This window comes from Ornithorhynchus anatinus, chromosome 12, assembly GCF_004115215.2.
Source record: "Ornithorhynchus anatinus isolate Pmale09 chromosome 12, mOrnAna1.pri.v4, whole genome shotgun sequence".
NCBI classification, from domain to species: Eukaryota; Metazoa; Chordata; class Mammalia; order Monotremata; family Ornithorhynchidae; genus Ornithorhynchus; species Ornithorhynchus anatinus.
The window spans coordinates 46,812,055-46,920,577 of NC_041739.1; the positions used below are offsets into that span (position 1 = coordinate 46,812,055).

General features: G+C 48.2%; 1 protein-coding gene across 2 annotated transcripts; it reads left to right on the plus strand.

Annotated features, from left to right (window-relative positions):
* Nucleotides 1–46,415: 46,415 nt before the first annotated feature.
* BDH2 (3-hydroxybutyrate dehydrogenase 2) lies at nucleotides 46,416–94,461 on the plus strand. Of its 2 annotated transcripts, XM_029077078.2 has the most exons (11): nucleotides 46,416–46,509; nucleotides 51,481–51,558; nucleotides 52,695–52,774; nucleotides 56,171–56,249; nucleotides 65,306–65,402; nucleotides 67,082–67,190; nucleotides 69,863–69,923; nucleotides 73,662–73,775; nucleotides 77,345–77,403; nucleotides 78,042–78,134; nucleotides 94,136–94,461. In XM_029077078.2, exons 3-11 carry the CDS (start codon nucleotides 52,703–52,705, stop codon nucleotides 94,187–94,189), a joined length of 738 nt encoding a protein of 245 aa, XP_028932911.1. In that variant the 5' UTR covers nucleotides 46,416–46,509; nucleotides 51,481–51,558; nucleotides 52,695–52,702; the 3' UTR covers nucleotides 94,190–94,461. The 2 variants fall into 2 exon arrangements, with proteins under 2 accessions (XP_028932911.1, XP_028932912.1); XM_029077079.2 differs by lacking the exon at nucleotides 51,481–51,558 and having other exon boundaries at nucleotides 46,442–46,509.
* The last annotated feature ends 14,062 nt before the right edge of the window (nucleotides 94,462–108,523 follow it).

Sequence of the window (108,523 nt, forward strand, 5' to 3'; positions counted from 1 at the left end):
TTCCCCTTTTCCCTCTGCTCCTCCACCTCTCCCTTCCCATCCCCACAGCACTGTACTCGTCCGCTCAACTGTATATATTTCCATTACCCTATTTATTTTGTTAATGAATTGTACATCACCTTGATTCTATTTAGTTGCCATTGTTTTTACGAGATGTTCTTCCCCTTGACTCTATTTATTGCCATTGTTCTTGTCTGTCCATCTCCCCCGATTAGACTGTAAGCCCGTCAAACGGCAGGGACTGTCTCTATCTGTTGCCGACTTGTTCATCCCAAGCGCTTAGTACAGTGCTCTGCACATAGTAAGCGCTCAATAAATACTATTGAATGAATGAATGGATGAATGAATGAATGAATGAATGAATGAATGAATGAATGAATGAATAGTCCCACTGACCAAGCAAATACACTCCTTTAAGATGCCTCAGTGGGATCTTCGAGCCAGAGCATCTCTACTGGCATCTCCCCAGCCCCCAGAATACCTTGGGCTTAACCAAGACGGTCCTAAAAGGATGTGGGACCTTAAATGAAGCAACAGCTTTCAGGAACTTTGACTCGCTTTTCAAATTTCCAGCAAATAATTTTCGAGATCCACAGAGACTGAAATTTTAAGGGCAGAGAGAGTCTGAATTTGAGGCACACTGGGAGGCAGTTGAGGCTGCCATGGCCTTTGCTGCTTTGTGAAATTAGGTGTTTCTGCGTGGAAAGGTGCTGCCCTCTGGCGGTCGACATTGGTAAGGCACTTCGCTTCGCAGCCTCAATTTCCTCACCTTTGAAATGGGTTAATAATAATGTTGGTATTTGTTAAGCGCTTACTATGTGCAGAGCACTGTTCTAAGCGCTGGGGTCGATATAGGGTCATCAGGTTGTCCCACGTGAGGCTCACAATCTTCATCCCCATTTTACAGATGAGGTAACTGAGGCCCAGAGAAGTTAGGCCCAGGGAAGTGACTTGCCCACAGTCACACAGCTGACAAGTGGCAGAGCTGGGATAAGATAAGCGTGGGTTCCAATCCTGCTTGCTTGCTTTGTGACCTTGTGCAAATTACTAAACTTCTCTGCGCCTCCGTTTTCCCAGTTGTATGTGGGGATTAAATAGCTATCCTCTCTCCCTCATAGACCAAGGTGGGCCTGAGACTGTGTCCATTGTGCTTAATCTGTATATTTCCCTTAGCACAATGCTTGGTAGTAATAATAATAATAATAATGTTGGCATTTGTTAAGTATTTACTATGTGCAGAGCACTGTTCTAAGCGCTGGGGTAGATACAGGTTAATCAGATTATCCCACGTGAGGCTAATAGTCTTAATCCCCATTTTACAGATGAGGTCACTGCAGCACAGAGAAGTGAAGTGATTTGCCCACAGTCACACAGCTGACAAGTGGCAGAGCTGGGATTCGAACCCATGATCTCTGACTCCCAAGCCTGTGCTCTTTCCACTGAGCCACGCTGCTTCCCAAAGATCTTATGAGCAAGGTACAAAGGTAGCACTCAACAAATACCATTATTATTAACTTTCATAATTGTTATTGTTCTTCTTGCCTCTTTTTTAATGTATTTGTTTAGTGCTTACTATGTATCAGGCACAATTCTAAATTCTGGGGCAGATACAAACTTATCAGGTTGGACACAGTCCATGTCCCACATGGGGCTCACAGTCTAAATCCCCATTTTTCAGATGAGGGAACAGAGGCACAGATAAATTAAGTGACTTGCCTAAGGTCACACAGCAGACAAGTGGCTGAGGGGGGTTGAAAGCCCACATCATCTGACTCCCACGCCTTTGCTCTTTCCGAATAGATCACACTGCTTCTCAGTTGGGAGCCTCATGTTGGACAGGGACTGTAGCTTTTTAATCAAACTAAATCTACCCTAGTGATTGGCACAAAGTAGGCACTTAATAAATGTCCTCATTACCCTATCAGTAACTCTTGTGTCCACCACACATCTGCTGTCTGACCTTAGCAAAGTCTCTTTACTTCTCTGGGCCTCTGTTCCCTCATCTGCAAAATGGGGATTAAAAGTGTGAGCCCCACGTGGGTCAGGAACTGTGTCCAACTTGATTGACTTGTACCTACTCCAGTGCTTAGAACACTGCTTGGCAGAAAGTAAGAGCACGGAGAAGCAGCGTGGCGCAGTGGAAAGAGCATGGGCTTTGGAGTCAGGGCTCATGAGTTCGAATCCCAGCTCTGCCACTTGTCAGCTGTGTGACTGTGGGCAAGTCACTTAACTTCTCTGTGCCTCAGTTCCCTCATCTGTAAAATGGGGATTAAGACTGTGAGCCCCACGTGGGACAACCTGATTCCCCTGTGTTTACCCCAGCGCTTAGAACAGTGCTCTGCACATAGTAAGCGCTTAACAAATACCAACATTATTATTATTAAGAGCTAAACGGATACATTTAAAATAGAGGCAAGAAGAACATTAACAATTAATAACTTTAATAATAATGGTATTTGTTGAGTGCTGCCTTTGCACCAAGCACTGTGCTAAGTCCTGGGAAATATTATTATTTTGAAAATGGCATTTAATGTAATCCTAATGTGTGGAGACAACTCACATGGGGATATGAGTGTTGTGTTGAATATTCTGAGGCTGTACATCAGAAAGCAGCCACCTTGGTCCTTTCAAACCAAAAAGCAATACAGCCAACATGGCCTTTTCTAGGGGCTTATACCTAAGAGCATTTATACATGTTTAATTCAAAACATCTGTTTCTGTTTCTGCCTGCTCACAAGATCTTTTCTTTCAAACTTTTTTTCCTAGCTGATTTGGTATATGTAACCGTGTCCCATTAACTGGTGCTCATTAAAACACCTGATTCTACCCAAAGCATGACATATTCCACTAGGTCACCAATCAATCAAGCAATCAGTGGTATTTTTTGAGCACTTTACTATGTGCAGAGCACTGTACTAAGCACTTGAGAGAGTACAATATGATAGAATTAACAGACACGTTCCCTGCCTATTATGAAGTTTCCATCTAGAGTGGGAGACAGAAATCAATATGAATCACCATTAGTAAGTGGGTCTCTCACATAATAATAATAATACTGCCATTTGTTAATCGTCAAGCATGATACCAAGCACTGGGGTAGATAAAAAATAATCAGGTCAGGCACAAATCCCTGTCCTTCATGGGACACACATTCTGAGGAGAGAGAACAAGTATTTGATCCTCATTTTACAGCTGAGGAAATTGAGGCATCTCAGTTTGAGACATCTATGCAGGTATTTGTAGGTTAAATCTCCTCCCCATCCCTGTGCATTTGAAAGATAATCACTTATTTTATTCTTTGCCTAGTCAAATCAACCTCTTTCAAAATAAGGGATTTATCTTTCCTTCTTTCAAAATAAGGGATTTAGCTTTTATCTTCAGTAATCTGAATATTTCCCTTTTATGACCGAACTTGCTGTGGTCTATTGGATTGGACTGAGAAGAAGAGCCATTTATTTTAGTTAGACCCTCATCTAATCCATTCATTCATCCATTCAATCCTATTTATTGAGCGCTTACTGTTTGCAGAGCACTGTACGCAGCACTTGGAAAGTACAGTTCAGCAATAAAGTGAGACAATCCCTGCCCACAATGGGTTTATAGTCTAGAAGGGGGGAGACAGACATCAAAACAAGTAAACAGTCATCAGTGGCATCAATATAAATAAATAGAATTATAGATATATGCACATCAAAACAAGGAAACAGGCATTAATATAAATAAATAGAATTATAGATATGTACATACATACATAAATACTGTGGGGCGGGCAGAAGAATAGAGCAAAGGGAGTGAGTCGGAGCGATGGGGCAATGGAGCTTGGTCTGGTAAGGCCTCTTTGAGATGAGCCTTCAGTAGGGCTTGGAAGGGGGTAGTGTCACTGGCTGATTTGAGGAGGGAGAGTATTCCAGGCCAGAGGTAGGGGGTCCAGGGGTCGATGGTGGGACAGGTGAGAACGAGGCACAGTGAGAAGGTTAGCACCATTCATTCAATAGTATTTATTGAGCATTTACTATGTGCAGAGCACTGTACCAAGGACTTGGAATGTACAATTCGGCAACAGATAGAGACAATCCTTGCCCAGTGATGGGCTCACAGTCTAAACGGGGGTGACAGACAGACAAAAACAAGACAACATAATCACGATAAATAGAACGAAGGAGAGGTACACCTCATTAACAAAATAAATAGGGTGATAAAAATATATACAAATGAGCACAGTGTTGAGTGGAGGGGAAGGGAGAGGGGGAGAAGCAGAGGGAAAGGGAATTTAGCTGAGGGGAGGTGAAGGGGGAAGGGGGAGGAGAAGAGGATGGGGTGGGGAGGGGAGAGGAGGGGAAGCAGAGGGAGCAGAGGGAAAGGGAAAGCTCAGTCTGGGAAGGCCTCTTGGAGGAAGTGAGCTCTCAGTAGGGCTTTGAAGAGGGGAAGAGAGTTAGTTCAGCAGAGGTGAGGAGGGAGAAGCAGCGTGGCTCAGTGGAAAAGAGCACGGGCTTTGGAGTCAGAGGTCATGGGTTCGAATCCCAGCTCTGCCACTTGTCAGCTGTGTGACTGTGGGCGAGTCACTTCACTTCTCCGTGCCTCAGTTCCCTCATCTGTAAAATGGGGATTAACTGTGAGCCCCACGTGGGACAACCTGATTCCCCTGTGACTACCCCAGCGCTTAGAACAGTGCTCTGCACATAGTAAGCGCTTAACAAATACCAACATTATTAACATTATTATTAGGGAGGACATTCCAGGACAGCGGTAAGATGTGGGCCAGAGGTTGACGGTGGGATAGGCATGAATGGGAGACGGTGAGGAGGGGATCGGCAGAGGAGCGGAGCGTGCGGGGTGGGCAGTAGAAAGAGAGAAGGGAGGTGAGGTAGGAGGGGGCAAGGTGATGGAGAGCCTTGAAGCCCAGAGGGAGGAGTTTTTGTTTCGTGTGGAGGTTGATAGGCAACCACTGGAGGTTTTTAAGGAGTGGAGTCACATGCCCAGAGCGTTTCTGCAGGAAGATGATCCAATCAGAGGAATGAAGAATACACTGGAGTGGGGAGAGAGAGGAGGAAGGGAGATCAGAGAGAAGGCTGACACAATAATCCATCCGGGATACTTTGAGAGCTTGTACCAGCACAATAGCTGTTTGGATGAAGAGGAAAGGGCGGATCTTGGTGATATTGTAAAGGTGAGACTGGCTGGCATCGGTGATGGATTGGATGTGTGGAGTGAATGAGAGAGCTGAGTCAAGGATAACACCAAGGTTGTGGGCTTGAGAGACGGGAAGGGTGGTCATACCGTCCACAGTGACAAGGAAGTCAGGAGGAGGACAGGGTTTGGGAGGGAAAATAAGGAGCCCAGTTTTGGACATGTTGAGTTTTAGATGGTGGGCGGACATCCAGGTAGAGACGTCCTGGAGGCAGGAGGAGATACAAGCCTGAAGGGAGGGGGAGAGAACAGGGGAGGGGATGTAGATTTGGGTGTCATCTGCATGGAGATGATAGTTAAAGCCGTGGGAGAGGATGAGTTCACCAAGGGAGTGAGTATAGATGGAGAACAGAAGAGGGCCAAGAACTGACCCTTGAGGAACCCCTACAGTTAGAGGATTGGAGGGGGAGGAGGAGCCCACGAAGGAGACCTGAAGCCAAGGTGAGAGAAGGTGTGGAGGAGAAGGGGATGGTCGACGGGGTCAAAAGCAGCTGAGAGGTCAAGGAGGATTAGGATAGCATAGGAGCCACTGGATTTGGCAAGAAGGAAGTCATGGGTGATCTCTGAGAGAGCAGTCTCAGTAGAATGGAGGGGACGGAAGCCAGATTGGAGGGGGTCCAGGAGAGAGCTGGAGTTGAGGAATTCACGGCAGCGAGTGTAGACAACTCGTTCTAGGAGTTTGGAAAGGAAGGGTAGGAGGGAGATAAGGTGATAACTGGAAGGGGAAGTAGGGTCGAGAGAGGGTTTTTTTAGGATGGGGGAGACATGGACATGTTTAAAGGCAGAGGAGAAGCCATTGGAGAGTGAGTGGTTGAAGATGGAAGTTAAGGAGGGGAGGAGGAAAGGGGCGATAGTTTTTATAAGATGAGCGAGATTGGGGTCTGAAGCACAGGTGGAGGGGGTGGCACTTGCAAGGAGGCAGGAGGTCTTCTCTGAAGATGCTGCAGGGAAGGATGGGAAAGAAGGTGAGAGGATTGGGTGGGATGGGGGGGAGCAAAAGGGGAAGAGTTGACTTTGGGGAGCTCAGACCCCTGATTGTGTTACTTTTTGTGATGAAGTAGATGGCCAGATCGTTGGGAGTGAGGAATGGGGGAGGGAGAGGAACAGGGGGCCTGAGGAGAGAATTAAAAGTCCAGAGCAATTGGCAGGGGTGATGGGTCAATGAGGGAAGAAAAGTAGTTTTGCCTGGCAGAGGAGAGGGCAGAGTTAAGGCAGGAAAGGAGTGGAGTATGTGGGCTGGGATGTAGAAGGAGAGAAGGTGAGGTAAGAGGGGGCCAGGTGATGGAGAGCTTTGAAGCCAATAGTGAGGAGTTTTTTGCCTGATACAAAGGGTGATAGGCAACCACTGGATATTTTTGAAGGGGCGGGATTGCAGGGTGACATGCCCAGAGCGTTTCTGTAGAAAGATAATCCAGGCAGCAAAGTATGGACTGAAGTGGGAAGAGACAGGAGGTTGGGAGGTCAGAAAGGATGCCGATGCAGTAATCCAGTCAGGATAGGATGAGTGATTGTACTAACATGGTAGTCCAGTATTCCGTGAAGATTATATATTAAGATGCTACGCTTAGACTGTAGAAAAATACCTTCAGTGAGACCACCTGGTCATCAAAGGGCATTGTGGCAAAATCATTCTCAGCTCCCTCTTGGAAGGGGATTGGCAAGCAAGATGGCGCCACTCCAAGTCCAGGCTGGTCAGGTAAGGGGGCGATCTGGGTTTCATGAATCCATGGTCAAACTGTGGTGATTCTGGGACTGCAGATAGAGCACGGGCCTGGAAGTCAGAAGGACCTGGGTTCTAGTATGGGCTCTGTCACTTGTCTGTTCCGTGAACTTGGACAAGTCACTTAATTTCTCTGGGTCTTAGTTACCTCATCTGTAAAATGGAGGTAAATACTGTGAGCTCTAGGAACCGTGTCCAAACTGATTAGCTTATATCTACTCTAGTGCCCGGCACATAGTAAGTGCTTAACAAATACCATTAAAACCGTGGGATCAGTGGAAAGAATCTTTATTGTTTATGAGATTCATGAAAAATGCAGGGAACAGATTCATGGCATTTAGTACTTGAATAGTACAGCTCTGCATCAAACAGAAAATCCATATCATAGGCCTTAGAGCAATCAATCAGTTTGCTTCAACCTATCTCACCTCGCTAATCTCCTACTACAGCCCAGCCCTCACACTCCACTCTTCTGGGTGCCAGCTTACTCACTGTGCCCCGAGCTCGTCTATCTCACCGCCGACCCCTTTCCCATGTCCTCCCGCTGGCTTGGAACTCCCTCTCCCTCCACATAGGCTGGACCACCACTCTCTCCACCTTCAAAGCACTATTAACTTCTCCAAGAGGCCTTCCCTGAGTAAGCCCTCTTTTCCCTGGCTTGCTATCCCTTTTGCATCACCTAAGCACTTGGATCTGTGGCCTTTGGATATTTGATAATCCCCCTCAGCTGCAAAATGACAGCACTTATATACATATCTTTAAATTATTTATTATAAATGACTTATTTGTTCCTGTTCATGTCTGCCTCATCCTCTAAACTGTATGCTCATTATGGGCAGGGAACATGTCTGCTAATTCTGCTGTTTTATAGTCATCCAAGGGCTTAGAACAGTGCTCTACATAAGAAGTGCTCAATAAATACCCCCAACCGATTGATTGATTGAGTAGTGAAGGTGGTCGCTTTCCTTTCCCTGATGCATTTGTATGCATTGACCTAGTTCTCCCCATTTAGAGACACCCCAGAGTCTCTACTTGTTTAATCCCTGCCCTTCCTGAACAGGAATTGTGTATGCCAACTCTATTTTACAGTAATATCCCAAACATTTAGTACAATGCTCTGCACATAGTCAGCTCTCAATAAATACCATTGATTGATTGATGAATAGTAAAGGTGGCTGCTTTCCTCTCCTTGATGCATTTATGCACATTGTCCTAGTTCTCCTCATAGAGAGACCCCATTAACTATGTGCAGAACACTGTCCTAAGCACTTGGGGGAGAGCATTGTACTAAGTGCTTAGGAGAGCACTTTAATCCCTGTCCTTCCCATCCACTGTCCAATTGCTTCCTGCTTCCCCAGCTGCACCCAGCACAGGATTTGTTGGGTCATAGGAGCCCCTCTCCCTCCTGAGCATGCCCTGCATCATGTGTCTTCATGCTTGTTATGTTGTACTTTCCTAAGCACTAAATACAGTGCTCTGCATATAGTAAGCGCTCAGTAAATATGACTGATGGATTGATTCTCGGTTGGCAGGAGTGAATTTGGTGGGTTGTTTGGGGACCTAATTCTGAGATCATCTACAATTTGATGTAATTCTTCCCAAGAGCTAGTTTATTCAAAATCCATAAAATAGATTTGAAGACTCTAATTGCTCCATCACAATCTTTCCTCTGCAATGACCCCTTTTCAATAAATGTAGACTGAAGACTTCACGCCCTTCATGAACAGGAATTGTGTCTGCCAACTCTTGTATCATATTCTCCTAAACACTTAGCACAGTGGTCTCCTGCAAGTGCTTAGTATAGTGCTCTGCACATAGACAGCACTCAATAAAAACCAATAATTGACTGACTGATGAATAGTGAAGGTGGAAGCTTCCTTTTCGTTGATGCATTTCCTACTCATTGTCCTAGTTCTCTCCATTTGGAGACACCATTCCTAGCCCCAGAGTCTCTACTCATTTAATCTCTGCCCTTCCCATTCACCTCTTCAGTGTCTCCTGCTTCCCCAGAGCACAGGGATTGTTGGGCCACAAGTAGCCCCTCTTCCTCCTGAGCACCCCCTGTATCATGGGTCTCCATACTTATTATATGGTACCCTCCTAAACACTCAGCACAGTGCTCTGCACACAGTAAGCTCTCAGTAAATACAATTGACTGACACTGTCCACATCCCATATGGGGTTCACAGTCTTAATCCTCATTTTAAAGATGAGTTAACTGAGGCAGAACACGGGTCTGAGATTTAGAGGTCATGGCTCCCTAATCTCATCTCTACCACTTGTCTGCTGTATGACCTTGGGCAAGTCAGTTCACTTCTCTGATCCTCAGTTACCTCACCTATAAAATGGGGATTGAGACTGTGAGCCCCACGTGGAACAAGAGACTGTGTCCAATCCAATTTGCTTATATCCATCCCAGCACTTAGTACGGTGCCTGGCAAATAGTAAGTACTTAAAAATATTATATCATACCACAGAGAAGTGAAGTGACTTGTCCATGGTAACACAGCAGGCAAGTGACAGAGCTGGGACCAAAACCCAGGTCCTCTGACTCCCAGGCCTGGGCTCTATCCATTAGGCCATGCTGCTTCTTGACAGGGGGAGGGGAGAAGCACAGAACTATTCATTCTCAGGAGGCAATTACATAAGCCAAATGTTTTCCACAGGATCCTCCTAGGTACTCCTAGATACAATTCCAAGATATTACAATCCCATTTGCCAGTCTGTTTCAAGCAGAAAATGCTTCAGTTGTTTGGAGAGGCCACGATACTCTGTTGTCTCTCTTTCCCTCCTTCTCTTCTCCTCTCTTCTAAGGCCTTCTGGAAGCAGAACATGGGTGGAGCTGAAAGCCAAATTTGAAATAATGTACTTAAGGAAAGATGAACTAAAGATCATATTGGTCTCTACCTTTTGGGGTAGGGGATTTGTCTAGATTCTTTATGCCTATGATTTAATCCAAAATACTTAGACTTCCTGGTGGTAGCCTCCCAGTAAGGTAGACGGTGGGGAAATGGTTTATTACAGCAAAAATTCACAAGCTTTGTGTGTCAGTATTTTCTATTAGTCCTTTCCTATTTATCTTCGCAAGTTTAACTGCACTGCTGTACTTTTAACAGTTGGATTGTGAAACGGGACAATTAGCTATTAGTGAGGAGGGACACAAGCCATGTATTTGAGTTAATTAGTTCTCTCCCTTCATCAAATGTTGTTCTTAACTCCTTTGTCATAGTTTGGTAGAAACTTCCGCCCATTACCTCTTCCAGACACATCCTTTTACACAGCTGAAGAAACACATTTTGATAGAATCCTGCTTATTTTCAGACAATCACGTCACGTCTCAAGGGACGTCTCAATTACGTCTTTAAAGATTCCTCTAGAGAACGGCAACACTTAGTGGTTTATATCATTTCCCAGTGTCCCCAAATCAGAGTGACATGGAAGAGAGTGGGAGAAGAGGAAAGGAGGGCTTAGGGAAGGCCTCTTGGAGGAGATGTGCCTTCAGTTAGGCTTAGAAGTGGGCCAGAGTAATTGTCCGTTGGATATGAGGAGGGAGAGCTTTCCAGGACAGCGTCAGGACATGGGCCAGAGGTCGGCGGTGAAATAAATGAGATCAAGGTGCAGTGAGAAGGTAAGTATTAGAGGAGCGAAGCATGCAGGCTGGATTGTAGGAGAGGAGAGAGGAGAGAGATAGAGAGGGGCAAGGTGATTGAGTGCTTTAAAGCCAAGGATGAGGAGTTTCTGTTTTGAGTGGAGGTGGATGGACAATCACTGGAGGTTCTTGAGGAGAGGGGAAACATGACTAAAACGTTTTTGTAGAAAAAATGATCCAGGCAGCAGAGTGAAGTATGGACTAGAGTGGGGAGAGGCAGGAAGTTGGGAGACCATCAAGGAGGCTGATACAGTAATCAAGGTGAGATAGGATAAGTGATTGTTAGTAGGAGTTTGGATGGAGAGGAAAAGGTGGATTTTAGCAATATTGTGAAGGTGGAACTGACAGGATTTAGTGATGGATTGAATATGTGGGTTGAATTCATTCAGTCATATTTATTGAGCACTGACTGTGTGCAGAACACTGTACTAAGCACTTGGAAAGTACAATTTGGCAACCGATAGAGACAATCCCTACCCAACAACAGGCTCACAGTCTAGAATGAGAGAGGAGTCAAGGATAACACCAGGGTTATGGACTTGTGAGACAGGAAGAATGGTAGTGCCCTCTACAGTGATGGGGACGTCTGAGGGAGGACAGGGTTAGGGTGGAAAGATAAGTAGTTTTGTTTTAGACATGTTGAGGTTGGACACAGGTTGGAAACAATTCATTCATTCAGTTGTATTTATTAAGCACTTATTGTGTGCAAAGCACTGTACTAAGTGCTTGGAAAAATACATTATAACAATAAACAGTGACAATCCCTGCCCACAATGAGCTCACAATCTGGGGCAGCAGGGGGTTGGGGGAAGACAGACATCAATACAAATAAGTAAAATTACAGATATATACATAAGTGCTGTGAGGTTGGGGCATGGTGGGGGGGGGGGGCGGTGGGGGCAGCGAATAAAGGGAGCAAGTCAGTGCAGTATAGAAGGGAGTGGGAAATGAGGAAAAGTGGGGCTTAGTCTGGGTAGACCTCATGGAAGAAATGTGCCTTCAATAAGGCTTCAAAAGGGGGGAAGTAATTGTCTTTCGGATTTGAGGAGGGGAGAGCGTTCCAGGCCAGAGGCAGGATGTGGGCCAAGGAGAAGTTAAGTGACTTGCCCAAGGTCACATAGCAGACTAGTGGCAGAGCCAGGATGAGAACCCAGATCCTCTGACTCCCATGCCTGTGCTCTTTCCACTGGGCCATGCTGCTGGGTGGCCCCCAAAGTATTAACAATAATAATAATGTTGGTATTTGTTAAGCGCTTACTATGTTCAGAGCACTGTTCTAAGCACTGGGGTAGACACAGGGGGATCAGGTTGTCCCACGTGGGGCTCACAGTCTTAATCCCCATTTTACAGATGAGGTAACTGAGGCCCAGAGAAGTGAAGTGACTTGCCCATAGTCACACAGCTGCCAAGCAGCAGAGCCGAGAATCGAACCCATGACCTCTGCCTCCCAAGCCCGGGCTCTTTCCACTGAGCCACGCTGCTCCTCCTAACATGTCTTCCTCAGCAATCATCAATCAGTCAATCATGGCTATTGAGCACTCACTAGGTGAAGAACACTGTACTAATTGTTTGGGAGAGGACAATATAAGAATATAACAGACACATTCCCTGCCCACAACGAGTTTATAGTCTAGAGGGGGAGGCGGACATTAATATAAATAAATAAATTACAGGTATGTATACAAGTGCTGTGGGGCTAGAAGTGGGGATGAAATAAAGGGAACAAGTCAGGGAGACACAGAAGGGAGCTGAAGAAAAGGAAAAGAGGGCTAAGTCAGGGAAGGCATCTTGGAGGAGATGTGCCTTCAGTAAGGTTTTGAAGGGAGGCAGAGTAATTGTCTGTTGGATATGAGGAGGGAGGGCATTCCAGGCCAGAGGCAGGATGTGGGTGAGAGGTCTGTGGCAAGATAGACGAGATCGAGATAACAGTCAATTATATTTATTGAGCATTTACCGTGTGCAGAGTACTGTGCTAAACTCTTGGGAGAGTACACTATAACAGAGGTGGTAGATAAGTTCCCTACTCACAGAAGCAGCGTGGCTCAGTGGAAAGAGCCCGGGCTTGGGAGTCAGAGATCATGGGTTTGAATTCCAGCTCTGCCACTTGTCAGCTGGGTGACTGTGGACAAGTCACTTCACTCCTTGGTGCCTCAGTTACCTCATCTATAAAATGGGGATGAAGACTGTGAGCCTCATGTGGGACAACCTGATGATGCTGTATCTACCCAAGAGCTTAGAACAGTGCTCTGCACATAGTAAGCACTTAACAAATACCAACATCATCATTATTATTATTATTATTATGGAGCTGACAGTCTTGATGAGAAGACATTAATATAAATAAATGTTTCAGATATACGCTGGAGCTATCAGGTAAGACACAGTCCCTGTCAATCAGCCAATCACTCACTCAATCAAATTTATTGAACACTTACTGTGAGCAGAGCACACACTTGGCAGAGTACAATATAACAGTGTAACAGACACATTCCCTCCCCACATTCCCTGCACAAGCTTACTGTCTTGTACCTCCCTAGAGCGTTTAGTAACATGCTTGGCACATAGTAAGCCCCAGAAGTGAAGTGACTTGCCCAAGGTCACACAGTAGCAGACAAATGATGGAGTCAGGATTTGAATCCTGGTTCTTCTGTTTCCCACCCCCATGCCCTATCCACTAGGCCATGCTGCTTTGTGTATGGCTTTCACCCTGGTATATATCACCCTGGTTCTCTTTAGACATAGCATCATCATCAGTAACATTAGTAATATTAGTATTTAATACGTGCCAACTTTGTGCCAAGCACTGTACAAAGTCCTGGGAAAAAATACACTGCTGAGAATTTGACACTATTCCCAACTTCCATGGGGTTCACCATATAAGAAGAATGAGAAATAGGACATTAGTGGCAGACACATAGGGAAAGGTCAGTCAAAGAATATACAGGTACTCGATGGCTATGTGACCTTGGGCAAATCAATTTACTTCTCTGTGCCTCAATTACCTCATCTGGAAAATGGGGATTGAGACTATGAGCTCCACATTGGACAGGGACAATGGCCAACATGATTTGCTTGGATCCACCCCAGTGTTTAGAACAGTGCCTGGTACATAGTAAGCAGTTAATAAATGCTATTATCATTGTTATTATTATTATTCAGGTGGAGATTAGGCATAATCCCTGTCCCTAGCTTGTTGTGGCCAGGGAATATGTCGTTATATTGTTATTTTATACTCTCCCAAGCACTTTGTACAGTATTTTGCACACAGTAATGCTCAATAAATATGATATACTGAGAAGGGACTGGAGAATCGTACATCAAGAATGATGAAACACATCAGGAATGATGAAATCATAAAACACAATGCAGACAAATACACAAAATAAAAACAAAATCAGTAGGGGGCTGTGGCTAAAGGAGCAGAATTTCAGGCTCCTTGATGCATCAGAGTCCCTTGATTTGACTTCAGATCCATTAATGGGCTTTATGGAGTGCTTACTATGTGCAGAGCACTCTACTAAGCATTTGGGAGAGTAAAATATAACAGAGTTGGTAGACATATTCCCTGTCGACAAGAAATTTATGAAGCAATACAAACGTTAAAAATCACGTGAAAGAGGTAAATAGAATGAGAATAATTTGGAGATTGTTGCTTGAGAGTTAAGGGCTCCTCAAAGCTCAGCATCCATCAGGCATACAGTCACAGTCAGTCAATCATTGAGCACTTATTAATAATAATAATACTTGTGGTATTTGTTAAGTGCTTACTAAATGCCAGGCACTGTTCTAAGTGCTGGGATAGATACAAGGTAATTGAGTTGGACACAGTCCACGTCCCACATGGGGCTCACGATCTAAATTGCCATTTTACAGATGAGGTAACTGAGGCCCAGAGAAGTGAAGTGACTTGCCCAAACGGCTACCTTACTGCTACGGGCTCTCGTTATATCCCGGCTAGACTACTGTGGCGGCCTTCTCTCTGATCTCCCTTCCTCCTCTCTCGCCCCACTCCAGTCTATTCTTCACTCCGCTGCCCGGCTCATCTTCCTGCAGAAATGATCTGGGCATGTCACTCCCCTTCTTAAACAATTCCAGTGGTTGCCTATCAACCTCCGCTCCAAACAAAAACTCCTCACTCTAGGCTTCGAGGCTCTACATCGCCTTGCCCCTTTCTACCTCTCCTCCCTTCTCTCTTTCTACCTCCCACCCCGCACGCTCCACTCCTCCGCCGCCCACCTCCTCACCGTCCCTCGGTCTCGCCTATCCCGCCGTCGACCCCTGGGCCACGTCCTCCTGCGGTCCCAGAACGCCCTCCCTCCTCACCTCCGCCAAACTGATTCTCTTCCCCTCTTCAAAACCCTACTTAAAACTCACCTCCTCCAAGAGGCCTTCCCAGACTGAGCTCCCCTTCTCCCTCTACTCCCTCTACCACCCCCCCTTCACCTCTCCACAGCTAAACCCTCTTTTCCCCCCATTTCCCTCTGCTCCTCCCCCTCTCCCTTCCCATCCCCTCAGCACTGTACTCGTCCGCTCAACTGTATATATTTTCATTACCCTATTTATTTTGTTAATGAAATGTACATCGCCTCGGTTCTATTTAGTTGCCATTGTTTTTCCGAGATGTTCTTCCCCTTGACTCTATTTATTGCCATTGTTCTTGTCTGTCTGTCTTCCCCGATTAGACTGTAAGCCCGTCAAATGGCAGGGACTGTCTCTATCTGTTGCCGACTTGTTCATTCCAAGCGCTTAGTACAGTGCTCTGCACATAGTAAGCACTCAATAAATACTATTGAATGAATGAATGAATGAATGAATGAAAGGTCACACCCAGCAGACAAGTTGCAGAGCCGGGATTAGAAACCAGGTCCTTCTGACTTCCTAGCCTGTGGTGTATCTAATAGACAGAGCACTAAACTAGGTGTTTGGGAGAGTTCAGTATAGCAATAGAACGATAAGTAATGTCCTTCCCAACATTCCAAGCATGGAAAAGGCCTCAGGCTGCTGCTGGGGGAGGGGCTGGAGGTTAATCCCAGTGGTGAGGGAGGGATTGGAAGCAGCTGCACTCCCCGACAGATGGTCCAGTGGTGAGTGAGGGACTGGCGCTTCACTCCTCAGCAACCCATGACACCCGGCTGATTCCACAATGCCGTCAGTACGGTCTTCTCGGGTGGCTTCCAAGTGTGGTGCAGTAAATTTGAATCAGACTTCGGATGAAATTCCAAATCTGCCAAGAGAGAAGTGTGCCTGAGAGTTTTCTAATATTTCTTTCTTAAAAATTTCTCCTCCTAGATGATATTTGATATTTAAGTGAGAACTCAAAGAACCCAGTTACAGGGGCATAAGATACCTCTCCAGATGACTTGAGATCATTCTGTGCAATGAAGTCACATTTTTTAACCCCTCCATTTGTACCATTTTATGTCCCTTCTGATCTCAAAACAGAATGAGAGGCTATAATAATAATAATGTTGGTATTTTTGAAGCGCTTACTATGTGCAGAGCACTGTTCGAAGAGCTGAGGGAGATACAAGGGTGATCAGGTTGTCCCATGTGGGGCTCAAAGTTTTAATCCCCATTTTACAGATGAGGGAACTGAGGCACAGAGAAGTTAAGTGACTTGCCCACAGTCACCCAGCTGACAAGTGGCAGAGCCAGGATTCAAACTCATGACCTCTGCCTCCCAAGCCCGTGCTCTTTCCACTGAGCCACGCTGCTTCTCTGAATGACCAAACACTTCTCTAATGACCAAAACACTATCAATTTGGCAATGCTAAAAAACGCCATCAAATTTTCCAATTTCAGAAAGTATTCTCTGAACTATTCAAAGATATTGAAAACGTTAAACATTAATACTCTCGACCTACAGAAAGGAGGTTGCCTCAGCAGTGAAGCAATTGTCTTGAATTAAAATTGCAATTTTGAGGTCATGTTAGAGTCACAGAATGGTGTATGTCACATAAAACAGCAAGCGGGCTGAGAAATAGACTGGTCCCTTGTACAGTATAGAAGCATTTCAGCGCTGAAAGATCTATCTTTAAACGTTTATTTTTCGATTCATGATCATGAACAAGCCCGTCAAACGGCAGGGACTGTCTCTATCTGTTAGCGACTTGTTCATCCCAAGCGCTTAGTACAGTGCTCTGCACATAGTAAGCGCTCAATAAATACTATTGAATGAATGAACTGATTGATTTATTTTTTGTCCCTCCCTACCCCATTACATTTTCATGTACAATATTGCATGGGTATTCCAAAGAGCCTATTTTGAATTATGTATGTATAAAATTATAAAAATGGTATTCATTAAACACTTATTATGTATCAAGCACTGGGGTAGATACAAGATAATCAGGTTGCACACGGTCCCTGTCCCATATGAGGCTCACAGTCTAGGTAGGAGGCCATGGGACTTAATCCCCGTTTTACAGATGAAGAAACTGAGGCACAGAGAAGTGAAGTGACTTTCCCCAAGGTCGCAGAACAGACAAGTAGCACAGCCGAGACAGGTTCTCAGACTCCCAGACCCATACTCTTTACCTGGGGCTATACTGCTTGTGTAGTGTGCTAACGATCAAAACACTATTATGTAGTTGTAGTAATAATATTATTTATTATGCACTTACAGTGTGCAGAGCACTGTGCTATGTGCTGGGGAAAATACACAAGTGGGAATTAAACATGGTCCCGGTCCCTCATGGGAGTCACAATCAAAAAATGATGTGGAATCAACAAAATGTAAAGTGATGTGAAATCAGCACCATATAGTAAAAAGATGTTTGAAGTCTATATCATGGGGAGAGGGGCTAGTCTATATGGAAGAGAAGTCCACTTATTCACTGGAAGCTGTGCTCCTCAGAGGCAGGTGGAAGGGGCAGCCGCAGTGACGAGGATGGTAAGGATGATGGTAATGCTGACAGTGAAGATGATGATGATCATAATAGAGTTTCCCATTGAGAATTAATTCATTCAATCGTATTTATTGAGTGCTTACAGTGTGCAGAGCACTGTGCCATGCTCTTGGGAAGTACAATTCGGCAACAAATAAAGACAATCCCTACCCAACAGGCTCACAGTCTAGAAGGGGGGAGACAGACAACAAAACAAAGTAAATGGACAGGCATGAGTAACATCAATGTAAATAAATAGAATTATATATACCCATTATTAATAAAATAAATAGAATAATAAATATGTACATATATACACAAGTGCTGTGGGATGGGAAAGGGGATAAAACAGAGGGCAAGAGTAGGGTCGAAGGGGAGGGAAGGAGGATCAGAGAAAAAGGAGGCTTAATCTGGGAAGACCTCCTGTAGGTGATAAGCTTTCAGTAGGGCTTTGAAGGGGTGAAGTGTGCTAATTTGTTGGATGTGAGGAGGGAGGGCATTCCAGACCAGAAGTAGGATGTGAGCCAGGGGTCGGCGGCGGGACAGGCGAGAACGAGGCACAGAGAGGAGGTTAGCGGCAGAGGAGCAGGGTGTGTGGGCTAGCCTGTAGAAGGAGAGAAGGGAGGTGAGGTAGGAGGGGGCAAGGTGATGGAGACCTTTAATTTCAATAGTGAGGAGTTTTTGCTTGTTATGGAGGTTGATAGGCAACCATTGGAAATTTTTGAAGAGGAGGCTGACACGCCTTGAGCCTTTCTGTAGAAAGAAAAATCATGCAGCAGAGTTAAGTATGGATTGAAGTGGGGAGAGGCAAGGGATTGGGAGGTCAGAAAGGAGGCTGTTGCAGTAATCTAGGCGGGAGAGGATGATTGTACTAACATCGTAGTGGCTTGGATGGAGAGGAAAGGGCGGATTTTAGGAATGTTGTGAAGGTGAGACTAGCAGGTTTTGGTGATGGATTGGATTATGTGGGGTGAATGAGGGAGCAGAGACAAGGATAATGCCAAGTTTGCAGACTTGTGAGGTGGGAAGGATGGTTGTGCCATCTACAGTGATGGGAAAGTTCAGGAAAGGACAGGGTTTAGGAGGGAAGATACAGAGCTCTGTTTTGGACATGTTAAGTTTGAGGTGGCAGGAGGATATCCAAGTAGAGATGTCCTGAGGGCGGGAGAGAGCCCGGAGAGAGGGAGAGAGATCTGGGAAGGAGAGCTAGATTTGGGTGTCATCCGCATAGAGATGGTAGTTGAAGCCATGGCAGCGAATGAGTTCTCCAAGGGAATAAGTGTAGATGGAGAATAGAAGGGACCGAGAACTGAACCTTGAGAGACCTCCACAGTTAGGGGATGGAAGAGGAGGAGCCTGTGAAGGAGACAGAAAAAACAGCCAGGGAGACAAAAGCAGAGAGCTGAGAGCAGAGAACAGAGAACTGAGGGGCAGAGAGCTGAAAGATGGGGGCAGAGAGCTAAGTGACAAAGGCTAAACCAGAGGGGAATGGAGCAGAGACCTGAGGTGGAGAGGGTAAAGAGCAAGGGGACAAGAGCATGGGGGCAGAGAGCAGGGGTGCAGGGAACTGTGGGGCAGGACTTGGGGGCAAGGAGGTGAGGGGCAGTGAGCTGAGGGGTGGAAAAGTGGTGATCCAGTGAGTTGGGGGCAGAGAGCATGGAACCAGAGAGCAAAGAGCTGGGTTGTAGAGTCCAGGAAAGAGAAAATACTGGAGCAGAGACCAGTGGGCAAGAAAATGGGGGGAAAATTCATTCATTCATTCAATCATATTTATTGAGTGCTTACTGTTTGCAGAGAACTGTACTAAGCACTTGGAAAGTACAATCTGGCAAAAGAGACAATCCCTAACCAACAATGGGCTCACAGTCTAGAAGGGGGTAGACAAACAACAAAACAAAGCAAGTAGATAAGCATCAATAGTGTCAATATAAATAAATAGAATTATAGATATATACACATCATTAATAAAATAAATAGAATTTAAAAATATGTACATATATTCACAAGTGCTTTGGGGTGGCGCGGGGAGAGGAGGGAGGGGTAGAGCAGAGGGAGGGAGTAGGAGCAGTGGGGAAGAGAGGAGGAGCAGAGGAAAAGGAGGCCTCAGTCTGGGCAAATGACCTGGAAAGAAGAGACCCGGAGGAAAAGACCAGAGGTTAGCAAGGAGTGGGGCAGAGTGCAGAGGGGCATAGGGACAGGGAGCAAAGAGCGAAGGGGAAGGGAGCAGAGAGCGGAGGGCTGAGGGGCAGAAACCTTTGAGGGTAGAGACTAAAGACCTGGGAAGAGCAAAGACTAGAGAGCTGGGGGGCAAGGACTAGAGAGCTGGGGAGACAGAGAGCGGGGAGCTGGAGGGCAGAAAGGAGAGAGCTGGAGGGCAGAGGACAGACATAATGGACAGTAAGAAAAGATCAAGAGGGCAGAGAGAAAGACCTGAAGGACAGACAGCATAGAGCAGAGGTGTAGAGATCAGAAACCAGGGGTTAGAGAGCACGGTATAGAGACCTGAAGGGCAGGGAGCAGAGGGACAGGGAAAAGAAAGCTGAGGGACAGGGAAAAGAGAGCTGACGGGCAGAAAGTAGAGAGCTTAGGGGCAGAAATCTGGGAGGTAGAGAACCGAGAACTGGGAGAGCAGAGAGCTGGGAGCAGAGAGTATAGAGCTAAGAGACAGAGAGCAGAGAGCTGGGGTGTATTAAGCAGAGAACTAGAGGGCAGAGGGTCAGAGAGCTTGGAAGCAGAAAGCAGAGAGCTACGGGGCAGAGACCGGGGGGCAGAGGCCGGGGGACAGAAAGCAGAGAAATGGAGGGATTAGAGAGCTGAGGGGCAGGGAGCAAAGTGCTGAGAGGAGGGAAAGGAGAACAGGGGAGCAATGGTCAGTAAGCAGGGGAACAGAGATTAGGGAGGCAGGGAGCAGAAGGGCCGAGAAGCGGGGTCAGAGAGCAGAGTGGCAGAGTGTGGAGAGCAGAGAGGGAGAGAGCAGAGAGCTGAGGGACCAAGAGCTGGAGGACAGAGAGCAGAGACCTGAGGGGCAGAGACTAGAGAGCTGTGGGGCAGAGTAGAGAATTGAGGGGCAGAGCCTAAAGAGCAGGGATCAGAGAGCAGGGGGCCAGAGAGCAGGGGATTAGGGACCTGGGTGGGCAGAGAGTTGAGGGGCAGAGAGCAGAGACATGAGGGACAGAGAGTAGATAGCTGAGGGGCAGAGAGCAAAGAATTGAGGGGCAGAGAGTAGAGACTTTAGGGACAGAGAACAGAGAACTTAGGAGACAGAAAGCAGTGAGCTGAGGGGCAGAGAGCAAAGAATTGAGGGGCAGAGAGTAGAGACTTTAGGGATAGAGAACAGAGAACTTAGGAGACAGAAAGCAGTGAGCTGAGGGGCAGAGAATTGGAAACTGGGAGGCAGAGAGGTGAGGGACAAAGCGAAGAGAGGTGAGAAGAAAGCAGAGATGAGGAGCAGAGTAGAGAGCTGAGGGGCAGGGAGCAGAGAGCTGAGGTTCAGGGAGCAGAAAATGAGGTGCAGGGAGTGGAAATTTGAAGGACAGAGAACTGAGAGGAAGAGAGCTGAGGGGAAAAGAGCTGAATGATAGAGGGGCAGAGAGCTGAGGGACAGAGAACAGAGGGATGAGGGACAGAGACCAGAGATCTGAGGGCTAGAAAGCAGAAAACTGGGAGATAGAGAGTTGAGGGGCAGAGAGTAGAGAGCTGGGATCCATAGGGCAGAGAATAAAGAGCTGAGGGACAGAGACTAGAAAACTGGAGAGCAGAGACTAGAGTGCTGAGGCAGAGACTAGAGAGATGGAGGGCAGAGACTAGAGATCTGGGGGTCAGAGACTAGCAGGGATGGCAGGGCAAAGAGCAGGGGGCTGAGAGGAGGGGGAAAGAGAGCAGAGTGGCAGAGAGCCAGGGTGCAGCAAGCAGGGTGGGAGAGAGCACTGAGGGTAGAGGGCACGGGGGGCAGAGAGCAGAAAGGTAAGTGGCAAGGAGTAGAGCACTGAGGTCCAGGGAGAAGAGAGCTGAGGCAAAGGGAGCAGAGAGCTGAGGAGTAGAGAGATTGAGATGCAGAGGGATTGAGGGACAGAGGGACAGAGACCTGAGGGCCAAAGGGCAGAGAAATGGGGGGCAGAGAGTTGAGAACTGAGGGACTGATAGCAGAGCTGAGGCGGGCAGAGAGCTGAGGCCAGAGAGCTCAAGGGCAGAAAGCAGAGAGCTGTGGGGGCAGAAATCAGAGAGCTGAAAGGCAGAAAGAAGAGAGAAGGGGTGCAGAAAGCAGAGAGCTGTGGCGGGCAGAGAGCAGAGATCTTAGAGGATCGGAGAGCAGAGAGCTGCATGGGGGAGAGGGGGTTCAAATAGCAGAGAGCTGGAAGGGCCAAAGAGCAGAGGGGAAGAAAGCAGAAAGCTGGGGGAGAGGAAGCAGACAGCTAGGGGGCAGAAAGAAGAGATCTGGGGGGCAGAAAGGAGAGAGCTGGGGGGTTAGAGAGAAGAGAGCTGGGGGTCATTAGAGAACTGGGTCCAGGGCCAGAGAGCAGAGAGCTGAAAAGGCCAGAGAGCGGAGAGCTGGGTAGGCAAAGAGCAGAGAGCTGAAGGGTCAGAAAGTCACAGGGCAGGGCCCAGGGGGAAGAGCTGATGGGTAGAGAGCAGTGAGGCAGAGAACAGTGGTTCAGAGAGCAGAAAGGTGAGAGGCACAGAGCATTCATTCGTTCATTCATTCAATCCTATTTATTGAGTGTGTATTCTGTGCAGAGCACTGTACTGCTTGGGAAAGTACAATGCAGCAGTAAAGAGTGACAATCTGTAAAGAGTGATAATGCCTGCCCACAACAAGCTCACAGTCTAGAGGACTGAGTGGAGAGGTGAGGTGAGGTGAGGAGAAAAGAGAGCTGAGGGGCCAAGGACAGAGAGCTGGGGAACAAAGGACAAGAAGTTGGAGGGCAGAGAGCAGAGAACTGGGGGGGCAAGGGCTGAGAGTAGGGGGCAGGTAGCAAATGGGGCAGAGAGTTAGGGGGTAGAGAGTTTGGGGGTAGAGACCTGAGGGGTAGAGAGCTAAGGATTCAGAGAGTTGAGACACAGAGAGATGGCGGGGGGCAGAAACAGAGAGCTGGGACCTGGGGGAACAGAGAGGTGGGGAAGCAAAGAGCAGAGATCTGGGGGCACAAAGAGAAGGGAGATAGAGAGCAGAAAGAAGGGGGACCGAGAGCAGAGAGTTGGGGGGGGGGGCAGGTCAGAGAGATATGGGACAGGGTAGAGTCCTGGGGGCATAGTTTCGGGAGCAGAGAGTAGAGGTCTGGGTGGCAGAGAGATGGGGATAGTGAGCTGGGGGTGGGGAGCAGGAGGCCATATAGTTAAAGATAAGGGGCCTAGAGCTGAGGGGTAGAGAGCAGAGAGCTGAGGGGTGGAGAGCAGGGAGCTTATTCATTCAGTTGTATTTATTGAGCACTTAACTGTGTGCAGAATACTATACTATGTGCTTAGGTGAATGCAACATAACAATAAACAGATATATTCCATGACAACAATAAGCTTACAATATAGAGACAGTCATTAATAGAAATAAATAAATTACAGATACGATGTAAGTGCTATAAGGCTGGGAGGGGGGAAGAATAAAGGGAACATGTCAGGGCAACACAGAAGGGAGTGAGAGAAGAGGAAAGGAAGGTTTAGTCAGGGAAGGACTCCCAGGAGGAGGTCACTCAGCAGACAAGTGGAGGATCTGGGATCAGAATGCAGGTCCACTGACTCCCAGGCCCATGCTTTAACCACTAGGCCATGCTGCTTCCCATAGGGGAGGTGGAGGAAGGAGCAGGGATGAGCCTCTCTATATAGGAGAAGGCACCAAACCAAACCACTCAGGAGTGGGGTCCCCTGTCCTTCTCTAGAAGGGCGATGCCCCTCCCCACAGAAAAAACACTGTCCAGTACCCTCGGCAGCCTCTGCTCCCCATATCTCCCCATGTAGAGAAAGCCGGGAAAGAACCCCATTCTTTGTTTCCTGCTGCCATCTGGGCCCACAAAACTAAGCACCCCCCCTCAAAACTCCACCCTCTCTTTTATCTTTCTACCCAGGAGCAAGTGTCAGAGCCCCAGCATCCAGTGAACACTAGAGAAGCAGCGTGGCCTAGTGGGAAGACCCCAGGATTTAGTGATGGATTGAATGTGTTGGCTGAATGAGAGAGAGGATACAAAGATAACACCAAAGTTATGGGCTTGTGAGACAGGAAGGATGGTGGTACCATCTACAGTAATGGAAAAGGGTTTGAATGGGAAGATAAGGAGTTTTGTTTTGGATATCTTAAGGTTGAGGTGATGGGAGGACACCAAGTAGAAATGTCTTGAAGGAAAGAGGATATGCAAAACTGCAGAGAGGGAGAGAGATCAGGGCTGGAGATGTAGATTTGGGTATCATCCACATAGAGGTGGTAGTTGAAGCCATGGGAGTGAATGAGTTCTCCAAGGGAGAATAGGAGACCCAGAACTGAACCTTGAGGGACCCCCACCATCATGGGTGGGAGGCAGAGGAGGATCCCACAAAGGAGACTGAGAATGAGTGGCCAGAGAGATAAGAGGAGAACCAGGACAGGACAGAGTCAGTGAATCCAAGGTTGGATAATGTTTCTAGGAGAAGGGGGTGGTCCATAGTGTCAAAGGCAGCTGAGAGGTCAAGGAGGATTAGGATGGAGTAGAGGCCAATGGATATGGCAAAAAGGAGATCAGGAGTATAGGCACTGTACTTAGCACTGGGATGGACATAAGAAAATTGGGTTGGAAAGGGTCCCTGTTCTGCATGGGACTCACAAACTTAATCTCCGTTTTACAGATGAGGGAACCAAGGCAGAGAAGTTAAATGACTTGCCCAGGGTCATACAGCAGACAAGTGGCAGAGCTGGGATTAGAATCCAGGTCCTTCTGACTCCCAGGCCAGGCAGAGAGCTGAAGGGCAGAGATCAGAGTGCTGAGGGGCAGGGAGCAGAGACCTGAGGGGCAGAGAGCAGAGACCTGGGGGTAAAAGAGCAAACAACAGAAAGGCAAAGGGCAGGTGGACAGAGAACACAAGGGTAGAGAGGTCAGGGGCAGAGTCCAGAGAACTGTGGTGGGGGGGGGGGTACAGAGCGGTGAGGTGCAGAGATCCAAGAGCAGAAAGCAGAAAGGCAGAGGGCAGATACTCAGAGAACACAAGGGTAGAGAGGTGAGGGGCAGAGCTGAGGGGAAGAGGGTAGAGAGCTGAGGGGCAGAGAGCTGAGGGGCAAAGGTCAGACAGTTGGGGGGCAGAGGGATGTGGGCAGAAAGCAGAGAGCTGGAAGACAGAGCAGAGAGCTAGAGTACAGAGAAGAAAGCTGGGGGACAAAGCAGAGTACTGAAGGACAAAGCAGAGAGCTGAGGAACAAAGCAGAGAGCTGGTGGGCAGACAGAAGAGAGCTGTTGGACAATTAGTAGAGAGCTGGAGAGCAGTGAGCATATAACTAGGGGAAATGTGCAGATAATTTGGGGACAATGAGCAGATAACTGGGGGGCATTGTGCAAAGATGGGGGGTGGGGGGGAAGCAGAGAGCAGGTGGGCAGAGAGCTGGGGGCAAAAGACCTAGGGGACAGGAACTAATGGGGCACGTACCAGCGGGGCAGGGACCATGGCATAGGGTTAGGGGCTCATGGGCCAGAGAACAGAAGAGCAGAGAGCTGAGGACCAGAGGGCAAAGAGTGGAGAACTGAGGCAGAGAGTGGAGAACTAGGGGCAGAGAGCAGGGAACTGAGGGGCAGAGAGCAGATAGCTTAGGGACAGAGAGCAGAGAGTTTGGGGGCAGAGAGCAGAGACCTTGGGGGCAGAAAGTCAAGAGGTGGGGGCAAGGGCAGGGAACCGGTGAGGCAGAGAGCTGGGTGGGCAGAAAGCCGGGGAGCGGGGCAGAGAGCTGATGAGGAGAGAGCTGAGGGGAAGAGAGCTGGGGATCCCGAGAGCTGAGTGGCAGAGTGGTGGGGGCAGAGAGTAGAGAACTGGGAAGGCAAAGAGGAGAGAACAGGGAGGGCAGAGAGCTGGGAGGGCAGAGACCAAAGAGCTGGGGGGTGGGGGACGATGACAGAGAACTGAGGGGGCATAGATCAGAGAGCTAGAGAGAAGCAACCCAGAGGGAAGGAAACTGATGGGCTGAGAGCTGACTGACAGAGAGTTTGGGGGACAGAGAGCTAAGGGGAGCAGGGAGCTGGGGGGCAGGGGCCTGGGGTACTGAGAGCTGGGTGATTGAGATATGGTGAACAAAGAGCTGGGCAACAGAGAGTTGATAAAGACCAGAGAGCTGAGGGCAGAGGGCAGAGAACTGGGGGCAAAGAGCTCATAGATTTAGCAGAGGTGTGGGGGGCAGAGAGCATGGGGGGACAAAGAGCTGAGAGGCAGAGAGCAGATGGACAGAGAGCAGACTGGCAGTAAGCCAAGAGCTTGGGCACTTATGGCAGAGAGCTGAGGAGCACTGGGCAGAGAAAGGAGAGGCAGGGAGCAGAGAGCTGAGGGGCAGACAATTAAGGGCAGAATGCACCGAGCTGAGAGACAGAGAAATAGCAGCAGAGAGCTGGTGAGCAAAAAGCAGGGGGCATAAACTGGAGGATCAGAGTGTGGGAGGGCAAAAAGTGAGGTGGTAAAAACTGGTGGGACAGAAAAAGGGGGGCCTACAACTGAGGTCTGGGAGCTGAGGGGCAGGGAACTGACTGGTAGAAATCTAGGGATCCAAAAATCTAAGGGGCAGAGAGCAGGGGGAAGAAAGCAAGGGAGGCAGACAGCGGGGGTGGGGCAGGAAGGGAGAAAGTTGGGGGCCAGACATTAGGGGACAGAGAGCAGGGGGACAGACAGCAGGGGTGAGCAGACAGCAGCGGGGGGGCAGACAGTGGAGGGGCCGAGAGCGGAGGGGTAGAGGGCAAAGGGGCAGAGAGTGGTAGGGCAGAGGGGCAGAAAGCTTGGAGGATAGAGAGCTGGGGTGACAGAATGCCAGGGGAACAGAGAGCTGGAAGTCAGATAGCAAAGAGCTGGGGTCAGAGAGATGGGATAGAAAGCAGAGAATTGGGGGCAGAGAGGTGGAGGGACAGAGATCAGAGAACTGGAGACAGAGCAGAGACCTGAGGTAGAGAGAAGAGAGCTGGGCAGAGAGAAGAGATCTGGGGGGGCACAAAGCATAGAACCGGGGGGCAGAGAACCGAGTTGTAGAGTCCAGGGGGGCAGAAACCTTGGAGGCAGAGACCAGAGGGAAAGAGATCAGGAGGGAAAAGGCCAGGGAGCAGAAAGGAGTGGGGCAGAATGCATTCATTCAATCATATTTATTGAGCATTTACTGTATGCAGAGCACTGTACTAAGCATTGGGCAACAATACAACAACAAACAGATACATTCCCTGCCCACAGCGAGTTTACAATCTATATGGGAGGAGACAGACATCAATGCAAATAAATAAATTAAAGAAATGTACCTAAGTGCAGTGAGGTTGGGATGGAGAGACAACAAAAGGAGCAAGTCAGGGAAAAGCAGAAGTGAGTGAGAGAAGGGAAAAGAGGGGCTTAGTGAGGGAAGACATCTTGGAGGAGATGTGTCTTCAATAAGGCTTTGAAATGGGGGAGAGTAATTGTCACATTTGAGGAGGGAGGGGAATTCCAGGCCAGAGAGGGGCCACGGCAAGGGGTTGGCGTCGAGCTAGACGAGAGCGAGGTAGAGTGAGAAGGTTAGCATTAGAAGAGTAAAGTGTATGGCTGGGTTTTAGACAGAGAGTAGAGGGTTGAGGTATGTGGGAGGCAAGGTGATTGAGTGCTTTAAAGCCAATGTTGAGGAGTTTTTGTTTGACACAGAGGTGGATGGGTAAACACTGGAGTTTCTTGAGGAGTGGGGAAACTTGTCCTGAACTTTTCTGTAGAAAAATGATCCAGGCTGTAAAGTGAAGTATGGACTGGCATGGGGAGAGACAGGAGGCTGGGAGGTCAGTAAGGAGGCTGATACAGTAATCAAGGCAGGAGAGGATAAGCGATTATATTAATGTGTTAGTTGGGAAAGAGAGGGAAGGGCAGATTTTAGCAATATTGTGAAGGTCGAACTGATTGAATATGAGTGTTGAATGATAGAGAGGAGTCAAGGATAACGCCAAGGTTACGGGCTTGTGAAACAGGAGGTAAGCTCTGCTTGTGAGGGAAGCCCTGCCCACCCAGAATGGGCTGGAGCTCACCTCCTATTAGTAAGGAAGCTTGTTACCACTCTCTGAGAAAAGTTTGGCTTAGAGGATAGGGCACGGGCCGGGAAGTCAGAAGTACCTGGGCTCCAATCCCGGCTCTGCTACTCATTTGCTCTGTGACACTGAGCAAGCTTCTCCACCTCTCTGTGCAAAATGGGACTAAGACTGTGAGCCTCCTTTGAGGCACGAACCATATCCAGCCAATTTAACCTGCATCCATCCCATCGCCTAGAACTGTGCGTGACACACAGGAAAAGCAGAGAGCTGAGGTACGGAAAGCAGAAAGCTGAGGGACTAAGGCTAGAAAGTAGTAGGCCAGAGACTAAAGACCTGCAGGCAGCAATTCAGGGCCTTTGGGGTAGACTGTAGAGCTGGGGGGGCACAGAGAAGAGAGCTGGAGGGCAGAGAAGAGAGAACTAAAGTGTAGAAAGGAAAGACCTGGAGGGCAGAAAGGAGAGAGATCTGGAAAGCAGAAAGGAGAGAGATCTGGAAAGCAAAGAGAGAGCTGGAAGGCAGAGAGATGAAAGCTAGAGGGCAGACCACATAGAGCTGTGGGCAGAGATCAGGGGGTAAAGAGCTGGGGGTAGAGAGCTAGGGGCAAAGAGCATAAATCCTGGGCACAGAGAGCATACTGCTGGAGAGCAGGGAGCAGAGACCTGGGGGCAGTGAGAGAGCTGGGAGGCAGAGATCAGGTGGCAGAAGCCAGGGGGTTAGGGAGAGGGGGAGAGAGAATAATAATTATTATTATGGTATTTGTTAAGTGCTTACTATGTGCTAAAAAGGAGGGTGGAGTGCATGGGGGGCAGAGAGTTGTGGGAGCATCTTCGGGACCTGTCATCATGGGGCGGGGTTAGGCAAATGACCAGCTGTGTTAAAGCCTTCACCCTGTGTAAGCAGCTGCATTCAGTACCTGGCCCGGTCGCAATGTATGGAGACCTCCTGAGGATTGGGATCGAAGATGCCTGATTTGGAGCGAGCTGTTTTCTCCATGTTCTTTACACTACACCTCTCTGGGAGTGATAGCATCGGAGAGTGGATTGTGGGGAACATGCACATGGATATTAACGTTCCCAAGGATCAATGTAGGGATGGAGAAGGAGAGAAGGAACGTGAGAAAGGAATCAAAAATGATGGAAAAGGTTGGAGGGGGGTCTGAGGGTTGTAGCTGACCCGAACTGTTAATTGGAGTGGGTGGTAGAGGCGAATGATATGGGCTTCAAAGTAAGGGAAAGAGGGGGGAAGGAGGATGGTATGAAAGCCGACTCCTCCCATTTCCTAGGGAGTCTGGGGGAGTGGGAAAAGATGTAGCCCCCTCAAGAGAGAGCGACAGGGGAGACTGTGTAATCTGGGAAGAGTTAGGTTTCAGTGATGGTGAGAAGGAGTAGAGACGGGGACAGGAAAAGGTCAGTGATCAAGGGAAGATTTCACGTAATGGAGCGGTTGTTCAACAGACCTCATTTGGCTGAGGCTGTGGGGAGGATGCAAGAGGGTAGGAAGGGGTTGAATGAGTGAGCTGGCTGGGGGCCAGCGAGGGGTACAGGGGGTGGAGGGAGGGGATGAGGGGCATCGCTGGGATGGGATGAATGGGTTGGGGCCTGGGAGGGGGAGACACCAGCTCAAGGGGTTGGGAGAAGTTGGACAGGAATAAACTGAGGAGGGAACTCTGAGGGGAGGGAGATGAAGGGGTTATTTTGTTGCTTTTGTTTTTTATGGTATTAAGCGTTTACTGCATGCCAGGCACTGTTCTGGAGAAGATCCGAACTAATCATGTTGGACACAGTCTCTGTCCCACATGAGGCTCACAGTCTTAATCCCCATTTTACATATGCAGTAACTGAGACATAGAGTGACTTCCCCAAGGTCACATAGCAGAAAGTGGCAGAGTGGGGATTGGAACCCAGATCTATGGTCTACCCACTAGACCACGTTCCATCTCAGCAAGGGTTGCGGAGGGGGGAGGCAGCAGGGGTGTAGGTGTTCAAGGGGAGGGGACTAGGATATGCATATGGAGGGGTTAGGACACAAGACAAAGAAAGTCTGGACCTGTAGCGGTTGATTGGTAGATTCAGTGGCCAACGCAGTTTTCTCTAATAGGTGGTCACTCAGCTGCTCCCAACTGGGAGCAATCCATAAGTGATGAGCTGTGATTTGCAAATCGTTGACGTGGCCATCGGGTGTGAATGAGTGAGCAGTGAGGATGCCCTGCTTTGGTGCAGTTCAAGGTTAGAGGTACAAGAAGGGGAGAGTGGGGAGAGGGGCCCAGGGTGCCGAAGTCTCTTCCCTCTAGCCCCTCAGGTCTCTGCCAACCTTCTGTCTCCTCCCCTGTTCTATGCTTCTCTGCTCTCTGCCCCTCAGTTCTCTGTCTCCCTGTTCTCTGGTTCACTCAGGGCTCTGCCCCTTGGCTATTGGCTCTCTGCCCCTCACTTCTCTGACCCCCACCCCTGCTCTTGGTTGCCCACTCAGCTCTCTGCCCTGCTGCTCTTGGCCATCTGCCTTTCTCTGACCTTTTGCTGTCTAACCTTTTGCATCCTGACCTTTTTCTGTCTGACCTTTTGCTCTCTGACCTTTTGCATCCTGACCTTTTGCATCCTTTCTGCTCCATGCCTTCTGCCCCTAGGCTCCCTGCTTTCTTCCCCCACCTTGCTCTTTGCACCCTGGCTCTCTGCCCCCTCAGGTGTTTGCTCTCTGCCACCCCCTCTCTGCCCCCAGCATTGTACCCTGTCTCTCAGCTCTCTACCCTGAATGCCAGCTCTCTGCCTTGTCCTCCAACTCTCTGCTCTCCATCCCCCTGCTCTCTGTTCTCCATCCCCCAATTCTCTGCCCTCTTCGCCCACTCTTTGCTCTCTGCTTTCTGCCCCACAGCTCTCGGCCCCGCCCCCAACTCTCTACTCCCCCAGCTCTAGGTCACAGCTCTATGCTCTCTGTCCCCACTGTTCTCTGTCCCCCCTGCTCTCCTTCCCATCCTGTCTTCCCTTCACAACTGCCTGTGGCCCTGCTCTCTGCCCTTTAGACCTTTGGATCCCTAGTTCTGTACCTTTCAGCTCCCTGTCCCTCAGCTCCCCAGTTATAGTCCCTCCCGCTTTCTACCCCCCATTCTTTGCCCTCCCACTCTCTGCTCCCCTAGTTTATACCCCCCTGCTCACTGTCCCTCAGCTCTGTTCTCTGCCCCCCAGTTCTCTGCCCCTCTGCTTCTCTACCCTTTGCTTTCTGCCCCTCCAACTGTGCCCTGTCCCCTAGCTCTCCTCTCTCTTCCCCCAGCTCTCTGCTTTTTGACCACCCTTCTGTTCCTCAGCCTTCTGGTTTTTACCCCTCAGCTCTCTGGCCTCTGCCCCTTCAACTCCCTGGCCCCTCTCCCTCAGCTTTAGTACTCTGGCCCCTGCCCCCCAGATCTCTGTCCTATTTCCCTCAGCTCCCTGGCCTTTTTTTCCTCAGCTCTCTGGCCCCTGGCCCTCAGCTATCTGGCCTCTGCCCCACAGCCCGGTGCCCCTTCAGCTCCCTTACTACTCTCCCTCTGCTCTCTGGCGCCTGTCCCTCAAGTCTCTGGCCTCTGCCGCTGCCTCTCTGGCCTCTGCCCCTTCAACTCTCTGGCCTTTCTGCCTCGGCCTCAGTACTCTGGCTCCTGCCCCTCAGCTCTCTGGCTTCTTTCCCTCAGCATTCTGGCTTCTGCCCTTCATCTCTCTGGCCTCTACCCCTCAGCTCTTAGGTCTTTGGCCCTGAGCAGTCTAGTCCCTTCCACATCTCTGGCCTCTACACTTCAGCACTCTGCATCTCAACTCTCTTCTTCCCCTAAAATCTCTGCCACATCCCGTCAAATCTTTGATTTATGTTCCTCAGCCCTCTGGCCTCTGCCCCTCAACTCTCTGGCCTCTGCTCCTCATCTCTGGCTTCTGCCCCTTCAATTCTCTGGCCGCTCTCCCTCAGCTTCAGTACTCTGGCCCCTGCCCCTCAGCTCTCTGCCCTCTTTCCCTCATTTCTCTGCCCTCTTTCCCTCAGCTCTCTGCCCCTCACATCTTTAGCCTCTGCCCCTTCAACTCTCTGGCTGCTCTCCCTGAGCTTCAGTACTCTGGCCCCTGCACCGCAGCTCTCAGCCTCTGCCCCTCAGCTATCAGGCCTCTACCCCTCAGGTCTCGGGCCTCTGCCCCTTCAACTCTCTGCCCTCTGCCCTTCAGCTGTCTGGACTCTACCCCTCAGCACTTGGGCCTTTTGCCCTGAGCACTCTAACCTCTTCCTTCCCCATCACTGGCCTCTACTCCTCAGAGCCCTGCTTCTCAACTCTGGCTTCTTCCCCTAAAATTTCTGCCAAATTACCTCAGATCTTTGACTTCTTTCCCTCAGATCTCAGATTGATGGTCCTCAGCTCTCTGGCCTTTGCCCCTCAGGCATACGTTCTTTGCCCCTCAGCTCTCGGGCCTCTGCCCCTCATCTCTCTGGCCTCTACCCCATAGCCTCTTGTCCTCCGCCCCTCAGCCCTCTGTCCTCTGCCCCTCAGCCCTCTGTCCTCTGCTCCTCAGCCTTCTGGTCTCTGCCCCTCAGCTCTCTGGCTATTGTCCCTCAACATTCTGGTCTCTTCCCCTCAGCTGTCTGGCCTCTGCCCCTCAGCCCTCAGGCTGAGAAATAAATATAGGCTTCTCTCTCTTAGTTTTCTGGTCTCTGCCCCTCAGCTCTCGGGCCTCTGCCCCTCAGCTCTCAGACCTCTGCCCCTCAGCTCTCTGACCTCTACCCCTCACTTCTCTGGCCTCTACCCCTCAGCCCTCTGGCTGAGAGAGGCACATTGGCTTCTCTCTCTCTATCTCTCTGGCCTCTACCCCTCATCTCTCTGGCCTCTGCCCCTCAACAATCTGGTCTCTGCCTCTCAGCTCTCTGATCTCTGCCCCTTAGCCCTCTGGCTGAGAGAGGCACATTGGCTTCTCTCTCTCTATCTCTCTGGCCTCTACCCCTCATCTCTCTGGCCTCTGCCCCTCAACAATCTGGTCTCTGCCTCTCAGCTCTCTGATCTCTGCCCCTTAGCCCTCTGGCTGAGAGAGGCACATTGGATTCTCTCTCTCAGCTCTCTGGACTCTGCCCCGCAGCTCTCTGGCCTCTGCCCCGCAGCCCTCCGGCCTCTGCCCCGCAGCCTTCCGGCTTCTGCCCCGCAGCCCTCTGGCCTCTGCCCCTCAGCTTTCTGGCCTCTGCCCCTCAACAGTCTGGGCTCTGCCCCTCAGCTCTCTGGCCTTTGTCCATCAGCCCTCATACTGAGAGAGACACATAGGCTTCTCTCTCAGCTCTCTGGGCTCTGCCCCTCAGCTCTCAGGCCTTTGACCCTCTTCTCACTGGCCTCTTCCCCTCAGGCCTCAGACCTCTGCCCCTTAGCCCTCGGGGCCCTGCCCCTCAGCTCTCTGGCCTCTGTCCCTCAGCTCTCTGGCCTCTATCCCTCACTTGTCTAGCCTCTACCCTTCAGCCCTCTGGCTGAGGGGCCCATTGGCCTCTCTCTCTCTCAGCTCTCTGCCCCTCAGCTCTCAGGCTTATGACCCTCTTCTCACTGGCCTCTTCCCCTCAGGCCTCAGATTTCTGCCCCTCATCTCTCTGGCCTCTTACCCTCAGGCTTCAGATCTCTGCCCCTCTCTGGCCTCTGCCCCTCATCTCTCTGGCCTCTGCCCTGCAGCTCTCTGGCCACTGCCCCTCACCTCTCTGGTCTCTGCACCTCAGATCTCTGGTCTCTGCCCCTACCCCTCTGGCTGAGGCACATTGGATTCTCTCTCTCAGCTCTCTGATCTCTGCCCTTCAGCCTTCTGACCTCTGCCCTTCAGCCTTCTGGCCTTTGCCCCTCAGCCCTCTGGACACTACCCCTCAGCCCTCTGGCCTCTGCTCCTCAGTTCTCGGACCTTTTCCCTTAAGACCTTGGGCCTCTGCCCTCAGATTTGGGGATTCTACCCCTCAGCTCTCTGATCTTTCATTCATTCAATAGTATTTATTGAGCGCTTACTATGTGCAGAGCACTGTACTAAGCGCTTGGGATGAACAGGTCGGCAACAGATAGAGACAGTCCCTGCCGTTTGACGGGCTTACAGTCTAATCGGGGGAGATGGACAGACAAGAACAATGGCAATAAATAGAGTCGAGGGGAAGAACATCTCGTAAAAACAATGGCAACTAAATAGAATCAAGGCGATGTACAATTCATTAACAAAATAAATAGGGTAATGGAAATATATACAGTTGAGCGGACGAGTACAGTGCTGTGGGGAGGGGAAGGGAGAGGTGGAGGAGCAGAGGGAAAGGGGGAAAGAGGGTTTAGCTGCGGAGAGGTGAAGGGGGGGTGGTAGAGGGAATAGAGGGAGAAGAGGAGCTCAGTCTGGGAAGGCCTCTTGGAGAAGGTGAGTTTTAAGTAGGGTTTTGAAGAGGGGAAGAGAATCAGTTTGGCGGAGGTGAGGAGGGGGGGCGTTCCAGGACTGCGGGAGGACATGGCCCAGGGGTCGACGGCGGGATGGGCGAGACCGAGGGACAGTGAGGAGGTGGGCGGCAGAGGAGCGGAGCGTGCGGGGTGGGTGGTAGAGAGAAGGGAGGAGAGGTAGGAAGGGGCAAGGTGATGGAGAGCCTTGAAGCCTAGAGTGAGGAGTTTTTGTTTGGAGCGGAGGTTGATGGGCAACCACTGGAGTTGTTTAAGAAGGGGAGTGACATGCCCAGATGGTTTCTGCAGGAAGATGAGCCGGGCAGTGGAGTGAAGAATAGACCGGAGCGGGGCGAGAGAGGAGGAAGGGAGGTCAGAGAGAAGGCTGACACAGTAGTCTAGCCGGGATATAACGAGAGCCCGTAGCGGTAAGGTAGCCGTTTGGGTGGAGAGGAAAGGGCGGATCTTGGCGATATTGTATAGGTGAAACCGGCAGGTCTCGGTAACGAATAGGATGTGTGGGGTGAACGAGAGAGACGAGTCAAGGATGACACCGAGATTGCGGGCCCGAGAGACAAGAAGGATGGTCGTGCCATCCACGGTGATAGAGAAGTCCGGGAGAGGAGCGGGTTTGGGAGGGAAGATGAGGAGCTCAGTCTTGCTCATGTTGAGTTTTAGGTGGCGGGCCGACATCCAGGTGGAGACATCCTGGAGGCAGGAGGAGATGCGAGCCTGAAGGGAGGGGGAGAGGACAGGGGCGGAGATGTAGATCTGCGTGTCATATGCATAGAGATGGTAGTCAAAGCCATAAGAGCGAATGAGTTCACCGAGGGAGTGAGTGTAAATGGAGAACAGAAGAGGGCCGAGAACTGACCCTTGAGGAACTCCAACAGTTAAAGGATGGGAGGGGGAAGAGGCTCCAGCGAAGGAGACCGAGAATGACCGGCCAGAGAGGTAAGAGGAGAACCAGGAGAGGACAGAGTCCGTGAAGCCAAGGTGAGATAAGGTATGGAGGAGGAGGGGATGGTCAACAGTGTCAAAGGCAGCAGAGAGGTCAAGGAGGATTAGAATGGAGTAGGAGCCATTGGATTTGGCAAGAAGGGGGTCACGGGTGACCTTAGAGAGAGCAGTCTCGGTAGAGTGGAGGGGACGGAAGCCAGATTGGAGGGGGTCTAGGAGAGAATGGGAGTATCTCTGCCCCTCACCACTCTGGCTGAGAGAGGCACATTGGCTTCTCTCTCTCAGTTCTCTGACCTCAGCCCCTCACCTCCCTGACCTCAGCCTCTAAGCCCTCTCTGGCCACTAGCCCTCAGCTGTTGGCCCTCTGCTCCTCAGCTCTCTGGTCCCTCCACCTCAGCCTTCTGTCCCCGCCTCTCTGATCTCTGGCCTCTGCCCCTTTAGGTCTCTGACCTGCTCTCAGCTTCAGCTCTTGTGTCTCTGCCACTCAACTCTCAGGTCTCTGACCCTTAGCTATCAGGAATCTGACCCTGAGCTCTCAAGCCTCTTCCTTTCACCTCTCTGGTCTCTACCCTTCAGATCCCTTCTCAACTCTTTGGCTTCTTCCGATCGATCCTCTGCCACATCTGCTCAGATCTCTGTTCTCTGCCCCTCATGTCTCTGGGCTCTGTCCCTCTGATATCTTTGGCCTCTGCCCCTCATCTCTCTGGCCTCTGCCCCTTCAGCTACCTGGCTTGTTCTCTCACAGCTTCAGCTCTTTGTCCTCTGCCCCTTCAGCTCTCAGGCCTCTGCCCTGCAGTTCCCTGTATGCTTTCTCTCAGCTCTCTGGCCTCTGCCCCTCAGCTCTCTGGCCACTGCCCCTCAGCCCTCTGGCTGAGAGAGGCACATTAGCCTCTCTCTTTCAGCTCTCTGGCCCTCCACCTTCTGACCTTTACCCCTCAACCCTCTAGCCTCTTCCCCTCACCACTCTTGCCTTTCCCCCTCACCTCAGTAGTAGTTGAGAAGCAGCGTGGCTCAGTGGAAAGAGCACGGGCTTTGGAGTCAGGGCTCATGAGTTCGAATCCCAGCTCTGCCACTTGTCGGCTGTGTGACTGTGGGCAAGTCACTTAACTTCTCTGTGCCTCAGTTCCCTCATCTGTAAAGTGGGGATGAAGACTGTGAGCCCCACGTGGGACAACCTGATTCCCCTATGTCTACCCCAGCGCTTAGAACAGTGCTCGGCACATAGTAAGCACTTAACAAATACCAACATTATTATTATTAGTAGTAGTAGCCTCTGCCCCTTCAGTTCCCTAGCTGCTCTCCCTCAGTTTCAGCTCTCTGGGCTCTGCCTTCAGCTCTCTGGCTCTGCCCCTGAGCTCTCTTGCCTCTGCCCCTCAGCTCTCTGACCTCTGCCCCTCAGCTCTCTAACCTCTTCCCCTCAGCTCTCTGACCTCTGCCCCGCAGCTCTCTGCTCTGCAGCTCTCTGCCCTGCAGCTCTCTGCCCCGCAGCTCTCTGGCCCCTGCCCACAGCTCCCTGACCTCTGTCCCTCAGCACTGTGGCCTCTTTCCCTCAGCACTATGGCCTCTTTCCCTCCTCTCTTTGGCTTCTGCTCCTCAGTGTTCTGGCCCCTGCCCCTCTGCTCTCTGTCCTCTACCCCTCAGCTCTCGGGCCTATGCCCTTGAGGTCTTGGACCTCCGCCTCTCAGCTCCTGGGCCTCTGCCCCTCAACACTCTGGCCTCTGCCCCTCAGCTCTGTAGTTTCTGCCTCTCAGATCTCTGCCCTCTGCCCCTCAACTCTCTGCCCTGTGCCTCTCAGCTCTGTGCACTCTGACCCTCAGATCTCTGGCCTCTGCACATCAACTCTCTGTCCTCTGCCACTCAGCTCTTGGGTCTCTGGCCCTTAGCTATCAGGACTCTGGTCCTGAGCTCTCAAGCCTCTTCCTTTCACCTCTCTTGTCTCTACCCTCAGATCCCTTCTCCTCAACTCTTTGGCTTCTTCCGCTCGATCCTCTGCCACATCTGCTCAGATCTCTGTTCTCTGCCCCTCATGTCTCTGGGCTCTGTCCCTTTGATCTCTTTGGCCTCTGCCCCTCAGCTCTCAGACCTCTGACCCTCCGTTTTCAGGCCTCTACCTCTCTGCTCTAAGGCTTCTGCTCCTCAGCAATTGGGCCTCTTTCCATCAATTCTTGGGCCTCTGCTCCTCAGCACTCTGACCTCTGCTCCTCAGCACTCTGGCCTCTGCTCCTTAGCTCTCTAGCCTCTGACCCTTCAGCTACCTGGCCTGTTCTCTCACAGCTTCAGCTCTCTGCCCCTTCTGCTCTCAGGTCTCCGCCCTGCAGTTCCCTGGATGCTTTCTCTCAGGTCTCTGGCCGCTGCCCCTCAGCTCTCTCACCTCCGCCCCTCAGCTCTCTCAGATCCGCCCCTCATTCCTCTGGCCTCTACCCCGCAGCCCTCTGGCCTCCGCCCCGCAGCCCTCGGGCCTCTACCCCTCAGCTCTCGGGACTTTTCCCCTAAGGTCTCATGCCCCTGCCCTTCAGCTCTCGTGCCCTTGCCCTTCAGCTCTCATGCCCCTGCCCTTCAGCTCTCGTGCCCCTGCCCTTCAGCTCTCAGGACCTCTGCCCCTCAGCTCTCGGGACTTTGACCCTAAAGTCTTGGATCCCTGTCCCTCGGCTCTCTGACCTCTGCCCCTCAGCTCTCTGACCTCTGCCCCTCAGCCCTCTCCCCCTCAGCTCTCTGCCCTCTCCCCCTCAGCTCTCTGCCCTCTCCCCCTCAGCTCTCTGCCCCTCAGCTCTCAGCTCTCTGCCCCTCAGCTCTCTGCCCTTTGCCCCTCAGCTCTCTGCCCTTTGCTCCTCAGCTCTCTGCTCTCTGCCCCTCAGCTCTCAGCTCTCTGCCCTCTGCCCCTCAAGCTCTCTGCCTTCTGCCCCTCAAGCTCTCTGCTTTCTGGCCCACAGCCCTCTGTCCTCTGCCCCACAGCCCTCTGTCCTCTGCCCCTCTGCCCCACAGCACTCTAACCTCTACAACTCAGCACTCTAGCCTCTTTCCCTCCTCTCTCTGGTCTCTTCCCCATATGCTCCCTTGCACCTCTCCCTCAGCTTCAGTACTCTGGGCTCTGCCTTCTGGTCTCTGGCCTCTGTTCCTCAGCTCTTGGGGCTCTGCTCCTCAGCATTCAGGCCTCTACTCCACAGCCCTCTGGCCTCTGCCCCTAAGCCCTCTGGCCTCTGCCCCTAAGTCCACTGCCCCAAAGCCCTCTGGTCTCTGCCCTGCAGCCTTTGGGCCTCTGCACCTCAGTCCTCTGGCTAAGAGAGACACATAGGTCTCTCTCTCTCTCAGCTCTCTGGCCTCTGCCTCTCAGCTCTATCTATAGCCTTTGCCCCTCCTCTCTCTGGCCTCTTTCCCGCCTCTCTCTGGACTCTGTCCCTCAACTCTCTGGCCTCTGTCCCTCAGCTCTCTGAATACTACCCCTCAACACTCTCGTCTATGTCCCTCAGCTCTCTGGCCTCTACCCCTCAACCCTCTAGCCTCTACCCCTCACCACTCTTGCCTTTCCCTCTCACCTCTCTGGCCTCTGCCCCTTCAGTTCCCTGGCTGCTCTCCCTCAGCTTCAATTCTCTGGCCTCTGCCCCTCAGCTCTCTGGCCTCTGCCTCTCAGCTCTCTGGCCTCTGCCCCTCAGCTCTCTGGCCTCTGCCCCTCAGCTCTCTAGACTCTGTCCCTCAGCTCTCTAGACTCTGCCCCTCAGCTCTAATGCCTCTGCCCCTCAGCAATTGAGCCTCTGTCCTTCACTTCTTGGGTCTCTGCCTCTCCGTTGTCTGGGTTCTGCCCCTAAGCTTTTAGTCCTCAGCCCTTCAGCTCTCTGGCCTCTACCCCTTAGCTCTTGCCTCTGTCTTTCAGCTTAGCTCTCTGACCTCTGTCCCTCAGCTCTCTGACCTGTGTCCCTCAGCTCTCTGACCTCTGCCCCTCAGATCTAGGCCTCTGATCCTCAGCTCTTGGGCCTTTGACCCTGAGCATTCAAGCCTCTTCCTTTCATATCTTTGAGCTCTACCCATCAGCTCCCTTCTCCTCAATTCTCTGGCCTCGTCCGCTCCACTCTCTGCCACAATCACTCAGATTGGTAGCCTCTATCCCTCAGTTCTTGGGCCTCTGCCCCTCAGCTTTCAAGCCTCTGCCCCTCAGCTTTCAGACCTCTGCATCTCTGCTCTAAGGCTTTTGCTCCTCAGCTCTCTGACCTCTACCCATCACCTCTCTGGGCTCTCCCCTTCAGCTCTCTTGCCCCTGTACCTTCACCTCTCTGGGTTTTACCTGTCACCTCTCTGGCCTCTGCCCCATCAGCTCCCTGGCCCACTATCTCTCGGCTTCAGCTCTCTGGCCTCTACCCCTCAACCCTCTGGCTGAGAGAGGCACGTTGGCCTCTCTCTCTCAGCTCTCTGACCTCTGCCCCTCATCTCTCTGACCTCTGCCCTTCAGCTCTCTGGCCTCTGCCCCTTAGCACTATGGCCTCTTTCCCTCCTTTCTCTGGTCTCTGCCCCTTGGCTCTCTGGTCTCTGCCCCTCGGCTCTCTGCCCTCTGTCACTCAGCTCTCTGCCCTCTGATACTCAGCTCACGGGGGTCTGCCCCTCATCTCTCTGGCTTCTGCCCCCTGCCCTCTGGCCTCTGCCTCACAGCCCTCTGGCCTCTGCCCCACAGCCCTCTGGCCTCTGCCCCGCAGCCCTCTGGCCTCTGCCCCTCAATTCTTGGCCCCCGTCCCTCAATTCTCAGCCCCCTGACCCTCAGCTCTTGGCCCCCTGCCCCGCAGCTCTCTGACCTCTGCCCCTCAGCTCTCGGCCCTCTGCCCCTCTGCTCTCAGTGTTCTGCCCCTCTGCTCTCGGGCCTCTGCCCCTCTGCTCTCGGGCCTCTGCCCCTCTGCTCTAGGGCCTCTGCCCCTCTGCTCTCGGGCCTCTGCCCCTCAGCTCTCTGGTTTCTGCCCCTCAGCTCTCTGCCCTCTGCCACTCAGCTCACGGGGGTCTGCCCCTCATCTCTCTGGCTTCTGCCCCCTGCCCTCTGCCATCTGCCCCACAGCCCTCTGGCCTCTGCCCTGCAGTGCTCTGGCCTCTACCCCTCAGTGCTCTGGCCTCTACCCCTCAATTCTCGGCTCTCTGCCCCTCAGTTCTCAGCCCCCTGCCCCTCAGTTCTCGGCCCCCTGCCCCTCAGCTCTCAGCCGCCCCCCTCAGCTCTCGGCCCTCTGCCCCTCAGCTCTCGGCCCTCTGCCCCTCAGTTCTTGGCCCCCTGCCCCTCAGCTCTCGGCCCCCTGCCCCTCAGCTCTCGGCCCCCTGCCCCTCAGGTCTCGGCCCTCTGCCCCTCTGCTCTCGGGCCTCTGCCCCTCTGCTCTCGGGCCTCTGCCCCTCTGCTCTCGGGCCTCTGCCCCTCTGCTCTCGGGCCTCTGCCCCTCTGCTCTTGGGCCTCTGCCCCTCTGCTCTCGGGCCTCTGCCCCTCAGCTTTCAGGACTCTCCCCTCAGCTCTCGGGCTTCTGCCCCTCAGCTTTCAGGACTCTCCCCTCAGCTCTCGAGTCTCTGCCCCTCAGCTCTCAGGCCTCTGCCCCTCAGCTCTCAGGCCTCTGCCCCTCAGCTCTCTGGTCCCTGCCCCTCAGCTCTCTGGTCCCTGCCCCTCAGCTCTCTGGTTCCTGCCCCTCAGCTCTCTGGCCTCTGGCCCTGAGCACTCAAGCCTCTTCCTTTCACCTCTCTGGTCTCCACCCCTCAGGTCCCTGCTCCTCAACTCTGTCTTCTTCCTCTTGACTCTCTCCCAAATCCCCTCTGATGTCCAATTATTGTCCCTTAGATCTCTGATCTCTACCCCTCAGCTCTCTGGGCTCTGCCCCTCTGATTTCTTTGGCCTCTGCCCCTCAGCTTTTGGGCCCCTGTCCCTCAGCTCTGTCCTCACCCCCACAGCTCTCTGTCCTTGCCCCCTCAGTGCTCTGGTCTCTACCCCTTCAGCTCTCTAGGTTTTGTCTTTCACCTCTCTGACATCTGCCCCTTCAGCTCCCTGGCCTGCTCTCTATCATCTTCAGCTCTCAGGGCCTCTGCTGCTCAGCTCTTGGGCCTCTGCCCCTCAGCTTTTGAGCCTCTGCCTTTCTGCTCTAAAGCTTCTGTTCCTCAGTTCTTGGGCCTCTCTCAATCAGTTCTTGGACCTCTGTATCTCAGCACTCTGGGCTCTCCACCTCAGCTCTCTGGCCCCTGCCCATCACCTCTCTGGGCTCTCCCCTTCAGCTCTCTGGCCCCTGCCCCTTCAGCTCTCTGGCCCCTGCCCCTTCCGCTCTCTAGGTTTTGCCTGCCACCCCTCCAGCCTCTGCCCCTTCTGCCCTGACCTGCTCTCTCTCAGCTTCAGCTCTCTGGCATCTGCCCCTCAGGTCTCTGGGCTCTGTCCCTCTGATCTCTCTGGCCTGTGCCCCCATCTCTCACCCCCAATGATCTGGCCACCTATTTCCTCACGAAAATCAACACAATCAGGTCTGAGCTCCCCAAAGTCACCCCTCCGCCTCTCCCCTCTCCCGCACCGACCCTCTCCCCTACTTTCCCATCCTTCCCTGCAGTATCCTCAGAGGAGATCTCCTCCCTCCTCAAAAGTGCCACCCCCTCCACCTGCGCCTCAGACCCCATTCCCTCTCACCTTATTAAAACCATCGCCCCTGCCCTCCTCCTTAACTTCTATTTTTAACCATTCAATCTCCAAGGGCTCCTTCCCCTCTGCCTTCAAACATGCCCATGTCTCCCCCATCCTAAAAAAACCCACTCTTGACCCCACTTCCCCCTCCAGTTATCGCCCTATCTCTCTACTACCCTTCCTTTCCAAAATCCTAGAACGAGTCGTCTACAATCGATGCTTAGAATTCCTTAACTCCCATTCTCTCCTAGACCCCCTCCAATCTGGCTTCCGTCCCCTCCACTCTACCGAGACTGCTCTCTCTAAGGTCACCCGTGACCTCCTTCTTGCCAAATCCAATGGCTCCTACTCCATTCTAATCCTCCTTGACCTCTCTGCTGCCTTTGACACTGTCGACCATCCCCTCCTCCTCCATACCTTATCTCACCTTGGCTTCACGGACTCCGTCCTCTCCTGGTTCTCCTCTTACCTCTCTGGCCGGTCATTCTCGGTCTCCTTCGCTGGCGCCTCCTCCCCCTCCCATCCTTTAACTGTTGGAGTTCCTCAAGGGTCAGTTCTTGGCCCTCTTCTGTTCTCCATTTACACTCACTCCCTCGGTGAACTCATTCGCTCTCACGGCTTTGACTACCATCTCTACGCAGATGACACGCAGATCTACATCTCCGCCCCTGTCCTCTCCCCCTCCCTTCAGGCTCGCATCTCCTCCTGCCTCTGGAACATCTCCACCTGGATGTCGGCCCGCCACCTAAAACTCAACATGAGCAAGACTGAGCTCCTCATCTTCCCTCCCAAACCCGCTCCTCTCCCAGACTTCCCTATCACCGTGGATGGCGCGACCATCCTTCCCGTCTCTCAGGCCCGCAATCTCGGTGTCATCCTTGACTCGTCTCTCTCGTTCACCCCATGCATCCTATCCGTTACCGAGACCTGCCGGTTTCACCTTTACAATATCGCCAAGATCCGCCCTTTCCTCTCCACCCAAACGGCTACCTTACTGCTATGGGCTCCCGTTATATCCGGCTAGACTACTGTGTCAGCCTTCTCTCTGACCTCCCTTCCTCCTCTCTTGCCCCACTCCAGTCTGTTCTTCACTCCGCTGCCCGGCTCATCTTCCTGCAGAAACGATCTGGGCATGTCACTCCCCTTCTTAAACAACTCCAGTGGTTGCCTATCAACCTCCGCTCCAAACAAAAACTCCTCACTCTAGGCTTCAAGGCTCTCCATTACCTTGCCCCTTCTTACCTCTCCTCCCTTCTCTCTTTCTACCGCCCACCCCGCACGCTCCGCTCCTCCGCCACCCACCTCCTCACCGTCCCTCGGTCTCGCCCATCCCGCCGTCGACCCCTGGGCCACGTCCTCCCGCGGTCCTGGAACGCCCTCCCTCCTCACCTCCACCAAACTGATTCTCTTCCCCTCTTCAAAACCCTACTTAAAACTCACCTCCTCCAAGAGGCCTTCCCAGACTGAGCTCCTCTTCTCCCTCTACTCCCTCTACCACCCCCCCTTCACCTCTCCACAGCTAAACCCTCTTTTCCCCCTTTCCCTCTGCTCCTCCCCCTCTCCCTTCCCATCCCCTCAGCACTGTACTCGTCTGTACTCAACTGTATATATTTTCATTACCCTATTTATTTTGTTAATGAAATGTACATCGCCTTGATTCTATTTAGTTGCCATTGTTTTTACGAGATGTTCTTCCCCTTGACTCTATTTATTGCCATTGTTCTCGTCTGTCCGTCTCCCCCGATTAGACCGTAAGCCCGTCAAACGGCAGGGACTGTCTCTATCTGTTGCCAACTTGTTCATCCCTAGCGCTTAGTACAGTGCTCTGCACATAGTAAGCGCTCAATAAATACTATTGAATGAATGAATTAATTCATTCATTTAATCACTTTTAATGAGCACTTACTGTGTGCAGAGCACTGTACTAAGTGCTTGGAAAGTACAGTTCGGCAACAGATGGAGACAATCCCTACCCAACAACAGTCTCACAGTCTAGAAGTGGGGAGACACTGTCTAGAAAGGCCTCTGCCCTGCAGTTCCTTAGACGCCTGACCTCTGGCCTTCGCCCCTCAGCTCGCAGGACTCTGCCCCTCAGTTCTCAGGACCCTGCCCCTCAGCATTCAGCCTTCTGCCCCTCAGCTTTTGGGCCTCTACCCCTCTGCTCTAAAGCTTCTGCTCCTCAGCAGTTGGGCCTCTGTCCATCAGTTCTTGGGTCTCTGCCTCTGACCTCTTCCCCTCAGCTCTCTGGCCCCTGCCCCTCAGCTCTCTGGTCCCTGCCCCTCAGCTCTCTGGTCCCTGCCCCTCAGCTCTCTGGTCCCTGCCCCTCAGCTCTCTGGCCCCTGCCCCTCAGCTCTCTGACTTCTGCCCTTCAGCTCTCTGACCTCTGCCCTTCAGCTCTGTGACCTCTGCCCTTCAGCTCTCTGACCTCTGCCCCTCAGCTCTCTGACCTCCACCCCTCAGCTCTCTGACCTATGCCCCTCAGCTAGCTCTCTGACCTCTGCCCCTCATATCAGTTCTCTGTAGTCTGCCCTCAAAACTCTGGCCTTTGCCTCTCAGCTCCTTGGGTTTTACCCCTCAGCTCTCTGGCCCACACTCTTCAGTTCTCTGTCCTCTGTCCCTCAGCTCTCTGTTTCCTTTCCCTCAGCTTTCTACTTCATACCCCTCAGATCTCTGCTCCCTGCACTTATGTCTTGTCACCTTTTGGACATTTGATATTCACCCTGCACCCAATGCCACAACATTCAAATATATATCTTTATATAATCTAAATTATTTGTTTATCTTAATGTCTGTCTCCTCCTCTAGACTAAACTCATTATGGGCAGCGAATGAGTAATGTAATTGTCTTGTACTCTCCCAAGCACTTAGAACAGAATAATAATGATAATGATAATGATAATAATAAACTAACCCTCTTCCCCTCTTCAAAGCCCTATTGAGAGCTCACCTCCTCCAGGAGGCCTCCAGGAGGCCTCCAGGAGGCCAGAATAATAATGATAATGATGGAATTTGTTAAGCACTTACTATGTGCCAACCACTGTTCTAAGCACTTGGGAGGATACAAGGTAATCAGGTTGTCCCTTGTGGGGCTCACAGTCTTAATAATAATGGTATTTGTTAAGCACTTACTATGTGCAAAGTACTGTTCTAAGCGCTGGGGGGATACAAGGTGAGCCCATGAGGGGCTCACAGTCTCCATCCCCATTTTACAGATGAGGGAACTTAGGCCCAGAGAAGTGAAGTGACTTGCCCAAAATCACACAGCTGGCAAGCAGCTGAGCCAGGATTAGAACTCATGACCTCTGACTCCCAAGCCCCGGCTCTTTCCACTGAGCCACACTGCTCCTCTTCATCCCCATTTTACAGATGAGGTAACTGAGGCACGGAGAAGATAAGTGACTTGCCCAAAGTCACACACCTGACAAGTGGCGGAGCTGGGTTTAGAAGCCATGACCTCTGATTCCCAAGCCCGTGCTCCTTTCACTGAGCAACGCTGCTTCAATAAATACCATTGATTAATTAGCTGAGGTGCACAGAGTGGAGGAGCACAGAGCCGAGGGAGCAGGGAGTTGAGGGACAGAGAGCAGGGAATCAGTTGTATTTATTGAGCACTTACTGTGTGCTCAAGCTCATTGTACTCACTGTGCTCTCTATACTAAGCACTTACAACAACAAAGAGACACATTCCTTGCCCACAATGCACTCACAGTCTAGATGGGGAGACAGACATTAATATAAATAAATTACAGCTATTCATTCATTCAATCGTATTCATTGAGTGCTTACTATGTGCAGAGCACTGTATTAAGCACTTGGAATGTACAATTTGGCAACTTGGAATGTACAATTTGGCAACCGATAGAGGCAATGCCTGCCCAACATCGGGTTCACAGTCTAAACGGGGGAGACAGACAACAAAACAAAACAAGTAGTCAGGTGTCAATACCATCAAGATAAATGGAATCATAGATATATACACATCATTAATAAAATAGAATAATAAATAATATATACAAATATGCACAAGTGCTGTGGGGAGGGGAAGGGGGAAGAGCATAGGGAGGGAGTAGGGGGAACCAGGAGGGGAGGAGGGGCACACGGAAAGGGAGAGCTCAGTCTGGGAAGGCCTCCTGGAGGAGGTGAGCTCTCAATAGGGCTTTGAAGAGGGGAAGAGGGTTAGTTTGGTGGATGTGAGGAGGGAGGCCATTCCAGGTTAGTGGTAGAAAATGGGCCAGGGGTCCACGGCGGGACAAGCGAGAATGAGGGACCATGAGGAGGTTAGCGGCAGAGGAGTGGAGTGTATGGGGTGGGCTGTAGAAGGGGAGAAGGGAGGTGAGGTAGGAGGGGACCAGGGAATGGACAGCTTTGAAGCCAAGTGTGAGGAGTTTTTGTTTCATGCGAAGGTTGATACGCAACCCCTGGAGGTTTTGAGAAGGTGAGTGACATGCCGAGAGCGTTTCTATAGAAAGATAATCCAGGCAGCGGAATGAAGAATAGACCAGAGTGGGGAGAGACAGGAGGATGGGAGATCAGAGAGGAGGCTGATGCAATAATCCAGTCGGGATATTATGAGAGCTTGTACCAACAAGCTCTGGTACCAGCTCTTGTACCAGCAAGCTCTATTTTTGTGTGCTGTAGGGATGGGAGATCAGCCACTTGGCTCTTGTGAGATCCAGGGTAAGTTACTTAACTTTTCTGGGCCTCAGAGTGGCCTCAGTGTGTGATGGAGCAGAGAACTGCATTGTATTTCCCGTTAACGACTGCATTACTGTTAAAGGATGGCAACCTACACTAGATGGCAATGTTGAAACAGCTTTGGGATTTTGGTGGCTCCATCTTTGCGCCGAAGGAAGCTGAACTACAGTTCCCAGCATACCAAGTTCCTTCTCGTGATTCCCCCCTGGTTCAAAGGTCAAAGACAAGATTGCCTGTCTGAGAGCTCTAGGTGGGTGTAATTTCTCTTCTCTAATCTTCCTGTCTACACGTGTATTTCAAAGGAAATTTAGAGATGACTTCGTCTTGTATTTCACTGCTTGCTTGTAGAAAATCGTGGGTGGCTGATGAGATTTGGGTGTGCTGTAGTTTTAGCTTCCTGGGCTCTAAGAGGCCCAGGGGTAAACAGCCTTTCCATTTTCTGCAGACCCCGTTGAACTTTTCTCCTCATGCATTGTGAAATGACAGTTTCTTATTTCTGGTACATGTTGGCTAGCCAATGGATAGACTTCCTTCTTTTTAAAGCTTTGCCATCTGCCAAAAGCTAGATAGAAAATTTGGCTTCAGGGTTAGAGAGGGGGTGAGGCTCGTGTCTGAATGTGGACTTGTGGCTGGAGTCCCTGAGATGGCCGTGCTCTACAGCTGGGGGTAGTGGGCTGGGCCAGCTCCCAAAATTCAGCCCCTAGCCCTCAAGCCCCCTGAGAAACTACCCCAGACAGGGGCTGGCCTGGGATAGGAGGTTCACACCAAGGCTGCTTCTTGTTCACTTGTTGGAGCCAGGGAGGAATAATAGTAATAATAATAATATTTTTTTTTTACAGTTCCCTCATCTGTAAAATGGGAATTCAATACCTTTTCTTCCCTTGAGAAGCAGCATGGCCTAGTGGCAAGAGCACGAGCGTGAGAATCAGATGTTGTGGGTTCTAATCCCGGCTCTGCCACTTGTCTGCTGTGTCCTTGGGCAAGTCACTTAACTTTTCTGTGCCTCAGTTACCTCATCTGTAAAATGGGGATTGAGACTGTGAGCACCATATGGGACAGGGACTACCTTTAACCGGATTGCCTTGTATCTACCCCAGTGCTTAGAACAGTTCTTAGCACATAGTGCTTTAAAAATACCATAATTATTATTATTATAATACTTAAGACTGTGAGGGACAGGGACTGTGCCTGGCCTGATTAACTTGAATTTTTCCCACCGCTTAGAACAGTGCTTGAGAAAACCTTCTCTCTGTGCTTCGATCTCATCTGTCTCATCGCCGACCCCTGTCCCACATCCTTCCTCTGGCCTAGAACGCCCTTCCTCCTCAAATCCACCAATCACTCTTCACCCCTTCAAACCCCCTACTGAAGGCTCACTTCTCCAAGAAACCTTCCCAGACTAAGCCCCCTTTTCCTCAGCTCTCCCTCCCTTCTGTATCACCTCGACTCTTTGCTCTTCCCCCCCTCCTCGTCCCACAGCACTTACATATATATAATTCTCTTTATTTATATTGATGCCTGTTTTCTTGTTTTGATGTCTGTCCTCCCTCCCCCATCCCGTAAACTGTAAGCCCATTGTGGGAAGGGATCATCTCTCTTTATTGCTGTATTGTACTTTCCAAGCACTTAGTACAGAGCTCTGCACACAGTAAGCACTCACTAAATACAATTGAATGAATGAATGAACATAGTAAGCACTTAAATATAATAATAGTTATATTATCGGGGTTGATACAATAAAACTAGAGCAGACACAGACCTTGCCCTATTCTGGGATCCCAGCCTTAAGGGAAGGGAGAACGGGAATTTAATGTCCATTTCCCAGATGAGGAAACTGAGGTTCAGAGAAGTGACTGGTCCGAGGTTATTCAGCAGGTAAGTGGCAGAGCCAGAATTAGAGGGCAGATTTCCTGACTGCCATGTCTCTGCTCTTTCCACTAGATCACACTGGTCAAGAAGGAAGTTGGAAGAGAGGAAATTGAGGCAGTGAGAATCAAAGGAAGCAGCGTGGCCTAGTGGAAAGAACACAGGACTAGGAGCCAGAAGACCTGCGTTCGAATCCTGTGCCCTCCCACCCCCAAACTGCTTACCTGCTGTGTGTTCTTGGGCAAGTCACTTAATCTGTGAGCCCCATGTGGGACAGAGACTGTGTCCAACCTAGTGCTTAAAACAGTGACACGTAGTAAGCAAACATGCCTTACTATGTCTTAAAACAGTGACACATAGTAAGCGTTTAACAAATGCTATAACCCCAACTTCTTTGGGCATCAGTTTCCTCATCTGTAAAATGGGGATGAAATACCTGTTCTCCCTCCCCCTTAGACTATGAGCCCTATTGGCATAGGGACTGTGTGTGATTGAATTGCTTTAGCATTTAGTTCAGTACTCGATTCATAGTACTGAACAATATTATCATTATTATCATCTAGTTTTCTCCCCCTTCGCTGTACTGAGATTGTGCTTTCCAAGGTTGTCACTGGCCTCCTTCTTGCCAAATCTAACGGTCTCTATTGGGCTGTAATTCTCTTTGACCTCTCAGCTATCTTTGACACTCTGGATCACTCACTCTTCCAAGAAATGTTGGTTAATCTTGAACCCAGCTCTATCCTAATTTTCCTCCTCTCTGGCCTCCCTTTTTCCATCATTCACTGGTTTCTACCTTTCATCCCCTAACAGTGAGTATCCTATGAAGGTGCTACCTCCTCTTTACAGATCCCTCCTAAATTTAATCATGCTATCCCAAACTCTTTTGCCTTTTGTTAGATTGTAAGCTCCTTGAGGGAAGGGATCATCTCTGTTTACTTTTGATTTATCCCCCAAAATCTTAGGACAGTTAGGAGCTCAATAAATAATTTTGTTAGATTGATCTGCAGTCTCGTATTTCCTCTTGCCTCCAGGATGTCTCCATTCGGATGACCGGCTGGCACCTTAAGCTTAATATGTCCATAACTAAACTTATCTTCTCTCCCAAATCCTCTCTTCCACCTAGTTTAGCCATCACAGTTGAAAAGTCTGCTTGGGAAAGTACAGTAAAATAGAGTTGGTCTACCTTAGCCCTCCCCACAAGGTGCTTACAGTCTATAGTTGATCCATCAATAGTATGTATTGAGTGCCTGTTGGGTGCAGAACACTCTACAAAACATATGGCAGAGTAAACTACAAGTAGTAGACGTGATTACCTCCTCAAAGAGCATCTGGTCGAGCAGGGGAGTTGGGCACTAAAATAAATTACAGCTAGGAGAAAATAAGAACATAAAAAGATATGGACTTATAAATGCGGTGGTTAGGAGTAAGGAAGTGCTGATGTGGCAATTGCCTGTGGTGGGGTTGAAGGGAGGGGAGATGAGAGATGAATTAGTGAAGGCCTCCTCAAGAGGACACTTGTAGTGAGTTCTCAACCAGTTCTACTGACTGATGGGGAGGATTTAGGTGGCAGAGGGAAGCTGACAGTCCTAATAATAATGGTATTCATTAAAAATGAACTATATGCCAGGCTCTGTACTAGGCACTGGTGGATACAAGCAAATCAGGTTGGACTCAGTCCTTGTCCGACATGGGGCTCACAGTCTCAATCCCCATTTACAGTTGAGGGAACTGAGGCACAGACGAATGAAGTGACTTGCCCAAGGTCACACAGCAGGCAAGTGGCGGAGCCTGGATTAGAACCCGTGACCTTCTGATTTCCAGACCCGTGCTCTATCCACTACTCTCCTTTCCCAGTATTTTTAAATGCTCCCACTGTCCGGACTTGATTGAATTTTTGGTTTTGGTCTTCCCCACCAAGATTGTCAGTCCCATGTGGGAGAGGGATGGGGATGGAGCTGGGATTGTTCATCATGTTTCACCGCAGCGCTTAGCTCAGCTTGGGCAGCATGCTTAATAAACACCCTGACTAATGAATGAGCCAGGCAGGGCCTCGAGTTGAGAGAAAGCTGATGCTAGTGCTCTCCCTCCTGGCCTCTGCTCTGGCCACCAGGCTGGTCCTGGGATCTGCAGGCCACGGCCCTGGATTAGGATGGATTGGCCAGTTCAGCTTTCTCCGACCACCTCCACTGACCCAGCTGTAGGTACTGTAGATTTCCACTTGCAGCTGTGGGAATGGGCATGGCCCCAATCCTCCCCAGCCTCTGGAGCCCAGCCTGGACCCCTCCTCACCCCCAGCAGCCCCACACTACCAATCCTAGGTTGGCACCCCTACCCCTGCCTCCCCGCATCTAGCTCCAGGTCTGCCAGGGCTCAGGGAGTGTCCCGTGGTGGTGGTGGAGATATGGAATTGGTGACTCTCTGCCTCTGCTGTCACATCCTCTGAGGGGTCGAGACCTTGGGAGAATCCAACCTGGACACTCCCTGAAATCAGCAACCTCTTGGGTGAGGGAGTCTATTCCTGCAGGGCTTGGAGGGGAGAGTTCTCTGCCTTCCCTGAGGAGCCTGTAATTAATAATAATGAAAAATGGCATTAGTTAGCCTTCCTATGTGCTATGCCAAGTACATACAGGATAATCAGGGCAGATACAGTCCCTGTCCAGTATAGTGGATAGAGTACAGGCCTGGGAGTTAGAAGGTCATGGGTTCTATTCCCAGCTCTGCCGCTTGTCTGGTGTGTGACCTTGGGCAAATCACTTTACTTCTCTGGTCCTCAGTTCCCTCCTCCATAAAATGGGGATTAACACTGTGAGCCCCACGTGGGACAGGAACTGGGTCCAACCTGATTTGCTCGTGTCCACCCCAGTGCTTAATACAGTGCCTGGCACTTAGTAAGCACTTAACAAATGCCATTATTATTATTATTCAGAGTCTATGGGGAGGGAGAGCAGGAAATTGGATGCCCATTTTCAGAGGAAGAAACTGAGGCCAAGAGAAGTGAAGTAACCTGCCCAAGGTTACACTGCAGGCAGGTGGCAGAGCCAGGGTGAGAAGTCTAATCTCCTGGCTCATAGGCTCTTTCCACCAGATCTGGCTACTTCTCAGTTCTGCTACAGTTTCAGCAGAGTTGAGAGGACTGAGGAGAAGACCTCCTCAGCATCTAGATAAGGCTTTAAAGGTTAAAGACAGTAAGGGGTGGGAAGTGAGGATATGAGTGGGAGGAAAGACAAGCAAGGGGCTGGCCTGACAGCCATTTAAAGGGGCTGGAGGGGGAGTAATAATGAGCCAGGGTGGAGTTTAGACCTAACACATGACAAATGCTGATTAAGAACAATGAGCCTGTGCCCCTTCTCCTTAGAGATCCAGGGAGGGCTGAACCCAGGTGGCTAGTCAGCAGGAGAAGCTGTACCCAACATTCCTCTCCTGAAAGAAACAGGTAAGGCTCAAGTCAAGTTCCCCACTCTCCTTTAGCCACCAAACCCTCTTCCTAGTCAAAAATTGGAAGAGAATGGGTAACTGCCAGGGGAATAGGGGATAGGATTTTTTAAATGGTTTTTTGTTGCTTTTTAAGCCTTTGTTTGTTTAACAGTTTGAGAAAACAGATGATGTTTAGTCAGTGACTGGTATTTATTAAGCACTTATTATGTGTTAAACAGTGAACTAAAGCTCTGAGGTAGAGAAGAGTGCTTGGCACATAGTAAACACTTAACAAATGCCATCATTATTATACTAGGTAATCAAATTGGACATAGCAGTGTAATCTAATGGATAGATCATGGACGTGGGAGTCAAAAGGACATGAGTTCTAATCCTGAACCTGTCACTTGTCTGCTGTGTGACCATGGGCAAATCGCTTCACTTCTCTGGGTATCAGTTTACCTTACCTGTAAAATGGGGATTAAGACTTCAGCCCCATGTGGGAGAGGGACTGTCTTCAATCCAATTTGCTTGTATCCACCCCAGCACTTAGTACAGTGCCTAGCTCACTGTAAGTGCTTAACAAATACGATCATCATGACACAGGGGCTCACAGTTTAAGTAGGAAGGAAAACAGGTATTAAATCCATATTTTACAGATGAGGAAACTGAGGCACAGAGAAGCCAAGGGATTTGCCCAAGGTCATACTGCAGGCAAGTGGCAGAGCTGGGATTACAGCCCAGGTCTCTGACTCCTAGACTCATAATACTACTTATTAAGCGCTTACTGTGTGCAGTAAGCACAAGAAAGAGGAAACTCAGGAGGGAATTAAACTCAACCCCTGAGCTTCGTAGGGCTCACTAGGCCATGCTACTCCCCTAAGACTTCTAGGAAGAACCTGGAGATTTGCCCTAAATGTGCAGAGAGGAGTTTGCAATGTATGTGAAAATCTTGGGACCATGAATTCGTGAAATAATAGGAATCCTGAGTTTGCTGTGTGGGCAGTGGAATTTCCAATTTATTAGCAAATCTTTGGACCACAAACTCTTGAAATAATAAGAAAACTGAAAACTCTGTGTTGGGTGGGAAAGGGAAGGAAGTGCAGGGATATGGGAAATTTCAATTTTCTTCATTTTTTTTTTACTGTGTTGCAGCTTGCATTATGGGTCGTCTTGATGGTAAAGTCATTGTGCTGACTGCAGCGGCTCAAGGGATTGGCCGGGCAGCTGCTTTGGTAAGTTTGATTGCTCTGTTTTTTTCTAATCCATCAGCCAATCAATGGTATTTAATGAGTGCTTACTATGCACACAGAACATTGTACTAAGTGCTAGAGAGGGAATGATCAAGTTTGTAGACCTGATTCCTGCCTTCAAGGAGTTTACAGTCCAGTGGAGGAGTTTACAGGTGTGAAGAATCCATATCTTCTCCACTGCAGCTACCCTTCCTGATTAACAATAATAATAATAATAATGTTGGTATTTGTTAAGCGCTTACTATGTGTAGTGCACTGTTCTAAGCACTGAGGTGGATACAGGGTAATCAGGTTGTCCCACGTGAGGCTCACACTCTTAATTCCCATTTTAAAGATGAGGTAACTGAGGCACCGAGAAGTGAAGTGACTTGCCCACAGTCACACAGATGACAAGTGGCAGATCTGGGTTTCGAACCCATGACCTCTGACTCCCATGCCCGTGCTCTTTCCACTGAGCCACGCTGATTACTTAGGCACTGGTTCCAATGAGTTTTCAGGAAAAGAAAAATAGACAATCATCAACCGATAATATTTATTGAGCTCTTACTAAGTGCTTGGGAGTGAAGAATAGGTTAATAGATGTGACCCCTGCCCTCAAGGAGCTAGCAGGGGAGACTCAAACTAACAGAAATTGCTGGTATGAGTAAGAAAGAAAGCTAGGTTAGTGCATGCTTAAGTAATAGTCCAAATAGTTCGTGTCCAAAACAGAACTTCTCGTCTTTCCACCCAAACCCTGTCCTGTCCCTGACTTTCCCATCACTGTAGACACCACCACCATCCTTACGCACAGACCCACAACTGTGGCATTATCCTCAACTCCTCTCTCTCTCTCTCGTTCAACCCACACATTCTACATCCCCAAATCACGTCCATTCTACCTTTTATATCATCGCTAAAATTCAACCTTTCCTCACCATCCAAACTGCTCCCATGTTAATCTAAGCACTTGTCCTATCCTGCCTTGATTACTGCATTGGCTTTCTTGCTGACCTCCCTGCCTCTTGTATCCCCCAACTCCAGTTTGTACTTCACTCTGCTGCCCAGATCATTTTTGTAGAAAAATACTCAGTCCATGATTCCCTACTCCTCAAGATCCTCCAGTGGTTGCCCATCCACCTCTGTTTCAAACCCTAACTCCTTACCTTTGGCTTTAAAATAAATAAGAATAAGAATAATGGTATTTGTTAAGCATTTATGTAGATTAGAGCTAAGTGCTGGGAACATGGAAGATAAAATCAGGTCCTTCATGGGGTTCTCTGAGTAGTCGGGAGAACAGGATTGAATCCCCATTTTGCAGATGAGGTAACTGGGGCACAGAGAATTTTAGTGATTTGGCCAAGATCACACAGCAGATGTGTGTATATGTGTGTTTAGAATTAGAACTCAGGTCCTCTGACTCTGAAGCCCATCTTCTTTCCACTAGACTACTGTGCTTCTCAAAATCACTTTGTCTTTCTTATCTTACCTCACTGATTTCCTACTACAGTGCCAACCTACTCACTGTACCTCGGTCTCATCTATCTCACTGCCAACCCTCACTCATTGCCTGCCTCTGGCCTGGAGCTCCCTACCACTGTGTATCTGACAGACCATCCTCACCTTCAAAGTCTCATATCCTCCAGATGGCCTTCCCTGACTAAGCCCTCATTTCCTCTTCTCCCACTCCCTTCTGTGTCACCCTTGCGCTTGAATTTGCACCCTTTATTAAACCCACCCTCGGGCTCCTGGCTCTTATATTCATATCCGTCTCCCCCTCTAGTCTGTAAGCTTCTTGTTGTCAGGGAAAATGACTCCCCCCTTCAACTCCAAGTGGAGTTGAAGCAGGGAGAGAATTCCAGGAAGGAGAGATAAGGCAGGTGTAAGAATTCAGAGGGGGAAGAGGTGAGAACAAGTCCCAGGGGAGTTATGTGAAGAGGATAAAATTATCAGATTGAAGGAGGCTGTAACGGGAGAAGGGAGAGAGCTGTGTTGGATTCTAGACTGTAAACTTGTGACAGGGATCATGTGTCCCAATTCTATTATATTGTACTCGCCCAAGCGGTTAGTACAGTGCTCAATTCAAACCATTAATTGATAGATTGTAGAATTGTTTGATGGTTCAATTATTATTTCTTTGTGTGGCAGGGATTCTATCTTTACTGTGTTCTTCCAAGTGCCTAGTACAGTGCCCTGCACATAGTAGATACTCCCAACTCCGCCACTTGTCTGCTGTGTGACTTTGGGCAAGTCACTGAACTTCTCTCTGCCTCAGTTACCTCATCTGTAAAATGGAGATTAAGGCTGTGAGCCCCACATGGGGCATCCTGATTACCTTGAATCTCTCCCAGCGCTCAGAACAGTGCTTGGCATATAGTAAGTGCTTAACAAATAGCATCATTATTATACTGAGGCAATACTACTGCTTGATGTGTGTTATCATTATTCTTAATAATGGTAATAATAAAATTAATCATGCCTACTCTCCCCCCGGAAAAGCGGCAAGGCCAAGTGGAAAGAGCACAGGCCTGGAAGTTGGAGGACCTAGGTTCTAATCCCGGCTCTGCCATTTGCTTGCTCTGTGACCTTGGGCAAGTCATTTAACTTCTCTTGGTCTCAGTTTCCTCATCTCTAAAATGGAGATTCAATACCCGTTCTCCCTCCTCTTTGGAATGTGAGCCTCACGTGACACAGGGCATGTGCCAGGCCTGATTATCTTGAATCTCTCCCAGCGCTCAGAACTTGGCTCGGAATAAGGATGTAATCAATACTACCATTAGAAAATAAATCCCATTGTCTGTAGCATATGGAGCATAACTGCCTGGCTCCTAGCCCTAAACATTCTGTACAGTTTGTCCTGATGGAGGATGGGACCGCAAGGGGCCAAAGGTCATTAGCACAATTTGTTTCCTCCCTGGACTTGGTCAGAAGACTGACATCACAATTGTCACATTGGTCCACTCAGAGAGAAAAAGGGCCAGGGACGATACTGGAGCAGCACGGTATAGTGGATAGAGCTCAGGCCTGGGAGTCAGAAGCTCATGGGCTTCTGGCTCTGTCACTTGTCTGCTGTACAGCCTTGGGCAAGTGACTTCACTTCTCTGTGTCTGTTACCTCATCTGTAAAATGGGAATTAAGACTGTAAATCCTAAACGGGTCAGGAACTGTGTCCAACCCGATTTGCTTGTATCCACCCCACTGCTTTGAACAGTGCCTGGCACATAGTAAACACTTAACAAATACCATAACTGTTATTATTTAATGCTGGCCCCACTCCCAGTTTGATGTAGCTCAAGGGAAGGTTCAAGACAGAAGGGAGAGAAGGCCCAAGAGGTTAATGCCTTGATTTGGTTGCTGATTCAGCTTCGCCTTAGGGAGTTGTCTTGTACTTTGGTCTCTTAGGCTTTTGCGAAAGAAGGTGCGAAGGTCATAGCCACTGATATCAATGAGGCCCAACTGCGAGAACTGGAGGACTGTCCAGGTAAACATTAATTGATCTTTACCCTGCCCAACTGGTCTGAAATCTGGGTGGCTGGAGTCGGCATAGGATCTTTAAAGTAGTAGAAATCCCATCAGTAAGGGGAAATCTGAAGACCTCACTTGGATGCAAAAAGAAGCAGGAAGTGATTGTCTGACCTTTCATCGTTCCACACGAGAGAACCAGATAGATCTGGCGCTAGCTAGGTTAGATCCACTTGCCTTCATGTGTAAATTAATAACCATCATACATGAATAGGGAAGCAGTGTAGCTTAGTGGAAAGAACACGGGCCTGGGAGTCAGAGGACCTAGTTCCAGTCCCAGCAAGGCCACTTGTCTACTGTGTGATCTTGGGCAGGTCACTTCTGTCAGCTTCGGTTTCCTCATATGTAAAAAGGGGAATAAATCCTAATCCCTTCTACTTAGATGTGAACCCCTTGTGGGAGAGGGACTTTGTCCAACCTGATTATCAGTAGTTCAGTACTTGACACATAGTAAACTCTTAACAAGTATCGTAATAATAATAATAATAATCAGTTGTATTTAGTGAGCCCTTTCTGTGTGCAGAGCACTGTACTAAAAGTTTGGGAGATTACAGTGCAACAGAGTTAGAAGATGCATTTCCTGCCCACCAGGAAGGAATTTACATCTAGAGAAGTAGAGTGTAATAATATCTGGGTGGATATTATTATGAATAATATCTGTTTCCATGGTTCCAACTTTTCCTGAGAGCTAGTCTTCTGCTTCTCAAGGGCTGTCAGCGTCAAAGAGCCACAACTCTAATCAAGAGATGGGAGGCAGGTAGGAAGGCTAATATGACCCACAGCATCAGGAAGTTTGGATAATAGCTCTAGACTGTGAGCTCGTGTGGGCAGGGAATGTGTTAGATGTTATACTGAACTCTCCCAAGTGCTTCGTACAGTGCGTTGCACAGAGTAAGTGCTCAGTAAACATGATTATTAATAATACAAAAGATGTTCATACCAGCACCTGACATAATAAACTGTGAGCCTTATGTGGGACAGAGGACAATCTCAGAGTCCAATCAGCACATATATTAGCATCATGGTCTAGTGGCAACTGCATGGGCTTGGGAGTCAGAGGTCATGGATTCTAATCCCGGGTTTGCCACTTATCTGCTATGTGACCTCGGGCAAGTCACTTAACTTCTCTGTGCCTCAGTTACCTCATCTGTAAAATGGGGATTGAGACTGTGAACTCCACGTGGGACAATCTGATTACCTTGTATTTACCCCAGCGCTTAGAACAGTGCTTGGCACATAGTAAGCGCTTAACAAATACCATTATTATTATTATTATTATCTACCCCAGCACCTAGCTCAGTGCATGGCCTAGGATGAACGAATACCACAATTACTGAACATTCAATAAAGTTCCACTGTCTCTTATCTGGTGAGTGGAATAACTTGAATATTGGTGATCACAAGCTGATGCTTAACACCCTCACTGAGCAGAGTGTACTGTTACTATTTGCCTCTAATTCCTTGTTATCCTTGAATATTTTTAGTGTTTCAGCACTACTGATCACATTTACGTTTACATCTCTCATTGACAACCATCTTGCCAGCTATTGGTTCTGCTGCGATGGAACTGTCTAGTCTTTACAAAGTTTGGTGAAAAAAAATGTGGACTCAGATGTTTTTGTCTTGACTTGCAAGGTAGTATGTTTGAATACCCATAAAGATCTCTGAAATTTCAGTGGGGCTGGCATGACTGACTCTCCCTGAAAGCTCACTTGAAGTGTCATTTTATTTTTTCCTTTTCACAAATTAGAATACAATTTCCCTTGAAAATTAGGACAAAAAGTTTCAACCTGCAATTTTTTTCCCCACCTGTTCTCCCATGGACACTGGTGGTGAAATGAAAGAAAACAGCATTCTATCCCTTTTGCTCTAGCTGAGTGACAAAGAGGCTATTTGCCAAGCTGTACACGAGTTCATCTTAACTGTTTGGAAAGAATCAGTAGAAGACTCTTAAATCTACAGAACCATAACCTTCAACCACCAAACCACAGGGCTATTTCTACAACATCATTTCCGCTCCAAAATAACTGTACCCTTCCACCAAGGGAAGGGCCTTTAAAACGTCTCCTTGGATTGTGATTCATTCATTCAATAGTATTTATTGAGCGCTTACTATGTGCAGAGCACTTGTACTAAGCGCTTGGAATGTACAGTTCGGCAACAGATAGAGACAATCCCTGCCCAATGATGGGTTCACAGTCTAATTGGGGGAGACAGACCGACAAAAACAAGACAACATAATCACGATAAATATAATCAAGGGGATGTACACCTCCTTAAAATAAGTAGGGTAATAAAAATATATACAAATGAGCACAGTGCTGAGGGGAGGGGAAGGGAGAGGGGGAGGAGCAGAGGGAAAGGGGTCTTAGCTGAGGGGAAGTGAAGGGGAAAGGGGGAGAGAGCAGAGGGGGAGCAGAGAGGGAGCAGAGAGAGCAGAGGGAAAAGGGGTAGCTCAGTCTGGGAAGGCCTCTTGGAGGAGGTGAGCTCTCAGTAGGGCTTTGAAGAGGAGACGAGAGTTAGTTTGGCGGGGAGGGAGGGCATTCCAGGACAGCGGTAGGACGTGGGCCAGAGGTTAACTGTAGGATAGGCATGAACGGGGGACGGTGAGGTGGTGAGCCCCAGAGGAGCGGATCGTGCAGGCTGGGCAGGAGAAAGAGAAAAGGGAGGTGAGGTAGGAAGGGGCAAGGTGATGGAGAGCCTTGAAGCCAAGAGTGAGGAGTTTTTGTTTCATGTGGAGGTTGATAGGCAACCACTGGAGGTTTTTAAGAAGGGGAGTGACATGCCCAGAGCATTTCTTCAGGAAGATGATCCAGGCAGCGGAATGAAGAATAGCCTGGTTTGAATGGCTGAATGATTGAATGGCTCCACCCAACCTCATTCATTCACCAACTTGGGTACACGTTTGATCTCATTATCTGTAGTCACCTGCACCTCTCTAGACTGTAAGCCCCTTGTGGGCAGGGAATGTGTATGTTTATTGTTACATTGTATTCTCCCAAATGCTTTACAATGCTCTACACACAGTAAGCCCTCCTTAATATGACTGAATGAAAGAACCATCTTTCTTCTCACCAACTCTTAAATTCCTGTATCAGACCACAGCCTCTTCACCTGCCTTCTCTCCCACACACCCCCTCCCTACAAATTTGTCCTGTTCCCCTACAGAGACCTCTGATCTTTTGACAGTCAATCAGACCATTAGTGGTATTTATTGAGTTCATACTGCGTGCCAAATAACTCAACTTAGCATATTTTGGACACATAATCAGGAGGACTGATTCTCTAGAGAAGATAATAACGCTAGGAAAAATCCAGGGAAAACGTGGGATAGGCAAACCGGCAGCTAGATGAATAGAGACCGTAACAACGATAACAGAAGAACCGTTAGAAAGGTTGCGGATTATGGCAGAGGACAGGATGTTCTGGAGAAAGTGTATCCATGAAGTCACTATGAATCGGAAGTGACTCGACGGCACTTAATACTGTGTGCAGAGCACTGTAGAAAGTAGTTGGGACAGTACAATGCCCTCTCCAATTTTCGAAAATCATAATGCCTCATTTGGTCTCCATACCCAAACTACTTTCTCCTGTCACACAATTGGACACCCTCAACACTCAAACCCCACCTCCCCTATCCTTCCATCAGTCTTATGTCACTAACTTGCAGCCCTGGATCACCACCACCCCTGCTCCTGTGCATGAGTTGTGTAGTGCTGCTGGTGGAAATTCAGACACCTGGCTGACCTCGTTCATCTTTAATTCATCCTCTTGTGCTTTAACTCTGTACTCTCTTCCACCCAGCAACATTATTTCTCCATCTTTATTGACTCCCATGCCAATTACATGCAACAGCTCTTTCAAAGGCTTAACTCCCTCCTCAAACCCTTGTCCCCCCACCCCTCCTGATCTTTCCTCTAATAACCAGGCTCCTACTTTAACTGATTAAAATTGAAACCAGCAGGCTTTTTCTGACACTGTTCTCTTCTGGTTCTCCTCCAATTGCTCTAGCCGCTCATTCTCAGTCTTTTTTACAGCCTCTCCTCTGCCTCCCACCCCCTAACTGTGGGTGTCCCTCACGTTTCAGTTCTGGGTCCCTTCTATTGTCTATCTATACTCCCTTGGAGAACTCATTCATTCCCATGGCTTCGGCTACTACTTCTATGCAGATGATTCCTAAATCTACATCTCCAGCCCTGATCTCTCTTTCTCTCTGCAGTCTCACATTTCCTCTTGCCTTCAAGACATCTCTACTTGGATGTCCTGGTGTCACCTCAAGCTTAACATGTCCAAAACCGATCTCCATATCTTTCCATCCAAACCTTGTGCTCCCCATGACTTTCCAATTACTGTAGAAAGCACCACCATCCTCCCTGTCTCAGAAGCCTGTAACCTTGGCATTATCTTTGACTCGTCTTTCTCATTCAACCCACATAATTAATCTGTCACTAAATCCTGTCAGTTCAACCTTCCTAACGTTGCTAAAATCGGCTCTTTCCTCTCTGTCCAAAGTGCTAGCAGTTATCCAGTCAGGCTATGATTAGATCTCCCTGCCTCCTACCTCTACCCACTCCAATTCATACTTCACTCTGCTATCCAGATCATTTTTCTACAAAAACATTCAGTTCACATTTTCCCACTCCTCAAGAACCTCCAGTGGTTGCCCATCTGTTCCATCAAACAGAAGCTTCTTACTACTGGCTTGAAGGACTCAATCACCTTACCACTTCCTATCGTACCTTGCTGTTCCACTATGACCCAGCCCACACGCTTCACTTCTCTAATGTACCTTAATCTCGTCTATCTCGCCGCCAACCTCTCACCCACATCCCGCCTCTGGCCTGGAATGTCCTCCCTCCTCACATACGACAGACAATTACTCTACCTGCCTTGAAAGCCTCCTCCAAGAGCCCTTCCCTGACTAAGCCCTCATTTCCTTTTCTCCCACTCCCTTCTGCATCACCCTGAATTCCTCTCTTTATTCACCAACCCCTCAGCCCCATAGCACTTATGTATATATCTTTAATTTATTTATGTTAGTGTCTGTCTCCCCATCTAGACTGTAAACTCATGGTCAGGGAATGTGTCTGTTACAGTATAACACTATACTTTCCAAGTGCTTAGTATAGTGCTCTGCCTTCAGTAAGCATTCAGTAAATACTATTGATTTATTGTTCTGGGTTTTAATTCCAAGTCTGCCAGTTGCCTGCTTTGTGACCTTGAGCAAGTCACCTAGTCTCCTGTGCCTAAGTTTCCTCATCTGCAAGTGAGAATTCAATACCTGTTCTCCTTCCTACTTAGACTGTGAGCTCCCCGTGGGACAGTGACTATGTCCAACATGATTAACTTGTAACTCAGAACATAGAAAGGAGCTTAACACATGCACTTAACAAATACCATTATTATTGCTATTATTATTATTATTATTAATAACCAACTGACTAGAGGGATGCAAGGCTTTATGTCTGGAGCAAATTTTAATTTCCATTTCCCTTGTCTCTGCAAAACAAACAAAAGACGTCATAACTCTAAGTCCTGAATCAATCAGTCCTCTTGAAATGTCCCAGGCTTTCACTGGGGAATAATGTGGTATTTCTTGTCAACATGGAAAGATAATTTTCACTCTAACTTTTGAAGAAAGCACTTAGACAAACAAAGTCACGAAGAATGATTCTTCTGGCAGAGAGAGTCAAGCAACTGTTCAAATATCTACACAAGTTTTCCCTCAGCTCATGAAATCCAGAGGAAATGTGTTTCAAAGGCACCTCCCTCTTCAAAGAGACAGGCGAGAAATTTAAATGTAAAACACTCTCCTCTTCACTAGACTAGCAGTTGAACTACATTGTTCATACAACTGCAATGTGACTTTAGATTGCAATATGACTAACAGACTTGGTCTTTGCCACATGTCAGATATAGGAGAAATGCCAAAAACAACCTCAAAACCTATATTTTTCCCTGGAATCCCCCAACACCTCAAACCCAAACCATACATATGTCAATTAAAAGCTGGATTTGTATGATAATAATTGAGGTATTTGTTAAGCATTTACTATGTGCCAAGCAGTGCACTAAGCACTGGGATAGATACAAGATAATCAGGGCTCACAGTCTAAGTAGGAGGGAGAACAAGTATTGAATCCCCATTTTACAGATGAGGAAACTGAAGCACAGAGAATAATAATAATATCTGTTAAGTACTTGCTATGTTCCAGGCACTGTACTAAGCACTGTGGCAGATACAAACAAATTGGGTTGGACATAGTCCCTATCCCCATTTTACACATGAGGTAACTGAGTCACAGAAAAGTCAAGAGACTTACCTGAGGTCACACAGCAGGAGTGTGACAGACCTGGGATCAGAACACAGATCCTCTGACTCCAAGGCCTCGGCTCTTTATACTAGCTTGGCCATGCTCCAGAGCACTTTGACCTCAGTTGACTCAATTTCAACCTCACAATCCCCATTTTACCGATGAAAATGTTGGGACTCAGAGGTTGTAACATGCCCAAGATCAAATAGCAGGCTAATGGCAGAGCCAGGACTAGACCCCAGGGCTCCTGACTTCCAGAGCTGTGCACTTTCCACTGGATCCCACTGCCTTCATGTTGCCCTAGTTGACCAACCAGTAGAGAATTAAATTGGCAAGGCAAAAATGGCATTTGGGAAATTGGCACTATGGCAGCAAAACGATATATGCCTCCAGCCCAAATTCAAGATCTTCAGCATGGATGTCCTCTCCAACCTTCTCTCTGGCTGTGAGACATCTCTTCCAGCCTCTAGAGCAGTTTCATCATCATCTTCCTTGTGTCACTCCTAACATCAAATAGCATGTCAATACTTGATTCATCCCAACTCTGCTCAAAGGGATCTGAGTGGAGATACGCACCCACTGGCTGCTTTTAATTCTGAAGTGGAGTGATCACACCCAGGTAGTAAGGAGAAATAACTTAAAGATAACCCTTACCCATTGTGATTTGGGGCATGGGTCTTTGGATGGAAACAGCACTGAAGAGACCAATAATGATCAAAATGACATGCTTTAAGCACTCACTATGTGCCAAGTGTAAGCAGATTGGACCCAGTCCCTGTCTCTCATGGGGCTCTTAGTCTAAGGGGGAAGAACAATTATTCCCATTTTTACAGATGAGGAAACTGAGACCTTGAGAAGTTAAAGGATTTACCCAAGGGAACATAGCTGGTAGGTGGCAAAGCCAAGATTAGAACCCAGGTCCCCCCACCTCCTTCCTCCAGTATCTCTCTCTCCCTCTCACTTCCCTGTCCATATTTCTTTGAGGAGTTTTCTACCTGTAGTTGGGGAGATTAGCAGCCAAGAGACCATTTGACTAATCAAAGTCCTCACACTAAGCCCTCAGTGGGCAGTGTTAACGGGCCATGGCTGTGACTCCTCTACAGCCCAAATCAGGTCTTTTCGGTCACTCCTGCATGTCACCCTCAGCGGAATCATCTTTCAACTTGTACGACAGTTGCAAAAAGTGTTTCCTTTTCCTCCTATATTACTGTCAGAATTTGCCACCCTAATCTGCCCTATTTGGCTTTGTGAACAAAAAGTAATGTCTTTCCAGGCAATGTGCTGAGCTCCTCTTGATGATTGGACCCCATGTTGCCAGAGAGTCACAATATGAGTGTTTAGGGTGGGTAATAATTATTGATAATGTGCTATATGCCAAGCCCAGTACTAAGCCTACTAAGAAGCAGCGTGGCCTAGTGGAAAGAGCACAGGCCTGGGAGTCTGAGGTCATGGGTTCTAATCTTGGCTCTGCCACATGTCGTTCTCTACCTTGAGCAAGTCACTTAATTTCTCTGGGCTTCAGTTACCTCATCTGTAAAATGAGGATCAAGATTGTAAGCCCCAAGAGGGACATGGACTGTAACCCTGATTATTTTGTATCTACTTTAGTGCTTAGAACAGTGCTTGGCACATAGTAAGCACTTAAATACCATAATTATTATTATATTATTTTATTATAATAAAATAAGAAGCATTAGGATCAATACAAAGTAATCGGATTGGACATAGTCTGTGGCCCAAGGGGTGCTCACAATTTAAGAGGGAGGGAAAACAGGTATTTTATGTCCATTTTATTCATTCATTCGATTATATTTATTGAGTGGTTACTGTGTGCAGAGCACTATACTAAATTACAAAAGAGGAAACTGAGGCACCAAGAAATGAAGTGATTTGCCTAAGATCACACAGCAGGCAAGTGGCAGAGCCAATATTAGAACCCAGGTCTCCTGATTCCCAATCCAGTGCTCCTTCTACTAGTGTTTTTCTCTCCACTGAGACGGCATAATCTAGCCTTTTCAATCAATCAGTCAATCATTGGTTTGTACAATTACTGAACTTATAGGAGAGTCCGATAGAGTAGAATTGGTACGCCCGATACCTTGCCCTCAAAGAGCATACATCTCCCGCTGCAGCCTCAGTTAGGCAGGTGCTCATAGCCTCATCAATCTTTCCTTAAATAGTTCAGAGAAGAGATGCTCTAGAAAGGCACACCAGTGAGGGAGAGAGCAGTTTTCTAGCCCTTCTTTAAGACAGGTAGAGTCAGGATTAGCACCCAAAGGCCCAAGAGGCTGTATTAGATAAGAATTGATCTTTTCCCACCTGAATCCCAGCCAAATTACCAACCTTCAAAGCTTGAGAGTTTTGATGACAAGGTGAGGTCATTTGATGGCAAGGAGATGCAGCAGGGTGTAATGGATCGTGCTTGGGCCTGGGAGTCAGAAGGTCATGGATTCTAATCCTGGCTCTGCCACTTGTCTGCTGTGTGACCTTGGGCAAGTCACTTTACTTCTCTGTGCCTCCGTTATGTTATCTGTAAAATGGGAGTTGAGGCTGTGAGCCCCACGTGGGACAGGGACTGTGTCCACACAATTTGCTTGTCCACCCCAGCTCTTAATTCAGTGCCTGGCACATAGTAAGCACTTAACAAATACCACAATTATTATTATTATTTTTATTAAGAAGTCCCTTATCCATTTTACAGGAATTCAAACTCGGATACTGGATGTGACCAAGAAGGAGCAGATTGAAGAGTTCTCCAAGGAAGTTGAAAGACTTGATGTCCTCTTCAATGTTGCTGGGTATTTCAGTCATATTTACCATTCCCATTTTTCCTGGGGGTTCTTGCTATTTTTTCTGGTTTTTTTGTTGTGTGGGTGAGTTGGTTTCACATTAAGCCCTCCTGGATATGCAGCCAGCGTGGCTCAGTGGAAAGAGCCTGGGCTTGGGAGTCCGAGGTCATGGGTTCAAATTCCGGCTCTGCCACTTGTCAGCTGTGTGACTGTGGGCAAGTCACTTCACTTCTCGGTGCCTCAGTGACCTCAGCTGTAAAATGGGGATGAAGACTGTGAGTCCCACGTGGGACAACCTGATTCCCCTGTATCTCCCCCAGCCCTTAGAACAGTGCTCTGCACATAGTAAGCACTTAAGAAATACCAACAGTATATGCACAGTAATCAGGGTGTCTGGAGTTAGTGCTGAATACTAATATATAAGCAGTATTTACTACTGAGATAACCATGCTGAATAACACAGTCCCAGGCCCAGGCCCTGAAAGAAATTAGACTGTGAGACCGTTAGTACAATTTGAAAATAAGAAGCCTGTCTGAGCTGGCTATTTTTAGTCTGTTCCTGTCCAGAGGACTACAGGGGAAAAAGAAGTGCCTGGGACCCATCCCGTAGTCAGCCAGAAGCCTCTACAGAATGTAGACTGCCGGGAAGCCTATGGTGGCTGCTGGACTTCAAGCAGCGAAGAGCCTGAAGCTCTATTCCTCTAGCCACAGCACCCGGCTGCTGCTTTTTTTGTTGTTGTTAATCTTTGACCCTGTCTTTTGTTTTGTTTTAGTGTTTCTATTGTTTCATCTTTCCTTGCGGGCTCTGTTGCCAGTTCTCTCTTCTCACATTTGTTTTTAGATTGAGAACCTTGAAGGCCAATTGGTCCCAGGGCCTAATTCTCATCAGTGCATTCTTTCCCGGCACTAAATACCACTCCTCCTCTTCTTCCTCCTCTTTACTACTCACTTACTATTACTCTCACCACTACTAATAGAGGACCCAGTGACTCCCTCCCTCCTCTGTTACCTCCACAGAGGGGAATCATTTTTAAGTCTGTTTCTCACTCAGTGAAATTCTCTGTGTGAGGAGAAAAGAAGTAGAGTGGCGTAGTGGATAGAATACGGGCCTGGAAATCAGGGTGGCTTGGATTCAAATCGAATCCCGGCTCTGCCACTTGTTTGCTGTGTGACCATGGGCAAGTCATTAAACTTTTCTGTGCCTCAGTTACCTCTTCTGTAAAATAAAGATTAAAACTGTGAGCCCCATGTGGGACATGGACTATGTCCACCCTGATTTACTTGTTCCCCTCCCAGCTCTTAGGATAGTACCTGGCACATAGTAAGTGTTTAACAAATACTGTAAAAAAAGAGAGAGACTTAGATCCTGGTTTTTTATTCCAAAGTGGAGTCTAGGGAACAAGCCCCATCCCTACAACACCCCAATTCCACACTGTCAGTAAAGGGGCCAGAAACCCTCTGACTTCCCTGAAGCCATAGGCTTCAAGTAAAAGAAGGGCAGTATGGCACCCCAGTGACTTCAGTTCCTTGATCAGAGTCTTAGCTTGACTGGAGGGATCTTAGCTTGACTGGAATTGTGCCGGTCACTGGAGGACTCTTCTCAGGAGCGACAAGTAGATCAAAAGATCACCGATGGGCGTGATGAAAGGAAAGCTCATCTCCTCTTCCTTGCTCAACCTGTCTTCCAGGTTCGTCCATCATGGAACCATCCTGGAGTGTGAAGAGAAAGACTGGGATTTCAGCATGAATCTCAACATTCGCAGCATGTACCTCATGATTAAGGTGTTCCTTCCCAAAGTAAGTAAAGGGTCCCTTCTTGTAGCTGCTTTTCTTGCTGTTTTTGCTACTGAGTTGCGGTTTTTCCTGAATTTGCCCTGTTCATTCTTTCCCTCTGGGTCTGTCCTCCCCTACCTCCTTTTTTAGATTTGGAGACTGCTGAAGGCTAAAGAACGTGACTAATCCAAGTATTCTTGTACCTTTCTTCAGCATATGATAAAGTAATTGATACAGAACAAGCCTTCTCAGATATAATAAATAGTAACAATCTCTCTGCCACCTCACAGCTCCAGGTCCGCATTGGATTGGGTCACATACTTAACATTAGTCTGGATCATGTTTTGTGCTTTGGGCCCTTTTTCTGCTCAAACCACAAAAATAACCCCTGCCCCACGAGCCCCAGTAAACCAGAGAAGAAGGAGAAGCAATATGGCCTAGTGGGAAGAGCACAGGCCTGGACGTTAGAGGACCTGGGTTCTAAATCCCAGCTCTGCCAATTACTTGCTGTGTGACCTTGAACAAGTCACTTAACTTCCCTTGCACCTCAGTGCCCTCAACTGTAAAACGGGGATTAAGAACCTGCTCTCCCTCCTACTTAGACTGAGCCCCATGTGGGACAGGAAATGTGTCCAACCAAATTAACTCGTACCTATCCCAGTGCGTAGAATACTGTCATTTAGTAAACGCTTAACAAATACCATAAAAAAAAAACTAAGGCAGGCTTATTTAAAATCAGGTAGTGGGCTTTCAAGTGGATCTGCTGTTCTAGTTTCTCTTTGTTTCATTCCTTGGGAATTCTAGGATTTACTGCTGCAGGCAGATTTCTATTTGCAGGACTGGCCTACTCCCTCCCTGATGTGCTTTTGATGTTCCAACTGCAGCGGAGTAGTGGAGCCTGGGTTTAGGATTCAAAATTGCAGAATTTTAGAGCAATCTTTCAATTTGTAGGTGGGTGATTTTCTCGAGGAATTTCAGAACACTTGGCAGAAATTCCCAATGAACCCATTGGAACAGTTTTGCTGAAAGAGGCTGGGGAAGTGAAGTGATTGCTCCGGGGACCCCAAGGAGTTAGGGATAATATAGATGGAGTTCATTAAATGCTTACTTTGTGCTAAGCCCTGAAGCAAGTATGAGAAAAGCAGACCAGACAGAGTCCCCATCCCAGTCTAAGAGGAAAGGAGAACAAGGCATTTTTATTTCCATTTTGCAGATGAGGAAATTGGCACAGAGAAGGTAAGTGACTTGCCCAAGGTCAAATAACAGTTAATCAGTCATATTTATTGAGCGCTTATTATGTGCAGAGTACTGTACTAAGTTCTTGGGAGAGTACAATATAACGATTATATTCCCTGCCCACAATGAACTTGCAGTCTAGAGGGAAAGGAGTAAGTGACGGGGTCCCCTTGTTCCCAGTCCCATGCTCTCTCCACTAGACCACACTTCCTCCCTAGTGAGGCTGATAAAACACAACCTGCTTTAACCTAAAACACAAACTCCTAACTTTAGACTTCACAGACCTTTATACCATCCAACCTTGCCCTCCTTGTGTCTCACTACTAAATTGTCCTCCTGTCTTCTGCCTTCTGACACATTTGCTCTCCTCCACATTTGCTCACTACCTTTTCATTTGCTCATCTTCTTACTGATCAGTCTTTTTCTCTGCCCCTGATGATCCTGAACAAGTTTATGTCAGCCAGCAAGGCCCCATTTGAACCAGCACGCGAATTGGGGATGGGGAGGAGCAAGTCGCTTAATTTATCTATGCCTCCATTTCCTCATCTGTAAAATGGGAATTGGTCACCCGTTCTCCTTCCCAATTATACTGTGAGCCGCATGCAGGACTGGATCCAGCGTGATTCTCTGGACTTGGCCCAGAACTCTCACTATCAGAAGCACTTAACAAGTACCATAATTATTATTCTTGTTCCCTCTATGTACCCCATCTTACCTCTCCATTTAGGAGCATCCAAGATTGGAGCGGTCATAACAAAGCTACATATGTGTATTGGTCCCTGTGAGCTGCTAGGACTACTAGCAAGAGACTTGACTGCTAAGTCCAAGGAGCCCAGCTACCCTTTAACCTATGGGACAACACTTTTCTAGAAAGGAGTTGCTTAGACCTCCACCTGGTTCGCCAGGTGTGGGACCAGATCAGACTACAGTCCTGGGTCTCAGCTCCAGCCTCACTCTCCCCACTCCTGGCATTGGAAGACTACATCAGTGGAAGACTTTCCCCCAGGGGCAGGAAGGAACTCTGTCCCTTCTGTACTTGGCACTCCTTGTTTTCGGCAGCTAGAACTGGGCAAGGCAGCCTGAAGGTGCCTGGAAAATGCAAAGTGAATTTTTAGAGTCAGAAAAAGCTCACACAGGAGTGTGGGGCTTGTTTCAAGAGCCCCTGCTCAGAGCCAGGCCTGGCAGTTGAAATGTGACTTTCAATTTTCTGCAATCCCATAGTCCCTCCGGGAAGGAAGACTGATTGGTTTCCGAGCAAGCAGGGATTGTGCAGCCATGACAGTGCTTCTCTGCACGGGTCCGTCCAGTGGGAAGCCGAGAATCTGCTAGCAAGGCCACCTGCAAAATGGCAACAACTGATTAGATACTAAAATCGGGCTTTGCAAATCACAAGGGAATAGCTTGTGTTATTTTTAGCCCACCCCAGGGCAGTGATGTGACGTTTGGTTTCTTTTCTGCAGATGCTTGCTCAGAAATCTGGCAACATTATCAACATGTCTTCTGTGGCTTCCAGCATCAAAGGTACCTCTGCGTCCTCACCCTCTGGGAGCCTCAGTGTCTGGTCCAGGGTGGGTGCTAGGCCACCTCTGAGTTTTCATGGAGAACTGGGTTTGGGAGGAAGCAGACAGATGGAGAGTGCTGCTTAGAAATCCACTAACTCCACTGTTTTCTTCCAAGAGTTTACTACAGTGCTCCACACAGAGTAAGCACTCAACTACTGATTGACTGCTTATCAGCTCTCTTTGTCGTACTTCTCACAGCTCCTCTCTCACTACACACCCCAGATTGCGCATTTCACTCTTCTGACACCTGACTACCCACTGTGCCTCATTCTCTTCGCTTTTGCCATTGTTCTCTTGCTCATGCTCTGGCTCATGCCCTCCCTCCCGCCTTAAATTTCTTCACATCAGGCACATTACTGCTCTTCTCATCTTCAAAGCCTTCCTCCAAGAAGCCTTTCTTGAATAATCTCTCATCTCCTCACCCTATTTTCCCTCCCTTCTGCATCACCTGTGCGCTTACATAAACAATTTGATACTCATCCCACCCACACTGCATTTATGTATGCTTATATTCAGCTGTTTTGCCTACCCATTATTTGTTTTACTGTCTCCCCACTAGAGGGTAAACCTCTTGAGGGCAAGGGATAGTGTCAACTAACTCTTTTATACTCTCCCAAGCATTTAGTACAGTGCTCTGCCCACAGTGAGTGTTCAAAAAATACCACTGATTGATGATTGATTGATTCTTAGGCCGATTGGTTGATTCTTAGGCCTGGATTTCAATTTCCCCAAAACTTTTAGCCAGATCAATCAGTTGATTCAAGCAAATAGTATTTATTGAGCACCAATTCTGTATAAACTACTGTACTACATACTGAACTCTAGACTGTAAACTTGTTGTGGGCAGGGACTGGGTCTGTCTGTTTTTTTATATTGTACTCTCCCAACCGCTTAGTACAGTAACCCCAGCCCTCAAACTTACAATCTAGGGGAAGCGGGAAACTTGGAAATAAAACAGTAGATCATCTCCTGCATGGGAGTCAGTGGAGGGGGAGCAGGGAAAGAGGAAGGAAAGTTGTGAACAGTTAGAAGGAATGGGACAGGAGGAAGGAGGAGAAGCCAAGGAGCCCAGGAAATCTCCCACTGAACCCTCAGCCCTTGAGCAACCCCGGCTTAGATGTCATGAGTTGAAGTCATCCCTCGACCTGTGCAAAATGCTGAACGAAGGAAGGAGATAATTTCCTGAGGACATTCTGGAGTTCCCAGAGCTCAGTCAGGCCTCAAACATATTTATTGAGCACTAACTTTGTGCAGAGCGCTGTACTGAGTGCTTGGGAGAGTATAGTACAACAGAGTTGGTAGATATTTTCCCTGCTTACAACAAGCTTACAGTCTAGATATAGTGGAGGGGATTGATAGGCTTTGTAAATGGCCACTGTAGGTAAGTGATGCCCCAGAAGTCTGAACAATCAAGGGTGGCATTTGCAGTGTGTTAGGGTCCAGAGGAGAATCTGGATTTCCTCTGGATAGAATTTGGGGATGGATCCTATCAAGCTAGGGCTAGAAGGACTGACACTGTAGGCCCAAGGCAGGTATGGATTTCAATCCTCCCACCAGCTACTCCTAAAAGAGGCACTATCAATTTCAGCGGCCATAACTGAGCTGCACCCCAAAACAGGCAACCAAGAGAGAATAATTTGGACTCTGAATAGCGAGAAACGTACTCAGTGTGTTGAAAGAGGAGATTCACAGGGTGATTATTACCAGCTCCTGCAGGATTTTAGGACAAATTAACACAAAATGGATAGTGGATAGAACATGGGTCTGAGAGTCAAAAGGACGTGGGTTCTAATCCCAGCTCCACCTCTTGTCTGCTGTGTGACCTTGGGCAAGTCATTTCACTTTGTTGTGCCTTAGTTACCTCATCTGTAAAATGGGGATGAAGACTGTAAACCCCAAGTGGGACATGGATGGTGTCCAAACTGTTTACTTTTTGTCTACCCCAGAGCTTAGAACCACATCTGGCATGTAGTAAGTGCTTAACAAATGCTATAAAACCCAAACTATAGAATAGAGATTAAGATTGTGAGCCCTATGTGGGACAGGAACTGTGTCCATCCTGATTAGCTTGTATCTACCCCAGTGCTTAGAACAGCACCTGGAACGTAATAAGTGCTTAACAAATACCATAAAAAAAACCCTACCCCCCTAGGAACCAGTCTCAATCTGCAGACCATGTGGACTGAGGCCCAAGTTGCTTGAGGGGGTCAATCAATCCATTGATTTCTGCATGCAGAGCACTTGGGAGAGTACAATAATAACTGTGACATCTGTTAAACTATGTGAAAAGCACTGTATAAGGGCTGGGTAAATGCAAGATAATCAGGTTGGGCACAGTCCCGCATGTGGCTCTCAGTCGAAGGGAGAGGAAGAACTGGCATTTAGTCCCTGTTTTACAGATGAAAAAACTGAGGCACAGAGAAGTTAAATGACTTGTCCAAGGTCACTCAGCAGGCAAGTGGTGGAGCTGGGATTAGAGTCCTCTGATTCCCAGGCCTATGCTCTTCCCACTTGGCCATGCTGCTCCTCTGTTGACCCAAAGTTTATGCCCTCCCACATGATTCTAAAAACCCTAGGAGTGGGGGGGCGAGTGGGGGTGGACTGTTCCAATCTGGTGGCCACCAGTAGTTTGGCTAACCCTGAGTGATTCTGACTCAGTCATAGAGTGACTGACATAGCTAGCCCTGCCTTGGGGATTGTATGGTTGGGGACGGGGATGGGGATGGAGGTTTCCCAGTTGAATTGTAGTGGTGATGTGTATTTAGTTCAGCCCCTTTGGAGCCTGTCCTGGTTGAACCCCATAGACCTACATCTCTGTTCTCCCATTTCCCTGGACTCCTGTCCCCATGGCGTAGTGGATAGAGCACGGACCCGGGAGTCAGAAGGTCATGGGTTCTAATCCTGGCTCTGCCACTTGTCTGCTGTGTTACCTTGGGCAAGTCACTTCACTTCTCTGGGCCTCAGTTACCTCATGTGAAAAATGGGGAATTAGACTGTGAGCCCCATGTGGGACAGGGACCGTGTCCATCCTGATTACCTTGTATCCATCCCAGCGCTTAGTACAATGCCTGGCACATAGACCAATATTATTATTATTACTCTTAGGAAGCCTTCAGTCTAAAATGGGCAGACATAGATAAATGTAAGTAGTTAAGGAGGTGTGAGACTAGATCTAGGCACTCAAGCACCTAGGTACCCCTAAGCACTTAAGTAGTCATCCCTTTCCCTCCTGCCGAAAGCACTTAGGTCCATATGTTAACACTCTCCTGCTTCCCCTAACAACAATTAATTTTCATGTCTGTCTCCCCTGCTAGAGTGTAATGCCTTTGAGGGCAAGGATCATTTCCGCAAACTCTATGGGACTCTCCCACAAGCTTATCACAGAGTAAGAATGGAATAAGTACTGTTGATTGGTTGATCGTTAAACATAAGAGGCTTAATATATCAGTAATGAATGCACAAACAGTATATGGTGTGACTGGGAGAGTGAAGAATTAATTAGGAAATGCTGATTAAGGGTCATGGGGAAATCTGAGTGTGCATCCACTATTTAATGGGGATCATGGTGTAAGACGTCATGCCGAACAACATCGCACTGGCCATCGGAGTGTCTCTGGGGGTGGCTAGCGACTGTTCCAGTTTGTTGCTTCTTTTGATCTCATTCCTCCTGTATCTTTCTGTTGGCTTCTGCCATCAGGGGTGGTAAACAGATGTGTATACAGCACCTCCAAAGCGGCTGTGATTGGACTGACCAAATCTGTGGCAGCAGACTTCATCCATCAAGGCATCAGATGCAACTGCGTTTGTCCCGGTGAGTCAGGATTTGTTACTGCTCTTGGAATTTGGGATGCATGTCTGGGTTGGGGCTGTGGCCAGAACTACTCAATGACTAAAGCAAAAATCACCTAGTCTCTTCCCGTGCCCTAGAATTATCTGGATTGGGATGAAGGTTTCTTCTTTGAGAAAAATTATGCTGATTGGAGGAGCATTTAAATGCTGTGGTTAGTAGCTGGGAAAACAGCCAAGGGATGGTGGAAATGGTGACCAGTCCCCCTTGTATGAGTTCTAATCCCAGCTACACCATTTGCTTTCTGTGTGACCTTGGTTAAGTCACTTAATGCCTCTGGGTGTTAGTTTCCTTATCTATAAAATGAGAAGCGGCATGGCTTGGTGGAAAGAGGACGGCTTTGGGAGTCAGAGGATGTGGGTTCTAATTCCAGCTCCACCACTTGTCTGCTGTGTGATCTGGGGCAAGCCACTTGGTTTCTCTGTGCCTCAGTTATCTCATCTGTAAAATGGGGATTAAGACTGTGAGCCCCACGTGGGACAACCTGCTTACCTTGTATCTACCCCAGCGCTTAGAACAGTGCTTGGCACATAGTAAGCATTTAACAAATACCATAATTATTATTATCATTATTATAATTATAAAATGGGGATGAAATATCTGTTTTCCCTCCCTCTTGGACTGTGAGCTCCATGTGGGACAGGGATTATGTTGCACCTGACTATCATGTATCAGTCTACCCCAGTGCTTTGTACAGTGCGTGGCACAGACTCTGCCACTTGTCAGCTGTGTGACTGTGGACAAGTCACTTAACTTCTCTGTGCCTCAGTTACCTCATCTGTAAAATGGGGATTAACTGTGAGCCTCACGTGGGACAGCCTGATTACCCTGTATCTAACCCAGAGCTTAGAACAGTGCTTTGCACATAGTAAGCACTTAACAAATATCAATATTATTATTACTAAATGCCTAACAAATAACAAAATTATTATCTAATGCTGAGCCTACAGAGGGGCTTCTACTGGACTGCTGTGGTAAGCCAATCAGCTTCAGGTCCCTCAGCTTTTTTTAAGGATGGTGCCACAGGAAAATGAGTAGCAAAACAGCCTGGGAAGTATGAATTCTCTGGGCCTTTGTGCTTTAGAAAAGATTTGGAAAATACACCTAAAGGAAGAAGGTCATGAGACTCTTATAACTCTGACTCAGTGACTGTGTGGAATGGGGGCATCAGAAGAGGGATCGGCTTGTCTCCAAGATGACCTGGAGAATATGACATGAAGATTCTCCAGGCTCAGGTCTCAAGCAAAGAGGGTAGCATAGAATAGAGAGGGGTTTAGTGGTCTCACCGCTGACTCCTGGCCCGTATCCTGCCTGTGGCCTGGAGCATCTTCCGTCCTCAAATCTGACAGACAATGACTCTCCCTACCTTCAAAGCCTATTGAAGGCCCATCTCCTCCAAGAGGACTTCCCAGACCAGGCCCCCTGCTTCCCTCTTCTCCCACTCCCTTCTACATCGCCCTGACTTGCTTCTTTTAATTCTTCCCCCATCTCAGCCCCACAACACTTATGCACATACCCGAATTTATTTATTTGTATCGATGTCTCTCTTCCCCCTCTAGCTCTAAGCTTGTTATGAGCAGGGAATGTGTCTGTTTATTGTTATATTGTACTTTCCCTTGCATGTAGACCAGTGCTCTGCCCACAGTAAGTGCTCAATAAATACGACTGAATGAATGAAATAAAACTCTAGGTCCTCAATAGTAACAGGAGGAGTAATAGCATTTATTGAGCACCCACTGGTTATAATGTACTGTTCTGAGAACCTTGGAAGGACAAAACAATCAAGAGACACATTTCGTGTCCACAAGTAGCTTGTACTCTAACAGGGGAGACAAGCATAAAAGTTTTTACAATAATAATAATAATAATTGTGGTATTTGTTAAGCGCTTACCATGTCCCAAGCACTATAATAAGTACTGGGATGGATACATACAAATCAGGTTGGACACAGTTCCTGTCCCCTATGAAGCTCACAGTTTTAAACCCCATTTTACAGGTGAGGTAACTGAGGCAGAGAAGTTAAGTGACTTAAGGCACAATTTAACAAAGTGTTACAATCGAGACCAAATTTACTGGGTTCATGCTATCTTTGCCATTGTTAGAGGATGACCTCAACTTGATAAGTATCCACCCTGTGAGAAAATAATAATTGTAGAGAAGCAGCGTGACTTAGTGGAAAGAGCATAGGCTTGTCAGCTGTGTGACTTTGGGCAAATCAGTTAACTTCTTGGTGCCTCGGTCACCTCATCTGTAAAATGGGGATTAAGACTGTGACCCCCACATGGGACAACCTGATAATCTTATATCTACCCCAGTGCTTAGAACAGTGCTTGGCACATCGTAAGCATTTAACAAATACCATTATTATTATTATTGTCATTATTAAGAAGTGCTTACTATGTGCCAAGCACTGTACTGAGTGCTAGGGTAAATACAAGAGTGTAAGCTCCCCCATAGGGATCACAGTCTAAGTAGGAGAGAGAACAGGTATTGAATCCCAATTTTGCAAATGAGGGAAATGTGGCACAGAGACGTTAAGTGATTTGCCCAAGGTCACACAGCAGGTAAGTGATGGAGCTGAGATTTGAACCCAGGTCCTCTGACTCCCAGACTCTTTCCACTAGGCCACACTAATAAGAATAATAATTAGGGCATTTGTTAAGTGCTTTCCATCTGCCAAATACTGTACTGAGCACTGGGGTAAATATAAGATCATCAGATCAGGCATGGTTCCTGTTTCACAAGGGGCTCACAGTGTAAATAGGGAAGACAAATAATAAATCCCCATTTGACAGTTGAGGCACTGGGCAGTTAAGTGAATTACCCAAAGTCACACAACAGGCAAGTGGCCTAGCTGGGATTAGAACCCAGACCCTCTGACCTCTGGGCTCGTGCTCTTTCCACTAGGCCATGCCGATACCCTAAACTAAGATGACCTTTGCACAAAGAAGGATGTTAGTTGTTAGTCCATGTATTTAGTATTAGTGACCTTTCAAAGGGATTTTTTTACTGTATTTATTAAGAGTTTACTATGTTCCAGGCATTGTACTAAGGACTGGGGTAGATACAAGATAATCGGTTGGACACAGTCCCTGTCCCCTGTCACATCTTAATCCCCATTTTTCAGATGAGGGAACTGAGGCACAGAGAAGGTAAGTGATTTGTCCAAAATTACCCAGTAGACAAATGATGGAGCTTGGATTAGAACCCAGGTCCTCTGATTCCCAGGTCCATGCTCTTTCCACTAGGCCATGCTGCTTCTCCGCTTCCCTGTGGTCCTTAGAATGCCAAGTGCCTTAATGTTGTTTTCTGAAATGAGCTACAGGGGAATAGATTGTTTCAAAAAGTCAAGGAAATGACACAATGGAACAAGCCTGTTCAATTTAGCAAAGCCCCTTGGTCTTTACCAGTAATGGAGAAGGACTTTAGTTATTTAAGTGGGAATTATCATGGTGGTGATGCTCTATTGTTAATAATGTCAACTTTATGTTCAGGGCAAGTAACAGATGAAGCACAATTTCTCCCCGTGTAGGGACGGTGGACACCCCATCTCTGCGGGATAGAATCCAAGCCAGGCCCAATCCGGAGCAGGTAGAGAAGTGCAGTTTGTTTTATTTTCATAAGTGCTTTATTGTGAAGTTTTCGTCAAATGCCAAACCCTTTCTCTGATCTGCTACAGTCAATTACAGGTTAGCAGCTAAACGTGTTGAGAGGATTGAGGAAAAGGCTCAATGTGGTTATCCAGGATCTGATCAGTAATTAATGGTAATATTGGGCATTCTGCATGATAAATCAAGGCTGCAAGCCTGACTATAGCGCTTCATCATTCCCATCAACAGTTTTTATGGAGCATTTTGTGCTCAGTACAGTAACAAAGGGAGTCTAATAGTATTAGCGTTTGTTAAGCTGTTACTGTGGGCAGAGAACTGTATTAAGTTCTGGGAGAGAATACACTCTACTAGGCATTGAGAAAATTTACAAAAGAAGAGCTTCAAAATACGGAAAAGACAAGGAGCTTACCATCTAGTGGGAAAAATTAGCAAGCATAATAAAAGGAACCAGCAAATTATGTAAACAAGATGCATGTGTTCATAAGGTGATACTATGTGCATGGGCTTGATGTGATGAGCATCCCAGAGGGTGGATCAGGAAAGGGAGGAATGTGCGATGGAGATCTTCAGCATAGTCTTGCTTAGGCTGAACCAACCCGGAATAAATGTCGATCCTAGGCCCTGAGTGACTTCCTAGCCAGACAGAAGACTGGAAGAATGGCCACTGCCGAAGAGGTAGCGCTTCTCTGCGTGTATCTGGCCTCTGATGAGGTGGGTATTGCTCCTGTCAACTTCATCTCCCCTCCCGCTCACCCTCCCTCCCCTCCAGGCCCATGCTCTATCCACTACGCCATGCTGGAAAAGCTGAAGGAGAGCCTGGATGCCAAAGATAAGAGGTTTTTTTATGCAAATGAAGATGGTGGCAACTGGAGATGTTTGAGGAGTGATGAGAGGTGTGCTGAATGACATTTTAGGAGGCTTGGAGTCTAGAATGAAAAGGGGAGAAGCTCTAAATAATGGTATTAAGTGTGCGCCGTGTCAGGTTGGACACAATCACTATGTACACAGGGCTCACAGTCTAAGTAAGAGGGAGTAGGATTTGATTCTATTTATTGCCATTGTTCTTGTCACTCTGTCTCCCCCGATTAGACTGTAAGCCTGTTAAAGGGCAGGGACTGTCTCTATCTGTTACCGATTTGTACATTCCAAGCACTTAGTACAGTGCTCTGCACATAGTAAGCGCTCAATAAATGCTAATGAATGAATGAATGAATGAATGATTTAATCCCCATTTTACAGCTGAGGAAACTGAAGCCCGAGACGTTAAGCGACTTGCCAAGGTCACAGAGCAGACGAGTGGCAGAGCTGGGATTAAAACCCAGGTCCTCTGACTCCAAGGACTGTGATCTTTTCATTAGACTATGCTAATGAATATAATTTATTAAGTTCCTAGTGGGCACAAGGCATTGTACTAGGTTCAGGGAAAAAATACACTGGTGAAAATTAGACATGGTCCCCAAAGTGGGGAGAGGAGGTCAGCAGTGAATCCAAAGGGAAAGATGAAGCAATAAGAAATACAAGTGTCAAAGACAACAGTCAATAGTTTGCTTTGCCTAGTGTAGCAGAGCTTCAGACTCCTTGTGGCTCAGAGTTCAATAGTCCTAACAGTTATATCTGCTTATTTCTTACCTCTCCCAACTGGAAGAGGGTCTGATGGGGAATCCCAATGGGGTGAGAGCTGGTAACTTCTCTGTGCTGCAGGGCTCTGATCTGGTGGCAAGATGGAGGCTGGGGTATCTCACAGAGATGGGCATCTCACAGAGATGGGGAAATTAGGATAGGGTTTAGAAGGGAAGATAAGAAGTTAAATTTTAAATACACTGAGTTTAAGATGACGGTGAGACATCCTAGAGACAAGAGGAAATGCAAGATTGTTTAATGAGAGAGTGGTCAGGGTTACAGAGGTAGATTTGGGAGTCCTCTCCATAGAGATGAGCAGAAGGTGTGCAGAAATTGTGTTTCCAGTGGGATTGAGTGTAGAATGAAAAGAGCAGGGGACCTAGAGGAGAACTTTGGGAAGCAGATAACAGATGAAAGAAGAGCCAGTGAATGAAAACTGAGAAGGAGCTGTCAGAGAGATAGAAGGAGAATCAGAGGAGAAATGTAAAAGCCAAACCAAGGTCTAATAGCACTTTAAGGAGAAGGAAGCAGATGCTAGTTTTGATCTAAGTGAAATCACACTGAGAGAAGAGAGAAGAGGAGAATGGGAAGGGGGAGAGAGAAGAGAGAGAATGAGAAATGGGGAATATTACATTATTTTATGGTATGTGTTCTGATTCTGAATTGCCTGCCACATCGTAACAACTGCTGCCATCCCTAGACTAAGCTCCTTCTAGGCAGGGATCATGACTATATTGTATTGTACTTTCCCAAGCCCTTAACACACTGCTATGCACACATTAAGTGCTCAGTAAATACCTTTGATTTGACTGACATGCCATGTTCCCCATAACATGCCATGAAATGGGGAGAGAGGTATGGCAATTTATGGCAAGAAGAGAATTCCCAGGAGGTAGTTGGAAACTTGAATTCACCCACAGGCTTGATTTGGAGGCAAAGCAACCATCACGGTTGAAACTTAAAGAACTAATAGAAGGAACCGGTTGAGAAGATTTGTTGAGGAGGAATTCTGGTGAGAGGTAAGAATTTTCCTACATCTTCACCTCTAGAAGAGGCTTTAAGTCTCTTCACTAAATAGCATTCATCGCATTTAGAAGCATTTCCACTCGACTAAGCATTGGAGCTTAATATCAAAACTCCACATATCCAAAATTTGCAAATATCAAAAGTGAGTATGGAGGCAAAATTCTATATTTTTGCCCCTAGGGCAAATTTTACCAACTTCCCAAGTATAACACTGAACATAGGTACAGTATATACAGTTCATCGTCACCATCAGCAGCAGCATTTGAGTCCCTGCTATGTGCATAGCACTGGACTAAGCACTTAGCACTGTAATTTTTAGAACTTATACTACCATTCATGACAGATAGCATTTAGAAAAGCCTCATTTATTGCCATAACTTAATGATATTTTTTAAGTACTTTAATATATGCCAGGCAGCGTACTAAGCCCTGGGGTAGATACAAGATAATCAGGTTGGACATAGTCTGTGTCCCACATGGGACTCACAGAGTGAATCCCCATTTTACAGATTAGGTAACTGAAGCATAGAGAAGTTAAGTGAGTTGCCCAAGGTCACACAGAAGACAAGTGGCAGAGTCGGGATTAGAACCCATAGTCCTTCTGACTTGTGGTCCCAAGCTGTACCACACTATTACTCAACCCTATTACTCATACTAGCTGTACTAATAATGTTGTTGGTGTTTGTTAAGCGCTTACTATGTGCCGAGCACTGTTCTAAGCGCTGGGGTAGATACAGGGTAATCAGGTTGTCCCACGTGAGGCTCACAATTAATCCCCATTTTACAGATGAGGGAACTGAGGCACAGAGAAGTTAAGTGACTTGCCCAAAGTCACACAGCTGATGAGTGGCAGAACTGGGATTCGAACTCATGACCTCTGACTCCCAAGCCCATGCTCTTTCCACTGAGCCACGCTGCTTCACTAGACCACACTATTTCTCAACCTAATGAATAAATAATATTTATTGAGACCCTACTGGGTGCAGAACACTGTTCCAATAGTTTGGGAGAGTATAATAGTTAGAAGATACAGTCTCTGTCTTCAAAGAGTTACAGTCTAACAGGGGAGTTGGGATCAAAATATAAATTTATAGATAGGAGGAAGAAGTGAATATTTAGATGAGTGAGTGCTTAAGTCATAGGGTACTAAGAGGACATGCACACAAGTTCTACAAATGTATGTCAGCAACTGAGCCCATGGTTAGTTGAGATGTGCTGAGGTGGTAGTTGAGGAGGAAAGAGGAGGAGGAGGAGGAAAGAAAATTAATTAAGTAAGACTTCGTGGAGGAGATTAGTTTTGCTCCCAGAAAGAGAGAACAATGGTCTGGTGATTGTGAAGGGGGATGGAGTACCAGGCAGGATGGAGGGAATGAGTGAGTAAGCATTAGGAGGTGTGAGAAACAAGAATGAGGCAGAGTTCATAGATAAGCTTGACAGGAATGAAGACTGTACATGGGTAGTGGGAAAATTAAGTGTGTAACTAATTGTGTAGATGACTGAGTGCCTTAAAGCCAGGGGTCAGGAGGTTCTACTTGATGTGGAGAGGGATGGGCAATCATTGGTGGATTTTGAGGAGTAGAGAGAGACACACTTGCCCACTTGTTTTAGAAAAGTAATCCTGTCATTAGAGTGATATTTGAACCGGAGCAGGAGAGATGAGAGGCCGGGAAGCCAGTAAGGAGGCTAATGCAGTAGTTAAGCCAACATAGGAAAAGGGCCCCGATGACAGCATGGGCTGTTTGGATGGAGAAAAAGGGGGTGGTGGATCTGGAAAATCTTGTGGAGGCAGAAGCAGCTGGAAAAACAGACCTCTAGCCCATACTGTCAGAACCCACAAAAGTCCAAACCATTGTTTCCTTTTGGAAATTTTTAATCTCTTCTAATATTATGCTTGGTTTCCTAGACTGACAAACATTGTCCCTAGAATTTCAAAACTTCATTTGTTCATTCAGTCGTATTTATTGAGTGCTTACTGTGTGCACAGTACTGTACTAAGAGCTTAGAAAGTACAACCGGGCAACAGATAGAGACAATCCCTATCCAACAACGGGCTCATAGTCTAGAAGGGGGAGAGAGACAACAAAACAATACAAGTAGAAAGACATCAATAGCATCAAAATAGATAAATAGATTTATAGATATATACACATCATTAATAAAATAGAGTAATAAATATGTACAAATATACACAAGTGCTTGGGGCAGGGAAGGGGGTGGAGCAGAGGCAGGGAGTAGGGACGATGGGGAGGGGAGGAGGACCAGAGGAAAAGGGTGGCTCAGTCTGGAAAGGCCTCTTGGAGGAGGTGAGCTCTCAGCAGGGCTTTGAAGAGGGGAAGAGAGCTAGTTTGGTAGATGTGAGGAACAAGGGCATTCTAGGCCAGAAGAAGGACGTAGGCCAGGGGTCGATGGTGGGACAGGCGAGAATTAGGCCAGTGAGGAGGTTAGCAGCAGAGGAGTAGAGTGTGGGGGCTGGGCTGGAGAAGGAGAGAAGGGAGGTGAGGTAAGTGCAAGGTGATGGAGAGCTTTGAAGTCAAGAATGAGGAGTTTTTGCTTCATGTGACCACTGGAGATTTTTGTGGAGGGTTGGTGACCTGCCCAGAGTGTTTCTATAGAAAGATAATCCAGGCAGCAGAGTGAAGTATGGACTGAAGTGGGGAGAGACAGGAGGATGGGAGATAAGAAAGGAAGCTGATGCAGTAATCCAGTCGGGATATAATAATAATAATGTTGGTATTTGTTAAGCGCTTACTATGTGCAGAGCACTGTTCTAAGCGCTGGGGTAGATACAGGGTAATCCGGTTGTCCCACATGAGACTCACAGTCTTCATCCCTATTTTACAGATGAGGTAACTGAGGCACAGAGAAGTTAAGTGACTTGCCCATATTCACACAGGTGACAGGTGGCAGAGTTGGGATATGAACCCATGACCTCGGGCTCCCAAGCCCGAGCTCTTTCCACTGAGCCACGCAGAGATTGTACCAACAAGGTAGCTGTTTGGATGGAGAGGAAAGGGTGGATCTTTGCAATGTTGTGAAGGTGAGACCGGCAGGTTTTGGTGACAGGTTGGATGTGTGGGGTAAAAGAGCAGAGTCAAGGATGGCACCAAGTTTGTGGGTTTGTGACACGGGAAGGATGATAGTGCCATTCACAGTGACGGGAAAGTCAGGGAGAGGACAGGGTCTGGGTGGGAAGATATGGAGGCATGTTGAGTTGAGTTGAGACATGTTGAGTTTTAGGAGGCAGGCAGACATCCAGATGATGGAGATGACCTGAAGGCAGGAGGAGATACAAGCCTGGAGGGAGGGAAGGAGAGAGAACAGGGGAGGAGATGGAGATTTGGGTGTCATCTGTGTAGAGATGATAGTTGAAGCCATGGGAGCGAATGAGTTCACCAAGAGAGTGAGTACAGATGGAGAACAGAAGGGGACCAAGAACTGACCCTTGAGGAACCCCTACAGTTAGGGGATAGGAGGGGGAGGAGTAGCCCACGGAGCCTGAGAATGAACGGCCAGAGAGGTAAGAGGAGAACCAGAAGAGGCCGGAGTCCATGAAGCCAAGGTTGGATAATCTGTTGAGGAGAAAGGGATGGTCGACAGTGTCAAAGGCAGCTGAGAGGTCGAGGAGGATTAGGATAGAGTGGGAGCCATTGGATTTGGCAAGAAGGGGGTCATGGGTGATCTTTGAGTGAGCAATCTCGGTAGAGCGGAGGGGACGGAAGCCAGATTGGATTGGAGGGGGTCCAGGAGAGAGGTGGAGTTGAGGAATTCAAGGAAGAGAGTGTAGACAACTCATTCTAGGAGTTTGGAAAGGAAGGGTAGGAGGGAGATAAGGTGATAATTGGAAGGTCAAGAGAGGGTTTTTTTAGGATGGGGGAGACATGGGCATGTTTGAAGGCAGAGGGGAAGAAACCACTGGAGAGGGAGTGGTTGAAGATGGAAGTTAAAGAAGGGAGGAGGGAAAGGGTGATACTTTTTATAAAATGAGTGGGAATGGGGTCTGAAGCACAGGTGGAGGGGCTGGCACTTGCAAGGAGGGAGATCTCCTCTGAAGATACTGCAGGGAAGGATGGGAAAGTAGGCGAGAGGGTTGGGAGCAGGGGGGATGGAAAAGGGGGAGGGGTGACTTTGGGGAGCTCAGATCTGATGGTGTTAATTTTCCTAATGAAGTAGGTGGACAGATCATTGGGGGTCTCTCTGACCTCCCTTCCTTCTCTCTGACCTCCCTTCCTCCTCTCTTGCCCCGCTCCAGTCTGTTCTTCACTCCGCTGCCCGGCTCATCTTCCTGCAGAAACGATCTGGGCATGTCACTCCCCTTCTTAAACAACTCCAGTGGTTGCCTATCAACCTCCGCTCCAAACAAAAACTCCTCACTCTAGGCTTCAAGGCTCTACATCACCTTGCCCCTTCCTACCTCTCCTCCCTTCTCTCTTTCTACCGCCCACCCCGCACGCTCCGCTCCTCTGCCGCCCACCTCCTCACCGTCCCTCAGTCTCGCCTATCCCATCGTCGACCCCTGGGCCACGTCCTCCCGCGGTCCTGGAACGCCCTCCCTCCTCACCTCCGCCAAACTGATTCTCTTCCCCTCTTCAAAACCCTACTTAAAACTCACCTCCTCCAAGAGGCCTTCCCAGACTGAGCTCCTCTTCTCCCTCTACTCCCTCTACCACCCCCCCTTCACCTCTCCGCAGCTAAACCCTCTTTTCCCCCTTTCCCTCCGCTCCTCCCCCTCTCCCTTCCCATCCCCTCAGCACTGTACTTGTCCGGTCAACTGTATATATTTCCATTACCCTCTTTATTTTGTTAATGAATTGTACATTGCCTTGATTCTATTTAGTTGCCATTGTTTTTACGAGATGTTCTTCCCCTTGTCTCTATTTATTGCCATTGTTCTTGTCTGTCCGTCTCCCCCGATTAGACTGTAAGCCCGTCAAACGGCAGGGACTATCTCTATCTGTTGCCGACTTGTTCATTCCAAGCGCTTAGTACAGTGCTCTGCACATAGTAAGCGCTCAATAAATACTATTGAATGAATGAATGAATGAATCCTCAGGTTGGAGGAGGGGGAAAAAGAGGGGACCTAAGGAGGGAGTTAAATATCTGGAACTGTTGGCAGTGTTGATGGGCATGGGTGTCAGTGAGTGAAGAAAAATAGTTTTGCCTGGCAGAGGAGAGGAGTTAAGGTAGGAAAGGATAAATTAAAAGTGAACAAGGTTGGCTTGGTATTTAGATTTTTGCCAGCAGCGTTCAGCAGCTCGAGCATAAGGGCAAAGGTGGTGGACAATGTCAGTGATCCAGGGCTGTGGATTAGTGGAGCGAGAGCGACAGAGGGAATGGGGAGCCAGTGAGTTGAGTTGAGAGGGTGGGGTTGAAAGCAGTAATCTGGTCATCAAGAGTGGGTAGAGATGATAGAGAGGTAAGGTGGGGTGTGATACTTGGAGAGAGATGGATGGGGTCGAGAGAGCAGAATTCTCTGTGGGGGAGTAATACAGATTTACGGGGGGAGGAGTGAGAGAGGAGGCAGGTGAGAAGGTTAAGGTCAGAGAGAGGGATTTCAGAGTTGATGAGGATGGAGATAGTGCAGTGGTAAGAGATGATGAGATCGAGAGTGTGACCAAGTTGGTGAGTGGGTGAGGTGTGGTGGAGCAGGAGGTTGGCAGAGTCAAGGAGTGATAGAAGGCAGATGGCAAAGGAGTCACCGAATACAGCCATGTGGATGTTAAAGTCTCTAAGGATCAGAGTGGGCATGGAAAAAGAGAGAAGGAAGGTGAGAAAGGAGGGATCAAGGTGGTTAAGGAAGTTGGAGGTGGGCCCGGGGGGGCAGTAGATGATGCCTACAAGAATCTGGAGGGGGAGATAGAGGCGAATAATATGGGCTTCAAATGAGGGGAAGGAGAAGGAAGGGGGAAAGGGGATAGTGTGAAAGCGGCATTGGGGTGCGAGAAGGAAGCCGACATCGCCTCCTTTCATGGTGAGCCTGGGGGAGTGGGAGAAGGAGAGGCCTCTGCTGGAGAGAGCAGCAGAAGAGACCATGTCATCTGGGGTGAGCCAGGTCTCAGTGAGGGCGAGGAGGAGGAGGGAGCAGGGAAGGAACAGGTCAAGGATGAAAGGGAGCTTACCTATAATGGAGTGGGGGTTCCATAAGCCACACTTGGCAGCAGCTATGGAGGGAAGGGAGGGTTTGGGATGGGAATAGGTGGATGAGGGGTGGCAATGAGACAGGAGACCTGGGATGGGACGGGGGCGGGGAGGAGGGGATGGAAGGGAGGAGTTTGGCGGGGAACTGCCCAAGGTTGGCTCTGGTACAGAGAGATTAAAGGGAGGGGGCGGGAAAGAGGGGTGGGAGCGCAGCAAAGGGAGGGAAAGAGCTGAGTGGGAGAGAGGAAGGGTAATGTGAAGACTGGGAAGGGCAGATGGGAGCAGGGAAATTGAAAGGTCATTGTGAGGTCAGCGAGGTAAATAGCATTAAGAGCCATTAATTATTAACATGCGATAGGAACAATAAAATAAGACGGTGATGCCCAGAGTAGAAAGTTGAATTGTCCATGGGTCAATCAAATCAAAAAGGCTAATGGCAAGAAGAGTCTAAGGGCTTTTGGCTGAATTGTCTCTGAGACATTGGAGGAGGGAGTCCTGTGGATGGCAGTTCTGGAGAAGGGTGAAACTGTTATAGGGGACATGGGAGAGGAACCACCTGGGGAGAGGAGTAAATAACCAAATAACATGGGCTGAGTTGGTGCGAATGCAGGTAGTTGCTAAAAGTAACACAGTAAAAATAAGGGCATTGTTACCCGGGGAGGGGGGTGGAGAGAATCAGTCACATTCGGTCCTAATACAGGGAAGGAGGGAGTGAAGGCTCCCCAAAGTAGGTCACTTTTGATCGGGAGAGGCAGGGGAACACAATGTCCCATGGCCTTGGTTGGCTACCTGGAGGTCGCTTTGAGGGGTGATTCTAGTGATCATGGGAGAGGTCCCAATCCAGGGGAGTTGGATGGTCACCAGAGAGATCAACTCTCGAGGGTCATCTGGGAGATAAACAAGCTTCTGACCGGCTGCGGGACCTATGGCGGGGCGGGATGGGCATCAGTTAAGTCTTGGGCTATGGATACATTATAAACAGGGACTAATCCTGGCTCCCCCACTGGTGTGCTGTGTGACCTTGGGCAAGTTATTTGCAGCATAGTTTAGTGGAAAGAGCATGGGCTTGGTAGTCAGAGGACGTGGGTTCTAATCCCAGCTTTGCCACTTGTCTGCTGTGTGACCTTGGGCAAGCCACTTAACTTCACTGTGCCTCAGTTGCCTCATCTGTAAAATGGGGATTAAGACTGTGAGCCCCACGTGGGATGACAACCTGATTACCTTGTATCTATCCCAGTTCTTAGAACATTGCTTGGCACATAGTAAGTGCTTAACAAATACCATAATTATTATTTATTATTATTCTCTGTGCCGCAGTTTACTCATCTGTAAAATGGGGATTCAGTACTTAGACTGTGAGTCCCACGTGGGACAGGAACTATGTCTCACCTGATTATCTTTTAGCTACCCTAGCCAGCACTAGGGTTTGGCAGGTAGTAAATGCTTAACAAACACAATTATCATTGTAAATGTTATTGTTATTGTTAATAGGGACCGGTCAAGGAGTGGTGAGAGAAAGTTATCTTACCTTTTGCTTGATTTTTATGTCTTAAAGGGAATTTTTTTAAGGGTATCTGTTAAGCATTTACTATGTTCATTCAATAGTATTTTATTTCATTCAATAGTATTTATTGAGCGCCTACTATGTGCAGAGCACTGTACTAAGCGCTTGGGATGAACAAGTCGGCAACAGATAGAGACAGTCCCTGCCGTTTGACGGGCTTACAGTCTAATCGGGGGAGACGGACAGACAAGAACAATGGCACTAAACAGCGTCAAGGGGAAGAACATCTCGTAAAAACAATGGCAACTAAATAGAATCAAGGCGATGTACAATTCATTAACAAAATAAATAGGGTAACGAAAATATATACAGTTGAGCGGACGGGTACAGTGCTGTGGGGATGGGAAGGGAGAGGTGGAGGAGCAGAGGGAAAAGGGGAAAATGAGGCTTTAGCTGCGGAGAGGTAAAGGGGGGATGGCAGAGGGAGTAGAGGGGGAAGAGGAGCTCAGTCTGGGAAGGCCTCTTGGAGGAGGTGATTTTTAAGTAAGGTTTTGAAGAGGGAAAGAGAATCAGTTTGGCGGAGGTGAGGAGGGAGGGCGTTCCAGGACCGCGGGAGGACGTGACCCAGGGGACGACGGCGGGATAGGCGAGACCGAGGGACGGCGAGGAGGTGGGCGGCAGAGGAGCGGAGCGTGCGGGGTGGGTGGTAGAGAGAAGGGAGGAGAGGTAGGAAGGGGCAAGGTGATGGAGAGCCTTGAAGCCTAGAGTGAGGAGTTTTTGTTTGGAGCGGAGGTCGATAGGCAACCACTGGAGTTGTTTAAGAAGGGGAGTGACATGCCCAGATCGTTTCTGCAGGAAGATGAGCCGGGCAGCGGAGTGAAGAATAGACCGGAGCGGGGCGAGAGAGGAGGAAGGGAGGTCAGAGAGAAGGCTGACACAGTAGTCTAGCCGGGATATAACGAGAGCCCGTAATAGTAAGGTAGCTGTTTGGGTGGAGAGGAAAGGGCGGATCTTGGCTATATTGTAGAGGTGAAACCGGCAGGTCTTGGTAACGGATAGGATGTGTGGGGTGAACGAGAGGGACGAGTCAAGGATGACACCGAGATTGCGGGCCTGTGGGACGGGAAGGATGGTCGTGCCATCCACGGTGATGGAGAAGTCTGGGAGCGGACCGGGCTTGGGAGGGAAGATGAGGAGCTCAGTCTTGCTCATGTTGAGTTTTAGGTGGCGGGCCGACATCCAGGTGGAGACGTCCCGGAGGCAGGAGGAGATGCGAGCCTGAAGGGAGGGGGAGAGGACAGGGGCGGAGATGTAGATCTGCGTGTCATCTGCGTAGAGATGGTAGTCAAAGCCGTGAGAGCGGATGAGTTCACCGAGGGAGTGAGTGTAAATGGAGAACAGAAGAGGGCCAAGAACTGACCCTTGAGGAACTCCAACAGTTAAAGGATGGGAGGGGGAGGAGGCTCCAGCGTAGGAGACCGAGAATGATCAGCCAGAGAGGTAAGAGGAGAACCAGGAGAGGACAGAGTCCGTGAAGCCAAGGTGAGATAAGGTATGGAGGAGGAGGGGATGGTTGACAGTGTCAAAGGCAGCAGAGAGGTCAAGGAGGATCAGAATGGAGTAGGAGCCATTGGATTTGGCAAGAAGGAGGTCATGGGTGACCTTAGAGAGAGCAGTCTCGGTAGAGTGGAGGGGACGGAAGCCAGATTGGAGGGGGTCTAGGAGAGAATGGGAGTTAAGGAATTCTAGGCATCGATTGTAGACGACTCGTTCTAAGATTTTGGAAAGGAAGGGTAGTAGGGAGATAGGACGATAACTGGAGGGGGAAGTGGGGTCAAGAGCGGGTTTTTTTAGGATGGGGGAGACGTGGGCGTGTTTGAAGGCAGAGGGGAAGGAGCCCTTGGAGATTGAGTGGTTAAAAATAGAAGTTAAGGAAGGGAGGAGGGCAGGGGCGATGGTTTTAAGAAGGTGAGAGGGAATGGGGTCCGAGGCGCAGGTGGAGGGGGTGGCACTTGCGAGGAGGGAGGAGATCTCCTCTGAGGATACTGCAGGGAAGGATGGGAAGGTAGGGGAGGGGGTTGTTGGGGGGGAGGGGAGAGGCGGAGGGGTGACTTTGGGGAGCTCAGACCTGATCGTGTTGATTTTCGTGAGGAAATAGGTGGCCAGATCATTAGGGGTGAGAGATGGGGGAGGGGGAGGAACAGGGGGCCTAAGGAGAGAGTTAAAGGTCCGGAACAATCGGCGGGGGTGACGGGCATGGGTGTCGATGAGGGAGGAGAAGAAGCTTTGCCTGGCGGAGGAGAGGGCAGAGTTAAGGCAGGAAAGGATAAATTTGAAGTGTGTGAGGTCGGCTTGGTGCTTGGACTTTCGCCAGCAGCGCTCAGCAGTTCGAGCATAGGAGCGTAGGAGGCGGACGGAGGAGGTGATCCAGGGCTGTGGGTTAGTGGCGCGAGAGCGGCGGAGGAAAAGGGGGGCGAGAGAGTCGAGATGAGTAGAGAGGGTGGAGTTGAGAGCGGAGACCTGATCGTCGAGAGTGGGAAGAGAGGACAGGGCGGCAAGGTGAGGCGAGATGCTATTGGAAAGACGGATGGGATCGAGAGAGCGGAGGTCTCTGTGGGGCAGTAGCGAAGATTTGCAGGGGGAGGGAGTGTGAGAGATGAGGCAGGTGAGAAGGTTATGGTCCGAGAGAGGGATTTCAGAGTTGGTGAGTGAGGAGATAGTGCAGCGGTAGGAGATGACAAGATCGAGGGTGTGACCGAGTCGGTGAGTGGGCGCGGTATGGTGGAGGAGGAGGTCGGCAGAGTCGAGGAGGGATAGCAGGCGGGCGGCAGAAGAGTCGTCGGGTACATCCGTATGGATGTTGAAGTCTCCGAGGATCAGAGTGGGCAGAGAGAAGGAGAGAAGGAAGGTGAGAAAGGGGTCAAGGTGGTTGAAGAAGTCGGAGGTGGGACCGGGAGGGCGGTAGATGACGGCGACAAGTAACTGGAGTGGGTGGTAGAGGCGAATGATATGGGCTTCGAAGGAGGGGAAGGAGAGGGAGGGGGGAGGAGGGATAGTGCGGAAGCGGCATCGGGGCGAGAGGAGGAAGCCGACGCCTCCTCCCTTACCGGTGAGTCTGGGGGAGTGGGAGAAGGAGAGGCCTCCGCTGGAGAGACCGGCGGCGGAGACCGTGTCTTCGGGAGAGAGCCACGTTTCCGAAAGGGCGAGGAGGAGGAGAGAGCGGGAGAGGAAAAGGTCATGGATGAAAGGTAGCTTGCCTGTAACAGAGCGGGGGTTCCAGAGGCCACACTTGAAAGTAGCTGTGGGTGCAAGGGGAGGAGGGGGGGAAGGGCGGGGGGAGGGGAGGGTTTGGATGGGAAGGAGGTGGCGGGGCCCTGGACGAGGAGAGGGGGATGAGGGGTGGCGGTGGGACAAGAGGACTGGGATGGGGCATGGGTGGGGAAGAGAGAAGGGGGGAGGGGGTGAAGAGGGGGTTTGGTGGGGGGAAGAGTAGGGGGAGGGGGAAGAGGGGTAGCGCTGGTAAAGTGGGGTTCTAGGGCGGGAGAGAGGAGGGGGGGAGGAGACAGAGGAGAGAGCGGGAAAGAGCTGAGCGAGAGAGGGGAAGGGGAAGGGGAAGGGGAGGATAGGAAGGGGCGGGAGGGGGGAGGGGGGGAGGAGGGACATGGCGAGGCCAGAGAGGTGGGTGGCACTGCACTAAACTCTGGGGTAGAGAAAAGCAAATCAGGTTGGATACAGTCCATGTCGCTTGTGGGGCCCATAGCGTTAATCTATGTAATTGAGGTACAGAGAAGTTAAGTGACTTGCCCAAGATCACACAGACAAGTGGCGGAGCTGGGATTAGAACCCAGGTCCTTTGTCTCCCAGATCAGTGCTCTTTCCACTAGGCCACACTGCTTCTTAACATCTTCTTTTAAATATGGGGTCCCCAGTTGTCCCTTAACATTTTCTGTTTCTCCTTTACCCAAACTAAATGCAGTGTCCTTACTAGTTAATTTAAGACCCCACCAGTACAATGCATTGATTAAGGAGCAAGTAACTTTAATCTCTACAGCTCTGTATGTTCCAAAAGTCCTGAAAATATTTATTGTATGAAACCCTCTAGGTAGTTGAAGAGAAGGAAATTTCCCAGATAGAATGGCCCAAATAATAAAAGTGACATTTGTTAAGTGCTTACTATGTGCCAAGCCCTGTAGTAGATACAAGATAAGCAGGTTGGAACCAGATGAGAAGCATTTTACAGATGTGGAATTTGGAGCACAGTGAGGTTAATTGACTTGCCCAAGGTCACACAACAGGCAAGTGGTGGAGCTGAGATGAGAACCCAGGTCCCGCAGCCTCCAGGCTTGTGTTCTTTCCACGGAGCCATAGTGCTTCCCACCACACCAAGGTATATTGAAATTGTGTATTGAAATTGCCATTTTCTTGTCATCAGGGGTTGTGAACAAAATCTAGCATGCTTTGTAGAATCACAAATGTCACTTCCCTTTTTTCTGAAAATGATTGGGAGCAAGGTAGATTGGGAATCCATTTTGTCCTCTCCCATCACCAACAAAAGAACTGGTAATGAAACGACATAGCTGTCATCCACTTCAGCTGATTTCAAGTTGTTCTGAGTGACACAGTGAACACTTGTTATCTTTCCCAGAACCTTAAGTTTCTGGTGTGGAAAATTCCTAGAGAAGTTTCATAGCATTGGTGGTTTTGAGGTCTAATCTAGAAGAGCCAGAACCCCGCCTCCAGACCTCCCCCACGGAGGGAGTTGCCAAGAGCGGAAGGCAGATTCAGAGGGGGGAAAGGGAGAAGTTCTTCCTTATTCTGGCAGCTATTAGTTCTGCTGCTTGTTCAGCCCCCTGCCCTGCTTGAATTGTGAACTCAGCTCCCATGAGCCTGAGACCCTTGCTGAATGTAATTGTGTGTATATATACTCCCTCTTCCTCTCTCTCTTCCTCTCTCCCTTTCTTTCTCGCTCTCTCCCTCCCTCCTCACTTCCCTCCCTTCCCACCCTTCCCTTAGGACCCTGCCTTTGCCAAGTGATTCTAACGATAATAGTGGTATTTGTTAAGCGTTTACTGTGTGTCAAGCACTTTACTAAGCATTGGGATAGAGAAGAAGTCATCAGGTTAGAACAGTCCTTGTCCTGAAGCTCACAGTCTAAGTAGGAGGGAGAACAGGTATTGAATCCTCATTTTACAAATAAATGAACTGAGGAGCAGAGAATCAATCAGTGGTGTCTATTATATTATCAAATGCCATCAAGTCTTTTCTGATTCATGGTAACTGGATGGATAGATTTTCTCCAGAACATCCTATTTTATGCCATAATCCATAACCTTGCTAATGGTTCGTCTGTTATCGTCATTATGGTTTCTATCCATCTATCTGCCGGTCTGCCTCTTCCACACACAAGCAGCATGACTTAGTGGAAAGAGCACGGGCTTGGGAGTCAGAGGTCATGGGTTCTAATCCCGGCTCCACCGCCTGTCAGCTGTGTGACCTTGGGCAAGTCACTTAACTTCTCTGTGCCTCAGTTACCTCATCTGTAAAATGGGGGTGAAGACTGGGAGCCCCATGTGGGACAACCTAATTTCCTTGTATCAGTGCTTGGCACATAGTAAGCGCTTAACAAGTACCAACAATATTATTATTATTTTCCCCGGACTTTTCCTAGCATTAGGTCTTCTCCAGAGAAATAGTCTTCCTGATGATGTATCCAAAATATGCAAATCTAAGTTGAGTCATTTGGCCTTCCAGAGGCCACCTTGGCTTAATTTGCTCCAAAACCCATTTGTCTGGTCAATCCATGGTATTCACAGAAGCCTTCTTCAACAGCACATTCCAAAAGAATCAATGCTCTTTCTATCCTGGTTTTTCACCATCCAGCTTTTGGATGGAAACATTGTCGCTGGAAACACCATAGAATTGACAATTTGTATTCTTGTGGCTATTGTTACATCAGCACATTTCATGTTTTTTTTCCAGGCTCTTCATAGCAAATCTTCCTAACATTAATCTTTGGCATATTTCTTGACTACTAGTCCTTACTGTGTGCAGAGCATGATCTTAAATACCCGGATAAGAACAATATAATAAAGTTGGCAGCCGCAATCCCTTGAATGCAGGGATTCAGTCTAGAGGGGGAGTCAGACATTAGGAATAAATTACAGAGAAGTTAAGTGACTTTCCCAAGGTCACACAGCAGGCAAGTGCAGAGCCTGGATTAGAAACCAATTCCTCTGATTCCCAGGCCTGTGCTCTTTCCACTAGGCATATCTTGCCAAAATAAGATTCTCCTAATAGGTTTTTACCATTTGAGCATCCCATTACCTTCCTGGATTATTTTCAGTCATTGTAATGCTTATTTCCAACAGAAAAATATGCACAGCAGCCCCTCAGAATAACTTCTTTTATTCCGTGTTTGACGTTGCAGTCTGCCTATGTGACCGGCAATGAAATGATCATTGATGGAGGCTGGAGTCTGTGATGCCAGATCCTCTCTGGAGACAGGACAGACGGGCACCTCCCTGCCCACAGTGAGGATGGAAACAGAGGAAAACAAAACCATCATCGCAGTAGCACCAGCCAAGATGTTGCTGTTTTTTCTCAAACCCTAAGGCTGATTCAAATGACCAAGAAGTCTCTGATGAAATCAGTACAGCAATTTTTCCAAATGTTTTGGGCTGTAATTTCTTTCCTGTTCCTATATAGCACAGTTTCAACTCTGTTTGAGATAAAATAAAACACCTTGAATTCTGACTCTGTGTGTGTCCCTTGATAAACCTCCCAAAACTAAGCAAGCTAATAAAAGATAAAATAATTGCGATTTTTATTTCCAGTTCTTAGTGTTCCAAAATTTGGCTCTCTACCCAAGTTTGCAATGGATCTGGACAGGAATCTACATTTCACTCTTGCAGATCGTCTTCGGGGAACCGACTATTGACTTTGGCAGTTGCAGGAAACAGGAGGAGGGGTGGGCCAGGAACATGGAGAGCGGAGGAGTGACTTAGAGGAAAAATGCTGATCTCGGCAGCACAACAGTAGAAGTGCTCATTCCTTATCTTAAAACACCAGAGCATTTGTACATAAAACATTCTGGGCTCTCCATTTTAATGTGCAGGAGGAAAAGCAACTCTTTGTAAATTTGGCATTTATTCATTCATTCATTCATTCAATAGTATTCATTGAGCGCTTAGTATGTGCAGAGCACTGTACTAAGCGCTTGGAATGTACAATTCGGCAACAGATAGAGACAATCGCTGCCCATTGACAGCTCACAGTCTAATCGGGGGAGACAGACAAAAACAAGACAACTTAACCACAATAAATAGAATCAAGGGGATGTACACCTCATTAAAATAAATAGGCTAATAAAAATATATACAAATGAACACAGTGCTGAGCGGAGGGGAAGGGAGAGAGGGAGGAGCAGAGGGAATGGGGGAAAAGGGGCTTAGCTGAGAGGAGGTGAAGGGGGGGCACAGAGGGAGCAAAGGGAAAAGAGGAAGCTCCATCTGGGAAGGCCTCTTGGAGGAGGTGAGCTCTCAGTAGGGCTTTGAAGAGGGGAAGAGAATTAGTTTGGCGGAGGTGAGGAGGGAGGGCATTCCAGGACAGCGGGAGGACGTGGGCCAGGAGTTGACGGCGAGATAGGTGTGAACGGGGGATGGTGAGGTGAGCGGCAGAGGAGCGGAACGTGCGGGGTGGGCAGGAGAAAGAGAGAAGGGAGGAGAGGTCGGAGGGGGAAAGGTGATGGAGAGCCTTGAAGCCCAGAGTGAGAAGTTTTTTTTCGTGCGAAGGTTGATAGGCAACCATATTTACTCTACAGCCTCAGCCTCCTAACTCTCCCAAGCGCTTAGTACAGTGCTCTGCACACAGTAAGCTTTGATTCATTGATCAACTTATATTCTGAATGACTTTAGAACAAGTAGGAATTAGCACCTCCTTAATAAATGGTATCTCTGGGTATCCCATGCCTCAGGTTTAGGACTGGGTAGAAATTTGCATGCAATCAGAGTGCGGGCATTCTCAGATGAAAAAGTAGCTGGTTGGAAAACTTCTAGCAATGGTCCAGGGATACAAATAGATTAGTCCAAAAGCATTCCCAACACTATTTCCTCCTCTAGACTGTAAGCTCATTATGGGTAGGGAATGTGTCTGTTTATTGTTGTACTCTTCCAAGATTTTAGTACAGTGCTGTGCACACAGTAAGTGCTCAATAAATATGATTGAATGAATGATCACTACAGAGTATAATCACAGCTTCTATGCATTCTACTGTGTTTCCGGGTTTAGCTTTTAATGAATCTTTATAAGACTGAGGTAAATTTTAAGCCAATATCCCCGAAGAAGAGGAGCAGCAACTGGCTTTTTTTTAAGTCTTGGTGTCATGGACTCTCCCCTTCCTCTTAAAAGATGAAGGCAGTTTTAGTGGCCACTACCACCCTCAATTCCAGTGGAAGCAATGTAAATCACTAACCACCATCCTAAGGGTGGCCGCTGAAGGCCTTTCAAGCAGTCACATGGGCCCACAGAGTGTTGTGTGGGTTATGTGTGGAACCCACTGTATTCAAACATGCATATCTGCCATTTTGGGAGCAATAATAATAATAGCAATAACAATAATTCTGGAATTTGTTAAGCCCAATACAATCAGATCGGAAGTAGTCCTTTTCCCACGTGGGGTTCACAATCTAAGGAGAAATGATACCAGATATTTAATCCCCACATTGCAAGTAAGGAAACTGAAGCACAGTGCAGTGAAGGGCCGTACCTAAAGTCACCCAGCAGGCGAGTGGTGGAGCTGGAATTATAACCCAGGTCTCCTGACTCCACCCAGCTCTGTCCTCTTTCCCCTAGGCCACACCCAAGGTCTACTGATCATAGAATGTTTCTCCCAGAGAGGCCCACTGTTCCACTTTGTTTCAGAGCCACTGCATTCCCTTCCCAGGACCCTCTGACATGGGGGCCACTTCTGATCCTTGGAACTCAGTGGTAGAAGTGCAGATGGAGGCCGATTCAGGGCTTAAAATTGTGAACCTTGAAGGATAGAGTCCATATCAAATACCCATTTGTAAATACTTTCCCAGTGTTTGGTACAGTGAGTGCTCTGCACGCAGTAAGAGCTTAATAAGTACTATTGCTAGCCCTGGACAGTAAGCCATCCAGGACCATATCTGTACCATGCAAGAAACAGAGAACCTGGATTCTAATCCCTGCTCCGCCACTTGCCTGCTTTGTGACCTTATCTACTCTCTTCTCCCAGTACAACTCCAGTTTATACACTTTGTTCCTCTCAAGCTAACCTAATCACTATGCCTTGTTCTCATCTTTCCTGCCCTGTGCATCTTGATCCCACCCTCCTCTCTACCTTGAACTCCTTCCCCCTTCAAATTCAGCAGACCACCACTCTCTCCATTTTCAAAGCCTTTCTAAAATCATATCTCCCCCCCCAAAAATTTCTATTCTCTTCTGGATTTATCTGTCACCTAAGCCCTGAAGTACTCAGACTCTCCAGTGGTAGCTTTGAATACATCTTACACTCCTTATTATTGAAGCAGTAACTCCATCCAGTATGCAAACTCCTTATAGGCAGGGATCAGCTATACCTACTCTTTTGTATTGTACTCTCCCAAGTGTTTACTACAGTGCTCTCCTACTTCATCCCAGCCCTCATACTTCTCTACTCTAATTCCAACCTACTCACTGTACCTCCATCTCGTCTATCTTGTCCCCGACCTCTCGCCCAAGTCCTGCCTCTGGCCTGGAATGCCTTCCCTCTTCATATCTGCCAGACAATTACTCTCCCCATCTTCAAAGCTTTATTGAAGTCTCTAAGAAGCTTTCCCTGACTAAGCCCTCATTTCCTTTTCTCCCACTCCCTTCTGCATCGCCCTTGCCCTTGGATTTGCTCCCTTTATTCATCCCCGCTCCCAGCCCCATAGCACTTAGGTACATATGTGAGCCCGTTGTGGGCAGGAATTGTCTCTATTTGATGCTGAATTGTGTTTTCCAAGCGCTTAATACAGTGCTCTACACACAATAAGCACTCAATAAATATGATAGAATGAATGAATATGTGTAATTTCTTTATATTAATGTCTGTCTCCCTCTAGACTGTAAACTTGTGGGCAGAGAACATGTCTACCACCTCTATTATATTGTTATACTGTACTTTCCCAAGTGCTTAGTACCGTCCTCTGCACACAGTAAGTGCTCAATAAATATGATCAACTAATTGATTGTTCTGCACATAGTGCTCAATAATTACCACTGATTGATTCATTTCATATCCCTATTTCCTTCTTCCTCCCATCTATGAGTGATTTTAGTGTCTATCTCCCCTTCTAGACTGTAAGGGCAGGGATCATGCTTAGTAGTCTCCATTTACAGATGAAGAGATGGCAGTATAGTGTTGAAACTGCATTTTATTTCCCTGGTAGCTATTGAGGGCTACCCATATCAGCCCACTATTTTTCAGGTTTCCTCCAGTCTTGTATTCCTAGATGGTTTATTATGGATGATAGAGTCCCACTCAGCAGAATCAGAACTTAGATCCAGGTTTCCTGTTGCCATGAGGAGACCAGCATATTCCCACTGAAAATCTCTACTATTTCTCCTACGCATGTATTTATTTTAATGCTTACCCACCCTGTAGACTGTAAGCCCCTTGTGGATAAGGATCATGTCTACCAACTCTGATATAAGGTACTCTCCCAAAAGCTTAGTACAGTACTCAGCACACAGTAAATGATCAACAAATATCACTGATTGATTGAGTGAGTGATCAATTGAGTGATTGTCCTACCAGGCTGGTAAAAATCCTGGAAATTCCTGCCCAAGAAACTCATCGAAACCTAGAAAGACACAGACATGAATGGAGAGATGTTTTTCGGTGTTGAGTGCATCTTTTAAAATTCAAGCATTTCCTTCAGAGTTTAACTGAATTGTATTCTGAGCCCTTGAAAAGCTAAACTTCCTTTAGTTCACTGAGGAGGTTCATCCAAAGCAACAGCTGTTGACTAACTTTCAGGTGGTATCGACAAGGAACTCGTGAGGAAGGGGAAGGGGAAAAGACTCTTCATCCCTTTTGACTAGAGGAAGCAATTGGTCACAATTTCTAGAGGGAAAGAGGTTTTTGCACATGTTATATAATAGAAACAGCTCTGTCGGGATTTCTGTTTGGGAGCTCTTTTGGAAGCTGAGTATAAAAGTGCTCTGTGACAGCTTTCTTCCATTATCCCTGAGGATTTGAGAAAGAAGAGGGGAAAGATCTCTGTCCTATAGAGAAATTACTTCAGGATCACAGTTGCTCCTATGTTCAATAGACTTAAAATGAAACCAGCAAAAGACCTTACTCCTTCTGAAAGAATAAGAGAGAGGTAAGAAAAATTTAATGGCCTCAAGGTTGTCACTGTGGGACAGGTTAAGCCATGGGGAGAGGATGGAGCTGAAGAGAGAGTAATGAAAGAGGAGATGACAGAGCTTCTGCTGCTGGCTTACAGTTCTATTTCAAAAACCTGACTTCTCTCCTCTTGAGGAGTTCCAATAATTTTGTCTACCTACTCTCCATCCTGAGTGATTGCATGACTTGGATTGTAGCTATGAATTTAATTTCTAGTTGGTTTAGTTCATTTCAATGCTTAGGACTGTGCTCTGCACACAGTAAGTGCTCAATAAATATCATTCACTGATGGATTGATTTTAGAGCCAAAGTCTACCCAATGTCTCCCCAAGTTCTATTGTAAATTTTAAGTCTGGTAACTAAGCCAATTACTCTCTCCATCTTCAAAGCCTTCCTGAAGGCACATCTCCTCCAAGAGGCCTTCCCTGACTAGGTCCTCTTTACCTTTTCTTCAGCTCCCTCCTGTGTTGTCTAGACCTGTGGTAGCCCCACAGCACTTATATATATATCTGTAATTTATTTATTTATATTAATGTCTGTCTCCCCCTCTAAACTGTGAGCTTGTTGAGGGCAAGGATTGTGTTTTTTATATTGTTATATTGTACTCTCCCAATTCATAGGGTTGACTGACTGACCGAGCCAAGCTCAATTCAATGTAAAGAAATTTAGAAGATTTTAAAGAAGTCCCAATGTCTGGATAAGGGTTTAAATGAAAGCTTGGTGATGTGTAACTTCTGCATTTCATATTTCCCCAAAAAACTAAATGTTAAACAGGCTTGTAAAATGAGATTACTTTTCCAACTACATTGTCTTAAATGTGATCTCCAAGTGCAGCAGGAATACATTGCGTTTCTATTTCTATTTGTTTCATTTAAAAAGAAAGGTGCTTACACACACAAAAGTGTTGCTTACATTTAAGCTCAGAAAGACCAAGGGACTAAAAGTTCATCATTTAACAGTCTTGCCTGCCTTAGTCAGCTGATTGTTAGGAAAACATCACCTTGGTTCAAAAGATATTGCTCTGAGAAGATTTGGACAATAAAATCTCACATGTTTCTGAGAAGCAGCATGGTCTAGTAGATAGAGCATGAATCTGGGACTCAGAAGGACCTTGTCTGCCCTTGGGCAAGACTCAGAGCCTCAGTTACCTAATCTGTAAAATGGGAATTAAGAATGAGCCCCAGGAAGGACAGGGACCGTGTTCAACCTGATTAGATTGTATCTACCCCAGCACATTGGCTACCATATAGTAAGCAATGTGCGCAAATACCATTAAAAAAAATTTAGATTAACTATGAGAAGCAGCATTGCCTAGTGGAAAGAGCACAGGCCTGGGAGTCTGAGGACCTGGTTCCTATTTCCAGGTCCATCACTTGTCTGCTTTGTAACTTTGTGCAAGTCACTGCTCTGTGCCTCAGTTCCTCATCTGTAAAATTGGGATTGGGATTAAGCCCTACATGGGACATGGAGTGTGTCCAACCTTATTAGCTCATATCTACTCCAGCACTTAGTATATGTTTGCCACATAGTAAGCGCTTAACAAATACCACAAAAAAACCTAGTCTATGGTGAGACTATCCAGACTGAAATAGTGAAAGATTTAAATTTTAGAATGCAGCTCTCCAAACGGACTGTCCTTTGAATATGGGTATGTGGGTATTAGATTTAGGTTTAGTTCATGTCTCTACTGGTCTGTCTCATATCTAACACTCTTTAAATCTACATAAAACACTGGAAATAATCTGCATAAGGTCACTGGAGATTCATTTCTCTCTCTCTTAAGGAGGATTTAGATAGACTTGTAAATGATAGGTCTATGATCATTTATTTGAAAGAAAAGAGGATGATTAGACCCTGACATCCTTAACTAGGAGGAGGATGTGAGATGGGGAACCATCCCCACTGCTTCACTGTTAGCACCAAAGAATATTTTGATGTTGTGGGAATGCTAGGATGGAAGGACCACTGATCTAAAACAGTGTGATGTTGCTTAACACACTTTGGTGAAGTTGAAAAATGGATTCTTTTCTGGGGGGGGGCGGGGAAATAAGTGGACGGGAGGTATTATATCACAAATTAATTGTGTCTTCCTGGTTGTTCAAATTTCTACATAAGAAGAGAGTCTTTCTCTGATCAGTAATTGAAAAATCAGCAACTTTTGGAAGGGAGTTATTTTTTAATGGTGTTTGTTAAAGGCTTAGTATTGTGTCAAGCAATGTTCTACCCCTGGCGTTGACACAAGGTAACCAGGCTGGATACAGTTCTTATCCCACATGAGGCTCACAGTATAAGTAGGAGAGAGAACAGATGTGGAATCCCCCGATTAGACTGTAAGCCCCCCAATTAGACTGTAAGCCCGTCAAACGGCAGGGACTGTCTCTATCTGTTGCTGACTTGTTCATTCCAAGCGCTTAGTACAGTGCTCTGCACATAGTAAGAGCTCAATAAATACTATTGAATGGAATTTTTGCAGGTGAGAAAATTGAGTTAGTCGTATTTATTGAGTGCTTACTGTGTGCAGAGCACTATATTGAGCACTAGGGAGAGTACAATATAACAATAAACAGACACATTCCCTGCCCACAGTGAGTTTACAGTCTAGAAGAGGGGGAGACTGACATTAAATAAATTACAGATATGTATAAAAGTACTGTGGACTCGGGAGGCAGGGGGAGGAGATGAATAAAGAGAGCAAGAAAGGGTGACACAGAAGGGAGTGGGAGAAGAGGAAAGAGGGGCTGAGTCGGGAAGGTCTTTGGGAGGAGATGTGACTTCAGTAAAGCTTTGAAGCAGGGGAGAGTCATTGTCTGTGGGATTTGAGGAGGGAGAGCGTTCCAGGCTAGAGGCAGGACGTGGGAGAAGGGTCGGCGCTGAGATAACCAAGATCAAGGTACAGTGAGAAGGTTAGCATTAGAGGAGTGAAGTGTGCTGGCTGGTTTGTAGTAGGAGAGTAATGAGGTGAGGTACAAGGGGGCAAGGTGATTGAGTGCTTTAAAGTGAACGGTGAGTGATTTCTGTTTTATGCAGAAGTGGATGAGCAACCACTGGAGTATCTTGAGAAGCGGCTTGGTTTAGTGGCTAGAACACGGACCTGGGAGTCAGAGGAACCTAGGTTCTAATCTAAGCTCCACCACATGTCTGCAGTGTGACCTCCTCAAGAAACTCCAGGGGTTGCCCATCCACCTCCACATCAAACAGAAACTTCTCACCATGGACGATAAAGCCCTCAGTCTCCTTGTCCCCTATTACCTCATCTCGCTACTTCCATACTACAACCCAGCCCATACCCTTCGCCTCTCTAATACCAGCCTTCTCACTGTACCTCGATGTAGTCCGTCTCGCTGCCGACCTCTCGCCCACATCCTGATTTTTTATTTGATTTACCCATGTACAATTCAACATTCTACTCTGGGCATCACCGGCATATTATATTATTGCTATTGCATGTAAATTATTAACTGATCTCAGTGCTGCCTGTTCTCACCATGACCTTCCAATTCCTCTGCTCCCATCTCCTCTTCCCTATCCTCACCTTCCCCTTCCCCTCTCCCACCCAGCTCTTTCCCTCACTCCCCCCCCAACTCCCTTTCTAGAATCCCACTGTACCAGCGCCAACCCTCATCCCCCTCCACTTGCGCAGGTCCCCGCCAAACCCCTCCCTTCCAACCACTTCCCCCCTCCCGCCCTCTCCCATCCCAGTTCTCCTGTCTCATCACCACCCCTAACTCCCTTCTCCCTGTCCAGGTCCCCGCCATCTCGTTCCTATCCAAACCTCCCCACACCACGCACCCTTCCCCATTTCTCCCTTCCCTCCACAGCTGCTGCCAAGTGTGGCCTATGGAACCCCCGCTCCATTATAGGTAAACTCCCTTTCATCCTTTTACTGTTCCTTTCCTGTTCTCTCCTCCTCCTCACCCTCACTGAAACCTGGCTCACCCCAGATGACACGGTCTCTTCTGCTGTTCTCTCCAGCAGAGGCCTCTCCTCCCACTCCCCCAGACTCACCGGGAAAGGAGGAGGTGTCAGCATCCTTCTCACACCTCAATGCAGCTTTCACACTGTCCCCTCCCCCCCTTCCCTCTCCTTCCCCGCCTTTGAAGCCCATATTATTCGCCTCTACCTCCCTCTCCAGATTCTTGTAGATGTCATCTACCGCTCTCCGGTCCCACCTCCAACTTCCTTAACCACCTTGATCCCTTTCTCACCTTCCTTCTCTCTTTTTCCATGCCCACTCTGATCCTTAGAGACTTTTAACATCCTCATGGCTGTACTCGGTGACTCATTTGCCACCCGCCTTCTATCACCCCTTGACTCTGCCAACCTCCTGCTCCACCACACCTCACCCACTCACCAACTTGGTCACACCCTCGATCTCATCATCTCTTATCACTACACTATCTCCATCCTCACCAACTCTGAAATCCCTCTCTCTGACCTTAATCTCACCTGCCTCCTTTCTCACACTCCTCACCTACAGAGACTTCTGCTCTCTCGACCCCATCCATCTCTCTCCAAGCATTAACCCCCACCTTGCCTCCCTATCCTCTCTATCCACACTTGATGACCAGATTACTGCTCTCAACCCCACCCTCTCTACTCATCTCAACTCACTGGCTCCCCTTTCCCTCTGTCGCTCTCACTCCATTAATCCACAGCCCTGAATCACTCCCATTGTCCACTTCCTTTGCTCTTATGCTCGAGCTGCTGAACGCTGCTGGTGAAAATCTAAGCACCAAGCCAAACGTGTTCACTTTAACTTTATCCTTTCCTGTCTTAACTCTGCCCTCGCCTCTGCCAGACAAAACTATTTTTCTTTCCTCATTGACACTCATGCCCATCACCCCTGCCAACCTTTCCAGACATTTAACTCCCTCCTCAGGCCCCCTGCTCCTCCCCCTCCTCCATCCCTCATCCCCAACGATCTGTCCTACATCTCTGCTCCTGTCCTCTCCCTCTCCCTTCAGGCTCGTATCTCCTCCTGCCTCCAGGACGTCTCTACCTGGATGTCTGCCTGCCACGTAAAACTCAACATGTCCAAAACTAAGGTCCTTATCTTCCCTCCCAAGCTCTGTCCTCTTCCTGACTTCCCTATCACTGTGGATGGTATGACCATCCTTTCCGTCTCTCAAGCCTGCAACCTCGGTGTCATCTTTGACTAGGCTCTTTCATTCACCCCACACATCCAATTCCGTCACCAAGTCCTGCCAGTCTCACCTTTATAATATCGCCAAGATCCGCCCTTTCCCCTCCACCCAAACGGCTATTTTACTGGTACAGGCTCTCATAATATCCTGGCTGGATTACTGTGTCAGCCTTCTCTCTGATCTCCCTTCCTCCTGTCTCTCCCCACTCCAGTCTATTCTTCATTCCGCTGTCCGGCTCATCTTCCTGCAGAAACACTCTGGACATGTCACTCCCCTTCTTAAAAACCTTCAGTGGTTGCCTATCAACCTCGTCACGAAACAAAAACTTCTCACTCTAGGCTATAAGGCTCTCCATCATCTTGCCCCCTCCTACCTCTTCTCCCTTCTCTCTTTCTACTGGCCACCCCCCACGCTCCACTCCTCTGCCGCCCTCCTCCTCACTGTGCCCCGTTCTTGCCTATTTCGCCGTCTACCCCTTGGCCACGTCCTCCTGCTGTCCTGGAATGCCCTCCCTCCTCACCTCTGCCAAACTAATTTTCTTCCCCTCTTCAAAGCCCTACTTAGAGCTCACCTCCTCCAAGAGGTCTTCCCAGTCCGAGCTTCCCCTTTTCCCTCTGCTGCCCCTCTACCCCCCCTTCACCTCCCCTCAGCTAAGCTCCCTTCCCCCCCCTTTCCCTCTGATCCTCCCCCCTTCCTTCCCTCCCCTCAGCACTGTGCTCGTCTGCTCATTTGTATATATTTTTTATTAACCTATTTATTCTGTTAATGAGATGTACATCACCTTGATTTTATTTATTGGTATTGTTTTAATGAGATGTGCATCCCCTTGATTCTATTTATTGCTACTGTTTTTGTCTGTCTCCCCCAATTAGACTGTAAGCCTGTCACTGGGCAGGGACTGTCTCTATCTGTTGCTGATTTGTACATTCCAAGCGCTTACTACAGTGCTCTGCACAGAGTAAGCGCTCAATAAACACTATTGAATGAATGAATGAATACTTCATTAGGAAAATTAACAACATCAGAGCTGAGCTCCCCAAAGTCACCCTTACTCCTTTCCCATTCCCCGTGCTCCCAACCCTCTCGCCTACTTTCCCGTCCTTCCCAGCAGTATCTTCAGAGGAGATCTCCCTCCTCGCAAGTGCCACCCCCTCCATCTGTGCTTCAGACCCCATTCCCGCTCATCTTATAAAAACTCTTGCCTCTTCCCTCCTCAACTTCCATCTTCAACCACTTCCAACGGCTTCTTCCCCTCTGCTTTCAAACATGCCCATGTCTCCCCATCCTAAAAAAACCCTCTCTTGACCCCACTACCCCTTCCCGTTATCACCTTATCTCCCTCCTATCCTTCCTTTCCAAACTCCTAGAATGAGTCGTCTACACTCTCTGCCTTGAATTTCTCAATTCCACCTCTCTTCTGGACCTCCACCAATCTGGCTTCCGTTCCCTCTGCTCTACCGAGACTGCTTTCTCAAAGGTCATCAATGACCTCCTTCTTGCCAAATCCAATGGCTCCTACTCTATCTAATCCTGCTCGACCTCTCAGATGCCTTTGACACTGTCGACCATCCCCTTCTCCTACACACCTTATCCAATCTTGGCTTCACAGACTCCACCCTCTTCTGGTTCTCCTCATCTCTCTAGCCGTTCATTCTCGGTCTCTTTCACGGGCTCCTCCTCCCCCTCCCATCCACTAACTGTAGGGGTTCCTCAAGGGTCCCTTGGTGCCCTTCTGTTCTCCATCTATACTCACTGCCTTGGTGAACTCACTTGTTCCAACAGCTTCAACTATCATCTCTATGTAGATGACACCCAAATCTCCATCTCCTCCCCTGTTCTCTTTCCCTCCCTCTAGGCTCATATCTCCTCCTGCCTCCTGTCTTCAGGACATATCCACCTGGATGTCTGCCTGCCACCTAAAACTCAGCATATCCAAGACCGAGCTCCTTGTCTTCCCTCCCAAACCCTGTCCTCTCCCTGACTTTCCCATCACTGTGGATGGCACTACCATTCTTCCCGTCTCACAAGCCTGCAACCTTGGTGTCATCCTTGACTCTGCTCTCTCATTCACTCCACACATCCAATCCATCACCAAAACCTGCCGGTCTCACCTTCACAACATCTCCAAGATCCACCCTTTCCTTTCCATCCAAACTGTTACCTTACTGGTACAATCTCTCATAATATTCCAACTGGATTACTGCATTAGCCCCTTCTCTGATCTCCCATCCTCCTGTCTCTCCCCACTTCAGTCTATACTTCACTCTGCTGCCCAGATTATCTTTCTACAGAAACGCTCTGGGCATGTCACTCCCCTCCTCAAAAACCTTCATTGGTTGCCTATCAACCTTGGCATGAAGCAAAAACTCCTCACACTTGGCTTCAAAGCTCTCCATCACCTTGCCCCCTCCTACCTCACCTCCCTTCTCTCCTTCTACAGCCCACCCCGTACACTCTGCTCCTCTGCCACTAACCTCCTCATGGTCCCTCATTCTCGCATGTCCCGCTGTCGACCTCTGACCCACATCCTACCACTGACCTGGAATGCCCTCCCTCTTCACATCCGCCAAATTAACTCTCTTCCCCTCTTCAAAGCCCTATTGAGAGCTCACCTGCTCCAAGAGACCTTCCCAGACTGAGCCCTCTCTTTCCCTCCACCTCTCCTCCCCTCTCCATTGCTCCTACTCCCTCCCTCTGCTCTACCCCCTTCCCATTTCCACAGCACTTGGGTATATTTGTACATATTATTTATTACTCTATTTTATTAATGATGTATATATATCTATGATTCTATTAATCTATTTGGATAGTATTGATGCCTGACTACTTGTTTTGTTTCGCTGTCTGTCTCCCCCTTTTAGACTGTGAGCCCGTTGTTGGGTAGGGATTGCCTCTATCTGTTGCCGAATTGTACATTCCAAGCCCTTAGTACAGTGTTCTACATACAGTAAGCACTCAATAATTACGATTGAATGAAGTCACTTAACTTCTCTGGGCCTCAGTTACCTCATCAGTAAAATGGGGATTATGAGTGCGAGACCCATGTGGGGCAGGGACTGTATCCCACCTGATTAACTTGTATCTACCCCAGTGCTTAGAACAGCGCTTGGAATACAGTAAGCACTTAACAAATACCCTTATTATTATTATTCTTATTATTGAAGAGTGGGTAAACATGGACTGAATGTTTTTGTAGCAAAATGATTCGGACAGCAGAGTGAAGTATGGACTGGAGTGGGGAGAGACAGCAGTTAAGGAGGTCAGCAAGGAGGCGGGATAGGATAAGTGATTGAATTAACCTGGTAACAGTTTGAATGAAGAGGAAAGGGCGGATTTTAGCGATTTTGCGAAGATCGAACCCGCAGGATTTAGTGATGGATTGAATATGTGGGATGAATGAGAGAGAGAAGTCAAGGATAGCTCCAAATTTATGGGCTTGTGAGACAGGAAGGATGGTGGTGCCATCATGGGGAGGACAGAGGGAGGACAGGGTTTGGGTGGGAAGATAAGAAGTTCTGTTTTAGACATACTAAGTTTGAGGTGATGGGAGGATATCCAAGTAGACATGTCTTGAAGGCAGGAGGAAACGTGACACTGCAAAGGAGGAGAGAAATCAGGGCTGAAGATGTAGATGTGGGCATCATCCACATAAAGGTGGTAGTTGAAGCCACGTGAACGAATGAGTTCTCCGCTGAGTTTTCAGTTACCTCATTTGCAAAATAAGAATTAAGCCTGTGAGCCCTAGGGGGGACAGGGGCTGTGTCCACCTTGATTAGATGATATCTACCCCAGCACTTAGAACAATGTCTGGCACATACTTAGCGCTTAACAGATACCACAAAAAAAGGGTCTTCTGACTCCCAGGCCCGTGCTGTATCCACTAGGCCATCCTCCTTCCCCAGTTAACCCAGTTCTGTTGTAAAACTTGTTTTCATTACACAATTTTGATATAGCATATTGAAATAATTAGGGAATATCCTATGAACAGCATGGACTCTTCCAATATAACACAAACCATAAGTGGGCATAAATGGAATACAGCATAGTCTAGTGGCAAAAGCACAGGTTTGGAAGTCAGAGGTCATGGGTTCTAATCCTGCCTCTGCCACTTGTCTGCTGTGTGACCTTGGGCAAGTCACTTAACTTCTCTGTTCCTCAGTTACCTCATCTGTAAAATGGGGATTGAGACTGTAGCCCCACGTAAGACAGCCTGATCACCTTATATCTACCTCAGTGCTTAGAACAGTGGCACATAGAGTTTAACAAATACCATAAT

What these genes read in the sequence shown, in the direction of transcription:
- BDH2 (XM_029077078.2), top strand. Translation starts at nt 52,703, where the DNA reads ATGGGTCGTCTTGATGGTAAAGTCATTGTGCTGACTGCAGCGGCTCAA. An exon ending in AGAACTGGAGGACTGTCCAG is followed by an intron (nt 56,250 to 65,305) that starts GTAAACATTAAT and finishes TCCATTTTACAG; the next exon opens with GAATTCAAACTCGGATACTG. An exon ending in CCAGGCCCAATCCGGAGCAG is followed by an intron (nt 77,404 to 78,041) that starts GTAGAGAAGTGC and finishes TGTCGATCCTAG; the next exon opens with GCCCTGAGTGACTTCCTAGC.